General features: G+C 40.4%; 6 protein-coding genes across 8 annotated transcripts in view; 2 read left to right on the plus strand and 4 right to left on the minus strand.

Moving 5' to 3' along the window:
- Window positions 1-13,909: 13,909 nt before the first annotated feature.
- LOC114448047 (protein S100-A1-like) lies at window positions 13,910-32,159 on the minus strand. Of its 2 annotated transcripts, none has more exons than XM_028424689.1 (4): window positions 31,977-32,159; window positions 16,077-16,168; window positions 14,401-14,566; window positions 13,910-14,219 (listed from the first exon to the last, which is right to left on the minus strand). In XM_028424689.1, exons 3-4 carry the CDS (start codon window positions 14,539-14,541, stop codon window positions 14,040-14,042), a joined length of 321 nt encoding a protein of 106 aa, XP_028280490.1. In that variant the 5' UTR covers window positions 14,542-14,566; window positions 16,077-16,168; window positions 31,977-32,159; the 3' UTR covers window positions 13,910-14,039. The 2 variants fall into 2 exon arrangements, with proteins under 2 accessions (XP_028280490.1, XP_028280489.1); XM_028424688.1 differs by lacking the exons at window positions 13,910-14,219; window positions 14,401-14,566; window positions 16,077-16,168 and adding exons at window positions 16,752-18,708; window positions 19,768-20,950; window positions 21,821-22,813.
- A 7,056-nt stretch (window positions 32,160-39,215) lies between these two features.
- On the minus strand, window positions 39,216-73,179 carry LOC114448048 (semaphorin-7A). Its single transcript, XM_028424690.1, has 14 exons — window positions 72,892-73,179; window positions 66,288-66,427; window positions 64,927-64,989; window positions 61,544-61,639; window positions 61,204-61,306; window positions 58,543-58,650; window positions 56,691-56,830; window positions 55,192-55,364; window positions 54,467-54,575; window positions 54,065-54,275; window positions 45,571-45,686; window positions 45,110-45,282; window positions 44,534-44,589; window positions 39,216-43,203 (listed from the first exon to the last, which is right to left on the minus strand). Exons 1-14 carry the CDS (start codon window positions 72,968-72,970, stop codon window positions 42,857-42,859), a joined length of 1,914 nt encoding a protein of 637 aa, XP_028280491.1. The 5' UTR covers window positions 72,971-73,179; the 3' UTR covers window positions 39,216-42,856.
- Window positions 73,180-76,916: 3,737 nt separating this feature from the next.
- On the minus strand, window positions 76,917-93,436 carry lingo4b (leucine rich repeat and Ig domain containing 4b). 2 transcript variants are annotated; one of them, XM_028424693.1, is made up of 3 exons: window positions 93,254-93,436; window positions 79,563-79,676; window positions 76,917-79,481 (listed from the first exon to the last, which is right to left on the minus strand). In XM_028424693.1, the coding sequence occupies exon 3, from the start codon at window positions 79,467-79,469 to the stop codon at window positions 77,655-77,657; it is 1,815 nt and encodes a 604-aa protein (XP_028280494.1). In that variant the 5' UTR covers window positions 79,470-79,481; window positions 79,563-79,676; window positions 93,254-93,436; the 3' UTR covers window positions 76,917-77,654. The 2 variants fall into 2 exon arrangements, with proteins under 2 accessions (XP_028280494.1, XP_028280493.1); XM_028424692.1 differs by lacking the exon at window positions 93,254-93,436 and adding an exon at window positions 81,732-81,817.
- An 18,949-nt stretch (window positions 93,437-112,385) lies between these two features.
- Window positions 112,386-123,268, plus strand: ctsk (cathepsin K). The gene is made up of 8 exons (XM_028424899.1): window positions 112,386-112,538; window positions 113,375-113,498; window positions 117,111-117,233; window positions 118,125-118,274; window positions 121,065-121,283; window positions 121,880-122,045; window positions 122,753-122,861; window positions 123,040-123,268. The coding sequence occupies exons 2-8, from the start codon at window positions 113,376-113,378 to the stop codon at window positions 123,137-123,139; spliced, it is 990 nt and encodes a 329-aa protein (XP_028280700.1). The 5' UTR covers window positions 112,386-112,538; window position 113,375; the 3' UTR covers window positions 123,140-123,268.
- A 6,078-nt stretch (window positions 123,269-129,346) lies between these two features.
- Window positions 129,347-137,567, plus strand: ctss2.1 (cathepsin S, ortholog2, tandem duplicate 1). Its single transcript, XM_028424707.1, has 8 exons — window positions 129,347-129,502; window positions 131,110-131,231; window positions 131,384-131,506; window positions 133,564-133,716; window positions 135,171-135,395; window positions 136,273-136,438; window positions 136,551-136,653; window positions 136,951-137,567. The coding sequence occupies exons 1-8, from the start codon at window positions 129,484-129,486 to the stop codon at window positions 137,048-137,050; spliced, it is 1,011 nt and encodes a 336-aa protein (XP_028280508.1). The 5' UTR covers window positions 129,347-129,483; the 3' UTR covers window positions 137,051-137,567.
- A 5,518-nt stretch (window positions 137,568-143,085) lies between these two features.
- The window catches only part of onecutl (one cut domain, family member, like), a 7,486-nt gene continuing 6,392 nt past the window's right edge, over window positions 143,086-144,179 (minus strand). The window contains exon 2 of the mRNA XM_028426199.1: window positions 143,086-143,396. Coding sequence (XP_028282000.1) covers window positions 143,086-143,396 — 311 coding nt within the window. The remainder of the gene's footprint in view (window positions 143,397-144,179) is intronic.

Consider the following 144,179-nt stretch of genomic DNA (forward strand, 5'->3'; position numbering starts at 1 on the left):
TCCTTTTGAAAGCACCAATCACAGGGCACCACCTGTTCCTCGTCATCCATGCATGCACACAAACACACAGACCTTTGTCAATCACTTCATTAACAACATGACTTACATCAGTTTGTGTCAGCCTACAGATGATCAGTCCTTGATATTGATCATAAGCAAGTGTGCAGAGCATTCAGCTGTGTGTTAACACAATGACAGAGAGAAAGACATAAACAATGGTGTTAGAGAAGCAGCTGTTGCTGCACATCAATCTGGAAAGACTTCTAAAACCATTTCAAACTATTTGGAGTTCAACGTTCTACAGTGAGAAAGATTATTCACAAGAGGAAAACATTCAAGGGAGGTACGGTTTCTCCAAGTACTCTGGCTTCCACCCACATTCTAAAGATGTGCTTATGTTAATTGGTCACTCTAAATCGCCCGTAGGTGTGCTTGTGTGTGTGAATGGTTGTTTGTCCCTTTGTTGCCCTGCGATGGACTGGTGGCCTGTCCAGGACGTATCCCTCCTGTCACCCGAAGTTAGCTGGGATAGGCACACCATGACAATGCACTGCAGGATGAAGCGGGTTAATAGATGACATTCAGACAGTTGTCAATCTTCACAGGAGTGGACGTCCCAGAAAATTCACCCTAAGATCAGAGAGATACAAAAAAAACCCAAGAGCTACATGTCAGAGCCTACAGACCTCACTGAGCATGCTCAGTGTTAATGTGACAGCACAATTACAAGAAGACGTGCTTCCATGTGCTTTTTAGACAGTACTGTAATTGTACTCTTCTGTCTAAAAAGCACATGGAAGCACAACTGAGGTTCACTAAACTGCATCTGAACAAAGAACAACACACAAAGTTCTATGGACACTCCACAGTCATTGACTGGACTATGAACTCCTCTGTATAGCAACAATGATCCAAAATACAACAGCAAATCTACATATGAGTGGCTGTAATGGTACACTACAATCCCATGATGTTTTAATGTTTTTACACAAAAGAACATAGAATTACCGTAAAAGAAGTGTACAAACCTTTAAACATGACTGAACCAAAAAAACACCAAAAGTGGTAAGGAGTTTTCCAGGGAAAATGAAAGTATGTATGCCTGATTCATCTTTCTGATTTCATTATGAGGCTGATGCCTGTAAAAACCTTTCATCGGGCTTACACACACACACAGAGTACTAATCACTCCTCTTCAGAACTTCCTGTACAGGTCACTCTGCTCTCTAAGCAGCCCTGAGTGACACACGTCTGACACTTTTAAATATAGCCTTTCCCTCTGTATCTTCTTCGTATTATTATCCACTCAGTGGTTAGATAGAGCTGCATTGTCTGAGCTGAGTTTGACAGTTTGATGAGCCATTAGCCGACATAATTTATCTGTGTGCTCGCTCTGCCTGTAGACTCTCTGTCTGCTGTGGGACGGCGTGCCTTTGTCCTGACTGCTGCGTCTAGGGTTTGTCACGAACACACACACTGCTGACGTAAATATGTGGTGTTTCCTAAGAATGACATGGTATGACAAAGGAGTTGCCAAGTACTGAAAGTTCAAAGATTATATAAAGTGATGAGCAGTTAAAATAGGTATGCACATCATCTGACGTGACTCACACACATTTTAACTAGACTAGACTAGTATTTCCTGTTAGTTCTGTCTTGTTTTGATGCTGCTGGACCTCACAAATTATAATATATAATATATATGATAAAAGTCACAAATACATTCAATATAATCAATAGTCTTTTTTTTAAACTTATAGCACCTGAACTGGTAAGCAGTGTACCCTGACCCATGGAGGCGTAGCCTCCACTAGACCTCTAAAGGTGTGCACCTAGACATTAGCAGCAGATCTCTTTAGTCTTGGAAGTTGTGAGGAAGGGCCTCCATGGATTAGATTTGTTTGTCCAAAACATCCTACAGATGCAGGAATGGATATTTGTTTAAAAAACGTCTTGAACTGGTTGTTGTGTTCCTCAAACCATTCCTGAACCATTGTTGGTTTGTGTCAGGCAGAATTACTCTGCTGAATAAGGCCATTAGCGGAATACTGTTTCCATTTAAGTGTGAACGTGGTCTGCAACAATGCTAAGCTGTAGGTGTTACATGTCAAGGTAACATTCACATGAATGGCAGCATCTTCTAACAATGGATCCTAGGGTTATGTGTTCCCCAAGTAAGTGATATACATGCAGCCATGTGATGTAATAATAAAGATAAAAGTGTGATCGATTAGGTCACTTTCTTGCATTGTACGCACTGTAGAAGCTGTGGAGCTGCAGGTTTGAAGATGTTATCTAGTTGTCTAAACGTTACATGTTGGTCATTATCAAAGTCAATGAAACCCCCTTTCTGCCATTTTTTCAGCTGCCATGGTAACCAGATAATTAATATTATTTTGCTCCCTGCAACTTATATGGGTTCTTCTGAGGTTCTCTGGCTTTTTCGTATTGCCCATAAATGCTCATAGTAGGTTAACTGCTGACTAAATGTGCTGTATAGGTGTGAGCGTGAATAGTTGTCTAGCTCCCTGTGTTAGCCCTTTGACCTCTTGTTGAACAACAGCTGGGTCCAAGTGCTGGATTTGGTGCAGGACATACATATTTACTGACAGGAGCTGCTTGCTATTATAGAAAAATTTTAGCCTAAAGATGCTAATATGATCTGTAGTTCTACATATATCATTATCAAAACACAACAGTTCTGCATCAGTTCCTTCAATGCATTGAACCTCCGTCTGTAGGTGTACAATAGAGGTGATTAAGGAGATTGCACTCCATAGGAATGGACAGCTGACATGACATAAGCTATATTATATTTGCTGTGTTGCTTGTGTTTAAAGGTGGATTTCTGTATAAGTCGATTTTTGTATAAGTCCTTTTTGAAAGGAAAAAAATTAGGGCGGTGGAGCCAAAAATAAAGATAAGAAGCATGTAGTCAATGTTGCTTAGGATTAAGGTTAACCTCGCTGGAAAAGGTTAATTGTCGACAACACAATGATCCATTCATAATACACATTCTTTCTGCCTTTTAGTCAGCTGCAGAGTTAAACGTGACGTCTTTGGCATCTTGTGTTTTTTGTAGGTTTCGGCCCTCATACTTCTGTTGTAATTGCTCGGTTGCTCAACAATCTTCTGAACCTTCTGCGTTAGAGGAGACGAGAAGAAACTTTGAAGGGAGAGGCGAGGGGCTTTCTGTCTGGGTGGAGGGCAAACTTCCACCTCGATAAGAAAAGGTGAGAGGTAAACATTGACCTGAGTCCTATCGCTGCTTGTCCAAGTCCATCTTTCACTGGAGAAACTGTGCAAACAGAAGGGATGCACTGATAACTCTCTTTCACACTGAGCAGTATACTTTAAGTATCGTCTGATAAGGAGGACGGGACCTCAGGCGTCACAGTTCCTAGCTTCATTTATAAGGCTGTTAAACAAAATAGAGCCACATAATAAATTAGTTTTCTTCTTTTAAATCTCTAAGAAAAGGTGATGCAGTATTTAAAAAACAAAAACCCAGAAGAAACAATACAAAGGACGTACATAGAGGAGAAGAGACCTACAACCAGGTGGCACTTATTGTTCCCTAAATAGGTCAAGAATTGCTTTGAGATATTGATTTGTGGTCACCTTGCAAAGCTGATGGATCCTATAGTGCAATAGAAATCTATGATTGTGGGGTCTGGTTCTGAAAAAATATTCATGCTACTTCCACAAAACTGCCCAAGCAGTGCAAAGGGTGTTTGGGCCTTTGGCGCTATACTTCCTCAATGAGCCTGGGTTGTTAGGTGTGAGTTCTGGTGGACCCAAAAACAGACTAAAATAACAAACTGCAATCTTTAATATTAAAAACCAAGAAGTCTAACCAAAAGTCCAATAATCCAAAAGATGAACAGTCACAGCCAAAGGGTAACACAAAGAAACCAAACATAAGACCTTGGGTGAGCACACAGGAAACAGGGAAGCAACGGAGGGAGACAAGGCAGGACAACACAGGTAGTAACACGGGACATGACACAGTGTGAACCAACCAAAGGGGATTACAAGACTCAAATACACAAGGGGTAATGATAAGTGAACACAATCAGGGCGGGGCAGGTAATCACACAAGAGGAAGAGACCTTTTAACATAAACATAACCACTCCATCCATAGAATAGAATATACTTTAGAATAGAATATACTTTATTATATACTTTGGGAAGGTCCCTCAGGGAAATTCGGGATCCATCCATACATCCATCCATCTACACAACACACCAGTGTTCCAGCCTGGTGCTGGTCCAAAAGCAAGCATCCTTTAAGTGCGCAGGCAAATGCCAAAGAAAAAAACCCAAAAGATTTAACCAGTCAAAACTGCAGAAATGCTTCAAACAAAAGAAATGAGGAAATACAAAATGACCCAGTTTTTCTGTTAATAGGTAACTGGATCGGTACACACTCTACCCTTCTGCATGAGCTTAATGCAAACCTGTAAGCAAACAGATGGATGTGCACATGAAAATACATTTGTACACAACTATATCACTACACAGAGAAAATGGCCACTCCAAAGGGTCATTTTACATATAAGTTTATGACACCCTACATTTGGTATTTTTCCATTCAAGTCTTATTTTTAGGTAACATTTGTCAAATTTGTATCTGTAAAAACACCGCAAAAACATGTATGAGAACCAATGAAAGTTTATGACAGTCACCCTCTGCTTGTTGTTTTCACATATATAACTCCTTTAATATGTCTTTACTGCGCTGTGATGTCAGAAAACACACATTCATATATAACATGTGCAAACACTTTCCAAACAAACATGGGGTCAGGATATTGAATTTCTCATTTACTCTCACTGTTAGCAAGAAAAGCACATTTCCTGTCCATAAACGCATGGCAGACCTGCTATCTTGAGACACCAGCTTTAAAGCGATGCTATATGTCTAGTTTTATGAACATGTTTAGGGTTATTTGGGTGACACCCAACTGGACTGCTTGATCTGAGTACAGTGGTACGTCAGTGGTAGATCAGTCCTTAAAGTGGACAAACCCAGTGATTACATAAAACAGAAGAACAAAAGTTTGAGAACATCCCGATGTTTCCAGTATTTTATTGAAATTCAAGCAGGTTAAGTCCAATATAAAGCTTGAAATGGTAGGTGGTGAACTGCCAGAGGTTAAAAAAAAAATAAGGTAGTGTTATGTAAAACTGAGAAGTAATGCACATTGCAGTAGGCCTTTGGGAAAAAAGGCAATTACTATTGGAAGAGAGAAAAACCATCATCCACTCCAAACATGTAGTTCGGAGTTACAGAGAGATTGTGAAGAAGGTCAAGGTGTCAGTGAGTACAGCTTCCTTCACCATCAAAAGGCATCACCATCAAAAGGCACTCAGAAACTGGGGGAAGACCTGACAGGAAGAGGTCGGGCCGACACAAAGCCACCACGGAGTCGGAAGACACGTTTCGGAGAGTCAACAGCTTGTGTGATAGGATGTCAACAGCTTCGGCAGGTTTGACTGATCAAGCTAGATTTTTTTTTTAAATCTTCAGTTCATCATGCAGGATTTTTGTACACCGTCTAGTAGGCGAAAGGATGGTGCTTCAGTGCGTGACATCTATTGAACATGGAGGAGGAAGCGTGATGGTTTTGGACCTGTTTTGCTGGATCCAGGGCACAGCATTCTGAAGAATATTTGATTTCCATTGTAGGAAGAATGCCACGAGTGTGTTCAGCTGTTATATCTGCAACAGGTGGCCACTTTGACAAATCTTAAGTTCAGAAAACACTTTGATATATAAATGGATTTCATGATTTAGTTTTTTTTAATTGTTTATTTGTTCTATGTTTTCTTTTCAGACGACAATGAGACATTAGACTGCATACATTTTCGCAATAATTAATTCTAAAACCTTTGACCAGTAGTGTATCTATATTCAGCAAAATGATCCAATATTACATATTTGTGAGTTTTTGAAAAGTATGTGAACCTCTAATTGAAGTCAAAGTAGAGGCTGTCCTTCTAAAGGTGATGCCAGAGTTTGTTCTTTGCATGGTAGGAGAAAGTGGGTCATAAAGCAAGACAATAACCTCAATGTGGTTATTAACAAAGGTGTTAAAGCAGGGATGTCAAAGTCAAATACACAGAGGGCCAAAAAAACAAATTGGCTATAAGCCGAGGGCCGGACTGATTCAATGTTTATTAAAACATATTGAAATGATTGCACGTAGCCTATTGAACCAAGACCTAACACAGTGTATTATTTAATGATTAAATGAATAATCGGGAAAACATTTTTCAGCAGGCACACAGACAAGAACAAACTGCCTTCAAAGACTTCTTGTTGTTGTCTGTGTGTTTCTTAGACGTTTCATGGTGCCTTCTTAAATTGTATTCTTTCATTACAGCCAAACTTTCTCCACACAGAAGACACACAGGTTTGCCATTTACCTCAGTGAACATGTACTCTGCCTCTCACCGAGCTTGAAACCCCTGTTCTCAGCATCCACCTTCCGTTTAGCCATTTTTTGGGGAGGAGGTAGCTGAAAGTTGACATCTGCTCTGACTGCTAATGAATGATGAAGCCGAAGTCCGCTTGCTGCTCTGCAGTGAGTTCGTGGGTTACCGTTGCATTGTGGGAAATGTAGTATTGGTGCGTGCAAAACACCAGCGGGCGGCTACGGCCTGCGGGCCGGTTCTAATACTAATCTAATCTAACTAATCATCCCGGGGGCCATAGATAATTCATTAGCGGGCCGGATTCGGCCCGCGGGCCTTGACTTTGACATATGTGTGTTAAAGAAATACAAAGAAATACAAAGTTCATGTTTTGAAATGACCAGGTCAACGTTTTGACCTTAATACAGTTGAAATGTTGTGGAGGAACCTGATGGCAGTTGATGTGAAGAAACCCAGAAATAAAGCTGTTCTGCTCTGAGGAAGGAAAATCATTGACTGCAAGTAAAGATGGACAACGTGACGGCTACAGTGTCTGAATTATAAATCACACCCTCCTGAAGCAATAACCAGCAAGAATAGGTGGCTATCACAAAGTCTCTGTCTCCATCTGCTGGTCAGCTAATGTAAAACTTTCCTTTCCTCATTCAGCTTCCTTAGAGCTGAATGAGGGTTCATGATGAGCATTTTATCATGCACAGGATACTTATTCTTCGTCTTCCCATTGGCTGTTCTCATCTGTTTCTACCTAAGTCTATCCTCTGCTGCCTTATTTCTTATCTCACACCATCTAACTTCATTTCCTCTTTTAGCACATCCCTATATCTCCTTATTGACCTTCCTCTTGACCTTTAACCACTATCCCTCCTCTGCACATGTCCTCTCTGGCTTTGTCCCCAAAACAACCATGTACTCGTTCCTGATCCTGTCCATCCTCGTCACTCCTAAAGAGAACCTCAACATCTTCATCTCTGCATCCTCCAGCTCTGTCCATGTCAATATCAATATATCGATGTTGTCTTGTTAAACTATCCGACTTGATAGACGCAATAAACTATGGCTTCCCACTGAAAGTGCAAGAAATTTACATATTCTGTGAAATATTTAAACAAAGACATTATTTTATTTTATTTTGAGCAACTAGTATTATTATTGGCCCTACATACTGCATGTGTGGAAGACTCTCCCTTTAGAGAGCAGAACTGACTGACTGAACAGTAATGCAGACAGTCAGGCTGAACAAGACAAGATTACAAGATAAGATACACATTCCACAGATAAAGTCGTTATCATGTGACAAGCACACACACCTAAACTTGACTACACTTCACATTTCTGCAAGTCTGTCCCCCACAAAAATACCCACTTGTCTTGCTTAATCTAAACTCAACCTAATAAGTGAATAACTCATCTGAGTTAGTCAAATCAGTGTTTTTAGCACACATAGGTGTGTAGAAGTGGCTTGTGTTAATGTACACACGCAATCATTTTGTTGTTTGTTTAATGCTAAAACATTTGCACGCTCCTTAATGCATGTGAGCGCTATTTTAACGACATGGTTCGAGTGAATGGCAGCAGCCATTGCTGCTTGTAGCATTGATTAATCGATTAGCCTATGAGCAGCAGCTGTGCCGGTCTACATACTTTGTCACAGCCTTTCCCCAAACCGAACTGCCACCCACCTCACCTTATAACACACACCTGATAGAGAATACTGCACTCTTTTAATGTGCTGCAAACACTTTTGTATCACATTAACATCAGTATATGTTTTGTATGCTCTTGCAATACATTTTCAGGTCGATCACTTATACTTAGTTTGTATTTTTCTGGCTAACTTTAGGTGTTTTTGATGCAAAATGGGAGATAGAAACACATTTGCCCCATACAGTCTGATGTTATAAACATTAATCACACATAGTAGTATAGAGAAGAAAAACGTTGTAGTGTAGACAGTGTATTTTTTTAATTTCCCATAATACCCAAAAATGTATCAAAAATGGGGACAGACACATTCTTCAGTTTTACAAAGGATAAAAGTATTGATTATCAGTAATATTGGTTAGAAACAATAGTGAAATGCTTTGAGCTCTTATCAATCAACAGTATTCAGTCAAAACACTCATCAGTCTCTGATGAGTGTTTTGGTTGGTCGGTGTCTTTCCTTTGTCTCAGACCATCAGGCCGTGTTGCTGCTTTGTATTTGTGAGTCTGTATCAAACAGTATCAAGACTCCAGAGATTGTGTTTCTGATGAGTTTCAGCATAAATGGCTGTCAGACAAGCTGCTGTTACATAATTGAAGATGCTTCACAGCTTTGTTTAAACCAGTATTGAGTTTCTCCAGACTGCAGTGTGTGGTAAGTGTTTCTTAATGATGAAGGATGTGTGATTGGCATAGATTTGTGGTACTAAAATAAGTTGGAATAAATTAATACATAAAATAGGGACATTTAATGTATTAATTTATTTACTTATTCTTTATCATTTTTCAAATTTATATTTGATTCCTTTCATTGATGTATGTATTTACATTATATTTTATTTAATATTGATCTGTTTTTTGTAAAATGGAAGTATAATAATAATAATAATAATAATAACTAGAAAATTTCACAAGACATTTTGAGTGGGCCAATGCGCGCTCGCCCACACTCTGCTGCCGGTCCATCTATCCCACTTGCCAAAACCTCATAGCCTCAGCACCACCACGTCTCAATGATGCCACTGATGACATTTCATGCTTTTACAGTGTTTCTGATTGGTTTTACATAAGGTTTAATAGGCCCCAAGATTGTCCATTCATTCTGAATGGAGGAATCCTAAAGATGTGGATGCAACTTTGGCTGCTATTTTATGGAGTTGGGTAAAAGATAGGAACATGGGGACTCAATTTGTCAGAGGTCTAATGTTTATCTACATTTTACATTTTGAATGAAGGTTCTGTGTGAAAGCATGCCCAAACGGCATGCGTTCAAAGTTTGAAAGTGATTTGATGCCTGTGGGGAGGGTTGATTGCAGTTTTTCTGGATTTTTTCGAATTCTGTTGATCCGATCACTATAAAACCTCAGAGGGTAGTAGTCCTGACCGAGCCGGTCGATTTGATGTATAATTTGTAGGGGTGGCTAGCGCTAGTTAGCTGTGTAATGAATTAGAGGCTTTTATTTTGAAAATCAGTGTGTGTCTGTGTAAGTGTGTGTGTGCGGGGGTTGGTTGGGGACACTCCCTAATGCATGTTAAAACATGTTTAAGTGTTTTATTTTGAAAATCTCCATGATCGCCATATCCTGTTATTCTGCAGGGTGTTTTATTTTGAAAATCCCTGTTTGTGTGTCTGTGTGTTGGCAGGTGTGTATAGTGTGTGTCTGCATATTTCTGGGTGGCTTGTATGTAGTTTACCTGGCCTAGTAAGGTGTGTAATGATTTGGAGGCTTTTATTTTGAAAATCAGTGTGTGCGTGTGTGTCTGTGTGCATGTGTGAGTGTAGTTGTGTATGTGCCTGTATGGTTGTGTATGTATGTGTGTGTCTGCCTGTGTATGGATCAATACAGTCTAGTTACATTGGTTTGAATGAGCCCAATGCATTGTCAATGGGAGCGGCCATCTTTGCTGATGTCATCAGAGAAGCCTCCAAGTCAGTTAGAGCATCTGTGAGACAATATGCTGGTGCAGTGGGACCTGGGTTCCTTCTGATGCATGACAATGTTAAATACTTTGTATATAGCAGCCCACCTCAAGTTGCTGTAAAGGTTTCTTAAAGGGAAAATACACTCATTTTATACCTTAAAGTGTAGGGTGCCATAATAAAACAACAGTAAACAAATGTCAAATGACTCTAGTAGCAGGTCTTTAACAACACAAAGACGCAACTGGAAGACTTTATGGTTTAGATGGAGGCCTGCTGCAGTAACCAGCCGGAGGGAGTTAAGGAGGACAAGAGATTGATGAAAAGATAACACCTGCTGAAAAAGCTGGACTGACAGGACTGACAGGTTCATAGGAAACATTTATGTGGACATCAATAATAATCAATAATAATCAATAATCAGGTTACTTGTGTTCTACACTCAACAAAAATATAAACGCAACACTTTTGTTTTTGCTCCCATGTTTCATGAGATGGACTTGAAGATCTAAACTTCATTCCAGATACACAATATTACCATTCCTCTCAAACATTGTTCACAAATCTGTCTAAATGTGTGATAGTGAGCACTTCTGCTTTGCTGAGATAATCCATCCCACCTCACAGGTGTGCCACATCAAGATGCTGATCTGACATCATGATTAGTGCACAGGTGTACCTCAAACTGCCCACAATAAAAGGCCACCCTGAAATGTGCAGTTTTGTCTCACAGCAAAATGCCACAGATGCCACAAGCATTGAGGGAGCGTGCAATTGGCATGCTGACAGCAGGAATGTCAACCAGATCTGTTGCTCGTGCATTGAATGTTCATTTCTCCACCATAAGCCGTCTCCAAAGGCGTTTCAGAGAATATGGCAGTACATCCAACCGGCCTCACAACCGCAGACCACGAGTAACCACACCAGCCCAGGACCTCCACATCCAGCAGGTTCACCTCCGAGATCGTCTGAGACCAGCCACTCAGACAGCTGCTGAAACAATTGGTTTGCATAACCAAACAATTTCTGCACAAACTGTCAGAAACCGTCTCAGGCTCAACTGCATGCTCGTCGTCCTCATCGGGGTCTTAACCTGACTCCAGATCGTCGCCGTAACAGACTTGAGTGGGCAAATGCTCACATTCGATGGTGTCTAGCACGTTGGAGAGGTGTTCTCTTCACGGATGAATCTCTGTTTACATTGTTAAGGGCAGATGGCGGACATTGGTGCATGGTGCATTTTATTGATGGCATTTTGAATGCACAGAGATACCGTGATGAGATCCTGAGGCCCATTGTTGTGCCATACATCCATGAACATCACCTCATGTTTCAGCAAGATAATGCACGGCCCCATGTTGCAAGGATCTGTACACAATTCTTGGAAGCTGAAAATGTCCCAGTTCTTGCATGGCCAGCATACTCACCGGACATGTCACCCATTGAACATGTTTGGGATGTGCTTGACCGGCGTATATGACAGCGTGCACCAGTTCCCACTAATATCCAGCAACTTCGCACAGCCATTGAAGAGGAGTGGACCAACATTCCACAGGCCACAATAGACAATCTGATAAACTCTATGCGAAGAAGATGTGTTGCACTGCATGAGGCAAATGGTGGTCACACCAGATACTGACTGGTTCTGAGTCCCCAGACCGCCAATAAAGCAGAAACAAAATGCACATTTCAGGGTGGCCTTTTATTGTGGGCAGTTTGAGGTACACCTGTGCACTAATCATGATGTCAGATCAGCATCTTGATGTGGCACACCTGTGAGGTGGGATGGATTATCTCAGCAAAGCAGAAGTGCTCACTATCACACATTTAGACAGATTTGTGAACAATGTTTGAGAGGAATGGTAATATTGTGTATCTGGAATGAAGTTTAGATCTTCAAGTCCATCTCATGAAACATGGGAGCAAAAACAAAAGTGTTGCGTTTATATTTTTGTTGAGTGTATATATATTTATATATATATATATATATATATATATAGAACACAAGAACACAAGTAACCTGATTTTATACAAATATGAATAAACCCTAATAAGAGATTAATCAACATCTCCATAAGCACAAGAACAAAATCTAAAAATGTGTTGATGCAATATGAATACACCCCATAACTAAAACTACTACATCTAGTAGTGTTGTATGACCTCCATGATTTTTAGGGACAGCAACAAGTCTTCATGGAATGAACAAGCTGGCCACATATTGCAACATCTGTATTTTTCCCATTCTTAAAGAATAACCTCTTTTAGAGCCTGGATGCTGGATGCAGAGTGATGCTCAACCTGTCTCTTTAGTGTGTGATTGTGCTCATGGAGTGATAGTGTCATCCTTTCTTTCAGTAAAGAGCAGAATTGGCATGCAAGACTTGACATCTTCCATCTTTATTACATTTTTGCATCACTTTCGCTACAGTATATACAATATATACTGTCTGATAAGTTAAGCTTTGCTCATCTTCTTGTAGGATGTAGACATTTTTGTGACATTTCTCTAAACATGAAAGGGTAAGGACATCTGTATCATGAATAATTAGGCTAATTTGTGGTGTTGAATTCTTCAGAACTTTATAGTCTAAACTGTAGCTTTGCTTCCCTACGTTCCTTGATGGGCTGATCCAACCCATGCTAATTAAGTTAGCCTAACAAAAGTGCAAAAAAACCCAAAACAAACAAATAAAACCATTAAGTCACACTGGCTTAGGAGATAGTTCAGAACGTATCGATCAGCATTCATTAGCAGAATGCTAGTGTGGCTATAAGACAGGCGAAAGTATGTTTTGATTTTTTTTTCAATTCACTTTTTTATTAGATGCATAATCTAGTGTTGTATTACCAAAAGAAGGTGTAAATAACTATCTTGATAATCATCCATTTCATAAGCGCCCTCTAGGTGAACTGCAGTTAGTCAGATGGAACAGAAAGTCAGATGGCACAACATCTCATAATGATAAAAGTTTGAAGGAAGCTGTATCCTCAAAGGCTCCTTTTACAACAACCATTTCCTAAACTGCATCCTGCCGCCACCTAGTGGTGTTAGTGTATACTTACCTATGTATGGACAGGCTGCAGTATTATGACCCCGGTGCTGGTGTTTCTTGGGGCATAAAAGGCCGTCAGACAAGCTGCACCTGCATAATAGATGACTGTTTACGTCTTTGTGAGGGCTTGTATTGAGTTTCCGCAGACTGTATTGTATGTGGTCCCTTTGAGCTCTGCGTTTAACCTTAAATGCTTCTTCACCTCCTTGTGGTAATGATTACAGACGATGTGAGACTGTGTAGACAGGCTGACCAGCTGCATGTTATGTTGCTGAAAGCTACATTTTATGCAAAATTATTGCTTCTTTTCAACCAAAAGATGTGTTTCTCTACAAAATTCACTTGCAGTTGCTTTTAACAGATCTCTGTGACAAATTCTAATTATGAAGCACCTCTATTCAAATGATGAAATCATTTTGCATAAATGCTTCTCTTTTGCATCGATAAAATGTTTTTATCTCTGACCTTGCGGTCTTCTTCCTTTTAAATGAACCGTTTCATCACAGAGCCTCCAGGACTGACGTCATCTAACGTCCCTGGGCAACATTGTCCTCTTTACAGAATAAACTACAAGGAGAAGGCCTCTGGATGAGGAGCCCACTGTCATTTGACGTCAGCACATGTCATGATTTACCCTCTTTGGACACTTGGTGGTGCTCAACAGCTTCAAAAAAAAGTCTAGCCCACATGTTGCCAGGTATTAAATTTTATTACATTTTTAATAAAAACCTACTAATAATTTTTTTATGAAATATTGCTCTCCAAAATAAGAGACATGCAAAAAAGAGCTCATTTTAGTGCATTTATTATGATGGAAGACCTTTGAAGGACAAAAAAAGAATCTTTTTCACATTGCAGGGTGGCAGAAACAAACTTTTACATCTTCAACTTTGAATACAATGTGAAATCATCCTTTTTATCATTTCTTACATTCACAGTCCTTCTCATTTTTCTCATGAGATTCCACAAAGAAGTCGTTGCAGGCAACAGTCAGAGCGGCGACCAGAACCACAAACTCCTGAAAGTCCACCTCGCCGTCCTTGTTCTCATCTAGGTCACCCATGATCTTCTCCACCACACGATTAGAGTCACTGGTGCACTAGAAGTGAAGCAATAATAAACATCTTGGAAGAAATGTTTCTTTACAGTGATCTGTTCACATACTTTCAGATGCTATGGAGCATTGGTTACCATGGTGATCTAGGGCTATATTCTGACACATCATTATTTAATCAGCATTTGCGTTTCTCTTGTCATTCCATCATGCAGCAGATACTCACTGCCAGGAAATCGGAGAGCTCCTCCTGCAGCAGGTTCTTCAGCTCAGCTTTGTTGAGCTTGTATTTGTCACCTTCCTTTCCTGAATAGCGGTGGAAGACTTTGATGAGGTCCTCCATAGCTCCTTCCAGAGAGGCAGACATTTTGTGCAGTCCTAAAATATAATTTCTAAAAAAGAAAAAATGAAAATGGTAGAGGTAGAGGTATACAAAACTGGAAAATCATTTATATTTCAGTTTTCAGGAATATTTTCCATCAAGTTATTGACTTCTATCAAGATGATTGAAACAAATTTCCCCCAATCTTTTTGGCTTATTTGTTAGTTTATTTTTCGCCAAGTTTTTTGGGCACCTGAGATTTATAATAGCAAACAGTGAAGGTACACAGGCAGCAAAGAAGACAGGCTGGATACACACTAGAGGATTGTAGGCCTGATTTTGGGTCTGTTGCAACCAATAATTTGTTGTTATCGAGCCTCCCCGATCTTGTATCGACTATTGGTTGGACTGTGGCTATACTGAAAAAGCCAATGAGAGCAAGTGGACCAAAAAGTGTCACTGAACATGGCGGCACAATACAACGAGGTGAGAGCGCCTGCACGCATCTCAACTGACACATTTGTTTTATCACATACATTTCTGTGAGATTGTTGGTTATGATGTTTAAAAAAATGTGTGTGTACCCACTAGTGTGCAGCCTTGCATGTTTTCCTGCAGCTCAACAGGGGATAAAAACTAACCTGTGTCACTAATCAAACAGTTTTATTGTTGTGCAACTTTTTCTTTTTTAGGTGTTCCTCTGAGCACCTAGCAGCCTCACAGTAAAGACAAAGATTTCATTAAGCCACTGCCCCTGGCTAAATAATACAACACAAGAGCTGTTCTGTCTGCCTAATGAGCGTTTCTTCTGTCCAGCAATCTCACCATGCAGCAAGCAGGTTCAAACAAACACACATTTTCCTTTGTTTGCCCCTGGTGGATTCAACATTTGCTTTGTGTGCAGTTGTCAAAAAGAGAAAGAAACATATCGAGACTAATATTGGGCATCAGTCTGAATGCAGCGATGTGTAGCTTGAATCAAAAGCTTTAAAGTTTGATACATCCTTTGTGTGCATGTGTGTGTGTGGATAGCAAACTCAGCTAGAGGCTGGTCAGAATGCATATGGATGGGGTCAGGAATGACAGCCAGAGCTAAAACAGTTTAACCTTACACCTGCCCCCTCACTATTAGACACCCGAGAAGAGGATACAGGGGAGCCGAGTCACCTCACCTACCACCTCCATGAACCGGAGGAGGACAAAGAGTCTGACCCCCTGCAAGGCAGCCTGCACATAAAATAGATTTAGATCGTGGCTTGCATTACATTACATTACATAAATGCCTTAATGCTGAAGATTAACCCTGAAGAGGTCGCTCATGTTTCATAAGCGATGGCCGTTTGATGAACCTATATGAAGAGGAGAGCGAGAGAAAGTGCACAAAATGCTGCACCACATTTCCCTTAATTATTTCCCTTGCTGTTAATCACCCAGCGTGATCAGGGAGCTGATTAAAAGTCTTTGAATGTCAAATGGAAAACTGATATTAATCAACAGTGCCAGCAACTTAACAGTTTTTGATGAAACAGAACCCAGATGCCGTCTTACATTAAAGCAATGAAACAAACAGGTTTACTCACCTAAAGCAGTGATGAGCTAACAGCTAGGCACACAGGTGGAAGTGGCTTCAGCTTCTGCTCTCAAGCTCATCAGTTATATGAGCTGCTGTCACCTGTGTGTGCAAATGAAGCAGGATCAGATAGGCGCCTCCGTCTGGACAGCAGTGACTACTGCTGCAACAGGTGACCATGTAAGGTAACACCAACTACACCACACTACACAACGCATCACCTTATAAAGTTATGTTTTAGGAAAACACAACTGAAAAAATGCATGTGTGTGTTAAAATTAGCATTTATTCCTGCTCTTTGTTAGATTAAAAATGAAAAAAACTGTCTAAATAAAACATTAAAATAAAATGATTTCCTTTTTCCTGCCATAGCTTCCCCTGTATTTATTTTATTAGGTGCAACTAAAGCTTTCCTGTTACAAGATTTGCTTACAGGAAACTTGAGTAACCATATAAATGACATGCATAGAGCTTATTTACATTAGTATCATCAGGTGGCCAATGAAGGCTTTATAAATATTTGCATGCTTCGGTTAAAAATGGAACTGTGACACAAATTGAATATATATGTGCTGCAATAAGAAAGGTCACAGCAGAGCAGATCATTTTTACAGCTCTTTTTTCTTCAGCTTTGCACAAGGAAGAAAATCACAAATAATTAGATCGTGTTTTTTTTCTGTCAAAGTAGATTTCATTTAAAATGTTTATTCTGTATTGACATTATCTTAAAACAAAGTTTCTGAATAAAATGTTGTGTCTCTCCTTGGTTTGATAAAACACTCTCACAGACATGATTATTAATAGATTCATTTTAAATAAAAATAAAAACAAAATCCAACAAAAATCACACTAGAATTCTGCATTAAAAATAAAACTGAATCTGTATAGTAACACTTCATTTGCTGTCCCCAAAGGAATCATTTCCTGACAATCTGTCAGCTTTGTCAATGACAAAATACTGAAACTGATGAGGAAAGCATTAAGATACTTGGAAGAAGAATTCAGTTTCAGAGCTCAGTTAAAGCAAAGTTTGGTGATATAGACTATGAACACTGCTGCTTGTGTACACATGTACTATGTGAGTGCTTTAAAGCAGTAAATGATTCTCCAAGAAACATAAAATTCTTCAATAACATGAAAAACTGAAAAATTATTTGTCAACATCACACCATTTACATCACAAATCAAGGAATCAACGGACATAAAGTCAAGTAAGTTATATAAAGCTGTGAAAATACAGAAACATTAAAATGCAATAACACAAAAAGCAAAGTACAAATTAAATACCGTACTCAAAAAATAACCAAAAAAATAACAAACTATTTTTAAAAAAATAGCAAAAAAGCTGTAGGGACTGCCTGTAGAAGATGTATACCCGCATCCTGAAGTGACTCGAGTTGTATTTAAAGACTGCATCAATGGTTGGATTTAGGTATTACACACAGATGGTGGGCTGAATATAGCCAAACCAGCAGTTACGACCATGTGAACAGGCCGGGTAAACAGACAAACTGACAAAGACACAGAAGAAGCATGTGGTAAGGTTAACGAGATGCAGGTGAAAACAATGACGGCCAATCACAGGGTCTCTCCACGGGCAGGAAGTAAACACAAACACAGACACATGAGGACTGAAACAAAAAAAACTCACAAAGAAACTGTTGTTGACACTAAACAACAAATGTAACGACGCTTAACAGTTTTACATGACTACCAAAAGCTACAACACCACAACACTTACAGCACTGATACAAACACATGCTGGAACATTAACAATAAGCTTTTGTACTTATTACTTGTAACCTCCGATTTGGACCTGCGACATTCATGATCTCATACCACCGAGGGCCAAAAATGTAACAGAGCTCAGACCCTTTCACAGCATGGCACCTGTCACCACATCTTTCTAGGACCTTGCTTGTTATCCAGAGTGCAACATGGGAGATCTAATTTGAGCTGGCCTTTCAGCACCTGTCAGCTGGGCTCCCAGCCGTACAGGGAAAGCAGAGCAGAGAGCATAGGCTTGACCCTTGGAGGATAACGAGACATAATGCCATATGCAACAAAGGATTGGGGTTTTGTCTGTCATCATGATGGAATGTTGGCTTTTGCTCCCTGGTTGACATAACCCATACAAAAAAAGGTTACCTGATGACAGGCCTTTACCAAGACAACCAATCGTCAGGTCAAAGTGCCACTACAGGTATTTGCCTTTCATTTGGTTCATCTTCATTCCTCGTATTCTTGTTTTTTGGATCTTCAACCACATTAAGTGGAGCTACTTCTGGTATCTCTTTCTCCATAGGGAGCTCAATCACAGAAACCTCTCCCACAGATGAAGTTTTTCTCTTGAAACTGTGTGTCCCTTTGCGGGTCATTGCTGGCCTGCCCAGGACACTCTTCAGCTGTGCCCAGAAAAAAGCCTGCTGGTTCACCTGCTGCGGCCACTCCAGATACGTCTTGGTGCTCAGCATCTTCTTAAGCTTGCAGTACTTGCTAGGCAAAGAGTTTGGATCAATGGGCTCCTTTACCACGAGGATGACGTCACTGAAGGTCTTTCCCATCGCTCTCTGCTGAGCAAAGTACAGCTCATAGTTGCACCACTCGCTGTTGACAAAGTGGCGAGAGAGGACAAATATTACCTAAGGGAAGAAGCATAACACAAGAAAGGAAATTAAGTCAGGAAGCACAACTGTAATGTGATATGATCTTTCTGGGTTATCAACAATTCTCTAATGCCTGGGGCAATTTTAGCAATCTCTCACACTTACACATAAATGGGAAATCAGAATCAGAAATACTTTATTAATCCCAGGGGGAAATTGTTTAGATTTTGCTGATATTCACCTAGTCCTGAAACTACATACGGTCATGTTTTGGTTGAATGGCAGGCCGGACACATGTAAAGACTACCAAAGGACTCCACAGGAAGAGCTGGGATTTGACACTTTCAGATATTTAAAGAAAAAATCAAACACTAGCTGTTACTATAAATACATTTTCTTCTACAAAAAAAGGCAATTTAATTTACACATTTGCCAAAATTTATAGCACCATCTTGTTCAAGAGGAAACTTACTGGGTTCATGGGGAAGTCTGGCCAACCAGCCAGTGACAGCTTTGACAAGGATCAGGAAAAAACTGTCCACTTTCATGATTTGTCTGTTAAGTAGTGAGTGTGTTGGCTAGAGGTGCTGAAACAAGTCAGGTCTCCTGTTTTAGCGACTGATGGTTTGTGAGGCACATTGCTGATTTGCCATACCAACGAGACCAACACGGCTCCCCTCTAGTTTGACCTACCTCCTAGAAGACTGGATATATACAGGCTGTCTGGCTCAATCAGCCCAACTCTGCACTCTGTCAGCAATTAGGATGTTCAGGAGCCTTGATCCACTAAACAGCTAATTCTTTACGGATTGATTTATTAGCAGTTACCACAGCCATCAAGAGTAGAAAAAAATAAATTCTAACAGAATGTTGTGTTTCCTTACCAATAAACCAATGCTAATTTGCTATCATCTGTTTGAGTCAGGCTGTCTGTACACCTGGTCTTGTAAAAGCAAAAGTAAAACAGACTTGTTGGAAAAGGGTCCACAGGGTATCCCCTATCCCTCAAAAACATTAAGCATGTTTGCACAAAGGCTACCATTATCATATGTGTGAGGAACCAAATTAATCAGATAAACCTTCTGCTGCTGGTACCTTGCGACTGTTTTCAATGTTGTCAATGATGTTATCGATGATCCACCTTCCTGGCATGAAGTCCCTCTCATGAATGCAAAGACGATAGGGGTTCTTGTTGTTCTCCAAACATGGCAAGAGCTGGTCCCTCACCCAGTCAGCATCCGAGTGGCTATATGATATAAAGGCGTGATAGGTATAAGTCCCTAATTCTCCTGCTGCTTTTTCCTTGTGCGCTCTGTATTTGGCCCTGATGATCTGATAAGTAGCTTTAGTGTACCATGGGAGGTCAAAAATGTAGCAAATCAGCATAAGAATCAGGATCACGGCTGCAGTGGTGGCAACACAGATGACAATTACTAATCTGATGTCGCACGCTACTCGACTTGGGAAGTACTTCGATATTACTGTGTTGAGAAAAGCTTCAGGGTGGTAACATCTGTAGTTTGAAGGCCAGTCTGTGAGGTTAACTTTTCCTTTTGAGATTGTGTCCTGGACAAAAGCATGAAGCTCACAGGTGCAGTGGTAAGGATTGTTCCCAGCCCTGAGTTGAGACAGTTGAGGCATGTCCTTGAAGGACTCCTTGCTAATGAGGCCAAATGAATTCCCATCCAAAGACAGTGTCAGCAGTGATGGACTTTCCCACTTTGATGGGATGAACTTGATTTTGTTTCCACTCAGTAGCAGGGTTTTCAGGCTAGTAGCTTTCTCAAAGTATGTCATGTCAAGCTGATCCAGGCTACAGTAGGACAGATCCAAGTAGTGCACCGTGGTGGGCAGACAACCGAGGGCCTCACTTTCAAATTGATTATGATGAGCAATAATTTGATTGATATTTTGCTGCCAAACACAGTCTTGGCTGTCTTTAGCAGATCCTAGCTTGTTGTTGCTTACATCTAACACCTGCATTCTCTGAAACTCCCTTGTCAAAGAAGACAAGTCTTTTAAGCTTGTCAGATCATTGGAACTAACGTTGAAGGTGTGAAGGTTTGGCATGGTTCCCTTATAGTCACACCGCTGGTTGAAGATGTAGTCATTGGTTAGTCGATTATTGGAGACATCCAGATTCTTCACACCTTCCATTTCTACCCAGGCATCGCAAGGTACGGAGTTGAAATACACGTAATAAATAGAGAGTGTCCTAATTTTGTTAAACCAGGTGAAACGCCAGTCAAAACGCAGCACATCCGGATTGCTGATATACCTATAAGAAAAAAAATGGTTTTTAGTTTGTTCAAGTAAAAAGCTTGCAAAAAATAATTCTATTGCTATACTAAAACAAACAGGGGTGGTTCTCACTAGAATATCCATAAAAGATACACATTTTGTGGGAGGTTGCGATCATAAACTCACAAAGAGGGGGGGTATTATTCCCCTGAGGAAAAGTCTGTTTGGTCAAACAGCCTTCTCTGTTCAAGCTGCTGCTGAATGGAATCTCACCTGCATAACCATCACAAGTCTATACAGTACTTTTAAGCTGCAGTTAAAGAAATGGCTTTTTGAAAGTCAAAGCTGTCAGCACTGATTCCATACCTGCTCTCACTGCCAACTGCTGTCATCTTGCCCCGTCTTGTCTGTATCTGTCTAAGTCTGATGTTTTTACTTGAAGACTGGTCTTGTGGTTTGTTCTTGTGTCTTATATTATCAAATGTTGCAATTTGACTGATTTTATAATCTTTTAAGATGGCATTTAACATCTGTCTAGGGGGGACTATAGATGAAAAATAGCCTTTGGCTAACTTTGGCATGCTACTTGGTAGCTTTTAAAGACCCTCCCAGTCTTCTGTTAGGTTGTGATAGATAGAGACTGAGAAATGCACCATTTCTTCACAAATCAAATATTGCTAAGTATATAATAAGTATTCAAACTGATTATCATATCTTGGGAATATGATTGAGAAACACACCGGGCAGGGTTTGACATGCAGTAAGTACCACCGTTCATCTGTTCAGGGGGGAATAAAACAAGTGAACTTTCCAGACCTTATTCGGTTTATAAGACTTTTCCAAATGTGGTAACCCTGCATGCGTTTGTGGAATTGGTTTTTGGAAAGCAACTACTTAAGATACTCACCAAAGATCCAAGTTATCCAGTGACAGGTTTGTGATACTGGAACCTGCTCCGCTGTCAACAAATGTTGGTGAACGGGCAAAGTCAATGTACTGAAGTCTCAGGTTTCTGATGGGGGCCACTTGTAAGTTCATCAAAGCCATCCTCAGGAGATTCTCATTGAATTTACCTCTGTGAAAGATGAGCTGATAGGCTGTTACATCTTTTAAACCCTGAAAAATGTCCTCCTCTCCCATGTAGTAGGTGAATTCGAAGAGGTTGCGAAACTGAATGACAGTGAATGTCTTGTTGGCGAGGTCACGTAGCATGTGAAGGAGAGCATTTGGTTGTTGATCTATGGCCATATCAAAGCCCATCTGCTTTGTCTGAATGACTTCTAAACTTCCAGGCTCATAGTAGCTTAGGTTGGAGGAACATTTGATAGCAAAACCTTGCAACCGAATGTCCTTCAGGGGCAGAAAATCTGTTCTCTTTAGACCCATCACCAGAGGGCCACCCATGGACAGAATCTGGAGATTGACAAAATTAGAGAAGCTCCCATCCAAAGTAGCATGCTTGTAAAGGTTATTGGACATCATGAGATTTTTTAGATTCTTGAGTGGTACCAGAGCAGCGGTAGGAATTTCCTGAAGCGAATTATTGAAGATGTTAAGATGTTCCAGCAGTGTGTTGTTTTTAAAGGCATCGCTGTCAATGTGTGAAATGTTGTTGTACTGCAGCTCAAGCTTGCGAAGCTCAGGGAGGTGGAAGAAGTCATCAGCATGGATAGCTTGAAGTTTATTGTAGGAGAGATTTATTTCTTCAACCGAAGATGGAAACTGTCTTTGTGGGACTCTGTCGAGCTGTCTTCCCAGACAGTCTGCTGATCGGCCAAAGTTGTAGATCCGACAGGGTCCTTCCTCATTGTGGTTATGGGATGAGAGAGGAGTTGCAGTTGCTAGAGCTTGAACAAGGAGAGCACTGATGTAAATCAGTTTCCAAATCATGGCGAAAAATCTGGAAAGGAACAAGAACAGGAAATCTTTACATTTTCTTTATGCTTTTTGACAGAGGTGCGATTTTTTACCCACATATTCTCCATGAACACCCCAACAGGTTTCCGAAGAATGCAGAATGCACATTTACAGTACATAGATAAGTTAGTATGACATTCATGTTTATCATAAGCTACTCATGGCCCGTCACTTTCTCCGAGCTCTAATTTAACCTTTTTGTATTTGAGGCCTCGAAAGAAAATTCTGTGAATCTAAAGCATATTTGTGTTCACACTACTGTTGGTGTTTCTTCTGTTGACTTTCCTTCAGTGAAACACATCTGCGAGACCTTGCATAGTTATTGGAGACACATGTGTTTTGTTTGGAAATGTTTGCTCTCTCTATTTGTTCCCTCCAGGGCCCTGTGCAGCGAATTATGTAGTGGTCACAACTATGCATCAACCAGCAGTGGAAAGATGACATATGGATGCCCTTTTCTAGATGGGTCTCTGGCCCACACCATTTCTACACTATAGCCTGTCTGTGTCTGAAATCACCCACTCACTTCCTACTCACTAAGTGGGGACTACATAGAGAGCTCATTGGAGTACTACTCGGATAACCTTAGTAGCATTTATTGCGTCAATGCTGTTGCATAATTAAATCATGGTGGGTAATATTGCTAATGTAGAGACCATCATTTGTTATTACATTTTATGATGCATTGCAGGACATATTAAATGTACCATGTAGGGTTTATGACTCACTATATTACAACATATTTAAACAGCACTACAGCAGGGTGAACACACCCTATATGATGCCATATAGTAAGGAGAGTTGTTTTTAGAAACTAAGTTCTTATTTTCCTAATTATAAAACTGAGTTAAACATAAAGACAGCAAGCAATAGGACAGCAGGGGACAGCATTAGACAGTGATACTGACAGCCTGTCCACATGTGCAGTTAGCATTCTGTCACTGTTGACTCAGATATAAACATCAGTTTAAGGCTTTTATGTATCTCTTTAGGCTAGACTAAAGCATGTAACACTTTGTAACCTGGCATATAATGGAATGTGGGCAAATTGTCAACTTTGACTAATCACAGTTGCCAAGTAACACACTGCTAACAGGAACTAGACACAAGAGTGCTAAAATAATACACTGTCGTGATTTTGGCAAACAACTGTGTAGGGACATGTATTTATTTGTGCTAAGCTGTTCTCTGAAATAATCTGACTTCTGAGATGCATGACTGTGATGACTCAAGTCAGATAAAATGCAAAAATGTGATCAAGTCAATTAACTTCCCATTAAGTTAGGCTTTGCAAAGTAAACGCATTCAGCTGCTTCTGCAGATTAGGTTGACCTTGTGAGCCACACAATAGACAATACTTTGCAGTCATTAAGTGCATTCAGGCAACCTGCGAAAAAGACATTAATTCAAAAGACACAGGCATTCTCAATGGTCACTTTGAACAAATTGGCGTATCCACATGGCACAGCAGAGCACTCACCCTCTCAAGACCAGGCTCCAGCTTCAGGCTGATAACACAGCCTCTTTCAAACCTTCCTCTGTCTGGCCCTTATTTATATTTCTACTGCAAGGCTACACAGACACAAAGACACATGCAGTCTTGGCTCTCACATGGAGGAGTCTTTAAGCTTTATTACACCTGCTAAACAAACAGCCGTTTTATCTAGTCCAGGGGTGACGTGACTTGGATAAACATTTCCGTGCCACTGCTTGTCTGCCTGTTTATTTTAGGCTATTATGGGTCATTATACCGGATCAATGTAGAGGCTTAATGTCACAAGAATAACAATGAACTGAATATATTGCTTGTACTCGGTCTCACCTTGGAAAAACACAACAATAATAATGAATAATCAGATTATGATGACTGGAATTTCAATGTTTAGAGCAATTGTAAGTCAAAACTTATTTGAGGTTCTTTGATGACATGATTCTTGACACCAGGGGTGTCCAAACTTTTTTCAGGGAGGGCCAGATTTGATAATGTGAAAGTGTTACTTAAATAATAAAAAATGTGTTTGCTGTTATGTCTGGCAGTTTAACAATAAAGAACAAAAGACAGACTGCTCATTGCTACACCAATAAAACATCACAGTTTATAACAGACAGTCTGCTCACATGAATGGAGCCAAAAGGGTTCATATATTCTTTACAACATCCAACATCCAAGCCCTATAGCACCATGTGACGCACCGTAGATGCAGACGGCATGAGCTGACAATGGTCTGGATCAGAACATCATGTTCATGTTACACAATGAGTTAAAAAATAATTCCCTGTTGGTTTTGTATGATTTATTCTGTTTAGCTGGCGTGCCAAAAATAACATATTTTCAGACACAATCGGTTGGCCACAATTTGCCCACGGGCCGGACTTTGGACACCCCTACCCTAGACAAATATGAGTCAGATTGTATTATGTGAATAGAATAATATCACCATATGTTTACTGTGGTCATCATCGTTCTTCGTTCTCATATACAGAAATTGTGAGGGCAGGGAAAAAAACAAAAGGCAGCAGCCTCTTGGCTATCTAATCTTGTCCACAGTGGACAGCTGCTCCTGGAAATTGACAGTAGATTAGATGAGCATCAATAATATTGACTTGGTAAAAACTCCTTAGCGTTGTAAAGTGATGTTATAGTGCCGGCTTGCAATAACACTGCAGGAAACAATTACATTTAAAATGCGTCCACATGCATCCAGGTCAACTGAAGTGACACTGTATTGCAGTGCAATTGTAATTGCAGTCATTGTGTATTTTTAAGGCAAGGCAGCTTAATTTGTAGAGCACGATTCATAAACTGGGCAATTCAAAGTCCTTTACAGGATTAAAAAGCAACAGGCAGGTTCAGGTGTTTCAGTTTTACAAATGCTGCCTTTTCACTTTCAGTGCACAAGGCTAATAATTATCTTCATGCTGTGTGGTTATGCAGGTCAAAACATCCTGTTCCGACAAGAACAGGAAGACATAGTTGTTAAAGAGCCAACAAGTTTACAGAAACAGTAGCTGGCTTAACCATTACATAACCTTACAAATAGGTATGTATTAACAAACAACGGAAATTGACTTGTTTTTTGTTTTAATATCGGTAAATGCAAAATGGCAATAAAGATAACAGTACAATTTTTCATTCCTGATCTTGTGACCTAGCATTGTGTACAAAACTATGATATATTGGAAAATGACAAAAATATGATATACTGAGAAAAAAGGCACTTGGAAAATTCTTTGTATTTTAGTGACAGTTATGTCGTCCTCCTTGACTGCCAGCCTCTTTGGACCTCTGAATAAAATAGAGCTGTATGCCATGGTTCTAAACAGAAAGGTGACATCACTATTCCTTCTTCTTCTATGGCCCATGTTACGAGTCCTTCTTCTATGGTTTAGCCCCAGCCAAGCAGTCTAGTCATTTAAAAAGCATGGCCGCAAAAGCCGCAAAATGGTCCAAACTTCATGTATTATTGGTCACAAATGCATAGCCAGAAGCCTTGCAGAACTAATCTAGGTTGGTTTCTGATGAAGCTGCAGTGGAAAGGGTTTTGTAACCCTCTGTGTTGACTAGAACATAGCAATAGTGAGAATGCAATCCAACTGATTGAACTCCAAAACTTAGCTTCCAATGTTTTCTCTCTGTTTTAAAGAGGTTTTTTTCCTAAAGCAAATTCTTCAGTTTCACAGGGGAAGCGAGATCAAAACATCCTGCATGTTGCTGAAACTGTTTGGAGTTTATGGCCCTTGGGCTGGTTGGATATTAACCTATTCTACAGGAGTTTCTGGTGTCGGGATCCGTGGTAAAGATTTCTGTGGCTGACTCATGAAAACCTTCCTGTTGTGTGGTGTGCAGCCTTATCTGTGAAAGGAATGTGCACAAAATGCTGGCACAGCTGAACATTTCTCTCTGTTCCAGGCTTGAGTATTTTTTTTTCCTCTGCCTGCAGTGATACTGCAATCACAGTGGTGGCGCCACACATCATGCAGACACAACACCTACACGTAATCTCTTTATGTATATATAAGGAACATATGACTTATTTCTAGGGCTGTTTATTTCTCATGCTCATTGGCTAGCTGCCAGGCTTAGGTAGAATGCGCGGGAAAGACAGCTGGAAAAACCCCCCAAGAGCATGTGAAAGGAAAAATATTTGCTTTGTTGGATCGAACAGATAGCTTTGAAAAAAAACATAACAATGGTTATCTTTGGACACAGTTGAAGGAGAGAGATTGACAGATCCACTCCAGAGTCAGTCATGTATATTAAAGAGTATACAACATAACAGGAGGAATTCCAAAGTGTACAATAGATAGCAATATAGCACAAAAATAGCATTCATCTTCCATGAAAGCCACAATGTCATTTGCCTTTACATCCTTTGGAATTGTGGAAGTAGATTATGAAATATGGTGGTGTGCATGTGAGAGAACATGGGATCCTGCTGTTGTATAAACCAAAAATTCTAATTACAGATTAGCTTTAGCATTAGCATTTTGGCTTTCCCTCAACTTTTACAGCATAAAAGGCCAAATTTATGGAAAGATATTCATATATAGTGGTCCCTCATTAATTGTGGGGTTACGTTCTGAAAATAACTCCGTGAAGTAGTGAGCTTTATTTTTACAATTAATGATGTAAGGCTGTAAAACCCCTCACTACACACTTTATACACTCTCAGACAAGCATTAACAACATAACACACTTCTCTCTCTTGTTTAAACACTCTCAAAGTATTGTAGAATGAAACCAAAGCTGAACACATTCTACACTGTACAGGAGACACAGCATTTGTCACGGCCATTGACAATGGTCTACAGCTAATCAGGACAGAACACAATGCGCTGCAAAAACATAAAAAATTGCACTACAACAAATCCGCGAAACTTACTTCTACAACACCATAACTTACTTCTACAAGTCCAGACAAGTCCAGAGGCCTTGCTTCAATCTTCTCTGCGTATTATGACCTGGATGAGTGATCTTTATCAACATAACTTACTCATGAAATGCTGACTGTAAAAGTTAAGCTATCAACCTATCAAATCAATGTTTTTGTTTTAATATTTGACAATATACACAATTATTTCATGTGGGGGGAGGGGGGTGTCATAGCAACTGAATGTAAACTGTGCGCTTTGGCCTTAATCTCTCTCTCTCCTCCGCTGTGTGAGGTAGTGCACTGAATTAGCCATCAGGCAATGAAAGAAACAATAAATGCTTTTATCACTGATTAAACTGTAATATCTCTGCGACATGTCGTGAAGAGCGTCATCCAGTGAGCTCAAAGTTCTATTACTGTGCCTGATATTTACCCAGCAGTCAATAGTTGGTGGCAAACAGTTATTTCATTGACATGTATTGTGTGCGACCCACTGCCTCCAAAACGACTGATTAATCTGGCAGCAGGCACGTTTTTACTGATGAGGGCTGCTTGAGGAGCCTCCGTGTTTATGTGCCATGCACAAACACAGCTGCACTTGCACCGGAGCTGTGAACAGTCATCGTTCAGGTCAATGTGTTCCTCCTGCAAGCCACAGATTCTCCACATGTTTACGTGCTGAAGAGGATCTTGTCATATGTAAGGAGGTCATCCTGTTGCCTTATAGAGGCAAATGCAGGGACTGGAACTTGATTTAAGTCCTCTTGATTTAAGAAGTTTGTTACCATTACAGTAACAGTGTACCAGACCAGATGGGGTTCCACAGGGGTCCACATGGGGTCTGCTTTTGTTTAATTATTGTAGCCTTCCATTGGGCCAAATAATATAAAACAGTAAATTATCCTACATAACTCAATGTGAATCCATGTGGTCAAGGCCCTATCGGAAGGGGTTTGCTGCTCCGACGGGGGTTTGTCCTCTGAAAAACATGTCTGTTAACTTCGCACATTCGTCAGCATCTTCCTCCAACACCTTTCTTTTTTTCAGCCTGGCCTCTTTCTGCCCTCCGTCAAAACTGACGCTTCGCGCTATTCTGTTGCTATATTTAACTTTACTGCTCCAGTCAGTAAAGACGACTCGTGGGCCCAGTGAACTTAAAAAGTTGGAAGGGAGGAATTCCCTCAGATGGTTAAACCCATCTAATCTACTGCAATGTAGGGGCTGTGCTGACAGATAAATGGAGAAAGAATGCAAGAAGGAGATTAGATAAGGGACAGAGAAATGTCAAAATTATTTTTACATCCAACCTAACTTGAGATTTGTATGAATCGGCCCATCAGGAGTCCTATACTGGCCTATACTGAATACACCAAATCATGTAATCAATCAATAATCCAACTATTTTCTTAACCTGCTTTAACCTGCTTTGCACAGATTCATATGTGTACTGAAGATGTCAGTGGGCGAAAGGTGGGGTACACTCTGGACAGGTTGCCAGTCAAATTTTAGTTCAGTTCAGCTTCACCTATTCATTAATTTCAGGACAAGAAAACCAAAGGTGTAAAAATGCTAACATATTTTCAGGGTTTAGGACTCCAACAACATTAATGTAAATATCACATATCAATCCCTTTCTAACTACCAAGCATTAGGCAGGACAGAACCTCCCTCTCAGCAGCCTCCTTCAACCAACTAAAAGCTGTGACAGCCGTGTGCACGGATGCTCTAGTTTGTCATTAGTCACAGCATTATTTAATGAGCTATAGCTCCTGCTGCCTCATTGCAGGAGTGAGAAGCCTTTATCTTCTTCAGTTTTCAATGGGGGCATGTTAAATAGGTGTAACTAATAACATTACACCTTTAAAATCGTTTTTCTGTGCTTCAGTGCCACAGCTATGGGGCTGCACCTGCTGGCTCCTTGTTACTGATGGCTGATTGTTGCACTTAAATGGAACACAGCCACCGTAAATGTAATCTGTTACACCTGGGCTGTTCATTCAATGGCAAATCAAGCCACTGTGAGACAGGTCTATTGTTGGAAACATGGTGAGTCTTTGTGTTTTTGTTACACTTGTTTTGGCAAAATGGATAAAAAAACACTGTCCTGTATGAATTGTAAAGTGTCCATTGCTATGATGCTTTTCTACCCACATAATATTAAAACGACTGTGTTCACATGCACTCCATATGTTAAACAGCATAGTCAGTACAAATAAATGCCATACATACTCCATACTGTTGTAGCAGATGTCTGGGTTCATGACATGACCTGACAGTTTTTTACCTATGTCTCCAAAGTTTATTTTTTTTCATGTTGTAGCTATAGAAATGTTTTGTAATGATCTATTTTATTTCGCTATTTATTGAAAACACTGTCTCTCATTCACATGTATGAATGTAAGGAACATATATCGTTAGCTAATGCTAACAAGTCTCATGGTCTCTTGGTTCTTGGACCGTGAGACTTGTTAGCATTAGGTTGTCATTTAGGCCAAAACCCCCAGGAGAGCTTAGATGGAAATTCACAGCCAGGACTGAATGGAAAGAGAGAATGATTAATTTGATTTCCGCTGAATATACCTTATTTGTGCTAATGCAATCATAAAAGGGTCTTATTTAGACTACTATTGAACTATTGCTGTACACATAAACACAGTCAATGCCACACATTCATCCTTTTCCATACACACACACACATACACACTTGCCAACCTTCCACTCTGTCACAGTGACTAGTAAATGACTCATTAAAGAATGACCAAGCCAAAAGTAAAGTAAAAGCAAGGGTCTAATGAAACCTTGTGATAACTCAGACAGTATCCAGCAAATACCACTTTGCAAACATCCCTGCAAAATTGTGATTACAACTAAACACTAATTAAATCTAGAGGTCCACAGACAAGCCCATACTATATGATGTGGGTTGCATAACAACCACCACTGCCTCACTGATAAAAGAATCTGATGCATGTGAGTGAGAAGATCCAAAAGCTCTGCCTTTTACTGTAAGGCACTAAAATGTCATAAATCACAGCAGTGAAGAGGCTGGGGTCAAAGTCAATTATAAAAAGAATAAGGATAAAATACTGCTTGCTGTCTATAAAGACTGCAGGAGAAACTCCACAGACATTAGCCAGGCTCCACTGACACAAACAGCTGCTCCAAAGTGCATGAAATTAGCTTCGCTATAGCCTTGCAGGTGCCAGCAATGAAGCAGGCTGATTGCCTGAGGAGCACAGAGGTGGGCTTGGCGTTAGTGTTAACTGGCACTGATCTGATCTTAGCAGCCTGAAATAATTTCTAGTTCTAGAGCACAGAGCTACATTGGTACCAAGATCTTTGTAATTACACTGTAATAAGGCTTTCTGTCAGGCATTAGCAGGTGCTCAGAGGCTATTTTGTGATTAAAATAAGTCTTGCAACACAAGTTTATTGACTCAGACTACACAGATGATATTGCATGCTACGATTTCAAGTGTTTGCTTTGGCATCTTTAGCGAATGCATTAATACAAAATACATTCTAGGCACAGCTCTGGGAGGAGCCTCTCGCTGAGGTTGTAATAAACATGGAAAAATGCCACATACATGAAGCCAAAGAAAACAGTTGTCCCACACACTTAGATGGAAGTGTGTTAACGATATGAATATATGCTTCAACTTCATTCATTCAGATGGAACAGAAGTTATCATGAAAACCTATCACATTCTATGCCTAAACTTAAAAGCAGAGTAAAAGCAAAAAAAAAAATCTGAACAGCTCGGTACACGTTTCTCAGTTTGGGGTGTGAGTCTTGTTCGGTTCAGGACATGCGCATCAAGTAACATAGGGAGGCATTTTTACCACAGCACGAAGATGAGTGTTGCCAACTTGGCGACTCTCTTGTTAAATTTTGGCGACTTTTCAAACCTTTTTTTGTTAGAAGCAACTAGAGACTAGGAAGAAACTAGGAAGTGGGCCAGTCTGTTCACAGAACCAGCAACACATACATTGTTTTAGTAGGGGAAGTAAAGGGTTCCATAAATTTCTGTTTGTAACCACTCCCCTACACACATCCAATATAAATATAAAAGAGCCAAAAAAGAGTCCAAGAATATATGGACATATATGTGAACATATTAAGTAAAAACGTAATAATTGACTTTAGCCACATCATCGTAACAAAAACACACACTGTGATGTCTCCATAACATCTTATTTTCAAGACACTCCCACTACTTTTGCCTACAACACATTTCACTGCCTCAGAGACATAAAATCTTTCAAACGCACCTTGACACAGGCATGCAGGCTCCTCTTCCTCAGTTGGGCTTTTCACAACATATTTTAACCTGTTCTGTGTAGACAATGCTCAGTGAGAAGTGACTCAACGCTGTGAGAGTTAGCCTGTGGCAACTCTGCCTACTCAGTTAATTTCTACATCTCTCTCTCCCCCTCTCTCAGTCTGACTCTCACTCTACCTTCAGCCTGTGTGTGTGTGTGTGTTGCTCAGGAATGTGGAAACTTTCAGAGGAAGATCTAACTCGGCCTCAGGAAGTGGAGAAGAGATCTGCATTTTTGTAGCCAGAATTCTAGCAAGGCAGGTTTGGCTTTATTTGTTTAGGTTGTGAAAGATGGATTGTTGCATGAAACCCGAACAAATGGCATTGTGGTGCTAAAAATACAACAATCCAACCACGATGAGGTGGCTGCTGTTATGTTTGTCCAGATTTGCATTTGTTTAGTCTTGAAGATCTTCCATTGTTGATGTGTAGTCAGCTTGCTGTGTTAAATCTTCTTAAATTTTTGCCACCGAAATATGTTGTTTACGTCCCGCTCTGTAAGTCATGATGGGACCAGCGGCAGCTTTGCACATGATTGGACACAGAGTGATGTGGGTCCCCTCTCTGCTCTGACTGCACCTGGGACTGCTGCGTGACACTCCTGTGAGACTAACTGCCTGGGAGTCACTTTATTTAAGTCAGGCCTGAAAACACTCTTGTTTACTGCAGCGTTCTCCTAATCACTCTCATTTAATTTTATGATTTTAATTTCCTTCCTAATTTAATGTTTTAAAATGTTTTTATTCTGTAATTTCATCCTATGTAAAGCACTCTGAATTGCCTTGTGTATGAATGGTGCTATATAAATAAACCTTACCTTGCCTTATCTCCCTTGCCTTGCTTATAGGCAGGGGGAGGAACTCATGGTCGCACTGGCTACTCGTTGAGGACAGTAACTGCAGAACGATACGTCAAAAAGCCATCAGAGAAAGTTGCTAGCCGCTTTTGACAAAAACAAAAAAACATTTGAAAAGTCGTCAAATTTAACAAGAGTCGCCAACTTGGCAGCACTTGTCTCTGTGGGAAAAATGCACTCAATGTTCTGATTTTTTGTCCTGAACCGATCCATGCCTAATATTCTGGTAGTCAGCTGACCTTATAAAGTTGCTGAACCCAGCCATAACCAACTGAATCAACCCCAGTTCAGTAACAGTGCCTCCTCCACAAGCTGGCTGGCTAGAGTAGGCCCACAATCCTGTCAGTTCTGTTCATGTTAAATGTGTGGAAATGCTTTGCTCTGGTACATTGACAAGCCCTACCCCCTATGATGCATTTAGGTACTGCACAGTGGTTAATTTCAAGGCCTGGAAATATCAACCTTATATTATGTTTTCCTGATGATAATAATCATGGTTCATTTTGTGCAGTATCACCAAACACTGGTCATTTTAATCATCTTTGAATTTGACTTCCAATATTATTAATTACAGGGGGGCAGGGCAAAGGTTATTGCCTGAGTTGTGTAAAAATGAATTTCCCCTTCAGTTTTTCCTTCCTCTTATCCCTCAAACTGAACTGGTACTGGGTTGCCTTATTTATTGTAACTGGCACTGCGGCCAGCTGATGTTAATTGAGTTGTGTGAGAATTTCAACAGTCAGTTCTCTTTTGAAACTCCATTTCAGCAGAAACATTTGTGCCGTTTACTCAGAGTGAAATTACGTCTGTGGTAATATCTCTGACCACAGGTTCTATTAAGAAGTTTTTCACTCACTGTCAAAAAACTCTTGGAGCAGCTTTTTATTTCTTTGGTAGAAAGCAATTGTTTTTTGTTTTCCTATTTGTGTTTCTACCAGAATAATCACTGAGAAGACTGACGTATGAATTTGAAACGCACAATGGGCTTGAGAATGTGTTTTTTGAAGATATCAGCACAACAATGGAAGTCCCTAGCTGAGAAGAAACGATAAAAAACAATAAATTCCTTCAGGCACCTTTTGGACCAAATGTGTACTTTTTTCTCAAAATATTGGTCAGTTTAATGGTTAAATGATGAAACTTGGTCAGGATTTTTTGTTGTAATTATTTTTAAAATGAAATAATCCCCCTCAGTTGGGGGATTATAGTTTAATCCCCCCCCAAGGGTGTATAGTTTAAGAGATTTTTATCTACACGTGGTTAAATATATGTGTGTGTGTCTAGATAGTATATAGTAATCCTCTTTGCATCTCATTTGAAAAAAATATATATATACTGTATATATTGCATATTTTGCGTTTTGCTAGCCATTTCTTTTCTATAAAGCTTAAAAAATATTCAAAAATATTTTTTAATAAAGTTCCTGAAAAGATTAGATGCAGTGAAAGTAAAAATATAAACATCTTTTATTGTATTTTTATGAAAGGGACATGTTAGGGTACATTATGTCCTATCAATTGAAAGAGTCCTCACGGGTTAATGACTCATTCAGCGTGTCTCCACATTCTGTCAGAAAATTGGGCTTTCAGCACAGAAACACAGCCTGAGTCTGTCTTTCACTTCCCTTTTGTGAGCTTCCAAAACTGCTGCGTTGCATCCGTTCCATTTCCAGGATACTAAATGCAGAGAATGCTTCCTGGGGCCTCAACTATAAAAGACCACCCCTTGTTGTGTACCACATGATCGAAACAACATTTATCATTATCCTCCGATGTGTGCAGAAGCTGCAAACTTTCCATCTCCTTCCAATGCCATGTCAACTCTCCATATCTGTGGATGCTCTCATTCCCTCATGCTCCATCTGAAATAGCTTCTTCTAATTTTGCTTTTTTTCGACTCGAGTTCTATACACAGACACCATAATCTGAACATGCTGGACCCACTGCCCCCTCAGTTTTCTGAGTGCTGCCAAGTCCTCAACACTTAACTCAGCCTTCCTTTCAGTTTTTAACCAGCCCAATTGCGAGCCAGGTTAACAGAGCATGATTTTATATACCAAATTATAGTGTACAAACACTGTAACACAATTACATCTCTGCTGTTTGTGTTTAAATACCTTTCTGCTGTCAGATGTCATTTCAGTGCATCCCTCTTCCACCACCTACACTCACGCAATCAGCTCCTTAGTATCTCCATTTAATCTCCTTAGCATTATGCTTCTTCCAAATCACAACCACCACCTAGGCAGCGAGCCTTGTGTGTTATTGAAATGTGTGTACCTACATGGACAACATACAGTGATGCAGGACAGAAGACAGAAGTCACAGAGAGGGCCACCTTCCAAGAAGCTTTGTTCATACACACTTCTGCAGGTGAAACCAATTCCTTAATAAGGTGGGAGGGGCCAACACAGCTTAAAAAACACAGCTGTCTGTTGTGGAAGAATTAACTAAAGTTTTCAAGTTATTCACATACATTTGCTGATGAAAAAAGTCACATAATCAATTATTGTTTCACTTTTTATTTTAATTTAATTTATTTTTGTTTTTGCTGAGTCATTGCTCTAAGCTGAATCATTTCTCGTGTGTCAGCGTTACAGTATGACTCATTAGGCCGCAGACTGTTTCCTAGAATATATCCCATTCATTCATGCTGTGATTCACTTCACTTCTGGCTCACTGCCAACATGTGCTTAGTCACAGGTTTCCCTGAGATTTTATTTATTTATTTTTTACTCTTGTGATGGTGTGGATGTCCTGAAACTGATCCAGACAAACGTTTACTTCACCTTCCTGTCACATAATAACACAGCTGCTTCACAGATTTCAAGCAGTAAAGCACAATCTTAAACATTTGATCATTTCCATAAACAAAAACAGAACTTTACCAAACTTACTTGTTGATTATGTCAGCAAATATGTGTAAAATCTTCCGGCACTTACATACCAAACTTGCGTAAGTATGAAACTCTGAGACAAGAGAGCTTTTGTCTTCTCTTTTCAGGTTGTAGGGCTGCTGGCTGCTGGTTTACAGTGGGAGAGAGGCCAAGGAGACCATCTCTACTGTCATGGAGACCTAGTTCCAGTGTTGAAGGACATCCTGCTTAGTGATGAAGGAGGATTAAAGAGATGGCGCTGGACACTGAGCAGCAGTTGTGTGCCACACTGTGTGAAAATCCCTTTAGTATTCTTTAGTTCTTTAGTAAACAACAACAGCAGAAGGTTATCTTGATGGCTGGGAGAGATGTGGCTATAGACTTGCTGTTTCTCTGAGGTGAAACTATCTTCAGCGCCTTATGGCTATTGGCTAACTCCATTCTGATTGATAACATCCTTGCCTGCGCCACAGATGGAGCTCCAGCAATGGTTGGGAGGTACCACAGGGTTGCCACTTTCCTGAAGTGCACATAGAGCACTGCATGCAACACCGGCTCAACCTTGCATCCAAAGCCCAAACCCAAGCCATCAGCCCATCTCTCCACCAGTCTCTTAACACAGCGGTAAGAGCAACAAATAAAATCAAAGCCTGTGCCCTTAACGACAGAGGCAGCTGTGTGGTGATTTGTCCAAACAGTCCTGAGGCTGATCTGTCAAATTTGGACCTTTTTTATTGATATCTGTTCTATTTTATTGTATTTCTATTACTGTGTTAACCCTCACATGCAAGGGGACAAATAAAGTTCTTTGCTTTGATTTGATGTGTGTGCAACATAAATAACTTTCTACAATGTGTAAATAATGAGCACTAACGTATTATACGAAGGAGCGATAATGTCAAGCCATTATTGGTTCTTTATTCACCCTTTCCTTCAGTCTAATCATTAGATAAGCTGTTAAAAGTTAAAACTGACAGATTTCATTTTCATGAAACGGAATCTTCCTCGACAGTCCTAATCAACATGCCTGCATGTGATCAGCTCCTTTATTAGCCTGTTGCAGTTATAGCTCAGTTAATCGTGAAATTGAGATGAATAGCAGCAGCTTTAAATACTCCTCAGACAAATGAATATTTCAGCTGATAAACTGCGGAGTAGTTTTTTCTTCTTCTTCTTTTAAGTCCTATCAATGGGCCTGCTGGCTGGTCTTACATCATTTCTGAGTGCTACAGCTAATTCTTGCTATACTTTAGACCTGTTTCGCAGCAAACATTTTGACTTTACATCGCATAAGCACATTTATTGCTATACAAAGAACTGAAATGTGTTTTGGCATTTTCGACCCTGACGCGATGACCACATTCAAAACGGGAAAGCCAGAGCCAGAGGAGAAATGCTAGAATCAGAAGTCTCCCCAGGTCTATAGACCTGTTGGTGGTGGTGGAGAAGACTGGTGAGTGGGAGAGAGGAGGCCTTGAACTGGCGTGAATCCGGCAGTGCCTGGGGTGGAGGAGGGTTAACAGAGTTAACAGAACTGAAGGGTGGCTGGAGGAGAAACGAAAGACTTTTACATTTTCTGCTAAGCCGTGAATGGACAGGTGAGGGACGGACCAGCAGCTGATTGGGAGGTGCTCTCTATTAATCACCTGGCCAGATTAGGAGGTTAAAAGAGAGGGAGAGCAAGGGAGTGAGAGACAGAGAAAGAGAGAAGGGTGGAGAGGGAGAGATCAGAGAGGCGGATAGAGAGTGATAATTGGTGACGTGCTTTAAGCGATGATGAAAAAAGTCTTCCTGATTAAACTTCATAATAATTAGCATAGAGTGGATTAAAGAACCTTGTCAATGGATTTTACACAGTAAGCTTTACAAAACAACAAATACTGGCCTTTAAATTAGGCTTCTATTGATCAGCAGATCTAAGTGAGAGTCAATCATGTTGATGCTGCAAATGTGTGATGCACAAAGTAGATTTATGATGGTACTTTAATTTTAATTAAGTCATTATTTGTACACGTCGACAACAAATCTTTATTCAGGGATTAATTAATAGGATTTTGGTTAATAGGTTTACACATGTAATTAATGAATTACACGGATTGCTGTTTTTGTGTCTGTTCTAAATGTATGCAACATTAACCTTTTTTTGGAAAACAAGCCTCACCATAAACATAAGGACTGTGATCACATGTCACATGTGGTAAAATTATTTGTGCCAGTTTAATGTCACAAAGCTAACTGAAAACAACCAAATAGCCCAGTATCAAATATTGAAATATTCTTATAAATATTTTTATTTAATTTTTTTTCTTAGGATGAAATGTTCTACTGACTAGTAGTAGTACTATTACGTATTGTTAATATTTTTTAAATATATTTATCATTTTTTGTTAGGTCAGTTGTTTGTTACCTTTATTTCATTTACTGATTTTGTTTTATTTTCTAAAAACAAAAAAAATACATTTTTTTCTTTTTTTATGATGTTTATTTATGTAGGGATCCAAAATAAATTATATACACTTAAAACTTAAAATACAAGTAGACGCATATTGTTAATGGGAGATTTCTGCCATACAAGTTTCTCTGTGGCTCTTTGAAGATACATAATAAGTGGGTAAAAATTAGGTGCAATAGAGTTCCTAATGTGAAGTCAAGCCTCCGTGGTGCTTGGAGTGGAATCAACAAGGCTTATGATGAAACAGTCCTACAGTGAGGCATGGAAGGGGGTCTCTTATGATTTTTCGAGGGAATATGTAATCAACGCTAATAGATGAATGCAGCATGTAATCACAAAATATTGGAAACTAATTTGCATTAATCAGCCGACAAGTTGCAGATGAGACACACTCGGACTTACCGAAGTGACAATGACATCAGTTGCTACAGCAACTGCATCATTTAAATTAATTTTACTTGGCCACAAAGGTTTTTAGTGTTAGATTTAAAACACAGTCATAATGGGTTTATAAAAGCCTCCAGTGTGTAGCATATACATGAAAAGTATGTTAATACAGTATACTCATATTAATAATTTCTCCAGTAATTATTCCCCTATGCTTTATCTTAATGGCTTCATTCATTTTAAAGGAAATTAAATGATTTCATTTCCTAGCACTTTTGGAATCAAGACAATCAATCATTTTTCCATACTTATAATTTATTAATTTTCACCGCACATGTTCAGGGAAACACATGTCAATATGGATTTGTTACATGAATATCTATTGCACTATAGATATCTGTTATTTAAAAATACATGAGATGGTATTAGACTGGCATGGCACCAATATAAATCTCTCTTTTTTTCAATATATGTAATAGAGTTTGGTATTTTAAAATTAGATATATCACACACAGAATCATGGGTGCACATCATGTACAGTACTTGACATTCAACCAACTAATCAACCCCCCTCCCCTCCCCTCCCCTCCCCCCCAAGCAAACAAAACAGCGACCCGCCTCACACTAGGTGCCTAACCGAAACGGTTTCCTCAACACTAATCAAGAGCACGCTTTGAAGGAGATTGGTCTCCGTCAGACTTGCTGACGACATGATGCGAGTGAACGATAACAGAACCTCGATAAAGTATAAATATCCGTATCAAAGCGAGGACTCAATCGGACTGTGAATGTTGTTCCAAGTCTTTCCTTGTTAGTAATAAAGCAATGCCCTGTAGCTGTACAATGGAATCCTGATTCTACCAGACCATGTTTTACACTCACAAAGCAAATCCATATACAGCAAAGACTTTTTATGTTATGGGAAAATTACAAAAGCTGTGTGCGGCCGCCCCAATTATTAAACAACATACTCTTAAAAATGCACTTCATTGTTGCCTTTTGGGGATGCTTCTCTGTTGGATGTGTCGCATATAGCCTGCTGTAGGTAAAGGTATGGTTGCACCTGTTTACCAGCTTACACTGAAACCCATTAGTGCTGTACACATTAATGGCTTTCAGAGTGTAGCAATGCTGCATTCTATTTAAAAAGCCACTTTGTTAGCTTTGCGTACTGCTGTGGGATGGATAACGAACTGTGCACAGCTCATAATGCTGCACATCACTATCATAACTCATATGCAACTTTAAACCTTAAACATCTGACTAAGATTAGATTCAGACTACCAGGCCACATATATTATTGGTTGATAATATATATATTCGCCACTTACGTCACATGGTTATGCAATGTATGGATGTATTACTAGACATAACAACATTATGTTACGTTTACGGAACAGCCTGACATAATCCGAACATGGGACCGATACACCTGGCGGAAATCCATGTGAAGAGGTAGGATAGATTGGGGGATGGTGGGGGTAGCTGTTTTGTTTTCACTCAAGTTTAATTTTTGCCCGCAGTAAATTAAAAACAAAAAATGTTCAAGGTTAGGATTAAACACAAAGTAAGGAGAAGGTAAAGATCATCATTAAAACACATAAGGTCACAACATTAAACACATTTTGCAAGGAGAACCACTCCCATCGCTCGGTCGCCATTTTCAGCTACCATCAGGACGAGCCACTGCCCCCATCAACACTGCTGCAATGGGGCGATGGCTTCCACCTTGCCTTCAAAGGTAATTCCGGAGACCAGACTAACTCTTTGTGCAGAATTAAATTAGACTTAGGACGACTGGCCAGGCTTAAACATTTGTAACTATAAATGTGAAGACGAATCTGCACAAAAATCGCCATCAAACCACATAATGTGAACGTCGCCTTAGAGAACTCGGTCGAAATAAAGGGTTCTGCAGGCAATAAAGGAAATTGAACTTCACCTGGTCTGTTGATGCTAACACACAGCGGTTTGTTTGAAGCACCAGAGCTCATTGATCTACATCAGTATGGGCATGGGGCACAGTGAAGAAGCATATATATATGCCTAATTAGTTGGAGGCCTCACGAGATCGCATACAGTAAGTATACAGTATAAAGAAGGTTATGCCTTGAGTACATCCCCTGCTGAACGATGAACATGGTTAACAACCTTTTGCTTAATGTTAACCAGCGCTCACCGCTGGTGGCTGGTGTTCATATTCCACCCTGGTGGCTACGCAGAGACGCAAAGATGATTAATATGCTGTGTTAGACCTGCAGCAGCTTTTTGAGTGTGATCGTGAGGAAGACAGATGTACGGAGTCATCAAGGTTTCTCTGACATAACATGGTCATGATGATGGGCGGGTGAGGCTTGACAAAGCTTTGTGTTTTTTTTGTTTTTTTGCGTTGTTTTTGTTTTTTGGCACAGTCAGTAGTCAGTGCAATGCAGAGAACGTGCAGATTCCCGAGCAGCAACGCACAACCCAGCACAGCGAGATGGTGTAAAATAAATACACTAGTACAGTACAAGTTGAAGCAGCTTCATCGTCTAATTCCCACCAATGAGAAATTACTGTGCACGGCCAGTTTTGTGTACCAAAGCTCTTGAGGACATGCTAATCCGCTCAGTCAGCTTTTTTTTGTTATTCCAGCGCATATATTCACAAATCTTTCTTTTTGCATTCAAATTAACTTTTTTGTTCATTTTGTTGACTAACTGATGCTCTGTCATCCCTGCTGGTTGTGGCCGCCGCCTGTAAATTCTGTAATTCTAGCTGCGGAAATCTGTCAGGACTTTTTATTTCACAGCATAAAGTATTAAAAAAATGTCCTCATAGTTTGGGTAAATATCACGTTCTATATATCACGGGGAAAAAAAATTAAGAAAATCCAGACCACCAAGACAAATTGTCACATACGTAGGCAGCAATGGTAAGAAATCAGCATCTGCAGAGCAAGAAAATACAGAACATACTTCACAGATCAAAGTACAAGCCTTTTTTCTTTGTCTTTTTTTTTCTCCTGTCAAACTATGAAATGCAACTTCTACTTTGTGGTTCCGTTTAGCTTCATCTTGTCCCTATGATACTGCTGTAAATATGCGGTTATAGTAGACGTTCGCTGTGGTGCGACACCTTGTTCACATCTTTACGCATTTGTAAGGCTGACAGAAGTTGGATTTCATTTGTAGAGCCATCTGCTCAGTCCCCCCCCCCCCCCCAAAAGAAAAAAATAGTTACAAACTGAAAGCAACTTTTTAGATTGATTGATAGATAGATATTGATTTAATTATTAAATACTTCTAACATTAAGTAGAAGTTGTGGGTGTTGTTCACATCCTGTGAGAGGGAATGTTTTTGCTCGAATGCTCTGGGGAGGAAGATAAGACGATAGCGTGTAAAAAAGAAAAACAACGGACAAGGCTGTGAACAAGGCGTAATGATGATGTCTGATACCATCTGCTAAAAAGATGCGAGAAACTGCCTCTCGTCTGAGGAGGAGGTGCTGAGACACAGTGATGTTCCGAGGGCTCTCGCCCATCCGCCTACTTCCTGTCAAAAAAGCTGACACTTCCTCCCAGCGATGTTGTTTGACTCAGCTGCACTAATTATATATAGCGTCAAGTTCAACCGAGTCTGCAGTATTCTGCCTCGACTGCAAAATTGTGCTTAGGAGTTGTATGTCCCAGAAGTGTTAAGGCTTATTTTTAAATCTCAATACAAGACATTTTTTATCCAAGTATTAATGAGCGTTACTGATGAGGTTTACCGAGATGAACGGTTAGATGTAATAGTGGTATTAAAGGTTTAAATATTCACAAATAAGCACAATCAAGTCAATTTTAAAATAAGTAGAGAAATGGTAAAAAGAATTGGCCTGGTATTGGTGTTTTTTTTTGTTATTTTGTTTTTGCCCAACTCATAGGATATGTGTATCTTTTTTCATCAGGGAGGAAAGGTTCGCAAAGCACCTAATTATGGTTGAGCTCGTGGACAATAACCTCCTAGTCACTTTAAGTTTAAATGTGTACCAGTTCTTATCTTATTAAGACAGCTGCGGCTGCAGATATGTTGCTAAAAAATATAGAACTTTAGTCCCTTATTCACAGATATATTCTGGACTTTTTCTCTACAAACCAAAATAGAAAAAAGGTGACTGAACACCATACAACCCAACCATACACTACAATGCTCTGCGAACCTGACCTCTGAATCACTGGCTCCTGTCACTGAGAGCAGCTAAAGATGAGGAGTTAGCTTTATGTTTGTTAGCTGCAGTTAATGAAGCCACAGGGTGACCACAGCAAGCAGAAGCGAAGGCCCCAAGGTGGATGCGAGGGAGGCGGCCAGGAGCCAGCCGTCGTTCCTCAACTTGAAGGAGATGACCTCCACCTTAAATCCGTCTTCGGTTGCCATGCAGCGGAAAACGCCCTCCTTCAGAGGTGTGTCGACAACCGGCCCCAGGACGCAGAAGTCTCCGGAAAAGATGCAGGGGTAGTTCTTGATGCAGTTGTCCTTCTCCCAGCGGTAGATGGCGTGGAAGGAGCGCACGGGGCACGGCAGAAAGACGGAGGTGTTGGACTGCACCAAGACTTCTCTGGGGGAAGTTCGGCGCTGCTTCAGAGCTGCAGAAAAGTTGAAAAATGAATGAATGAACTGCTCTGTGTGGACCAATATGTGTGTATTTCAATCTATTGTTTTAATTGCTGCTCTTTCTCCGGGGCCAGTCCTCAGGGGCCCCAAGCGTTTGTGTTGGTTGATCAATTGCAAATGTGTTGGGAAATATGCATGCAAAGCCCAATATCTACAGGAATGAAGAGGCCCTAAGGCAGATTCGACATTATTGCCTGTCTGGCCTTTATCAAGCAGTCAATAGGACACCACAGATCATTTTTGCACTGGGGCCCCCTGGTGGGTTAAACTAATCATAAGCTTACAAAGAAAAAAAACAGTCTTGATTAAGCCCCTGCTTAGCTGCAATAAACAGATGGTTAGAATAGAGGAGGACACAGATGAACAGTTTCATTATCAAGGAGGATGCCCACAGAGGTGGGATCTTATGCAAGGAAGGTCATGTGGATGGTTTCAAATGTTTTCCCTCACACACAACACAAATTAACTTATTTTCCTAAACTTTGTTTGGATGATTCATGTCATGTCCTCTCCAAATAAGAAGAATTTCAAATAGTTATGAATGACATAACACATAAAATAATCATTTTATGTGATTGATTTTTACACATCACATTTAAAAAATGTAAAATGTACAAATTGAAATGAAACATTATTGTCTAGCTTGAAGTGCAGGGAATAGTATTATTTACATATAATACAAAAAGAATACATTTAGTTATACAAATCTATAAGTAAATGTTCATCCTGAAGAGGGTGACAGTGGACATGAATTTCTATTTTTGGACAGAATCTTTGGACTGTAAATTTGTGCAGTCCAATTGGTTTTGTGACCTTTTTGTAAGGCTAACAACAACTTTTTGTAAAGGTCCTCAGAGAGAGAGATGATAAAGCTTACTATGAGGCCTGTGTTTTGTGTTACCGCTGTACTCTAATTCCTTTGGCTGCGAGGTATCAGTTAAGAGATTAAAAGGCACTGCTTCTCATCATCGTTAAGTAGTGCTGCCAGGGGAGAAAAAAAAGACACGACAACGGTGTCACAATTGGAAATGAATGCACCTTTAAAGTCAGATCACTTGAACAGATACCTGTCACTTCAGTGGCTAGTACGGTAATTGTCACGATTAGTCTGGGTTACAACTGGGTTTTGAGCTCTTAAAACAGGACCAAAAAAAATAAATCTCCCTTTGGGTTTTTGGACTCAATTATATGATAATCATCTTTTTACTGTAGCTGCTCAGAAAGGTTCCTCTTCTGGTTTAATTAAGATACAGAGAGAGAGAGAGAGAGAGAGAGAGTGGGAGAGAGCAGATAAGGGCTTACCAGCAGCTTCTCCGCAAACTGAGGAGTTCGATTTGTCCAGATACTGAATAAATGCACTGTTAGAAAATAATAGAGAAGACAAATTAGCAGTGTTAAACAGTTTGACAAATGACTTCTGAGCGTCTGCACCAACCTACTGTTACTTGCAAATTAAAACATGCACAGACAAATCATTCAACAATGTAGGAGGAGAAATGAGTCAAAGGCTTATTACAGCACATGATTTTCTTTTTTGATTATATGTTTTTAAATTAGAAATGCACAAGATGCTTTAAACTCAGAGGAGCCTATTAACTCGAAGAAACATTAGTTCTTTGATCAGTTGGGCAATTTTCATGTTTTTTTTCTCAGCATAGCGGTTACGTTGTAGTTGAACAAGTTTCATCATCCCAGGGATAACGATTGTCAGTCAGAACATATGGGCATTATTTCTTCTGACAGGAATGATGCTGTGGTTTAAAAAAAAAAAAAACCCTAATGAGAGCTTTCTCTCATCTCATGTTGGCTTGTGTAGAAATAAAAAAATAAATAAAACAGCCAATAGCGCTGCGGCGGTGACATCAGAGCTAATCATACTCAGTTGAAGCGTTGTATCCAGGCGGGATAGCGGCGCACTTCCTCCTGGCCTTTTCCCAACCGCAGTACGGATCCCGGGAAAGGATGCACTCCCTGCACGTGTCGCCATAGCGACCGCAGTCAGCCAACGGCAGCCGCTGGACCTCCATTGCTGTGCCGATGTAGAGGTGTCCCTGAGGAGGAATGAAATGCAATACAGCGTGTGCAACTTGGATGTAATGACAAAGATGACATCACTGTATCATCATCCAATAATCTTAAAAAAAAATGAATGAAAAAAGAAAAGAAATCCCATCCTTTCCTTTCTTCATCATCTGGTCACAGCACGGGTGCGGCTACAGTATAATTAATCTTCTACACAGCTGAATACAGGCCCGCAGCCTTTCCTCAACACTGTACAGTATAAGAACTGATGCATTATTTATGTTGAAGTCACACTCTATGTAATGCTACATAATTACCTTTTGGGGATCGATGGCCATGTTTATAACAGGACCCTCATTGTGAAACAGGGAGTACTGAGATATGATGAAGACATCCTCTCTGGTGTGAAGAACCTTCAGCACTTTGCCTTGTTCTGTAGAAACAAAGAAGGAGACAATAAACGGGAGAACCTGTTAAACCTGTAAAAATGCATTAAATACATTTTGTCTGGACACATTGTAGCTTGGTACAGCAACAATAGCTACAATAACACAAGAGAGACAGTCAGGTTGCTGACTGTGAGATGAAGTGGAGCAGTTGAACACATCCAGCTGCAGAAAAAACAAGTTTGCATTGTGTGATAAAATTTCGATTGGTTATACAATGAAGGCTTTGTGAGGAGATGGCTGCAATTTGACATAAAAAAGCAGCTTCTCTCCATCAAAGTTGAAACAGTTTGGTCATAAAGGAGGCTTGTACTAAGTACGGCTCCCAAACTTTCTCTGCTTTGTAGATAAGAATGTTAAATTTTAAACACTGTAATTCATGCAAAACTTCAATTTGTTATGGAACAAAAGAAAAAAATAAACAGAAACTTAGAGAAACTTAACTTTTACTGTATTAATTACTTTGTGCACAAAAGTGTGTTTAAAAAAATGCAAAACATTTACTCTGCAACAATTGAAGTACCACATTTAGAGTGACTGACTGCTCAAATTGTGCTGCAGATCTCATTTTGATGTCTGTGTCATCCAGGTTTTTGCAATTTGTAGAAAGTATTGACAATATTAACAAAAGTGTCTACAGCAACACAGAAGGTATGCACATGATGTCACTGGATGCTGGAAGTCACTGCATTCACATCTGCTCAATGGCATACATTTTCTTTTGAAATTGGTGCGAACAAAAGATTCCAACAACTGTCTCACACTTGCTGATGTGTTTTGGAGCTGCCAACCAACATAGCTACGCATGTGGCAGCAGCCAATCACATGGCCATATGTGTTACAGTAAGACCAGAGCCCTTGATATAACCCAATCAGAACCAGAATATCAAGGGCTTTGGGTAGGACCAATGACAGGAGGATATCTATTGGTACAGGGAATCAAATTATTGGTGTGGACAATTTAGTAATTGCTGGACATTGGTGGGGATGTGTGACCTCCTCCCATGGGTGAAACTACGCCCTTGCATCTACTGAGTAGCAAAAAGCTGTTTGAGCAGCAGCGTTGTGTTACAAAAACAAAAAAAAAACATCTAAAATGGGCAGCTGTTGTGCATTTGACTGAGAGATCTGGTTCTGCAGGCCGCTGAAATCTAAAGCGAGAACAGGCACATGCTTGGAGTGATGCAATTAAGAAAAACAGAAGCTGAAACTTCAAATCAACATACCTGACACTACTTTGATTGTGTGATTGCACTCTGAATAGGAGTCGTAAATATCAAACATGTTTGATATGTGAGTCTGAAACAGGAGGAGGAGTGAGTGTATGGGCACACTACACACTTTAGGGATTATTTGGCCAAGTAATCGGCCTTAAATCAGGTGCAGAGAACAAATCAAGCATAAATCCTTTAGTGTGGAATCAGCCTTAGACATTCAGGTTGAGGTTAGGTATTAAAAACAGGGTTAGATTATGGATTACAAATTGTGCTGGCTGATATGGAAAGGATTCGTGTGCCAATGTGTCTTGCACCTTCATGTTAAAATGTCCAGTATTAATTTTGACACATAATTGAATGGGGTGAATTTACCCATTCAAATGTATATTAAGGCATAAAAGTTATGCATAATTAAGGATGTGGCTCTTTGCCTGCACACAAACTGCTCTTCAGGAACCGTTCGTTGACGTTACAAAAAGGTTGATCCATCTTAAACTAACTGTAACACATTTAACTGTAAAATTGAGTTAACAACTACCCTAACTGCTGGATCACTGTTGTAGTCAGTTAATAATATATAGATAATAACTTCATATTGATATTCAGCCCATGAAAAAAATTGCCTGTTTCTATTTGCCATTCTCACCAGTGGTCCTTTTTCCATTGCCGCTCATTCCTGTCCAAACACGAATTTGACAAATATAAAAGCTCCCTGCAGAAAGTCGCTAACTTGTTTTGTCTTTTGTCACATCTGAAGATTTATTTTTTCTCCCCAGCTGTGAAAAAGTGATTACAGTCATACCTTTATATCACAGCTTCACTTCCTGAATGCTTCCTCTGTGAGCCACTTTCTCTTTTTCATAATTAGGAATGCAGGTTCTTGCTGTCACTTCTATTGTCCTCAAAATGCTTTTTTATAAACTTGTTTTTTTCCTCACTTCTGAAGACAAAGATAACATTCCCAATTTTTTCATGTCTACAGCTATTTTTAAGCTCTTTTTAAAAAAAATCAAAACTGTGTATCAGCACAAAGAAAGCAGAGAAGCTTTCCTTAGGGGAAAAGGGTGACAATGCTGAACTTATGTGACATCTGCTGAGTGTTCTATATATATATCTCAAGGGAGTGTTTGCTGACAGAGCAGGTTCTTCATCCCCGCATGTGCACAGTTATACAGACTTAGTGTCTAAACGTTTTTAGATTTTTGGACAGGAACCTGCTTCGATCCCAAATCCTCTGCTTAACTGGATCTGTTTCCCTTCTCTTCAAATGCATTCATATTTTCTCTAACCTTTAAGCTACAGCCACACTGTGTAAAAAGAAAGAAAATCGCTTCTGATCTCAAACAGGAAGTCAATTTGAAACAAGTGTACAGCTCTGACATTTGCTCCATCCCTGAGGGTAGTTGTATCACCTCTATCATGACTGCAATTGTAGGTCTTCTGGTGGTCAATCTGTGAGTTACTAGAGACTACAGACTTTCCCCCACTGCTTCTGCAATTTTTCATGTGATGCCTTTTCCTTAGCGACCCTTTGCAGCTCTAACACAGCATGATTGCTGTCAAAGATGTGTCATTTATAATGCAGGAGTGTTTGTTTTCCCTTCTACATTCGTTTTACTGTAGTCCAGGATTTTTTTCAGAATAGAGTGTACAGAAGCATAGCTCATTTAAAACATACAGTGATGCTCAAAGTAGTGTATCCTTTACATAAGACAAGAAAAATTAGAGTGGGAGGATGGACATCCCACTTTCTTATATCATCGCCAAACATTAGGTGTCTTACCTAACCGTAACCTTAAGTCTGAATGTTAACGTTAGCGTATTTGCTAAACACAACCCCTAAGTCAACTTTTTGCCAGAGAAAATGTAATCAGAAATATTGACTTTTGACATTGAGTTATGTAGGATTTTGAAAAGTTTCCAAGTACCAATGTTTTTATTTATTTTTTTTGCTCAAGGGTTCACTCTGTGTCTGTTTTAGTGCCCAAAGCATCAACAGCTTCAAAGGGAATCAATCATCTCTGTTGTCCTAACTGCCTTTTGGACGAACTGCCCCAGACTGGACCAAGACTTTCATATTAATTTCAGTGCTGTCTCTGAGCTTTTTCTTGTTTTGCTATAGCTATTTCCAAGGTCATAGGATCAGCTGCTTAAAATACTATATTTCATCTACTTACCATTGTGCTGTGCTCTTTGAAGGGTCTTACATGTTTCAAAGAAATACCAAGCAAGTGACTGGATAAATCATCTGTCAGTCATGGTATATTGAAACTGAACTTCTATCACTCAGACTAACAAATGACTGAGGAACTCTGAAAGTAGCATTAAGCAACATAAATTTGTAGTCTGTTGCATTGATGTAATGCAAACACAACAGTGGGTTGTCCCGTTTCGATGGCTCCTTTAAATGCATTCTATTTTTCCTGGGTCATATGGATTCTTTGTGGTACAACATATCCCAGGGTTCTTTTGCACACCGGCTATGGTTGAATAGAATACGGCAGACTCTGCATTCTGAACACTAACAGTGGAAGAGTAAACATTTTGATGTTAAAAGACAATGCAGGTGGCTTCCATAGACCATCCTCTTCAACATTCACTGGGCTATGTCTCTGGTCTATCAAATAGAAAACTCATTCAAAGGCTACAGTGCCTGAATCATTAATAAAAACAAAAGTCTCTAAAAATCAGCTGCCTTGGGAATAAAACATTTTTCCTTTGAGACACTAACAAGAAGTGAAACCTAGAAAGGCCACAAAAGATGCTCAAAATACCTCCCATCACCGGGGACATCAAACACCCCCTGCATCCTAAGAGATGTTTATTTTTTTTTTAACACTTGTACCGCTGTGTACCCAAATGGCACAACAGCTGCACTGCCTTGAATCCACATAAAAGCTCTCAGAATATGTTTGTGTTAGAAAGATGACAGATATCAAAGCAGCTGGTTATTATATGCATAGATTCTGCTGAATTATTTGCTGGCTGGTGATCAAAAGACAACGAAATTCACTTTGTCAAATACTGCTGCGTTCCATTAGAACTCCACCATCGAGGAGAGTCCCACCGAGACTAGTTAGATGGGTTCAAAAACTCAGAGTATACAGCACTATTTAGCTAATAAGAAACATTGGCACAATCCTGTCAATTGGTTCTAGGGCAACATTTTAAAGTGAGCTCCTTTAGTCATTAAATACATCAATTAGTCAAACAAGTGTGACTCCGATAAACAAGATCTCTGTGGATGCAGGAATTAGGTGAGAGGAAAGTGGAAAAGTTTGCTTTTATCAAGGTGCCCTTTTGCACGGAGCTAAGAGTGAATATTCCTGTAACTGCTTATTGTTACACTGATCAGCTCATGTAGCAAAGATACACATTTTGAGAGAACAGTACCCTAAGACACAAGACAGACAAGAATAAAGCTTATTCCATACTCCACGAGAACAAAGACCTTTCCTCTTGCTCACAAGGTGGCAAGAACAAGAACAAAGTCAAGTTTTGTTTATTTTACCCTCATGCTTAAAATTAGGCAATAAAACGTCTAGGTTAAGGTTCTAAAGTTGCCCTTTCATCCACCATATACCTAGGTCCCGGCCTCCATAAACACCATCAGAATCAACCATATGTTCCCAGATGAGGATAGAAACATAGCAAAGAGAAGAAAGTATAATAAATCTAAAAAGTTTGCATAGAAACAAAGATATTAATGGAGCTGTCAGCCACATTTTATCTGCAAATGAAGCTTTAATTCTACATGATAACAGATTAGTAATTCTGTCCCAATTTCATAATGAGGAAGGAAATAATTAGAAGAAAACAACACTGTGTTGATTCTTTGCAGTTACAGTCATGTTGAATCTTATGAACAGCTGTGAAGTTTCAATTAGAAAGATTAAAATGTTAAAATATTTAAATAAATTTGCCCCAAAGAGTTTTTGTATATACAAATATTCAGTGTGACTTACCACAACTAATTGTATGTATCCTTAAGGGCAAAGAGGGCTGCAGGAACAAGCAAATTACTTGGCACACTGGTGTATAAAACACTACTTTGTTTCAGGAAGGATGCACAAAATATAAGTCAGCATAGTGGTTGGGAGTAATAGTGCCAAGATTTTTCACTCTGTATTGGGGTGAATTTTTGGATTTAAAACAATAGATAGTGTTATTTTACACTTCTGATATATAATCATTACCGTATTAGCCAAAAATGAAGAAAAATTAAAAACATACAGAACTTTTTCACATTGCCCTTTAGCAGCCAGTTACACCAGCATAAATAGGAGGAGGAATGGCTCTCCTAAAACAGGTAGCCTAGTCTCTTCAGGTTATAATTGTATATAACAATGCACAAACTGGCTGTGGCCGTTAATCCAAATACAGGCAAAGGAGGTGGATCCCAAGTTGCGCTGAGGCAGACGAGCGGTCATGGAATCAGGAAGCTTGCACTGTTAGTGGTGTGTACTACTCAAAGCGGTCACTTCGATAGTTAAGCCAATGTTAAATCCGAATATAGTTAAAATGAACGAGTCATTTTACTGCTATACAGTTGTCATAAAACGAGGTTCCACCCGTAGGCTGTGGAGGGAAGTACAGTTTTTGATACTTCTGCATGGGCTTCATTTCTCAACCCTGGACAAATACACATAAAGGGCAGTGCCATCTAGAGGTCCGACTGATTGTTCAGCTTTGTCTTCATCAGGAAAATGACAGTATTGGCTGAATCTTAAATAACTTGCATAACTGGTGTTTATGCATGTATGGATGTTTCTTGTGCAGTTAGTTGGCATGGGATTTATGATTTAGAGGCTCCACCTTACTTTTAATGAGGCTGTTTGCTCTGCATCAAACTTTGACAGACATCTTTCTCAACAGACTAAACGATCCTGACTAAACAGGACAAATGCCTCAGACTTCATTTAAAGCAGACTAACTCAATTACTTGCAAAGAGAGCCTTACTGAGGATGAGATCATTCCTATGATATTTATTGTTTGAACACACACTGTGCTGTTTGCTTCCCTGGCTTCCATTTTAATATCAGCCACTATACTGTCTTGCACAGAGATTAACCGCACAGCCTCTGAATTTGTCTCTATGAGAGATATTTATTGGGATTTCCATCACCAGGGGGTGGAGAGGGACTAACATCCTAAGGCTAGCCAAAAAGCATCTGCCTCCTTTTCACTGGTCTCAAGGTGGACACTTGCCACGCCGCATCCACTCTGATTGGTTTAGTTTGTTTCTAATGCAGCTATCCATCAGGGCGAGCTGCCTGCCTGCCTCTGCTCACTTAAAATCAAATTATTTCAAGATGGCAGCTCCTCTCCATCATTTGCACAGAAACCAGAGCAGGTTTAAAATTAATTATGCAGATTGAAGAGCTTGACAAGCTGTGAATATTTATAGATGAAGTAAAAGTAATGCAATACTGTAGAAAAAGAAAAAAAAATCACAAATGAAATCCAGGAGGAAAGAAGAGAGGACATGTTGGACTAGTATGGAGCATCAGACATTTCCAGTATAACTTGTTCCCCTGGCATTGGTTACCAGTGTGACTCAAACTGCTCTAGTTTCTTTTTAGGCCACCACAGAGACCCGTGGCTGTTCATAGCTTCCCCTCCTATTACTGACACAGTTTGTGCAGCCCACAGTGAGAGGCCATCAACCTGTCTGTCTTAGCACTACGTTGTTTTCTGTGTGCTAAAAATAATACCCAACCCAGAAAGGGCCGATGACAAGCACTGCAACACAGAGAAATTGCATTCTGTAAGATGACGCTCGCTTGTCTTTTTGGTGAACTTGAGAGTGGCAAGACACACACATACACACATGCTCGCATATGACTCGTGATGGTTGCCATAGTAATCTCCCCAAGGCACAACTCAATTTTTGGAGTAACTGCCGGCAACAGCAGCAGCTCAGAATGAATGCTTTGATCAAATAGAAACAGAGAAGCAGACTTATGAAGTCCAGGAGCTGTTTGAATAGATTTTTATTGTTTGTCATTATTTTATTTTCTTTTTTAACACTTTCAACTCTTTGGGACTTGAATTAAGAATTTTAATGTGATGTTGTTGCCGATCCTACTTGTTTTGTTGATCACATGAGGAGAATGAAAATTAAATTTGATGGGGGAGGCAAAATTATATTAATACTGGTGCTAGAATTTTCTATGTCTGCATAAATATGACCCAAAACATGAGCCAATTTTCGCATACGTCCTGAAATTAAAAAAAAGTACCTTATCAAACAAAAGAAGCAGAAATGTCAGACTTAGTCATGTATTTACTTGGATAATGATACATTTTATCCTTTAGAAAGATGCATTGGATTCATCGTTTCGCCAATAATGGCAAGCCATCCTGGCCCAAATACAGAGAGACATCCCCAACCATAATACTGCGACCACCATGCTTTAAAGATGGGCTAAGGTTTTGTTTGGTTTGGTAGAATTGTTTCTAATTTTTGTGCAAATAATTCTGTCTAAATTAAGTCTGTCTCATCTGTCCAATAAATAAATACAAAAATAAAATGAATACAAAAAAGCTTCAGCTTTAGTTTCATATTTGATTTGGTTCTCTGCTTTAAAGACTTGAATGAAAATTTGCTGATGTTTTGTTTCACATTGTCACATTTTGGGGTTTAGAATCTTTCAAGCATCACCATTAAAAGGTATTGCCTTTTGCTTGTCAGTGAACATTTGAGGATAAAAAATGTGTGTTTTGCAGTAAAAGAGCCACATATTTTTTAAACAGACTAGAATACTTAAGCTTCAACAATAATGTACCAAGTGTATGTATCTGTCTACTTCAGTATAAGTAGTGGCAGTTTTTACAAGGACCCTTAGACCTAACTAACAAATGTCATAACAAATATGAACCACCAAAAAGGCTGGCATTAAATTCAAGAGCTTGTAGCAGGACGACTGCATGTTGGAGATCCTTGAAGATGTTTTATTGCTACTCCAAGCAGCTTCTTCAGTTTAGTTGCTTGAAGGAGCAACAGTCTCGAGTCCCTGCTTCAAGCTTATGAACGCAAAATCACCATCATCAACAGGTTGGCATCAAAGTGCCAATCAGGATGAATAATTGAAGAAAACCACCAGGGAACAACAAAGTTTTAAGACATAGATGCATGCACACACACCTGTTCCAAGGTACAGGACACTGTAGTGCTCTTCATTGACCGCCGGGACAAGGTCCGCCACCGTACGTGTGATTTGATCCTCTGAGGGGAGGTCAAGCGGAGCCACACCGACGGGTCGGATCACGTCCTCAATTTCCGGATGGTATCTGATCACCCCAAGGTTTTTAATGTTGTTTGGACTGTCCGCTGTCGCAGGGTTTTTGCGGACACACTGTGTGGAAGAAGTGATGCCATCTATTCAACCCAGACTGGCCACTTGAATAAACAAAACGCCCTTAGACAACAGGCTCAAAATTGCTTCTCTTTTATTAACCCAGGCCTTCTATCATTTCCTCTTTGGAATATATGCTGTCTCGTTTTTTTTATGAAAAAAAAACAACAACAAAAAAGCACTTTTCTTACCATCCCAGGGCGAGTTCCAGTAAATGAACTGCTGTAGCCCTTCAGTTTAGATGTAGAAAAGGCTCGGTCAATATCTTCAATGGAGTAGGCACAGATAACGGTTTTGCCCCTAAGGGAAGGTGGGAGAAAAAAAAAGTAATTACATCCACAATACAGGCACAACAAATGATAATGAGAGACAAGTATTTCTGTGTCTGCGACTAATGTGTTACTAATGCAGGATTTAGTGTAATTATCATAAATGTGTTTTTCTGTAATCTGCCTTGTGATCATCTGCACATAGCCAAAACCATTTAATCTGTTGTATTTTGATGTTTAAATGATTAAAATCATCTTAAATATTTCTTTAATGCAAATTGTTGGTGTGCACCTGCATGCACAGGCAGACTTGGAATCAACTATTTTGAGTGTTGAGGGCAATTAATGTTACTGCATTCAAATAAATGCCCTTTGTTTGCCTTAAATGAAGCCACACAAAGTCAATATACCAAAAAAATGAGGTTTTGCCATGACCCCTAAGTGATTTATTTAAGTTTTTTAATTAGAACTGCACAATATTCAGCAGATTATATATTTCATTTGAGGCATTATGACTCAATCAGGCAACTTTGGTTATATGTGTTATATTATTATAATGTTTCTAATCCTCTGAATAGAGTTCTATGTATGGTGGATAAATTTTTTCCTCTTATAATTTCACTTTAGTTATTTAATCTCTGGCTTACCATGCATTAGAGAACAAGCCATACAAGACCCCGGCCCTCTGCGCTGTCAGCACCACTGCCTGCCTTAAGTTGTTGTACTGCTGCTGAGTATTTCCTGCACCGCACATCACCCGTGCCTTGAAGAAGGTGGTCCAAGATTCAGACAGCAGGCTTTTGGTGCCACCTTCATCCACCTGAAAGTAACAGAGGGGATGCCGGGTTGCCAGAATGCTTGATATCATGATATCATGCTCCTAACCTGGAGCAGTAGGACTCCTTGGTCCTCCTTGGTCTCCTTTCATACCCAGTTTGTTTGTGTTGTCTCAGAGCATTCAGACTGATTCGACGTGTGTAACCTAGTTTAGCACAACAACTGCAGGCAGGTGGAAACACAAAGTCTGGCTTTGTTAAAGGTGCCCTCTAACAATTCGCTTTTACAAGCAACATGAGGGTGCATTTAGAAAAGTAGGACACAAAACAGAAAAACACAAAAGCATCTGCAGGGCACAGACTTGTATCAGTTGCTAGATAGATAAGTTGTACTTTTAGGCTGGATTTTAGCTCTGATTTTGGTTATTTTGGTTCTCCTAATCAAGGCAGAGAATTCCCAATATCCAACTAATACTATATACAGATGACGCCTGATTGGGCTGCCTTTGAATACCCACAATAGCCAATGAGAGCAAAGCAGTTGTCACCAACCAGATATTGCATGCTTTTCAGGAAATAAGGCAACAACCTGAGACCCTTTATGCCAGACTGGTGAATGGGCTAAGCTGAACATCTTCAATATTTGTCCTCCATATTCATTTTCCTTGTGAAGTTATGCTTCATCACACAAGTTTATGTGAGATTATCTGTGGAATCTCGACTGTATGGAATGTATGTATGTGAAATCGTTACTGTAGCAACAGTGTAGCATGAGTCCTTGAAGGAATAAAATGTTACAAAATGCTTTAAATTGTCCCTATGTCTATGTTCTTCCATGCTTTTTTTCATCATCTACTGCTTAGTATTTCTTCTTGTTTGCAGGTATAAAAAACAGGTAAACTCCATCTCTCTCGCTATATTAAATGAATGAAAAAAGTGCCAACAATTAGCATCTATAAATACATGAGATGACTAATCCTTTTCTAAACTATTAGGGTATGTTTAATTTGGAGATTTAATGTCTAAATTAATTCAAACCAGGCAGCAGGTGTTTGCCTTTGATAGCTAATTAGCCATGCTTTCGCATCGCTGATTGGAAAGTTTCACAAGTTTTAACCTACTTTCACAAGTTTGTCCTTACACAACTATCTGATATACTGTGTGTAGCACAACAAAAGGCAGTATGAACCAAACAACAGTAATAGTAGAAAAGCAGCAACAATTGTTGAAAAATTCATATTTGAGATCTCAAGACTTCTAAATTATTCAGATAAAACACTCCCACAACTCAGATTCATGTAGAGGTTGCAAGAGGAGAAAAGCCTTGGACTATTTTTTCTCCCCACAGGTGGCACATTATTTTATCTTACCGTGCAGATGCGACCTATGCGGGCTCTATATGGCTCCTCATCCACTCTGGCTGTTTTGTTCATCTCGCTGAAAAAGAAGTAGATCTCCTCCCTGAACTTTTGTTCAGAAGGGATAATAGCTGCACCAGCAAACTGAGGATCTGGAAATAAGAAGTGATACAACCAAGTTAGTAATCCTTGTTGTTCTTATTATTAGGCAACATATTGTTTCCTCTGTTCCATTATGTATTTAGCAAAAATGAAGCCATAAAAAATGTACAATACGAACAAATGGCTTGAACCCCTGCTGATTTGGTAGGTTTGCCCACTAACAAAGAAATGATCAGGCTATAATTGGAATGGTAGGTTTATTTGAACAGTCAGCAGTAACAGAACCATAACAAAAATCCAGAACATTTAAAAATGTTTATTTATTATTTCACATTTTTATGAATGAAGTATTTGATCTCCTATCGGCAAGATTTCTGCTCCTGTATAAAAGACCCTTGTCCACAGCAATCAATCAACCCAGATTCCAAACTCTTCACCATGACCAAGACCAAAGAGCTTTTAAAGGATGTCAGGGACAAGACTGTGGACCTACACAAGGCTGGAATAGACTACAAGACTATCTCCAAGCAGCTGGGTGAGAAGATGACAACAGTTGGTGCCAGTATTCACAAATGGAAGAGACATAAAATAACTGCCAGTCTAACTCGGTCTGGAGCTCCATGAAAGATCTCACCTTGTGGAGTTTCAATGATAAGAGAACGGTGAGGAATCAGCCCAGAACTACTTGGGAGGAACCCGTCAATGATCTCAAGGCAGCTGGGACCACAGTCACCAAGAAGACAGTCGGTAACACACTACACCGTGAAGGACTACAATCCTGCACACAAGGTCCCCTTGTTCGAGAGAGGACATGTACAGGCCAGTTTGAAGTTTGCCACTGAACATCTGAATGACTCAGAGAAGGACTAGATGAAAGTGTTTTGGTCAGATGAAACCAAAATCCAGCTCTATGTCATCAACTCAACTCGCCTTGTTTGAAGGAGGAGGAATACTTACTCTAAGAACACCGTCCGGCTGTTTTTCTGCCAAGGGAAGGATGGATGGGGTCATGTACCATCAAATCTTGGGTAAGCCAGGGCATTGAAAATGGGCCATGATAAGCATCCAGCATGACAATGATCCAAAATACCCAGCCAAGGCAACAAAGGATTGATCAAGAAGAAGCATATTGGTCTTGGAGTGTCCCTCTATGATTGAACAGCTTGTAGATCCACATTTAGCAGCAGCAACTTCAAGTTATGGTCCATTCTGCTTCACAACATTACTTCAGGCCATTATGGATTTTGGGCATTCACTTATGCACAGACCTCTTATTAGTTTATGTCTTTCTCTCTTGCCATTGTGTTAACACACACCTGAATGTTCCAGAGCAGCAAACTGCCAAAACATCTGTTTTTATAGATGTCTGTAAACCTGCTGATGGTCAATTCATCAAGGACTGATGATCAGCAGCACCTGCTGCAGCTCACACAATTAAATCCTATGAAAGTAGTAAGAGGGGACACAGTATTGAACACAGGTTTTTTGGCTTCATTTTTGCTAAACAAATAACAGTAAAAAGGTTATAGGTTGTTGTTTTGAAAAGAGTTTAACAGTATTTCTATTATTAAACTGAACAATGTCAACAGATTAAATTTAAACTGTTTCTGACACTGACAGTGAACATGCCTAGCTACATGTTTTTTTTTCTCCCATGGAAATGATAGTATATGATTTACAGAGTACCACCCACCATCTCCATATGCATTAGTTTAAACCTGTATGGTTCCTGCACAATTCCCCTTCTCATCCTCCTACTCACTCAGCAGCCAAATGTTCTCCGTCTTCAGGAGTTTCTGGGAGCCAAACGTACGTCGGATTGAGCCGGCATGACCTCCCACCGAAGATATCGCGGAGTACAGATTGCCATCTGAGGGAGGAAGGACAGACAGGGAGAAGACAGAGGAGAGACAGTGAACAGAGAGAAAGAAGTGGCACTGAGTTTGATGTATTGGTACAAGGTTCAGATGGAGAGGAAGAGAAATTGAAGTGACACAGAGGGGGGATGGACTGAGGCTAAAGGAGAGAAGAGAACATTAAACACAAAGCAGGATAGTGGGGAAAAAAAGAGGGCCCGAGAGGACACAGACAGAATGAAAAAGCAGGAGAGTAAAGGCAAAGAAGACATCAAGGCGGAATGCATGAGCAGCCACCAATCACCGTAGAGAGAACCCCACTTAGAGTTCTGTCTCCATAGCGATGCAGAGGAGGGGGAAGCATTCGAAATCACGGCAGCAACATCATAATCAGGGCTGATCGTTATTTGAATGTTGAGCAAAGGTCCGCCTCGTTGCTTCCACGATCAATCCCCCCACCCCACCCCTCTCTCTCTAGAGGGGCCTCCTGTAGTGCAAAGTAACCTTTCACTGATTTGAGCATCTACTCCTACTACATCTACTCCCAATCCATCTGCTTTAAGCAGTTTAACAAACAAGACGATCACTGTGTGTGTGTCTCTCATCGCTGTGACTACTGAAAGGTCGCTTTAATTACAAACATCTCCATTTACCTTAATCTGATGTAGTGCCCAATAATCACGCAATTAAAGCAGACAGTGCGTGAAGAGGAGCAAGGCAGTAAAATCCTAGTGAAACCAATGAAGTGTTTTATTAGCGCTCTTTATTCACATTAATTAGCCTAAACTAAAAACACAAGGGTGTTCACCATTTTTGATATGCCATCTATGTTTTGTTGTTTTTTTGAATACACAATGGCACATGGCGAGTCCGGCGTGTTTGGCATTATGACGAAGCTACACAAAAATCACATATGTACATGATCCAAAACATGTCACAACCATCTGGCAGGAAGTAACAATGGAGAGACCCCATGAAACTTTTGTGAGATTTTAAAATTTTTTGCATCCAAATCATCTTAAATCAGTGTTTGGCAGTAGTTTTCACATTGTAATATGTTCTCTCACCTTAGCTGAATTTATTAGCAGCTACATGCAGTACTCTGACCAGGATCACAGGTACAAAATATACGCTAAATGTGTGGTGTTGAAGAAGCTAGATCAGAAAGGAGCGCCTGTCAAGATGTTTCAGAGGACAGACCTACTTCCCAAAAAAGCCAAATGTCATCATCAGGTTTATCTTTACTTGTTTTCTCAGAAAGATTCTCCAGAAACTCTCCCAGTCCCTTTCAGGACTTTGAACACATTCTCAGTAGCCTAAGAGTTGACACTATAGTCCATAGATCAACGTGAACCCACTACACCTTCGGATAGAAGTGCTGGCTCATTTGCACCATATGAATAAAAGGTGATAATAAGAGACACATCGCTCCTGGGATCTGAGTGTCGCTCCGCTGAACCTGACACAAATGAGCAAATTAAAATAAAGGGCCGAAGGTGCCTTGTTCCAAAATAAGATGTGTCAAAAAAAAGGTAAGTCTTCTGAAATGGTGACACTTTTACAAAACTAAATTATGAAGACTTCAAAAAATAGAATCGTTACTCCCCAGTTTCCTCATTCATTTCTTCCACAAGTAATGATTATATTACTGTGTCACTGCTGGAGGCCTGTCATACCAGCAATTACTGTATGATGGCAAATTCATGCAAATTCTATTCATTTAAGGGCACCCATTTTCTCAAGTTCTGTTCCAATTTCAAACCATTTATATCTACTACCTTTCAAAATAAAAGTTGTGCTCCTAGAACAACACATTGTAATCCATTGGAACTGGAACGATAATAAAGAACTTGCATAACTCCAGTCACAATTTGCAGACTGAAATTTCCAAAGGTCTATGTATGCATCTGAATTATAAAAAAAAAATGCAACTACACTTTCTTTAATTTGCCTAACTTAAACTGTTTGCACTAACAAAATTATGTGAAAAAAAATCTGCACTTCTTAAGCACAACTAAGATTCCTGAACTTCACACTTTTTCTTAGTTGACGTGCAGAACAAGAGTGTAAATCGATATGTAGAAGTTATAAAAATAATTTTTTTTTTTAACACTGTGTAGTGAAGTTTTGTGCAAAGTTTGGGCGAATTTCAGGCATAAGAACAATAAGATCTAACATCTAGTGTGTAGCCAGCCTTAGGCAGTGCTAATGCCTAAGGCTGGCTACACACTAGATGATTTTATTACCTTGTTTTGGCTGTTGTAGTTTCATGGTCTGTTGTGTATGCTTACATGATTCTAATGTTAAAAATGGATTGTTTTTATCCCTCTTACTGTTTCATACTGTTGTGACTGAAGACAATCCTTTCATTTTTATACTCATTTCTGGCTTGTGTCATCTAGTGAACTAACACTTCTTCTCTGTGACCTACAATGCAGCTCCACTTAGCACACCTGTATGGTACCTACAACTGATGTTCTTCACTCTTTGTTAAGAATGTTTCATAGCACTGCATTCACATATAAAACAACACAGATACAAAAATATGGATACTGTCTTATGTTTACCTGAAGACAAGGTGATGGACTTCTGGGACGGGTAGGGTGGTGTTATATCAGAGGGGGATGCTATCTGGTAGCCCTGAACATCAGTCAGAACCGTGTCATTTACCTTGGAGAGGGGGGAAAGGACGATATTTGAGTCTGGAGTTTTAAACATGGTTTCACAATGTATTACATTATCACTGTATCACAAGAAAAATTTCAACTTGGTGAAAACATCCTCTGAGGTAATAAATAGCTCCTGACAAACAGGAAGAGGAAATAAATGAACCCTTAATTGCCATTGATCTTGGGACTCCTCAGACTCTATGTGAACCAAAAAAAAAGTAGGGTACGAATCTCTTACCAGCATCCAGCACCTGGGGCTTCCAGCATTTGTTCCGCACACTACGAATGAGTCGTTTACTTTCTGAATGACGGTGATGAAATTGTCACACTCCAGCTGTTAGGAAATGAAAAGAAGTAGGAGTAAGGGACAAAGGCAGAAAATGATGCAGAAGAAAGAGGGGAAAAGGGAGGAAAACACACAGATGGGTAAGAGGGATTACAGATTACAAGAGAGAGGACGTTACGTGAAAAAGTGATTAGATAGATGGCACAAAGGGACAGGGGGGGAAACAAGACATGGGACTGAAAAGCCAAAGAGAAGGATGAGAGAAAGGTGGAGAAACAAAGCAAGAGCACAGCACCAAGCAGATTATGGGAGAGAGAAAAAAGCGGATTGCTCAGAGAGAAAGAGATTTAAAAAAATAAATAAACAACAAATTGGAAGCTCTCCATGTTCTGAAACAGTTTGGCAGACAACACACAGGAGGCTCAGACCTGCAGTGCAACACTGCAATACTCTCATCTACAACAGAAAATGGACTGCTATCCTTCGAGAAGTCACACAGATGGGAGGATGAAAAATGGACCCAAGTCCATATTGGTGCACACACACACTTCATCCAAATCACAAATCCAGATGGGTCTCAGGAGGTAGTGGAAGTGCATCTCTACATCCAAAAAAACACAGGGCCAGAGCTTGTGTAAGTGTGTGTAGGTGGATGTGTAGGCGGGTGGGTGAGCTGAGATGGGTTTTTTTTTCTTTTCTTTTTTTCTAATGGTGTTGGATGTAAGTTTCTGTTCTTTGGGCTGTGATTTTAACTTGTCCAAACTAAAATGTGGAACAGAGTGAGTGTAAATGGTGAAGGTGAGTTGCTCGATTCTATTTGGCAGAATGACAGAAAAGTTTTGGCCATGTCAACAAGTGACCGTATCTATACCTAACTTCTCTACACACTATAATGGTTTAGACTAGTCATACAGAAAGATTTTAAGTCTGGTCTTAAAAGTGGAGGCAGTGTCTGCCTCTCGGACCCAGATTGGTAACTGGTTCCATAGTAGCGGTGCCTGATAGCTAAAAGCTCATCCTCCCAGTCCATGTAGAGCCTTCTAGGTAAGAAGAAGGATCTTGAAGTGTATTGTTGAGCCCACTGGGAGCCAGTGAAGAGACGCTACAAGCGAGACATGAAGTAATGTGGACATCCAGACAGCAGGAGAGTTGCAGTAGTCCAGTCTAGAAGCATCAGCATCAGCATCACTCTGAGAGAGGATGCTCCTGCTCTTAGAAATATTACGGAGGTGGAAGAAGGCGGTCTTAGAGATCTGTTTAATATGAAAGACAAATGACATGTCTTGATCAAAGATAACTCCGAGGTTCCTCACAGTCGTACTGGAGGCCAAAGTCCATCCAGAGAGAAAATGTTATCAGATAAGATGTTGGAGGCAAAAACAATGACCTCAGTTTAGTCTGAGTTTAATAGTAAAAAATTTGAGGTCATCCAGTCCTTTGTGTCCTAAAGACATAACGGATCTGTTTCTTCAGGCTGTGGCCGTGTATCCTTGGCAGTCACAAAAAGATTAATTGTTGATTTGTTCTCTAATATTAGTGATTTTATCTGTATGTTTTCTTCTACTAGTGATGAATAGTAAGCTGTCCTAGCTTTACAGCAGGCCTTCTTATATGTCAGTAAACTGTCTCTCCAGGCCCTCTGGGAGTCATCTGATTTAGAGGACTGCCACTTCCTCTCCATCCTTTGTGTAGTCCGTTGATCGGATATTTGAGTTATACCACAGAGCTAGCCTCTTCTGATTTATAGTTTTCTTCTTCAGTGGAGCAATGCTGTCTAAAACTGAGTGTAATGTGTCTGCAGTGTTGTTGACAATTTCTGCAGGAGTAATATTTAGGTTGGTACCCCCTTTAGTATTTATACATAGGACTGTGGGGAGTACTGGTAGGATTGCTGTCCTAAACTGTGATACAGCGTTTTCAGACAGACATCTGATAGGTCCGTGAGAGTGAATACAAAAGTTATTAATGAGTGGTCTGAAAGGACAGGTTTTTGAGACCACACTAGCCGTAGGTGAGAACCAGATCGAGGGTATGATTATTCAAATATCAGTCCTAAAACACTCTGCTGTCAGCTGGACTTTAATCATCAGACTGTCATATGTCCTAATGTGATTAGCAATTGTGACCAAAAATTAATTTGCTAATTGCATTTTTTTTTAAATAACTGCCTATAGGTTTGAAATGCTATGCTTTTTCTTTCTTTCTTTCTTTATTTTCTGTAATAGCCAAAATAATGCCAGTCATCATACAAAAGAATTGATCCAGAATGAATGAACTTTTCAACAGTGTTTGAATGCATCTCAATGTCCTACAACTAAGGCCTAAAACTGCAGTAACAACATTCTGTGTCCAGTAATTTCCACTCATATAAAATCATCACAATGGAAATTTTTGCCATTTGGGATATCTTGATTAATTACATTGGAAAGACAGCAGAAATCTAAAGCCATCTGCAACAATCACTGAAACAATCTACATGTATAAATACAGGCCAAAATGATAACATAATTATTTGATTTTTGGGTAAACTGTACTTTTAACTGTAACCTCAGATTTCTCAGAGAAACAAAAGAGGTGAATTTATTCATAAGTTAGGAGCTGCTTTTTTAGACTTTAACACAACAGTGACAATCCTGTAACATTTCCAGGGTTCAAATACAGCTAACAAGTGTTACCATGGCAACAAAGGATGCATCAGGTAGATCCTTTGTGGCCCTGCATCCATTGCACTTTGGTGCTGGTTAGATACAGTGAACTGCATCCTGAAGAGTAAACTTTTTAATGTTAATTTTAGGTTGCTAGGCAACATGATAAACCGGAAGTCTTTCCCAGACTGTTTTTTTAACACCTTCCACCTTAGGCTACAAATCCCTCCCTGTAATTGATGTTGTTGCCAAGGAGACATGCAATTTTGCAGCTGAAGCTTTGCCTTTACCTTAGTCATTTTACTAAATAAAATCCTTCCATCATCTCCATCTCTCTGTGGAACAACATTAAATTATCCACTGCAATTATCAGCTGCTCGCGGGGGTGTACGGTGTTTGTTTTTGAGGGGAAGCTGTCTCCTGTGTAATTTTACCTCATCTGAATTCATTACAATTTCATCTTCATCACTTATTGAATCTTTCCACTGTGTTCATTTGACTTATTTGGTCTGTTTAGAACCAGAACAGTGAATCTGAGCTGCAAAGATGTAGCACAAAACCTCACTGCAGATGACGATAATCACAACGATGATGATGATGCTGATGGTGATGAGAGATTGGATGGCAATGCACCCATGACGGGAATATGCAGAAGTGCTGGAGGTGCTGACAGCCAGGATGAGTTTCTACCTCAAGTGGTGCGGCCTTTGCCTTGCAGGTATCAATCGCAGTCTGATCCGATGCCACTGGGATCTGTGGGAGGAGGGAAATGTTTAGTATGTGTTATTTCACACTGCTCTGTTACTGCGTGAATACGGCGACCTTTCTGCAGCTTCTAAAGCACAGAAAACGTTGAAGCTTGTTAGATAACGCTGCTGCATTTTTCATCATTTGTGTCAGCCTTTCTTTTTCTTAGACTATACTCGTTTTCCATGAAGTTCTTTCTTTCGATCCTACAAGAATTTCCATGAACTTGTTGCTCTCAGAATATGGTAGAAAAGCAGTAAAATAGCGCAGTACAAAGAGGCAGAATTAATTAGTCCTTTTATGGAAACTACCCTTGAATCTTACAAACCTTGGTACACCATTTATTAAAAAATATCTACCTCTAAGACTGTCAAAATTCTAAAAAGGAATGCCTTATGACTCGTTTTCACAAGCTGTCTCTGCTTTTAAGAAACACATCACCAACCTCTACATCTTATGAAAACCTAACATAAACCCTATCAACACTCTCAAAAACATGTCATATTTTTATCGGCTAAAGCTCCCAGTATACAGTACAGCCTGTTTGATTGGACAGGCCCCCCGCCCACCCACCCTACACACACACACTGTGTGCTCTCAAGCCTATGTTGACATAATTAGTTCAGTGAATTATGTTTCCTCTCATCACCTGGGGAACAGTAGCATCGTTAAGCATGACCTAACTTCATCTGGCCAGTACTGGGTCAGCAGCATGTTCTCTCACTGTCCTGTCTGGTTTACCATGTCTTCCTCACAACAGGAGGTATCTGTTTTTATGTCACTGCTCACACATTTTTACATAGATTTTATTTTATTTTTTTTGCAAAACTGTTGTCATCCCCCTCGTAGTTTTAGTTTCAATATCTGCAAATGTAGGTGAACTGTGTCACAGGCCTGTATGTGGCTAAGCTAACCTAGCATAGATCTAATGGTTAGTGTTGGCTTTTATTCTGAGAAAGTGAAAAAAGAAACACTGAAATTGAGGCTCTTGTATTGGAAAATATTGTATTACGTATTCACACATTACAAAAAAATTTAAAAAATCAATAAATATTATTATTTTCTTACAACACTATTTTATTATCATTACACTGTTGTTTGTTTGTTTGTTTTTGGGTCATCGAATTGAGTCACATCTTGGTGCTCTGGTTGGCCTGTCATATGTTGTCAATAAAAAACAAAACAAAAAAACGGATTCTTTCATTAAATAATTTAAATTAACCTGCCTATTTATTTTTTCAGACTTAGTTACCAAATGAGTTTTTGACATGGATTACAAAAACAGAAAAATGAGCTTAAATTACCTGAATTTCACGGACACCTCTGTCTGTGAATGTCAACACGTAGATGACTGCCTGGCCGCCAACATACAGCATGTCACTCCCTTCCTCGTGGTACATGCTGATGTAGTTCTCAGGTTTGGTGAAGTGGAATCTGGACGTCTCTGAGGGTCAAACAAAAAGAACATACAAGTCAACTCATGCAGTAAAGTGTTGTTTTGAATATATATGTTTCTTTAAGATATAACATTATTGACAAGAGCTAAACAAAAAAGAAAAAAAAAAACTTAGTAAACAATTTTCTTAAGGTCCTACAAAAACATCTAGTTGGCAGTTTGGCATGTGACTGGTCCACTCCAAAACCCTGATTCTTTTTTTTTCAGTCATTCTGATGTAGATTTGCTGCTGTGCTTTGGAACATTGTTCTGTTGTATGAGCCAGTTTCCCCCAAGCTTTAACTGTCAGACAGATGGACTCACATTTCTGGTATAAAGAGGAGTTCATGGTCCACTCAATGACTGCAAGGGATCCAGGTCCCCCATTAAGTCCAAAACAACCCCACTTTGGTCTCATGTGTCCATAGGACGTTGTTCCACAAGTGTTGTTCAGTTTAGTGAACCTCGGTCTTGCTTCCATGTGCTTTTTACACAGAAGAGTCTTTCTCCTGGTAACCCTTCAACCCTGTCTTGAATGTAATGTCTCTTGAGAATAATCTTTCTTTGTAGAACGTGGAACTCCAAATAGTTTAAAATGGTTTTAGAAGTCTTTCCAGATTGATGTGCAGCAACAGCTTCCTCTCACCATTGTTTATGTCTTTCTCTCTTGTCATTGTGTTAACACACACCTGAATGCTCTAGAACATCTGTTTTTATAGAGGTCTGTACACTGCTGATGATCAATTCATCAAGGACTGATCATCAGCACCTGCTGCACACCACACTATTAAATACTATGGAAGCTGTAAAGGGACACTAAGTATTGAACAGGTTTTTGTCTTTTTGGCTTAATTTTTGCTGAATAAATAATGACACAGCAAAAAAAAAGTTATAACTTGTTGTTTGTCTTAATAACATTTGATCATGACTAGGTTTCCTGAGCTGCAAAAAGCAGGTTTAATCAAAGTCTTGAGGGTCTGACACCACAGAGACATTCTTTGCTTTTTAATCTCCAGTCAACATGGGAACCAGCCTGAAGAATTTCTGACTATAAGCCGATTTAATTTACAAAAACACTCCATGCGACATGATTGCCCTTTGCGGCTTCGCATTACAGAGCAAGCTTTTACAGATCCTAGCTGGGGTGTGAGGAGGAAAAGGGCATCTAGTGGGAGCATAAATATCACTGATATCATCATGTGGGCAAATCCCATCACAGATTCTTGGTTGAATTTACATTGCAGACACCTCCAGAAGGCTCAGAAGTACATGTCTGAATCACACATTTAATCAGACTCACACTTACCTACACTGCAACTGTGCCTGCAATTAGAAATAAACGAAGATCACTGCTGCTATTTAAAAAATGTGGTTCTAAGCCAAACTATGTTCTGAGTGTTGATTCCTGTGTAAAAGAAGGGTTTAGAAACCATCATACAATAAGTCTTTTATTTCATTTACTGTCTTGGCTAGAAGTGCATTTTTCACTTTTTCACTTTGTCAACAAAATTTTCATCCAAACATTCTTTATCAAAACATTTTCTCTTCTCATCCTTCAAATAAAAAAAAGACCTGACGGCAAAACCAGGATGAAGTGCTGCTGAGTGGTGGTGACACAGGTTGCTAACCAACTAAGTTTCTATGGAAACAGCAGCCTCTGTTATTGGTGGGAATCTAATTGAGGAACCTTTTACCCTTAGAATAAAGTGAGACACACTGGACAGTCCAATGGCCTTATATTTATATATATATATATATATATATATATCACTGTCTATCAGTCTTAATGGGAATAGCATCAGTATTTGCTTTGACAATTAGCAGACCTATCTAACCACATCTTTAGACAGACTCCTTGCATGTTTCTTTTCCTTCACCGAGATATATCTCTGACCTTTTTGTACCCTACAAGACGACAAGTAAACTGAGACTCTTGGGCAGAGGTCTTTAGAGTGTTCTTAATACTGGAACAAAAACTTAAGGGGAACAAACATTTTCTGTTAGAGTCCTGAACAATCTGACCAAGGTGATCGGGTCACATGACCTTTCCTGATTTTATTTAATTTTAATTTCAAATTGGTTTTTACCTTTTGGAGAACTTGGTATCTATTTTAGTTCGAATTGCTTGTCTTGTTTTTATTTTGTTTTATCATTAAATATATTTAGATATTATCATCATCATTAATATTTTAAAATGGCAGTGGATTAATGATAAAGTCAAAGAAAATCACAGATTGATAAACATGCCTGTTGCAGCCATACAGAGTACAAAACCATTCTAAAACAGGTTTAGCTATGGTGTGTGGACTACACCACTGGTGCACACCGACAAACAACATGATCTCAACTTTCAAAATTCAGCATTTCAGTCTTTCTAATCACTGTGTTCCTTTTGTGTTTGCGTGCAATGCAAATGCACAATCGTTGGCAGCATTCCATTAATCTACTACAGCACCAAACATTCATTGACTTAACATGGATGTCAACCAAGCAGAAAAGTGAGTCAGTCTCGGAAAACATGTTTACAGCCTGGTACAAAAATAATTTATATTGATGATTGTTTGGATTACGGTACTTTCTGTCTATGAAAGTATAGGTTTTTGAAGAGTCCCTGTGGGAGGCATCGGAGTCCACCTAAATCTCCAGCTCTTTATTTGAAATAGCCAAGAGTTTAGGACTCAGGAGTCTGAGGTTTCGACTTGCCCTCCCCCACCGAGGTCCTCCGCCACATATAAACCGTGTTTTCCCACCAAACAGTCAGAACTGATGAAGCTGCTTGGATGACCAGCGAAAGGTCTTCAAAAATAAAATTGAACAAGTCCAGACACTAATAACACTAGGATCCAGGAACAAAATGACCAAAATATCTACCTCAAGTTGCATTTTCCTTGTTGTTTAAGGCTGTTCTGTAGCTTCTGATGTCAGCGTCCTTGGGAAATATTGAATAGTTTCTGTATGTTGATGCATTACTGGCACTAAAGCTTACAACTACTAGTGAATAGAGATGAATAAGCAGAAAACATAGAATTGTCACCACTGCAGAGGCCTCTATTATCAAGCTTTTGAAGAATATGTTAGACTACTACTGAAAGCCACTCACATTACTAGGAGATATGTGCCTCACCTAAGCTCCTCCCTCCACTCCTTGATTGGCTGCAAGAGGTGCCCCTCTAAATATTTAAAAGCCAACAGAAGGAACAGAGTGTACAGTCATTGTAGCAGCATCTTGACACTTACCCAGTATGTGGCATCTGAAGTGTCACATTCTGACTCCAACATGCTGTGCTCTGAGTCTTTCCCTTTGCTGTTTCTGTGAGACATTTCATCTTAAACTATTTGTTTTTAAAAGGTAAGATTACCAGAAGCTAAGAAAACAGCCTAATGATTTGTTAGCTTGTCCTAAAAACAATTGAAATTCCTTTTTTCCCCCAATTTAATGTGCATGTTAAAGAAAAGAAAAGTACAGATGTTATTTTTAACCAAACACTCAGCTTTTGAAGCAGATCATATGACTGTTGCTTTATTACTTACATCAAATCTTTCTCTTGTTTGGAAGCACAAGGCCTTCCATTATGAACATGACAAGAAAATCTATGGTACAATAGCATTTTGTTATTGATGCTTTCAGGCCTCCAGCTGTGAGAAGGTCAACAGGAAGGATGGCTGAACTTCAGTGAAATGTTCTGATATTTAGGGTGCAGCTGTAGACGTCAAATTAGAGCTGAGATGAGCCTCTCTTTCAGCCACTCTCACTGATGATAATTCTCACTTTCTCCTACTTACACAACATCAACATGTCACACCTTTAACTAGCTAATCCACATCCTTAAGAAAAAAATGATATTTCACATATATGCGATGAGAAAGAAGCCTCTCGTGGTGACAACACCCACAGAAGACTATTCAACCCCCTCTGAGCTCTGTGAGGCTTTTAAAGCAAATTCCAGGTGTCTTTTTTGGCTGTGTGACCTGCAATTTGTACTGTTCTGGTTCACTCTATTTCCATCAGCAGCAGCAGCAGCAGGGAACTGACATATGCAAACTTTACGGCTCCTTTTCAAAGCAAAAATGAAAAGGGACACATTATATGATATGCTGTGGCTCCTTAGTGGGCAAGTCAGAACAACATGTATGATTGAATTCACCTACATTGTTGGTAATGTACTATGTTTATTTTCACCCTATGAAGCTAATCTCTCTCCATTCCTCCTTACTATCATGATTGATTATACATCTTCTACACCAACTGAACCTGTTATCTGACTATGGGATGACTACAACTTGCACTCAGGAGTCCAGAGTTTGTGTCCCAGCAAGCCTGCGACCTCCATATAGAGATGTTGTATTAACAAAAGCCAATATGAAAGGTCTGTCCATCACCGTAAAGGCAGTGCAAGAGTTGACCTATCACCTGGTTATTCCAAATACAGACAAAGAGGCAAAGAAGTGCCAGTGGAGCTTGGGTATAAAACCTGTAAAGTGACTTGTAACTCAGCTGCTACACTTCTAATTATGCCGAATTGTCTTAAAAATCAACTCAGTAATATGATAATCCATGACCATACTGTCGTAAATTGTGAAAGAGGTAATTATCTACAGAGGACAAAATCTATCTGGGTTGACACCCTCAGATGGCCGTGCACGGAACTGCAATTTTGACACTCTCAAATCAGATGACTTGCCACTCATTTCTTATATGGGTGACACAGTGGGGAAGCCCATTCATTTGTCTCAGCGCCCTTTGTATATCCATAAAATGCTGTTTTAACACTGACAAAGACTACAATTCTTCCTTCAGAAGATGATGATCAGCGTTATTTACAGGCAGTTTAAGCCAATTGTGCTGTTGCATTGCATCAGACTAAGTGCTGTACAGCAGTAATATATACTCCATTTGCATTAATGAAGGTAAACAGGTAGAATTTATTGTTCATGTTCTCTCTTTGTGACGAGTTTTTGATGACACGGTGTTTCTGAATGCACTTATTGTAATAAGAAGGAATGGTAAAAAAATAAAACAATAGCAGCACTAATCTTATCTTATTATTATTATGTAAACCTCAGTCCTTAAAAGCAGGCTGTAGAAGTCAAACAATTCCTTGAAGGACTGACAACCCGCCAAATGTCCTCATTTGGCGTCCAAATGAAATGTATGTGGGTACCTAGGAGCTGTCCGAGGTACTGAAACGGGTGCACAGCTCAGCCTGTGATGGATTTGCTCTCTTTTGCAGTGTGTGTGTGTCCTAATACTAGACGTTTATATCTAACATCCCAATTGCATAACAACGACTTTGATTGATATGACAGGCACGTGCCCGGACGTCATCTTGTGCGTTTTGTACTGCGCTGATCCGCGGGGAAGGGGAGGGGATACAGATACAGATAACTTGACACACAGCCCCCCCCCCCCCCATCTCTATTGATTGCTGAATATATTAGAGGACTGTGCCAGGAGTAGGATACAAAAAGGCGTGAGTGGAATAGATAATAAGAGCCGGCTTGGAATTTTCCATTCATTGCTCTCTCTCCCCTCCATCTCTCTCTGTCTGCCTTTGTGTATTTGTACGTGTGTGTGTATATTCATGTATATATATATATATATATATATATATATATATATATATATATATATATATATATATATGTGTGTGTGTGTGTGTGTGTGTGTGTGTTTGGCGGCGGTTAAAGTATTAAAGCATCCCTCTCCATCACCGCTGTTCTGCTGCAGTGTGAAGCAGCAGATGCCGCGGCCCGCATTGCAGCTCCGCAAGGACGCGGGAGCCACAGTGAATGTGTCAACCTCCAAAGAGTCATATTTCAAAGTAATGATGCCTTTTTTCGGGGGGAGGGGGAATGGATGACGGGTGTGTAAAAAAAAGGGGGGGGGGGCTCTCGCAGTGTAATTCGGGTGGCGTAAAGGAGCCATGTCCCCCCCCTCTCCTCCTCCTCCTCTTCCTCCTCCTTCACCTATCTCTTTTAGCGGAAGCTTTTAGGCGCTTCTGGTTTAGGTGTCTGGATGGTTTGACCTATGAGCGCAGTGTGAACTTGCGCGAGGAAAACACAAAAAACATAGATGCAATGTAGTTAAATTGGAAACTTTCTAAAAGATGGAAAAATCAAATGTATTGAAAAGTCATTAATAGGTTGCTAAAAGCAGAATGCTTTCTTTAAGAGCCCGCAAACATGTGTGAGGGCCCTGAATGGTGGAGCGCGTAATTTACTACTCGGTCAGCTATAGGAGGGGAGGAGGGCGACGTTTTAAGCGATTAATCCACCCTGTTATTTATGATTTTATATTTACTATTTATGCATCTTTACCAAGTGGCAAGACAACAGTCATTGATACAAAACTGCGCGTAAAAGTCGCTCCATCATTCATCCGTCCATTCCTCTAAACATTTACCCAAAACACATACACAACCCGCTGTTTAAAGGTGACAGTATTTAGAGGAGATGCTTCACCAGCTGCCTACCGTGCAGAACGAATTTCAGCCGAGGTGACTTTGCGGCGATAATCGTGGCAAAAAGCGACAGCAGGATGAAAGAATTCATCTTTCCCGTGTTTCTGTCGTGCGTGGCCGCTTTTCTTTATACAAATTCTTCAAACCTATTGAAACGCTCTCCCCCTGGAAAAAAATCCTCCGTCTTCTTCTTCCTCCTCACATCCGTCTGTATGGTCCCTCCCCGATCTGCCGCGTCCCAGAGCTGTGCCAACGACTGCCGCTGCTGCTGCTGCTGATGATGATGATGGTGATTCCCAGTCCTTCTTTTCCGTCTGCTTCTCCGGCAGCTCAGTTTGGTAAAGTCGGGGTGTCAGGCTCCACCTCGGAAACAAAGGAATAAAGGGGGGAGTGTGTGTGCGTGCGTGCGTGTGTAGTCTTCAACATGAAAAGTGTGATTGTAAATATCCCCTTATGGTTTACAATTACAGGCGTGGATGCTGCACGTCATACCTGTTGCTGATGATTCAGATAATTTATTTAAATACAAAAAGGTACAAATAAACACTTGATGCAGCTCAATACTCCCACTATAATATATATATATATAGTCATTTTCACCCTGAGACCCTTAAATGACCCCAGAGTGCCATTTATCCTCATGGTCATTTCATGTTTGCTCACAGGCCCTCACACCAGCTGCCTGTAATGATATTGCCCCAGCAACACTGCTCCTATACGCCCAATCAATATCTGTCAATAGTGCCTAAGTGAGTGAATCAGCAGTTTGACTCGTTTGCATCTCGTGCTGCGTTTGCATTTGTGAACTTAATTGCCTTACAATTGGAAAAAAGTTCCGCTCTAAAAGTGTGTAGACAAATGGTTCCATTTCTTTAATATTGCTCATTAGGTTCTATCCGAAGGTATCATCTGGGGCTTCTGTGAGGGATTTCTTTCAAAATTGTGCTCTATGTAGGGGCCAAAAAAAAACAAAATCCGATTTTTTTCACTACTCAAAAGTAATATGATGAACACACAGGTGGACCCTTGGAGGTAATAAGCATCTTACATCAGGTTATTCCAACTCAGAAAGCCTCAGTGATGCCCATGGCTTAACCAGAGCATACAAAGTTATAGACACATCAATCGTTTTAAATATGAAAAGCTTCAAAACTCTATCCATCTATTAATTACTGTAAGTCACTTCTCAAATGAGTGCATTGACTTCCATATTTTCCAGTGCTGCAGCTGCTTGGCTGTAGTAAAGTTTTCAACCACTAGATGACAGCAAAACTCGTCTTTTCAGTCTTTGTGTCCTTTGAGTGACTGATATTTCTTCTGAATCTATTGGAACAGGGATGTTGTGCAGTAGCTCTGACCGATCAGCTGTCTTATTGATGAAATCACTGACAGTAATTTTCAGCTTAATGGTCCACACTCAATTATTTATCTGCTTTTGATTCATAGATGGCAAGAAAACAAGCATAGAAAGTGAATTAGGACTGCCAAGGGATATAGTCTAAATACTGTCATCACTTCACACAAATAGATGCTTATCGTAGCAAAAGTGAAATAGTGAAAAACAAACACAGATATGTTTTTGTGATATTTATTCAAGTTAAACCAAGAAATGAAGCTTAATTATGTGAATAAAATGTAAGCTTTATCAAAATAAAGCCAAAAAAGTAAAAGAAAATACCCAAAAAGTACAATGAAAGATACAAAAATGCTATATTTTAAGTTGGAAGACAAAGAAAATTAAACAACTAAAACAAACACACCATAAGCAAAGGATGCAGGTCAACAGAGAAGAAACACAAAGACACGGACCAAGACTTAAATACACAAGGTAACAAGACACAGGTGAAAACACTCAGGGCGGGGTATTTAATCACACAGGAGGGAAAACCAGAAGAACGGTGACTTGGTAGGAACAAGACTATCAAAATAAACTCTAAACATGAGGTTAACTTAATATCCATCCATAATATCCACACATCTATCTTAACCTGCTTTGTCCTGTGCAGGGTCATGGGAGCTGGAGCCTATCTAGCTTTATATGGGTGAGAGGCGGGGTACACCCTGGACAGGTCAGAACTTAATATCATTTATATACATTTATATACAAATATATCAAAGGCCTATGTGGGTTTTCTCCGGGTGCTCCAGCTTCCTCCCACATTCCGAAGATGTGCTTGTTAGGTGTGAGTGTGAGCGTGAACAGTTGTCTGTATGTTGCCTGTGATGGACTGGTGACCTATCCAGGGTGTACTCGCGTCTCACCCTTAGATAGCTCAGATAGGCTCCAGCTCCCCGTGACCCAGCCTACCTGATGAAGCGGGTAATGGATAATGGATGGATGGAAATATATCAAAGTTATTTCAAGATATAGCATGTTATATATAAATATATTAAGATATATACAAATACAAATGAAGATGCAAGACATCAATAATTGGATACTATCCGCAGTTGAAGTGCACCAGCATGCATCTGCACTCAGCCAAAGAAGCCATCTCTCTCTCTCTCTCACTCTCTCTCTCTTTCATCCAGAGTGTCTCGGGCTAAAAGGCATCACATGATGATCATTACAGGCTGTGATTTAGTTACAAAACACTTAAAGATAATTGAGACAAATTGGCAACACTCGTTACATCCATTTAATTTGTGGTTTTAGCACTGAGCGAAAATCAACATTAATCGGAAGACCGCAGGATAAACAGTTGAACTATGCAACGGTATCAGTTGTATTAAGTTGTTTAAATACTGCATTATGTCACAAGCTTGATTTTGTTTTTCAGCTTCCTAGTGCTCAATCAACACGACTGCCTCAATGACATTAGAAATTTCATGTACAAACAGGAATGCCTGCCGTCCATGTGAAGCTTGTTTTTCTGTGTGAATATGTAGAATCATACCCACCCCGACTCCACCCCCCAATTCAGCCAGAGATGAATTTTTTAAGGACCTCTCATCTCCTCGCTGGGGCTCAGAGACCACTTCTGTCCAGACATTTCAAACCGAGTCAGAGTAAAACTGTGTTATGTGTTATAATCAAGTTCCTGAACGTCTGCAAAGGAACAGAGAGGAACAGAGCAGTTTGTGAAGAGACCATGATGATCTCGATGGATGGTAGTCGTGAGGGTGGGAGTGGCTTACAAACAGCACTTTAATCTGACTCTTTGGCTTTCTGTCCAATGGGAGCAAATATTAAAATAGATAATATGGCAGACACAAGCCGGGCCGGAGGATAGCACCCGCCAGACAGACCTATATAACAGATTGAGACATGCAGAGGTAATCCAAAAGGGTTTAAATCTCTGCTCGTACACGTGATTATCATTTTTTTTCCCTCTCTTTTTTTTCTGGGTTATTTCTGGGCAACTGCATGAGATGAACGAAATGATTCACCATCCAGCGATATCACTGCAATTCTATTGGTGAAATAAAAGTGATTTACTGTTACTTTTTATCACCATCAAGTTGAAATATAATGTTTATTTCAGCTCATCATCATTCGCTGAGGCTCACAGGGAGCAGCGGTAGCATTCTAAGCGCATAATCCTCCGTCTTCATAGACAAAAGTACATTTGTGTGGCTAACTGCCAGCTGTAGCTTGTGTGTTGTCTTACAAAGGGTCACTCTTTTGTTTCAAACTGAAACCTCACAATGAAGATTAAATCCTTAAGTCTGTCCTCCGGCCAATTTTCACAACAATATAATCCTAGCTAAAGGAGATAGCTTATAATTTATGAAATATTCCACATGAAACAAGGCAGGTTTTAGGCATTTAATGACACAAATGAAAATCATTTACAAGATAGCATTGTACAGTGTGTGTGTGTGTGTGTGTGTCTGTCCATCCTCCTTCATAATAAAAGCGTGGATTTGTGCGAGTGACAACTTTACACACAGCAGGAGTGCCGCATTTGAGTGACACTAATCCCCAAAACTAGTAGATAAAATAATAGAATAAAACCCAGAGCACAAACGCCCTTGGCCTAAATATTTACAAGATAACAATGACCAGGTGAGCATTCTCTCTGTCCGTGGTGAGAATGTTACTGAGGCACACATTTGTCGGTGTTGTGTTTAGGTACAAAATAAAAAAAGGATTTATTATTATAATTTTTTTTAAAAAAGGGTCTGATAGAACAAAAAAGTCATAATAATAATGTAATAAATTTAAAAATGGGGGAAAGGATACATTCCTATGTACATGATGGTTACCTTATCAGTCCCTACAGATTCCAGTGCAGCCATCTTGAAACACTACTAAAGCTCTAATATTGATATAAGCATAAATGCAGAATCAAAGATATTGGCTAGTCTATTCCATCTTTATTGCATGTATCAAAAGCTTTATAATTACATCCCTAACCCTAACTCAACAGAAATAACAAATAACGAAGGACAAAATGTCTACTTGGCAAGATAAAAGTGAGGACATCAGTGCAGCCTGGATGATTTTAACAAGCACCTGGTGTGTTTTTGTTTTGTTTTTTTTTTTTAAAAAAAGATGTGTTCCTTTCCAAATCATTTTTTTACTTTTATTACATGCTACATAAAAATAAACAACAAATGCACAGCAACTTCTCCTTTGTTCACTTTGTTCTGTTCCAGGAACGTGAGATGTTCATTAGTGGTTGCTGAGATGCAACTTTGGGCTCTATAATTAGAAGAGGAGCAGCACAAATTTCCTCCCGTTTCCTGTCTTTTAGGGGCCTTTTAATTATAAATCTCTGTCTTTGAGTGTCCTTTACAGATAAGAACTCAGAGTCAATCCTTTTTCACCTCTAAATGAGTTTCATAGTGAACCTGCCACCGTCTCCTCCTTCGCCTCCTCCTCCGCCCATAGATGAGCGAGGAACGAAGTCGATGGTTGCCGTGTGCTTGATCTGACCTTTGCTCTGGCTCCAGAAAAACATGAAGACAAAACAGATGGCCACCGAGCTGAGGAACGACAGGAAGCCCATGGTGGTGGCGATGATCAGAGTCTTTGCATCAAATGGATACGGCTTGGCCATTTGAGCTGAAGAGTTGGCAGCTTGGGAATTAGAAGGCTCTACCCAGTTCTCCTCTGCAAAGAAAGGGATGGTTCGGTTACGAGGGAGTCCCTTTACATACAGTCCTACAGTCAGGCTGTCATTACCGGCTGCGTTGCCTGCCAGGCACTGGTACACGCCACTGTCCTGAACTTGGGCAAAGCGCACTTCTAGAGTCCCATTCTGTAAAACTCTGATCCTTCCTGTTGGAGAAACCACATTCTTGTGTGATGAGATCCAGGTGATGGATGGTAAAGGATCTCCATCAGCCTTGCAGGAAAAGAGAACCGTAGTGCCCTCCTCTACTCTCGCCTCCTGTGGCCTGCGGTCCATGATGCGAGCAGGGCGGCAGGTGAACAGCCTTGGGAGTTCTTTGTCCGAAAAGTCTCTGAATTCACGCTGCCTTACTGCATCAGGAGAGGAGCAGGTAGGCTGATGTCCATCAAAGTTTAGGCGCAATCTGCGACGTACCACCCAGAGAAGCCGGCAGTCACATGCTAGGGGATTCCCATCTAACCGCAGCACCTGAAGGTTCCCCACTGAGTGGAAGGCGCTTTCCTCCAAAGTCGTGAGCTGATTGAATGTCACATTAAGCATACGAAAGTAGGCCAGGCCCCTAAAGGCTCCTGGCTCTATTCGTAGCAGGCTCGCCCCTGCGAGGTGTAACTCCTGAAGTCTCAGGAGGTCCCCTAGCAGGTTACCTTGGATGACAGTGATGGGGTTGTAGGAGAGATCCAAGAAGCGCAGATACACCAGGTGTCGTAGTGCTGAGTAAGGAATCACACTTAGGTTGCAGTTACTGATGACGAGGGAGGTCAAATTAAGACCAATCAGGCTGTTGCCGGCCAGTGTGTCCAGTGCTGGCCAGTTTGCAATTTGGAGGCTGCGCAGACGGTGGAGCCGCCGGAAAGCGTTATTGGGCAGTGAAGAAATTGTGAGGCGTAGCATGCGAAGACGAGTCAGGCTCTGGAGCTGGGACAACGCCTCAGTGGGAATGGACGTCAGGTTACTGCGGTCTACATTGAGCTCCTGCAAATTCTGCAGGCCATAAAAAGCCCGCTGAGAGATGAAGACCAAGTCATTTTCTCCGGCTTCCAGTGTTTGTAGGTTCACTGTTTCTTTAAAGGTGTAGTCCAGGAAAACCAGAATCTCATTCTGGCTCAGGTCCATAAAGCGTAGACTGGACAAGCCAGAAAACACTCCAACTGGGATGATCTTGAGGCGGTTATTCTTAATCCGAAGAGTTCTGAGATTCTGCAGGCCCTGGAAAGCCTCCACCTCAATCATGGAGATTACATTATCACTGAGGTCCAACTCTTGAAGTTGCGAGAGGCCAGAGAACTGGCGGCGCCCCACGGTCTTAATCTTATTGTGGGATAAATCCAAACGCCTGGCATCACTGGAAAAACCCTCTGGGACTGAATTTAAATGTTTGCCAGCACAGATCACTTCTTTAGCCTCAGGTCGACACACACAGCGTGGAGGACACCCTCCTGCAGATGCACCCAGTCCAAAGTGGAGCAGGACGCTCCACACCCCCCATCGGACGACTGACTCCACAAACATCTTACCCCCTGCCTGAAAGAGAGATGCAGAGTAAGCTGTCAGAGTGTTGTTTTTTTGTTTTTTTCAAGTTCTAACAATGATAACATTCTGTACCGTTTAAATCTTGGAGTGCAGATTTTCATAACCAGTGGCAGTCCAGATGGAATCAGACTTGAGTTAGGTCCTTTGCAGAGATGTTCTTCTTTGTCAACATGCCCTCAGAGCGGCCTGGGGAGAACAAAGATTTTCATAAGTTCGCACCTTTCTTAAAATAGACACAAGAAGCTTTCTCATCATCTCAAACCACTGTTCTACCAGATGGATTAAAACCCAACATGAATACAACTTTCTGAGCATGCTGTCCCATCCCAGGTATTAAATGATTCATTTTGCAGCAGCTCGCTGCATGAACAGAAGACAAACCTTTTCTTGTCCTCCACCTTATGCTGTATTAAGAGAACAAGAACGCTAAATGACGATAGTCCTGAGTCCTATTAATCTCTGGCCTTTCCATAAAACACTATAAATGTTTCATTTAATGTTTGAGCAAATGTACATTTTGGATAGCAGCACATTCCCAAAGTGAAGCAGATGTGAATGCTGATAAGTCCACATCTCGACTAAATCCCCCCCACTCCAAAAGACTGGAAAAAGTACCATTAACAGCACTTAACACCCCGGGGGAGTCCACATATGATCTGGCCTAAAAAAAGAAAAAGTATTAGTGCGCTCAGCCTCATGAGCACATGAGGCCTCTATGGGATGAGAGCTCTGCTGCCCCCCCCCCACCCCCCCACCCCCTCTGGGTTGTGCATCTGGATTTAGGCACACAGAAGTGTGAGCCAGCAACAGGAGGACACTGATAGATTTCAGAAAAGAAAACGGCTTTAAATATATAACAGTGCGTGACATTTGAAGACTATGTCAAGCACAATAACGCAGATGAGATGAGGTAATAGTGTCCTCACAAATATATACAAACAGACCAGTAATAATGTGATGGGTCATAATCCCATCATGCAACAAAACTTTAGGGAGAGGATTTAATCTCCTCACTGATGATCACTGTTACGTTTCTATGCGTCTTAAAAGGGTGGTCGCTATGGCTAAATGGGGCAACAAAAAGTAGGTGATAAATAAAGTGACAATCATCTGTAAAAATTATCTCACAGAACCATACTTAGATGTTAATAATATTTTTTTTCAATTATCCAAAAGGCAAAGGGAAAAGGGAAATAACTATTGACCTTTTGTGCAGGGAACCAATGAGATGCTAACTTCAGTGCTGTAATCCCTGCCGCACTGTATACACATCAATGCATCTTCATTCATGGCGTCACACACAAATACAACACAAGCAAGAAGCACAACAGAATGTGTCACAACACTACAAGTCAACAGCAGAAGTACCAAATGTGCTAAAAATATCTTCAGTCACAAAGCATTAGAAAACAAACAGCTGAGTCCACAACTTTCTGTGCTCTGGCCTCTCTGACCAACCTAGTGTTTATTGTCTGCACCTGCCTATGCTGTAGCACTGGAGCACTTAAGAATACATTAGATGTTGTCAGCAGGAGGACCGCCCATGTATGAGCTGGGTCCTGCTCAAAGTGTAGGAGAGAGTTTTGCTTGCCTTTGTTTGCCTTCAAGTGTCTGCTCAGGGGTCGGAATCTGGGTTTCTTTAAAGAGTATAGAGAATTTAAAAGATGATATAAAAATAAAATAAAATAAAATGGAATCAGCACTGTTTGCATCAAATTGGTTGTGGAGCTAAAAGAAAAGTTTGAATTTTCTGGTTAAGTTGCATTATGTTGGCCATGATAAAATTGTAAACATGGCTAAAAAAAAGCTCTGATCATGAAACAATGATATAAAAAATTTCAAAAAAAGAAATTCTTATATATGTTTTAAAATAACACAAACATAAAACAAACATAGAAAATAATGTATGTATGCTGAGAGAGTTTTTCATTTTACAGTAAAATACTTTGTTAACAAATACTTTGTTAACAATAATTAACAAAAATTTAAAAAACATGATAAGTAACTTACTCCTAATCCTAAATCATGAACAATCATTTTTAAACAAGCAGCAGTGTTATTGAGTGAGAAGTAAAAGCAAACTGATGGGAAACATACTCCACTGATGTCAAACACCGAGCGCTGAAATAAAAAGAAAAAAACTGCTGTGAAAGAATTTGTCGTAAATTATGTATTCATTCTCCGCTGAGACTTTTCACACAGCAAGTGACAAAACAAACTACACAGTCAGCTCCCACTTACCACAAAGCTCCTCAACATAGCACAAACTTAAGCTGTTTCACACTCCGAACTGAGCGTAACCTGCAGCAGCTGCAGCTTCTCAGTCCTCACCATCAGACTCAGCTCAGAGAGTGGACCCGCCCTCGCTGCAGCTTCTCCTCTGAGCAGCAGAGTTGCCAACAGTCCCAGAGCTAAACAGTCTTTGTCTCATCCCTGTTTGCCTCTTACACTGACTGACTGTCTGGCTGGCTGTGGGAGCGCTGACTCACAACCCAACACTTGTGTTCCCAGGACCAATATATCAGAGTGGAAAGACACAACAGACAGACCTGAAGTTCAGTTCTGAATTTTGTGTAATTTTTTTGTGGTTTTTGCAAGTTTATATCTGCAACTTCAATCTAGTATCAATCTCCTTTGTTGTGTAATACATAAGCCAGCTCCACAATTTAAACGTATTGGCCCCAACACTCCTCCTCCTCCTCCCCTGAGCTAACTTGTGAGAGACAGAGACTGGCAGGTGTGTGATATCTCAGGCTGGTGGGCTGTCAGTTGCTGTCCTCATTCAGCCAATTGGGGACCAGCATCCCTCCCTGCAAACATTAAAAAAGCTGAGAGTCCAGCCGAAGGTTGCGACCCCAACTCCCCAAAGCCCCCCTCCCCCGCGAGAGTCTCAGGCAGGACTGACCCCATCCATCAAATTAGAAAGTGAGGGAACGAATGCATTTGTAATTTCGTCACCTATTTCTCGCCCCGTGTGGACTGTGGTCACATGGGTGTCGTGTTACCGCGTTAATTATGCTAACTATTTTTCTATTACGTAGGGTGGCTTGTTGTTGCTATTATGATGTGCAGACAACAGCAGCAGTCAATCATAGAGCTGTTGATGTGCAGAAAACAACTCCAACTTCAGGAACATGCAGACTACAAATGGAATTTATATGTATACATATATATATATATTTTTTGGTCTAATCAAGTTTTTAGGTCTGACCTGATGATAGATGGGATACATGTGTCATCCAATCACCAATCGAGTCCCTATTCAAGGTGGACTGTGGTGCTGACAAATGAAGCTAACATGGGAGTGCTAAAATGCACTTCCTCAAATTGCCACTTGTCGGCTGGCTCCATGACCTACACATGACCTCCTAGACTTCCATGTTAAAAATGACACACCTCGGCTTCAAAACCTCACTTTCTGTCACTTCTGTTTAAAGGTTTGTCAGTACAGTTTGTGGTTACAAATCATCTGGCATGTCATATTGTATTTAAAACAACCGGCGTTAATGCGCCCTCTTGTGGTTGTCGAATAATTGCATGTAAAACATCACCACAATGGAAAGGCAATGCAAGGCTAAGACTATCATATTTAGAAACAAGTTAAATCATACTGCCGCACACTAAGCATACAAAGCAAAAGAAACATGCAATTAAAGGGTTTCAAACACAGTATTAAAAAAAGAATAGTTAAAACAACAGCTACAGCAGACCTTTAAGTCTATAGAAAATAGCATCAAGTATAATAATATAATGTCATATTGCAGTGAAAGCACTCAACTTTTAGGTGTGTTTAATTTAATCTTAATTATTATTTAATCGTAATTATTCTTTTGAAGAACAGTATATGTGTAGTCCTCAAAACGCAATAAAAAAAAAATGAAGATCCCGTAGTGTCTATCAGAAGGGTTTGCGGTTTTGGCACTCTCTTCTTGTCTCCAGCCATATGTTATGAAAATATACAATTACCGTAACAGCTTTTAGTCATAATCTTTATCACTGTATCGAGCTGCTTCTTGGATTTGTTTACTTCGCCAGTGTCTGGCCAGATCCTGCGGAGCCTGATTGAGTAATGTGGAGCTGCTGTTTGACGTCCCTTTTTGCAAAAAACCTTTTTGCATAAGTCTAAAATATCCACTCTCCCCAAGCCAAGCTCTTACCTAATAAAGTCTCCCGATGCCAAAATGCAAACAATATCAAAGCCAAAGGGACGCAACCTCAAACCACTCAGACAGGAGTCCAAGCAGAGGCTTTTTGGGTGTACTCCCAGTGTCGCATTATTGTTTTGAAATAATTGAAGTTCCCCTACTGTGTGACTCAGTTCGCCCTGTCATCAGACAAAACTCATCAAGCCTCTCAGCTTGGGCCCTTATCGCCTTACATCAATCTGTGGCCAGTTGCCACCCTGTGTTAAAATTAGGACCTTCTTCAGTGAACAGATTTAGTCATTATTCAGCCGCACAGTGTTCCTTTATGCTCCCCCTGTGGCCATGATTCTCTAACTACAAATGAGCATAGTGATCGTGTTTTTATACACACCACTAATGTGATCATACTGCGGATCACGCTCAACACAGGGAGCTCGTGTCATTATCTTCCCTGCCAGAAGCAACGAAGCGGCTATGACTTTTAATTAACCTCCTATCCTGCAAGTTTTAACTTATCATGTTCTTCTCTTCCCACTTATACATGGACAGTATGAAGTTAGAAACCAAAAGGTGCTTTGCAAACAGGTGTGTAAAACAGGAAGAATATCTCACTTGGGCCACAGGATGGCAATCTCTGTTCTGAGTCTGAATGCCCCGAGCGTGTGAAACCCTGAGCCGAGCAGCCCCATCCTGACAAAGAATGCGCAGTCTGAGCCCAGGCTGTGTTTTCTGACACTTGTCGAAAGAGTTATTTTTAGCTCGTCACACTGAGAAAGACAAGAGCCTGGCTCAAATCCCCAATTAAAGCGGCTGGAACAGAACAACAGTGCGGAGATCACAGAGCATGAGGCTGTGTCTTTCTGTGTGTGTGTTTTTTCCCTGTGTGCTGAAAAGTGTGTTGGACTGCGGTAGTGGTGGAATTGTGTCTATGTGTGTGTGTGTGTGTGTGTGTGTTTTTTTTTTTCTGGCACCTGCTGCAATGTGACGGCCCCTGAGACCTCCTGCATGCGAGCAGCAAATATTAAAAGGTTTGCTGGTGGAACAGCTGTCGGGTGCATAGCAGTAAAACACAAGGCCCCTGGTCTTTCCCCTTTGGGTTTGTCTGGGAAAGAGCTTGTAAACAACATCATGTCAGGAGCTACATATGTATTAAAACAAAAACAACAACAATAAAAAAACACAAATTGTCTAAAATGCAAGGGGGGGTGCAACTACAAAAAACACAGCTGCAAAGAGGTGTTTAACCACATAAAAAAAAACGATATCCTGTAACAGTAGTGGTTAATTTCAAGATGATTGACATATATAGCGCCCTCTTGTGATGCACTATTTGTAGTGCATATAAGCAGTGCTTGTTAAACTGCTGAAGTAAAACTGCCATGTTGGAGAAAGACACCATTTTGCAGCTAGACTGTCTACAGAGATTTAAAGGTTAAACTGCATCATCGTCAACTTTTTTTGTGTAGCTTGACTGCAACATTACCTACTCCTTTTAAGTCAACTATAATGAATTACATGCAAACACATAAAGCACTTGAACCGGATCAACGTGATAAAAGATACTTAACAAGCCTTAAACCATCTCTAGTAGCAGTTTTTAGCTAGGTCCATGTCCCAACCACTAACATGGAGGAGGCAGACTGCACAGGTATAAAAGGGTTTGTTTGACCCCAAGTAGTTTTAATTGAACCTAATGAACACTGCTCAAAACAAAAAGGGAACACTAAAATAGCACCACCTAGATCTCAATGAATGAAATATCCCAGTTGAAAATCTTCATTCATCATTAGTGGAATACATTGAGAATAAAATAACATACAAATGATCAATGTAAATCAAAATTATTAACCCATGGAGTTCTGGATTTGGAAACCAAACTCAAAATGAAAAAAAAAATCACATTACAGGCTGATCCAACTTGAGTGGAAATTCCTCAAGACAAGTTAGAATGAGGCTCAGTCGTGTGTGTGGCCTCTGGATTAAAGTATCAGTCCACTCCCGGACAGTTTGTGGTGCAACGTGGCGTTGGTGGATGGAATGAGACATGATGTCACAGATGTGCTGGATTGGATTCAGGTCTGGGAAATGGACAGGCCAGTCCATAGCATGCAGGAACTGCTGACACACTTCAGCCACATGAGGCCTAGCATGGTCATGCATCAGAAGGAACCCAGGGCCCACTGCACCAGCATATGGTCTCACCATGGGTCTGATGATCTTAATCCGATGAGAGCAGAGAAATGGTCTGTGGTCAGCACCTGCAGAAGCTCTCCTTTATAGGGTTGTCTTGATAACTGCCTCTCATTTCCACCTGTTGTCTGTTCCATTTGCACAACAGCAGCTGAAACTGATTCACAATCAGTGTTGATCCTAACTGGACAGGTTGATTTCACAGAAGAGTGACTGACTTGGAGTTACATTGTGTTCTTTAAGTGTTCCCTTTATTTCTTTTAACAGTGTACATAAATAGATTTTTCGCAATGGCTCATGAAGCACTTTTAGCCTTCATGGCCTGTCACAATTCTATTCCAGGCTGATTCCAGTCAGCTTCGGTCAAGCTACATGTTTTTTGGCAGAATGTCAGACACAGAAAATTTTCAAAATAAAAGGCCTACACACAGATGTTAACTTGTACATCACATTGCTGCATGAACATTATGGCTTAAGTGGTGGACAAACCAGATTTTGTAGCAAAACAACAGTGATTGATCTACTCCATTGCATGCCATTTTGAATGTCTTTTGTTGATACTACAATAGTCTAGTTGTTGCTCTGCATCTGTTGGTACTGGCCCCTGGAAATACAACACCACCCTGTTGGTTGTTGTCTTTTAACACACAGATTACTACATAATCCTATAATTCTTAAAACTTTCATGGAATGCTACACTCACTCCCAGTCACACTAGAGATTCCACCAGGCGCACCTGGATCATGCTGCACATGTGCCCGATGAGGCTGTTGTGTAACAGTGAAAAAGAACTTACTTAAATGTTCCTTTAAAATGTTAAATTTAGCCTCCAACTGCTAAAACTACACAAATAACAGCAACCAAGGGGCAGATGACTGTGAAGGAGATTGACAACCGATGCTACTGCATTCCCATGAGGAAAATAAACTACATTAGACAGATGCTGTCGATTCTGCAGTAGGCTCGATCTGTTGCCACGGGAAACGTCCACAAAGGCATCCTTCATAGGAAAATCATACATTCATTTGAAAATTATGCAAAACAGCTACAAAATCAAAAACACACTTTATCTTTACACCTCGACTAAGTAGATTCTCTCAATACTTCCCAGCAGGTAAAACAAACAAACAAACAAAAAACGATATCATAATCTACAGAACTTCGTCTGCAGATATTTCTGCAAAATATGTGGGGGTCAATTTCAATGTAATCAAAACAAGGTTGTAAATACCCTTGAAATACTTAAATAAGAGCGCGCTTGCATGGTTGCATTTGAAATTGGCATGTGGAACAGAGATAAAGAAAAGTGTGGCTGCAAGCGTATGCTTGTGACAAATTGGATTATATTCATTATTTCCCTCAGTGCCTACACATTAAAATAGATGCACTGGGTTTTATTTAGCATATTTTGACATGGTTAACGCTGACTTCATGACAAACAGCGAAGTGTGTGCGTGTGAATCTTTCGGTGCCAACCTGTTGCTGCATGCAAGTCACTTTCATTGATTTCAATGGTCCATTTACTGATCATGCACTGCGTGTGGTTTAGGTTTGTGTATTTACACAAAGGTTACGTGGTTGTGGAAGTGGGTCACAGTGACAGATCCTCTCACATCGGTCTTGTTCCAAACGTGGGCTCTGTTGTAATTCTTCATTATGACAAGGAGATAGTTAAGAGTCTGCGAGACGTCGTGCAAAGTGCACCGTCTGCAATATTAATAATAGCACAAATAAATGAGGGAAGGGAATTAGTCTCAGTGCTGCGCCTATGCGAAGTGACAAATTAGGTCGTCTCAGCTAACAGAAATGATGGATCCATCAGCATACATCAGAGAGATGATGGGAGGTCACGCATTAAAAGGGAGCTTGACTGATGGGAGGGCTCTTAACCTGGAACAGGTCATATGTAAAACACTGATTATAAAACACTGAGTAATTCAGGGTGTCTGACGTGATGCGTGTGTGGGCTCCGGCTTCTTACACAACCAGAAAACTGGAAGTAGAGAAACAAAGTGAAGGAATTACAATAAAATAGAGCAAAAGTAAAAATTCTAGTCATTGAAACCCTGATTGGTCTGTAAATCCACAGCATAAGCTAACAGCATGAAAACAAGCAAACAAATAGAAAAAAATCTCTACTGTATTATCTTTTTTTTCTATTTCACAGAAAAGCTATCAACTCCCTAATCTCCCATCACAAGCATGCAGGTGGAGCTTTTCCTCTTTGGCACACTTTCAATGCTAATCTGAGTGGGCCGCTGGGCCACAATCCCACCTGGTTTCCAACCAGAGCCTGAATGGGACAAAAGCAACAACAACAACAGAGAGGCAGACACGTTTGTCGAGACACAAAGATGTACATGGATCAAGGCCTGCTGTAACTTGTCAAGATCACAGTCTAAATTCCGTGGTCTTTGACACGATGCTCGAGAGTCTTTGAGGTAATTCCAAAGGTCTGTTATTTCTTTCTGTCACCCATCACTGTGTCACCATGGAAACGCTACAAATAGGAGGCAGCGAGGTTCCTTAAATGTATTCATTTTTTGTTGCCCTACTTTACTAAGACAGGACTGCGATGTCTCATTTTAACAAGTGCCCAAAACATAAAAGACATAAAGAGGTTTTTGTGGTGATGTAACAACATCCTGCTACTTAGCCTGTTGTCAAAAACAGCTTACGCATTGGTTTTTTTGGAGCATTTTGATAAACTGCCAATGCTGACGTGCATCACTGTGGCAACAAAAAGGGCACAGTCCTATGACTGCTTCTCCTCATCTTCTCTAAGTCATCTGCTGGGTGACATCATTGTATAAATTACTTTGAATGACTCTCTTAGTAATTCCTGATGGAGGTGATGTAAAGAACTGGCCATCTCTCCAGAGATTACCCTGCTCCTGGCGTCATGAAAAGTCTCCATGACCTTGGCTGAATGGGTATAGAAAATGGAGACGAGTAGATAGAATTACGAGTGAACATACAGCCCATTAATGGCCTCTTTTTCATTTAATGTTCTAATGGTTTACAGGGCATGGTCCACCTTCCTCCTGATTTTTGTGCATAGCTTGTGACATCCAGCTGTAAAGAATTTATTCCTGTTCACAATGATTACGCTCAGCAGAAGAATCCTTCTGTGCCGCACTGCCTCTATGATCCCTCTATGCAATGAATCATTCAAGTGAAGAAGCGCTTTTGTGCACCCTGTCCTTGAGGCCATTCGTGAAAAAAATGCACTCAGAATAAGTCATGGAAATACTTGTGTGAATAATTACAAGATCTTGACAGAGAAATTCTAATATTAACCCTAAAATAAGAGATTTTTGTGGGAAGCACAATAATACTGTGTAATCTGCTTGAACACCATACAAATAAGAGCCTTCTCTGCCGTCTTAGAGCCAGATTGCGCATTAAAGTTGGAGAAGCTACATTCACCCATTTTCCCTTTCAAGCCAGTAGTTTGGTTGCTCCTTTGGCCACTGGACGTGAGATTACTTCCTCCTTTTTAGTAAACAATAATTAAATGCTCACGCTTGAACACAGATCGGTGAGTTAAGAACTACCTAACAAGCCATAAACCATGGCAAAAATCAATTTCTAGAGTACTTTCAGTTTTAATGTTCACTAACAGAGTAGGCAGGGGGCTATCCAAATGTTTTGGCTTCATTTTTAAAGGGTTGTACTGTACATGTCAATATTTCCAGTCAATAGGGATAATAAGGTATTATCCCTATAAAAGAATAATAAAGTCCAAGGGTCTCAGGCAATCCTCCTTTTCTTTCTTTAAAGTATGAGACAAATGACTGTGTGCTCTTTTCTGTCATTTTAAACATACATATCCATACATAAACATACACATTATGATGTTTTTTAAACTGTTGCATTTTCTTCTTTTGCATGAAGCAAAATACAACAACAACAACAACACACAACTGCTTCACAATTTAGCGCCAAAAAGAGTGTTACAGGAAAATCAATCCTCATCAGCCTTAAAGCCTACAATAAAGGAGAAAGACTTCACATGCTCACTCACACCGACTGACAGATAATCTATGGATAAAAGTAGATAAAGAACACGGACGTCGTAAAGAAGCGCACAAATCACAGACCGCTGCATCGACACATGGTCTTTCTCATTTTCTTCTGTTTCGCTGTCACCTTTTATATGGAAGCAGTTCAAGGGAGTTGCTATGAAAACACTTCCTGATCTCATTCATGTGGCTTAACCCAGTTAAATGCAGAGAGAGTTAATGGCTCATACATAAATAAATGAATGGAGAGATGTAAGGAAACACAACATAAAAAAACAGGCAGCTTGAAAGAAACCTAAGATGCTTCTTTTTTCATGGCCAAACAACACAAAGCTGCTGCTGACACAGACCCCTGGGCCATGGGCATTTCATATTCATTTCTCCAGTGGCAGTAAACATCTGATCTTTCTATTCATCTACAAAAAAAGGGCTTCAGATGACTATGTGGCCTGAATAGAGCCTATGTGTGCACAGCAGGTTTCAAAAGTGCTATGCACACACTGATTCTGCCCTGGATAGAAGTTTTCATGTGAAATCCCATGTGAAATTTATCCTGTACGGTGGAAGAAGTGGAAAAATTCACAGGAAGAAGAAGAATTCACAGGATGTTAATCCTGTGGGTGGAAGTGAGGAAGCATTGTTCTTGGCTCAGATACATCTTCTCCCAGACAGCTCCATCTTTGGCTAAGCTTGATATCAAGAAGCTGCAGTTGGAAGAAATTCAAAGCTGTAGTGAAATGCACTGCCATCACTTTTTCTCATAGGACTTTGCACTGTATCTATATAGTTTTTTTGACATGTGGTTACGTTCTGGCTGGATTCCCGGATGACAAATCTGGACATGGCCCTGAAGTAATCAGTCCATAAAGGCTGCTGATGGAGCAAAAGGACACAAAAAGTCCTGCAACACATCTTCACACATGAATAGTGTAATCGGTCACGTTTTTGGCCCAATGGTTAGAATTTTGGGGTAATATGGCCTTGGCCTTGGGTACATGTGAAGAGAGTTCACCAGAACTCCAGAGAAGATGGTGGAAAAGATGGTACAGTGGTAATTTTTAGATGACAGAAAAAATGCGCACCATGCAGCAATTTGGAGGAAGTAAAGGCTTGCTTGTCCAGCATGGATACTGCAGCCAGAGTGGATATCGTGCCCCTACCGCCCAGGAAAACTGTGGCATAATAATCCAGTTCTGACAGACAATTGGGGAACGGAAAGGATGTTAAGAGAGGGATACTGGCGAAAACTGCACAATTTTCATGGAGTACCAGTGAGAATGAACTTGATGAGAAGTTGTTGTGCTGGTAAAAGAGGGAATATGGGTAGAGACCTTCTAGTCTTAGAGGGGCAAGGACATTATCTGCCAAGTCTTAGGTGGCAATGTTTGCACCAGTCAGTTATCTTAGGCATTTTTTGATCGTTTTTTTTTTCAATCCAGCCTACACATGCACATATAGATGGAACCACAAGAGGGTGCCAGAAAGATGACCTCTTTTTGTATCAAATGACTGCCGAATAGAGGTGAAGGCGTAGATAGTAGGTGTAACTTTGCTCCAGACTCCCACTGTGGAGGCTCCAGGGTTTGGCTACCATGATATGATAAATATCAATCCATTTCTGACAGATAACTGGGATGGACATGAGATGTAAAGAGTGTTGGTTGGTCCAATATCACAAGCAAGGGTAAAGAGTCAACATTACAAACCCAATACATAAGCTCTCTCATTTGGGGGACAGAGACGGACTGGTAACATGACATTTTTCCACTTTATTTCTGAGCTTGCTCGCTTCATTTTGCAAAGAACCTCTGTGGCTACTTTGGAGGTGGCACAACAAAAAAATCTATATTTAGATATATAGATTAATTGGGTTTTTTCTAAGTCTCATCATATATAGCCACAACCTATATAGATGCCACCACAACTGGCTGCCCAATGAAGACAGCGGAAAACTGTGGCTCTAACTTTGCTCCAGACTTCAGCACAGCTGTGCCATGAGGTATTTAAATGTTTCATGAGCTGAAGTCTCCACTTAGTTTGAATTTAATGCACTCTTACACATTAAAACCATTTAGTTTTACAATGAAACCTTATTCTCATCGTAGGTAAAATCATGTCATTCAAAACAAACTCGCAGAATGGAGTGATATTTAGGAAGTGCAAAAGGAACACTGAGAGAAATGTCATTTAAATCTACACCTCTCAACACTGTTAGTACCTAACTGCACAGCTGTGGTTATTTCCTTTTGTTTCCAGATTAGCAAATACATTTCCAGAACAATGAACTGACAAACTGCCACATTAGCATACAAGCTAACGTACCGCATAATCACCTCAAGGTCGAGCTGCATATTTCCACCAGACGATCACACCAGCTAAAGACTTGTCATACACTTCTTTTGCCCGAGGCTGAAATCAAAAGATGTCTGGAGCGGCTTGCCCAATATAACAGTCCAGATAAATCATTCCCTAACAAGGAGACTGACATACTTCCTGTGCATAAAATGCCCTCTGATTAAATTGCCCATTTGGCAGAATCCCAAGTGTCAAATCCTTGGTTCTCCCTTGATGGTGATCTGCTCCTCCGGAGCCATAACCAATGTGATGTGTGTCCTCATTATGACAGGGAGGAGAAGGACGAAGAAGAGTTTGCCGCCGCCTCTTTGCTGCTTCCATAAAATTGCTGATCCTGGCTAGAGGTGAGGCGATATTCAAACAGCTTTGAGTTCGATCAGAGTTCCTAAAGCGTCTTTAAACACAAACACACACACACTTACTCACACACACACACACAAACTCATGGCCTTGCTCTGTCCCAGAGGGAAATGAGGCTGCAGTTGTCTGTAATCCTGCAGTTAAAACACAGTCGTCTGTTTTTTTTTTTTTTAGGTTTATGGAACAAACTATCCTGAGGATTACTGTTCCCACGGATGGGGTAACTCCACAAAAAACAACCCAAAAAAAGAGAGGGAGATTTACACAGACAACTAGGCCGAACATTAGAGCAAATAGTGAGGGCATATATTGTAAAAAAAGATGCTTTTAGGCGATTAAATAAAAACAACAGGAATGATACTATTAATATGGGTCAGTGTTTAGACTCAATGCTGCCCAATAAAAGTTGTTTTTTATAATAGGATTTGTCCTTGTAAAGACCTGCTGTAAAAAATGTAGAAATGTCACACATACAAAGAATGATCAATATGAATAAGTATTGATCTTTATATATATATATATATATATTTCTAAATAAAAGACCATAAAAAATCCTCAACCAGCAGATCAAATGTGGATTATGGTGACACAAGAGGATCAATATGGCTAAAAGTAAACAGTGACTTTCAGCGTCAAAAGTGTCGAAATCCTACTTTTTGTTTCAAAAAAACTAAAGACTGAAACTCACCAGCTGAAGCTTTCTCAGAGGGAATCATCGCCACAGAGCTTCAACGCTCCTCATCTTCCGCATCTCTGTTCAGGACGGTACTGTCCTCTTCTCTTCTCTACAATTCACAGACTTTTCCAACATCTGTCTCCGCGCAATTTACTTCGCCCTCCTTCTTCATTAATTTCCTCCGCCGACTGCTGCCGTATATACCTCGGGGAGTTTTCGGATAATTGCGCCACTAAAATAATTTAGGTCGACTCTGTCTGTCTTGCTGAGCGCGGTGATGCTGTTAAGAAGCTGCTGCCGCTGCTGCTGCTGAAGCGCTCTGACCGCGGTGCTGCTGCTGATTGCTCCTGCGCCCTCCGCGTCTCCATCCCTCTCCGCTCAGCTGGAATCAAAGTCCTGCAGATTTAAAGCTGGATCCGCGCCATGTGTCGGGGCGTAATGCGTAAAATCCCCCCATGTAACGTGTAATGTAACGCAGAATACTTTCCATATAGCCTGCAATACATATTCAGAACTTTCAATCAATCATTGACATTCTCTCGGATCAAATTTGAATATTTATGTAACCATATGTCTGTTTATTATATTATAATTGGAAGGTGAAATTTGAAACCATTCTGAATAATAACAACTTCAAACTGAATCCTTATTTTATGAAAGTCTTTTTTTGCGCTACATTCCATCAGAAAACCTGCATTCCTAACATTTATGTAACCATTTTTATGTGTTTAGTAGCAAGAATTAAAGCTTTAATTATTGCAGCGCTTTTCTGTTATGTACACAGTAAAAAATCAATAAAACATACTTTATTAATATGTATGGGCTACTAGCCAGAATCAGAGATTGTAAGTGAAACACCAATGTTCTTATATTTTATTGACACACTTTGTTAATATTAATACACATAACGTTATTCAATGGTTTTCTTGACCCAATCAGTTATGTTGTGTAGAGGCAGGGTTTCACACTTCTCTATAGTGAATAGCCCCGTTCACATGGAAAAAACTATCAACTAAGCTAAAAAAACTAAAAAAAAACATCCATCACTGTTTTGAGACATGAAGTTAAAATCTGACACAGTACTGTATCAGTCCCCTTCTTGGTCAAATAGTCCTTACATTGCCTTCAATGTATGTTTGGAGTACTGCTGCTGCAGAATGGCTGTAATAGTAATTAGTTTAGTTTGATTAAATCACCAATAGTGTCATCAGCAACCATCCCACCTCCTCCTCCATGCTTCACAGTAGGAAGCACACAACCCCACACAGGCTCACCTTCTAAATAGGACAAGGTGAGTGAAACCAAAAACTCAGAATCAAGAACCATAATCTTTATTGTCACTATGCAAGGCACAATAAAATCTTGTTCAGCAGCTCTTGGCTTAGGCACACAGTTGGACACATGTCATGGGTCTGCAGCTATACGACCAGCCCTCCTTTGAATCTGGCTGTCGTATCTGGAGTCCCCAAAATTCCCTGTGCTGTCTTCACCACCCGGGCCATATCCTTCCTGTCCTGTGCAGTGCAGCTCCTGTACCACACTGTTGCACCCAGACAGAGGATGCTTTCTATTGTGTCTCTGTAGAAGTTCATCAGAAGCTGAGGGGAGAGTCCAGTCCTCTTGAGCGTCCTGAGGAAGAAGAGCCTTTGTTGGGCCTTCTTCACCAGGTGGGACATGTACAGGGACCAAGGCAGGTCAGATGTGATGTGGATGTCCAGGAACTTAATGTTGTCCACCTGCTCCACCTCCTCCCCATGAATGAGGAGAGGGATGTGTTCCATCCTCCTGGATCTCCTAAAGTCCACATTGACCTTCTTGGTCTTGCTAGTGTTCAGGACAAGGTTGTTGTCTGAACACCATCCTGTCAGGTGCTGGATCTCCTCTCTGTAGTGAGTCTCATCATTGTCCGATATGAGACCTTCTTGGCCACCGTAGCCATTCACTAAGCAGAGACATTTTATAGTTGACAAATGTGGTCATCATCGTCTTACATTGATATCATGCCATACTGTAGATACCTAACCAGACTATGCTCACTTTATTTAGTTTGTACTTGTAGTTTACTTACACTTACACTTAGTGAGATGCTGGGATGCTACACACAGGAAAGATGACCAGTTCATCACAAACACATTCTCATGGCATTTCTGCTTTTACTCAGCTACGATATCTTCTTTCATCACCCTGCCTTCAGGTTGATGCACATGAAAGCATTTTTTTAGTCAACAAAGTAACTGTTAGAACACATCCACTGGAACACATCTCCACCGGAGATGTGCAAATAATAATAATAATAATAATATGGGTGGCAAAATCCCCAAGCTGTCAGCTCTGAGGGGATTTATGATTTTTTTTTTCTTTTCTTTTTTATCCGCTGCACAGAGTGAGCGCTGGCGCATTTCCAGGATAGTACATTACTATCACAGCTTGGAGGGAGAGATGGGCAGATATGCACGGGTCAGCCAAATCTCTGGATTGAACAACAGCTGGATACTATAAAGATGAGTATGCTCCAAGCCTGTAGTAGAGGCGAGGAAACCCCCCACCCATCCCCCCACCCCTCCCCTCCTCCTCCTCCTCCTGCCCTAGTCCTCTTCCTCCTCCCATCACTCCCACACAAACCCACCGCCTGTGTTAATTCGTGATACATTTAAATGTAATCTGAAAAAAGTCTTTTAAAACATTAATGGCCCATTATGCTTTAGAGTTCGGTTCATCTCAGTTCACACACATCCTAAGAGGGATTTATCTTTTTAAAAACAGGGGTCATCGCAGACTTCAGACAGAAAACTCAGTTGTTTACAACTGTTGTTTATTCTAAAAAACAGGACAAATTGATGACTCCCTTCTCATCATGGCCTGACCTTTACTCCACAGTCACAACAACAGCTCCCGACACTGCAGGCTGAAAGCTCACCTGCTTAACATGGACCTCACGCTGCACACACATGCTCGCAATGAGGACGAGTCTGGATGCGGTGTTCTCAGTGTGTGCTATTCAGGAGAGACGGTTAATAGCGCACACTTTTTGCCAGTGTCTCTTCAAAGAAAATCATTACGCTGCCTTAATTATGGATGGAGAGGAGTGACAGAAGTTGTGGCAATGTACGAGCTGGTCCCTGAACGTAAATGATTCAAAACATCAGCCGGAACAAAAAAGTCTGTCATCGTCAGCGGTGAACACTTTTTGAAGAAGTAAGTGAAGAAAACCTGAAGCATACAGATGCAGGCCAGTTGTCTACACTTACCGTGTTGTTATGAATACAAGATAGTGTATCTTTGAAATACCACTAAGAAAATGGGGTCGTCTTGTATTCAAGGTCTAGACATGTAAATACTACACCTGTAATGATGATGAAAACAAGTGTACCCCCAGGACTGAAATGACCCTGTAAACTAGTTTACTAGGGGACTGCATGATGGTTAGTGAGTGTCCTTAGCAGAGTGTTCCAAAAATCGGGTAAGTGAACCTGCAACTGAGTAGAGGTTTTAAAGCAAACTTTACGTTTATGGTGATCAATGCAGTAGAGTCAAACAACTCTCAAGCACACAAGAAATACACTGGGTCAGGGTATAATATTAGAAGATTGCGATCCCAAAAGCTTACCAGGATCCTAAAGGAGGCAGAAATTGATATGTGAGTATACCAGTAAAAAAAAATAGGGGCCACCTTAAACATCTTATGTTTATTGGGAAGATTTATGATTGAATTGTTCGGTTAGCCTTGGAGTCTTAGTCTAAAAGGATGCATGGCTAACAAAATTTACATACAGGTTAAGGATGACTGTAAAGGGTGGATTTTTACAAAACTCACTCAGTAATATTAAGACTTTTATAAGGGCATACATGGGCATGGCCTGTATCTGACAGGCCCTTTAAACCAGGAGCCTTTAAACCAGGAGCCTCTCGCAGGCAGGAACTGCTCTTTAAAAATCACTAAAAAGTTTGTGAACTTTTCTAGAACTTAGCTTGGTCCACACATGTTTTATTGATAGCAGACAACTTTTTCAGTTGCTCCAAAGATATTTTCTGTTTTCTGTTTAGTCCATGGCTGACTTTCTCCACAGCTGACTGCACTGTCTGAATCTGTGCATCAGAATTTTGCCTTTTTTTGGAAACTTTTAAATCAGCATATCAGCCAAACGCTGTCAAAAACTAAATTCCTGTTAGTGTCTTGTAGGCCTAAATGAATGGCTTCCTAAAAAAATGATGGAATGTCACAAAGTGCTCCACATTCATTTTAAGTCCTAGTTATTTTTTAAATTGCCTGGGTGTTTCGTCGCAGCTGCATCGATGTTTCATCTCAGCACACCCTCCAAATGGGAGCGCGTGTACCTCAGAGGCTGCTGCCTAACTATTCAAGCATTCAGCTGTTGCAAACAGGTGCAGAAACATTCTCACAGTGAATGCATCCCAGCCTTAAAATGCAAACTCACCCATCCGAAGAGACCTTCCCCTTTGGATTTTTTAGCATGTGTGCCTGTCAAAGATCCATTCGTGTGCGGCAGGAACAGACGAGAACACCAATAAAAGTCAGAGACAGCGAGGTGAGAGCTGACATCCAAAACTTAGACTGTCTGCGGAGAGGAAAGCAATTTATTGAGTCATGATTTGGTTATGTATTCAGCCTATCATCCCTTTAAAACCTCTGTTATTATTAGACAAATCTCGTTGAATTTTTAATTAAAAACATGACAAATTTCAGTGTGAGGATGAGCCAAACTTTCATTGTTTATTACTGCCTCGTTGGTCTGTGGTCCCCTCCAGCTAATCACTTCATCTTCCAAAACACAGCGCCGACGGAACAGCCAACTGCTTTCAAAGACACCGACTTTCAAAAGCAGCCTTCCCCTGTGCTTCCTGCGGGTTTGTCCACACAAAGTCTCAAGTTTGTGCACAGCGAGTGCTGCAGACAGTGTGTACTTGGCACAGAGACCACTTTGAGCCCCTAAGTAAAGGGGATCAGAGCGGTGTCTGACTTTGAAGCTGTAGTATATAGGCCTACATCCCTATGGGTGGGGGGAAAAGCTGTGTATTGTGAGTATTACACAACATCACATACAGATATTATCTGCTCTATTTAATGTGGCGGGCCAGCTATGTTATAGGACACATACCTTTATAGCTCTATGTACAATAAATTGCTCTTATTGCTTCCGTAGGATTTAATTAGGTGAGCTTAACGAGTGCAACTTTTCTGGGAAGGCTTTTCACAAAGTTTAGGAGAATGATGATGAATTTGGATGAGAAGGCCTGGCTCGCTGGAGACAAAACTCGAAATAAAGGCTGGACACAATCTGCAAAATACACAATATGCTCCGGCAGGGAGTGCAGGGAAACACAGACACTAAATACACAAAGAAGGGAAGACAATGAAACACAAGTGACACACATTAGGACGGGGCAGGCAATCCGCAGAGAAACAGAACATTTTCAAAATAAAACCAAAACACTAGGAGGAGACCTGACAGTTCTATCAGGTTGAAGTCAGGGCTGTGTGCAGACCAGTCAAGTTCTTCCACACCAAACTCATCCATGGCTTTATGGACCTTGCTTTGTGCAGTGGTGTGCAGTTATGTTAGAATAAAAAGGGGCCATCCTCAAACCCCACTGTCTCTCGGCTGGCCTGGGAACGCCTCGGGATTCCCCCAGAGGAGCTGGAGGAAGTGTCTGGTGAGAGGGAAGTCTGGGTGTCCCTGCTTAGACTGCTGCCCCCGCGACCAGATAAGCGGTTGAAGATGGATGGATGGATGGATCCTCAAACTGTTCCTGCAAAGTTGGGAGGATGGAATTGTCCAAATCTCTTGCTGAAGCACTCAAAGTTCCTTTCACTGGAACTAAGGGGCCAAGCCGGGCTCCTGAAAAACAACCCCACACCATCATCCCCCTCCACCAAACTCCACACTTGGCCCAATGCAGTCAGACAAGCACAATTCGCTGGCAACCAACAAAACCAGATTTTTCCATCAGATTGCCAGATGGAGAAGCATGATTTGTCACTCCAGAGAACACGTTTCTGCTGCTATAGAGTCCAGTGGCGGCATGCTTTGCATGGCACTTGGTGATGTGTGGCTTGGATGCAGCTGCTTGGCCATGGAGACCTGTTCCATGAAGTTCTCTACACACTGTTCTTGTGCTAATCTGAAGGCCACATAAAGTTTCGAGGTCTGTAGTGATTGACTCTGCAGAAAGTTGGCAACCTCTGTGCGCTATGTGACTCAGCATCCACTGACCCCGCTCATTTTTATGTGGCCTACCACTTTGTGGCTGAGTTGCTGTCGTTCCCAATCACTTCCACATTGTTATAAAACCACTGAGAGCTGACAGTGGAATATTTAGTAGCAAGGAGATTCCTTTCACAGTAGCACACTGGAATTCACTGAGCCCTTGAGAGTGGCCCATTCTTTTACAAATGTTTGTAGAAGCAGTCTGCATGCCTAAGTGCTTGATTTTTATACACCTGTGGCCATGGAAGTGATTGAAACACCTCAATTCAATTATTTGGATGGGTGAGTAAATATTTTTGCGTATATGAGTATATATATATATGCATGTGTGTGTGTGTGTGCATGAGGTAACTTTACCAGACTTATTTGGTGAAAGTGACTGAAAAGTAACACAAATGTAGCATAACACATTACATATAACAAGACAGTAATATTGTAATATAACTAAATACTTTTAAATGACTGTAATAAATGTATTACATTTTCAAAGTTGCCCAAAACTTGCAACACATAAACAATGGTGTTAGAGAAGCAGCTGTTGCTGCACATCAATCTGGAAAGACTTCTAAAACCATTTCAAACTGTTTGGAGTTCAAGGTTCTACAGTGAGAAAGATTATTCACAAGAGGAAAACATTCCAGACAGCTGTCAATGTTCACAGGAGTGGACCAGTAAAGATTTAGGGTGCTAGGTGTATATATTTTCTACACACATGGTAACTGCTGATTTTCCTCATAGTCTGGTTATAACCATTGACAAACCATCCATGACACATTCCCAATCCACAAGATTCTGAAGAGCCATTTAAAGCCCTGACTGTCACCATGTTGGCAGTGTCAGGACAGTGGAGCTGGGGTTATGTGAAATTTTAAATAAGGAACTTATCTGTAAAAGTTTTTTTTATTTTTTTTTAATATTTTTTTTTGTAGCAGTCTGAGCTCTGCTGTTGAACTTTTTAACAAGGAGGTCTATGGAGATTGACACTTGAGCCATTTGCTGCCCCTGATGAAGATGTACCCTCTTGATCAACAGGGACTGAGAGATGACTGACAGATGATTCATCCAATCACCTGTCAGGTCATGTACATATCATTATTGTACATAATGGTCCAAGCAGTTTCTCTTCACCCTAAATGGTAAATTATATAGCACTTTTCTACCTACTCAGGTACTCAACCCACTTCACAATACTTCACATTTACCCTTTCACACACACAAGCACACACACATTCACACATCAGTGGTGCAAACACTTGGAGCAATTTAGGGTTAAGTGTCTTGTCAAAAAACACACATCAACCTGAACCAGGCCGGGGGGGTCGAACCACCAACCTCACAGTTGGTGGACAACCACTCTGCCATGGATTAATTAATATAAATATAAATAAAAAGTTTAACAAGTATCCAGAAGTATCCAGTCAGCAGCTGTGGTAAAGGGATTTTCCTCACCACTCACTTTCTCAGTCTGTAAGCAGATTTTCAGGATGCTTTGAGTTCTCCATTTTGGCTCCCAGTAGGTGATGCCGGACTGGGGCTCAGCCTCACTTTCCATTTTAATTAATCCTCATCTTTTCGCCTCTGGTTGGGTGATTATAGAAGGGCAGCCTTGCACTTCCTCATTTCCCTGTAGCACAAAATAAAGCATCTGCCAGGCAGGAAGCAGCTCCTGATGGACAAAACTGCACTTCTTACACAGGAAGGTGCAAGAGGTCGTTAAGATTTACAACAGTCAGCAAGCAGGGATGTTAAATTAGATCTTAGATTCTGATGTGAGCTATAAAACAAGGAGCACTTTGAGATATTCACTGTTAGATAACCTGTGACGACAGCCTGTCAATAACTGTATTAGACAGGAGAGTGTTCCCTGAAGGTAAAGTGGGACTCTATATAACAGGATCCATCCATCCATCCATGTTTTGAGAAGGTAGTGGTACACTGGGTTTAATTACATTAGAGCCTCTTGAGACAGGTCAGCCCTGCTCTCTAATGATGATTGGGAACCTGGATTTAACTAGGAGGGAGGGATCTTGAAACCTGACCTTTGGCCCAGAGGACGAGCTCCTGTCAAAGCACTGATCAGAAACACTGAGTTTCTGAATTCACTTTAACTCAGCTCCTTGGCATCCACGTGTATCTATTAACCTAGTCTGCTTCTGTCTACAGTCCTTTAAATTAGGGTAACATGTTGAGAGCAGGCTCTGCATGATTAGGTAGAAACATGAACAGGTTTTAAACAACATGTGGCTGTTTGTCAGACAAAAATACAGCTGCACAAAAAACAGCTGACATCCACTGTGTCCACATTTGAAGAGTCGTTTTTAGGGCTGGTTACCTCTGATTGCCTTCTTCTGTTCTTCCATCTGTTTGAGAGCTTGGACCAGAAAACTTTCTGTCTTTTTTTATTTATTTTACAAAATTGTCTCTTGGTTGTTCTGCAAGAAAGCAAGAGTCTGCTCCTTAAGTTGAATCACATCAGGGCAGGTAATCACACAGGTGGGAAACATGAAGGCATGACCTCAGGGTGAGCAGGATGTGAGAACACCTTTAAAAGTAGGGTATACCCTGTGATATATAATATCATGTATAATGTCTCCTATAGAAGATTTCATTCTGATGCACCTTTTGTTAAATTAGTGTAACTTCTCTTTACAATCCGATAGCAACCGATAAAGTTAGCAAAGTTAGGCAGTTTAAATATTAATTGTCTGTGGAAGCTATAAAACACTAAAAACATCACCCAATCCTCGGGGACGACCCTGCACGGAGTATTGGCTGGTTGTGACTCTCTTCCTGCTCTACGCACACCAGAGAGGTGTATGATGGCCGAAGTGACAGACTGTTTTTTTTCCATAATACATGCTAGCATTCTGCTACATTGACGATTGTTTCATTAAGATTACTGTTAAGAATGTGAACTTCTTATGGTTTTGAACCTCTGTGCACTCTCTCTTGTGATGGGGGTGTTTTTCAGTCAGTGGTGGGGCGTGGCCTCCTGGCAGCTGACTGTGGTTGATCACCCTGTTAACTCCGCTTATATGCCTCTGATGGGACTCTGCATGCCTTCCTGCCTGCCTGCCCACCTGCCCGCCCGCCCTCCCAGTCACTCTTCTCCATCCACAAAAGGATTTTTTCCTTCTCAAGACCCACCTTCTCAGTGGTTTCAGTCTAATTAAACTATTTCAAACCTACACCTGTCAGTGTTCTGCTTCTGGCTCCAGGAAAAGCTATAACATAACAATTACAACTGACTTCCACAGGGGATCTTCCTTTGGTGCAAGCTCAATCCATCAACCAATCGATCAATGATACTAAAAAATATTGTTTATTTTAGGTTATATTTATTATATTAGGCTAGTATACATACTCATGAACACCCCCCTTTGAAACAGCTCTCTCATGTGGTGCAACTGTGAAATAAACTGAACATGAAGATGAACAAAACTTCTGCAAAGGAGATCTGACAAACTTCCACCTGTTACTAAAAGTGATCTTAATTTTAAATTGTTAGTTTATTCCACATTGTGCATCCTAGCAAAGTAAATATTTTATTCTGCTGAAGAAAGAAACATTTTTAATGCCATCTTCAAATGGCCATTTGAAAAACTTTGAAAAAAATGTTGTGTGTCCTTGTGTTAAGTTTTTTTTCTGGTGTGCTCAAGAAGGATACTCTAACAGTCTGAAACCAATAGCATTAAAAGTTTTATTTAAGGTTGACCCATGTGCCTGTTAAAAGTGTCGAACTACCACGGTGCTGACTGGGTGATATTATACCTAATTAATTCAAATTCTGCATCAGCAAAGCAACACTGGCTCCGGCCCAACATGCACCTCAGCACAATGAGCAAACAGAGGCCCTAGGTTGTATTGGGGTGGAGGTTGTGGTGGTGGTGGTGGTGGTGGTGGGGTTGTGGGTGGAGTAGGAGCTTCTCAAGTGCTCATCCTATTTATAATGACTGCCACTGACATCTGGTCATCCTGCTGCCATCCACAGGCTGGGCCCATGAATATTATGTGGGGGATTATTTCTTTTCAACCGCTCTGACCCATCTTGTTGTGTTATAATAAAGATGCACAAGCAACATAAACAAAGGCCTAGCAACAACAAGAACCCTGATGCTCGCAACGTCCTCAACAACAAACAGATTGTTCTTACAGGGGTCGTAGCAAAGGGCAGCAGTAAATGATTTAATCCCCCTTTTATTGTCATTCTGTGAGGCATTTTTCCAGCATGGCTCTTCTCTGAAGTCTCCAATCTTCTATCAATTAAACCTCCATAAACCCTGCCGATGTAAATCTCTGTCTTTATGAATGGAAGCTGTAATGGACTATCAAATGGTTTCAAAGGTTGCGTTAATGCTATCCCACAGACCAAAGCATACAAGCACAAATAGACCTTTTAGCTCTTAATTCCATGCTGAGGCCTCAGCTGTTGCCTCCTCTAATGAGAGTCTGACTAATGCTGAGCGCTCAAGTGTTCTTTAGGGTTAAAATATTGGCACCACTATAGAGAGAGTGTCAAGCATGGAGCTTTTTTTTTTTTTTGCACATCAGCAATTTCTGCAAAAATATGAATTAAAGAGCAGCAGCATTTTAACAACATCTCACATCAAATCCACAACTTGGGACGAGGATCAGCATGTGACAGGTCAACCATCGGAAAAATTATGAATGTGCGCGGGCAGCTTGTGTTTGTGAAACAGGCTTTTCATTTCGGTGTGCGTGATATGGTGGGGGTTTCTCTCTTAGCTTGGAATAAATACTAATCCCTTAAACATTGCGGCACATGTGTGCATCAACTGAAGGCACAGATGCACAGCGGGTGGGTCATATAAAGAGATTAGATGCCAGGAATCATGAATGACTTTGTTTTGCAGCCAGTTTCTGACAGGATTCGTTGAGATATTTTTTTTTCTCATATAGGCACGTGACAAAGACAGAGATGACCAGTGCCTACACATGCTCATATGCTACAGTTCAAGCTTTAAAGTGCGGCATTACACAGTATACCACAGCCTGTTCTCTCTGTGACAGTAGACCTCCCTTTTATACATATATACACTGCTCAATGAAATAAAGCATTCAAAGAACACAATGTAACTCCAAGTCAGTCACACCTCTGTGAAATCAGCCTGTCCAGTTAGGATCAACACTGATTGTGAATCAGTTTCAGCTGCTGTTGTGCAAATGGAACAGACAACAGGTGGAAATGAGAGGCAGTTATCAAGACAAGCCCTATAAAGGAGAGGTTCTGCAGGTGCAGACCACAGACCATTTCTCTGGTCTCATCCTTTCTGCCTGATGTTTGATCACTTTTGCATTTTGTCAGTGCCCTCACCCCTAGAGGTAGCATGAGACGTTGTCTACAATCCGCACATGTTGCTCAGGTAGTGCAGCTCATCCAGGATGGCACATCAATGAGAGCTGTGTGCACAGTGTCCAGAGCATGGAGGAGATACCAGGAGACAGGCCAGTACACCAGGGAGGTGTATCGTGGAGGGGGCCGTAGGAGGGCAACAACCCAGCAGCAGGACCGCTACCTCCTCCTCTGTGCAAGGAGGAACAGGAGGAGCACTGCTAGAGCCCTGCAACATGACCTGCAGCAGGCCACTAATATGCATGTTTCTGCTCAGACTGTCAGAAACAGACCCCATGAGGGTGGAATGAGGGCCTGGCATTTGCCAGAGAATACCAAGATTGGCAGATTCAGTCAGTAATGGTGTGGGGAGGCATTTCTTTGGAGACACAGCCCTCCATGTCCTAGCCAGAGGTACCCTGACTGCCATTAGGTACCAGGATGAGATCCTCAGACCCATTGTGAGACCATATGCTGGTGCAGTAGGTTTCTTCTGATGTATGACAATAGAATAGAATAGAATGTATTAATCCCTTTGGGAAGGTCCCTCAGGGAAATTCGGGTACCAGCAGCAATACCGACAGTAAGAGCAAGATTAAATAGAATAAAATAAAATAAAAAAACAAAATAAAAATAAAAGATGCTACAAACATTGCACACCAGCATAAATGGTACAGGATTATTGCACATATAAATTATTGCACGTGTGTTGTATCAGGTTGTATCATACTCTATGTACTTTGAAGAGGAGGGGGGCCAGCACCGTCCCCTGGGGAGCTCCAGTGCTGCTAATGACGGTGTCTGATGTGGTGTCCTTTATTCTGACGTACTGCGGTCTCTCCGTGAGGTACTCAGCAATCCAGGACACCAAGTAGTGGTCCACTATCATCTCCCTCAGTTTGTCTAGTAGCAAAAGGGGCTGGATAGTATTGAAGGCATGTGAGAAGTCCAATGCTAGGCCTCATGTGGCTGAAGTGTGTCAGCAGTTCCTGCATGATGAAGGCATTGATGCTATGGACTGGCCACTGTAATGAATAAAGATTTTCAACTGGAGTATTTCATTCATTGACATGTTTTTATAGGGTTCCCTTTATTTTTGGAGCAGTGTACATACACACACACAAATACCTATATATTATTCACACAAAAAATATAGAGGCTTCATTAGCAAGGTGTAGACCACTGGCAGTTGTTGCACATGTTATGCTTATGTTTATAATAATGTTAGTTTGTTTCATTATTTATGAGCCATCAAAAAGTGACAAGAGTGATTATCAGACATTGTGTTTTGCTCTTTGGTGATGTAGTGTTTTTATTGAATTAGTAAATGATAAATTTAGTTTAGTTTCTGGGTGATATGCTTTTGAGCTTATTTGATATAGGGCTGTGTTAGTCAAGTTGTCCACTCCTTCCATACGCAAAGTTACTGCAACCAGTATTCAGTATTGAGTTACAGTGAGAAAATGACACACCAGTGGTCAATGTAAAAAAAAAAATATAATAAAATTGGATCCACTCACTCAGGATTCAGTAGTCGGTATTGCACCGGCTCTTTGCGGCCTCATGCACATTTCAATCACAGTCAGCCTTAAGGTTTGTAACCATTTTGACTATGGTTCCTATGGCAGCACAGAACACATGGGCCAGCCTTCACACTCACAACCATGTCTCTAGTCGTCCTTCCTTGAAGCACTGTGGCAGGAACGCTCCACGAAACCTGTTTTTCCTCTTCCCATTCTAAACAGTTACAGCTGATCAGTGTATGTTTCCACTCTTCTTCTTTTACTTTGTGCATGTTGGATTATTCAGATCATTTTTTTAGAAAAAAAAAAAACTTGAAACGAAATGGAAACAAAGAATTTTGTTAAATTAGCTGAAATGAGGTCAGATTGTTGATTTTCCATAGCCAAAAAACACCAAAAACCCCAGTGGATGTATCTGTGATTCAGCCATGTGTTGTCTGTTGCTTGTTCTGTTTTTTTCCCTCCCTCTCACAGTCACTTTGTGGCCTGGATCTCCTCTCTGGTAATTAATCTGCCTCTAATTAACCTACTGAACCGCAGGTTTAGCCCCATTTCACATTCTACTGAAGTGTTTAATAACCTCTGTGATGCTAAAAGAACACATTTTTGTCTGTGGCCTGTACTTTAGCTGATTCATCTGATGGAATACGGCGCTGACCTCAGTTTTGTCTGAACATTATTACAAAGATATTAAATCAGGTCACATATTTCCAAATATAGCATTTAGAAATGAGTCTTTTAATGCCCTGAAAACAAAGAGGAACAAAGTACTGCGGCATTAAATACAAACTTGTTTTCCACCAGAATAGATATTAAATTATCTTTCTGGTCTCAGCCTGGAAATCAAAAGGTTCATTTTTGATCTCATCTGTTTGGATAACTACAAGAAATAAATGTTTTTTCTTTCTTAATTCTGCTGCACTCTGTGCATCAAGGCCTGATAAATAATGATCAGGTTTATGTGTTAAACACATGCTTTTAGTGTTAAACTGCAGACAGCACTCCACTGGCAATAAAGCTAAAGGAAGTCAATGAAGTTTTCTTTTTTAATTACTAAGACATATATTTCTTTCAACCTTTCACTCTTTTCTTCTTCTGTGGTGGCCGAACTTTCCCTTAAAGACAGGCTCAGGAGCTCAGTCATCCACGAGGAGCTTAGAGTAGAGCTGCTGCTCATCCTCCACATTGAGAGGAGCTAGTTGAGGTGGTTTAAAATATCTGGATAGGATGCCTCACGAGTAACCCCCCACCCCCCCAGGTGAGGTCCTCTGGGCATGTGTATTTGGGAGTAGACCTTGGGCCAGACCCAGAACATAGTGGAGGGATTATATCTCTTTGCTGGCCTGTTTGGATGGATGTATGGATGACCCACGTGCTATATTTTATGTACATTTTTTTATATTTTTTATTATAGTTACAACATTCCTACAGTACAAGTGCACACTGTAGGAGAGAAGTTAAGATCTCCAGCGCACTATTGCTTCACAACATTGTGGTATTCAGACCTCATCAACAATCAGAGGTTCAGGCTGTTGGTAGAATACAGAAAACAAACTTGCAATTCTATATAAATATAAATGCACGTTTACAAAATATATGCACATGAATAATGCCAATATGACATTTCAATAAGTGGATTTATGTTACTGTTCATTCTTAAAATTGTGGAAAACAGTTACCCATTGCCTTCTTTAGTTTTCTGTTTTGTTTTTCTTTTATCTGCCACCAGGTGGCACCACTTTGATTTCTTCTTGTATCACACAGTGTATGCTACTAATTCTAACCATTTACTGAAGGTGCAATGTAATGAATATCAAAATATTTTGGCAACATTCACTTCCACGTATCCTTTTTGATGAAGGTAGGGGGGTCATGCCAATCACACAGGGAAAGATTTTAGTAAACAAGCAGAATTAAACATTTAAGATAATGGGAGTAAAGGAAGGGACCGTGTGGTTGTACCAAACAGAAATGGGAAAAATACAATATTCTTAGTGCGTATGTACAAAGAAGTCTTATGTGCAGAAAGAGTATAGGGTACACAAACTCCCAACATACTCACTAGTCATCTAAACAACCTTTCAGACAGCTGGCAGACAAAAGTGTGAACACAGTGCTGTGACCTCCTTTTATCCTGTGCTCTGGCTGGTGATTTGTCAGCTTTGAACACTCCCAGAGGCCAGGTAGCAGCTCACCTGTACTGCATAGGTGTCAGGCGGCCGGATAATTGGCACCTGGGTGGAGGGGAGGAGAAAACACAAATGCACACAAACAAAGGTCTTACATTTTTTTTCACAACATTTTACAGATAAAATAGCTTATAGGTTCAACATAATTGATTGCCATGCCATGTTATATGGGAAGAACAGAACAATGGCAAATACAAACCATTGCCAATGGGGGTCTCCCTCTCCCAGCAACACCTTATATTTCAAGCAGACTGCAGATCAGCATGTTAGCATAGAAGCTAGTTTGCGAAGCAGGACTAATAGGCAAATTTACACAAACAAACATGACGTGTTAAATATCATTCACGAATCATTTCTTTTACAGTTATACATGTAGGCTTTTGAATGAAAATCGTACATTACTATGTTTTGTTATGCAAAATAGCTTCCCTGTTCTGTGTTGTGTCTTTTTTGCAGCCATTTTTATTATAAAATGACTACTTACAACAAACTAGTATTTGGAATTCAACCACCAATGACTGAGGGTTATGTGTTCATCCTCTCCTTCAGTTCATTTGAAAACATTTACACCCACGTGATCAGAGAGGAGAAATCAGGACAAGCCTGGCTCAGACAAAAACAACTTTTTTTGGCCATCCTGAGTTCACATAATGTTTTTGTTTCCTTTTTTTCTTTTTACTCAACAAACAATCTGAGCTTGGAATTGTAATAAAAAAAAGACAGCACAGTCTGATCTGTTGAAATCAAAACAAGCCTTTAAAACCTCTTTGCTGTCTGCTGCACTAATCTCCGAACTGGTCAGTGAAAAGTGCACACAGTTCAGATCAGGATTTAGAGCCTCTCAGCACATTGGCAGGGAGAGAAGAATCTGAATGAAGCCTGACGCTTTCCAATGCTAAGACATAATTCATTTCCACAGTATATGGTTACGTAATCCTACATATGGATGCATATAGAAACAAATATGCTTCCTCTGCAAACGCCTCACTCACTGCTGTGATGCAAGATTACTTCCTCACTATTTACAGAGCCAGCGCCGGCTTTGTCATGGTGTCCTGTGATGGTGTGAGTCAGCGGAGGCGATCATATGACGGGAGCAGAGGATTCTGGGATTTTTTTTGCGTCTGTTTTAGTTTTTGTGGTTGAAAGTATGCACAGAGATGGGAAACAGATGTGGGCCCCGACAGAAGAGGGAAGAGAGCTGTGGACTATGCTGTGAGGGCTGAGCCTCGGATTACTCTCCCACGTACAAAAACAATGTGTCAGATTAGAGCAGAAAAATCAATTGCAACCATAAGATAATGACAGCCGTACTCAGATTTGAATCAGGACTGTTGAAAAAAAAAAATTGTCCTAGGTAGAGATATTAATAGATTATTTCAACACTCAAGATAAAAATAGACTTGCATCGACCGCTTAGTAAGGACTATTGGATCATAAATTTAACTACACACACATGCATTTACACACAGGTCGTGACCCCACTGCCTGATTGCGTGCAGTGTTGGATGATGGATCAATCGAGACACTACCTTTCATGAGTCTCATTATCTAAAGTGGCCAAAGGAGAACCTGGGTCTTACAGGAGCTTAAGATGCACTCACCAGACTGCTGAAATCCAAGCAGGCGTTTAAAAGAAAAAAAAAAGAGGCATTGATCAGTGTGGATAGTGAGCTGTCAGTGATAAAAGAAAGTGCCTGGAGCTGCTTTTAACACAACGGGGATCTGGCAGCATGGCAGCCAAGATTGTTGTTGCCCTTGGGAAAGAGGGAGATGGACAGACAGGACTACATTTTACTGTCAGTGTACAGTTTACTGTATGAATAACATCCTTGTCCAGTTTTTATTAATCATAGAGTCCATAAATAAATATACATGATTAAACCTTGTCATAAGAGCAACACTACTGGGAAGCCCCGAGATACAAGTCACAAGGGTTTCCTGAAAATATTAAGGCAGGGCTATGTTAGAATTAGAATATGTTTTATTTATGGTATAGTGGTTTAAAACTGTTAACTAAAGTGTGACCTGTGCAGTTTTAGACAGCATCCCTTATTTCTAACTTGTGGTCAATGTGCTTGTTGGACTGTAAAGTAAGTACTGAGGTGTATTTGATTGCAGGTAAACAATAAGGGTGGCATCCATGATAATAATGACACAGAGAGATATTTGGTGACAGCTGAAATCTGTAGCAGACTTTCCCAAATAATTAAATGAATTTCAGGTTGTTAGGCAACAGATGTAGCTTGTACAGTACAGTATAACCTATGTAGCACACTAAATGTATGTGCATTATAAAAAAGCAGTGTACAAGTGATGGTCACTGCATGCTTATGTACCTTCATATATTGTGCTCAATATTTACTCAGTTTTAATTTTGCTACAGAAATGATGCAATTATTGCTGCCAAGAAACTGATGTGAATGTCCAAAGTGTAGATTTAGACACTACTTACTACTACAGATTTTCCAGATAAGCTTATTAATAAAAACTCCCCATTTAGTGAGTAGGGAGTGAGTTGGTGAATATGGACATTACCAGGAACTTTGCTCCTGGTTCAAACCTGGGTGAGACCTTTCTGTGTCCTTTACTATGTGTCTGTGCATGTGTGGCTTTTCTCCGGTAACTCCTGCTTCCTCCCCCAAACATGTGCATGTTAGATTCACTGGAGAATTGGCCATAGGTGTGGGTGTGAATGGTTGTTTGTATCTCTATGTTAACCCTGTGATAGACTGTTGACCTGCTGAGGGTTTACCCTGCCTCTTGGCCATTGATAGCTGGAGTAGACAACTGCAGCCACGTAATCGTGTGATTACAGGACAAAAAGAGGTCAGAAAATGGATGGATGAATATTGCTGGACTAATATTGTAGATAAAGCAAGGACTTGCATTGACTCACTCACATTGACTTGCATTGACTCACTTGCATTGACTCACTACTAAACCACCATGGACTACAATAATCATTACAGATGCCAATAAGAGTCCACATGGCTCGTGTAGTGATGCCAAATTAAATGGCATTGCAGTGTATTGTTCCAAAAACAATAAACAATGGACAAATATGACACAACACCTCCCATCTTGAAACTTCAAACGTACAGATGCACAAATAAAAATGATGTACTATGACAGTGTTGTCAATACAGCTAGTGTTAATGAATGCTCTCTATTCAAACTGCTGTTGGCGACATCCTTACGTGTCCTTCCTAACTGAGCCACATTCAGTATGTATCACTGGACATATGAGGTACACGCGACCCTCTTATATTTAGACCTGTGACTACATGTACTAGACTTCTGTAGGAGTCACACGACATGTTTATGTATACACGCACATGACTGGTAGGACGAGGAAGTGCCAGGATGCCAAACAACAGAGCTATTTAGGCACAGCTGTGGGAAACGTATTTGATCAAGATGCTGCTCGTGATTCAACTCCGAAGCATGACTCAGCCGACGTTTTATAATAAGCAATGAGCATTTTGATTATGAGCATTTCAAATAATGGAATATATGTGTGTTCATATGTGAGGTCACAGAGGTTATTGTTTTATTTATTCATAAACAAAACAGCAACAGGAATCAAGTTGTGTCCCTATGTTGTCAGTCACACCTTGTTTTAAATTATGTGAAAGCATCAAAATCAATTTTTTTTTATCTTTAAAGAAGAGTAAAGGTTTAATTTTCTAGTTTGTATTGTTTGTTAACCAGGTTTTCTCTGTTATCTTCATCTTTTCAAGCTTTTGACCCAGACTGCAGCTGCCTGTGTGTAACCTGACACCTGACATCATCTGGTTCGGGGATCTCTGCTCCTCCAGTGAAAACAGATGTGATTTCCTTGCTTGGAAAAAAACCCACTAACTCCTCCCCAAAAGTGCAGCTCCCGTTGTACTTCCTTAAAATCCTATCCCATAAAAACTCACACACTGACCTACTTCAGCAGGGAGAGGAATCCAGACAGCACCAGGCTCAGAGGACTTCGGCAAACTTTTCAAACTTCAAGTGAGTTGTTTTTCTTTACATTTCTGATTCTGTTTTACTTTCAGTTTTATCGAGCCACTCTGTTGATCTAAAACAACTACAAAAGGTGTGATGTTGCAGGGAAAAGTTAGACCTCAGAGTTAAGAATGTGTTTAGCTTAAATAAGATCAGGATTAGAGAATGATTTTACACCCAGCTACATCTCAAAATGGTGATTTTTACAATTCAGAGCTGCAGATTTAATGCCATATTAGAAGTGGAACCAAAATTTACCGTTTCTAAAACATTCCACCTGGGGATTTTTAAAAAGGCAACACCACACTGTGCGCTTACTGTAAAATATTTGCATAAAATATAACGTCACTTTGATAAGAAGAAGCTGTTCAGTACAGTTCTGCTTTGTGAAAGGTCAGCAAATTAATACTACTAGACGCAGGCAGAACTGGATGATTGACAGGTGGCAGAGAGAAGTAAAATGCACAAAGAAAGCATAAAATCTCTTGATGAAAGAGAGAATAGCAACTTTTTAAGTTAACTCCTGGTCTGAAGTGGTAGAAAATCATCTGGATCTCAGGTCAGTATGTTGGAAAGCAGCTTTCTTGGTTCTCATTAGCACATGACTGAAAACCAGATCATTCAGTTATCAAGCGACTGAAACACACAGAGCAAATGAACTGCTTAGTCAGTGATAGTGAATGATAACAACACCTCTTCCTATTAAGAGGGCGCAGCTGTGTAAACAGACAATGCAGCAAAACAAAACAATATGTCTTTATAGGAGACATGACGTGCAAATACATAGCTTTTTACAGAATCAATATGTATTTCACTCTATGTGTTTTTGTGTTTTCTTCTAGGATGATGTCGTGTGTGTGCGTGCTGCTGCTGGCAGCCACAGCTCTGGGTCACCTGGATGAAGCCACTCTAGAGACCCAGTGGGAGCAGTGGAAGATGACTCACAGGAGAGAATACAACGGCCTGGTCAGTGTCTTCTTAGTATGTCTGTCACTAGGTGTGACAACGTGATATCATGCCATATGCAACATGCAACTTCTAATGACATCCTTCTTACAGTAACAACACAACTAAGCAAATGTCAGAGACACAAAAAGCATGTAATAATTACCAAACTGCATGCAAATTCATAGTAATACATGGATACAAAAATCACACTGACATACTGGGAAAAGCTGTGAAGTTTTCATCACAGAGTTATTCTCAGTTGTCTCAAGAAATCGCAGTTGAGTTTCTTTTCTCTCTGCTTTGCGTCTTTGTTTCTGACTCACTGTCTGTCTGAGTCAGTTTACCAGCCGGTCAGCTCAGTGTTCTGTCCCTTAGCTGCTCTGCTTCTGCTGTCATCAGTCTGGTGGATATTTTTTTTAATAAGCTGTATATATTTAAAGAGCAACTCTCTGCTGAGAGGCTGTCAAGCAGAGTAGATGTTAGCAGTAACTTGTTCTCCAATTAGCTGACTTTATGCACCGTTGAATTCCTAATTTGTAGGTTTCTTTGACCATTACTAGGAAATGTGTGAAAGTGGGCATAAGGATTTGGTTCTTTTTATAGATGACTTGCAGGAGTTTTTTGTCTGTCTAAGCTACATTTTGAGCATAATTGTGTTTAGTATAGTGCAGTATAGTGTAAGACAAACTATGATCTTAATTCAACCCCTTAACCTGTTTTTAATGCCTATCCCTAACTACGAGTGAAAACAAAACAGCTTGTGGCAGTAGGGGGACTCGAACCCCAGACTGCTGCATTAAGATCCATAGCACACAGTATTTTGTAGCTGTTGGAGTTTTCTATGCCGCTGTCTTCACTATCTTGGGCTGACTGTGTCCTGCTTTCACAGCAAAGCACATCATATTGAATGTCAATATTGTCCTATTTTGCACTCTCCACATGGTATGTGTTAAGAGTTGAGTCGCAGTGAAGGACTTCCTGGTCCTGTCTTAAGCTCTTGCATGTCATTAACACCACACAAATGCCGCATCTTGGTCAATGATACATCCCCAAGATAAAACATGGTTACATGTATAAGATCATGATTTGTCTTCAGACACACAAACTCAAAACAAACACATTTTTACAACAAAATCTGCTACCTATGCCATTTTTGGCTACCATGGCAACAAGTGAGCACATAGAAATGCAGCAGGAGAAGTACGCACATGTTCCGTTTTCAAACAATGAAATATTGACCTCATGATGTAAAATGTCAAGAAAATGCATAGATGTGCTGTGAGTGCGTAAACATGAAGAGAAAGTTCTGTCATGTTTTAGGTTGTGTTTCAAGAGCAGAAATGATAGAAAGTCAAAGAGTTTGTTTATTGTCATTATTTTATACGTATACAGGCTGATAGCTGTCAGATGTATTACTCGTTACTGACAAGGAAGAAATGTTATTTTTATCCGCTTCCACCTGATTCACAACGTATAGCAGACAATGCTCTAAAAACGTCATTCTTTGCCATATATTTTGCCCACAGTTTAACAACAACAACAGCTGCTATGAGTCGTCATTATGCATTACTCTTTATCACATATGTTATGTATAATCAGACGTACAGTTGTAACTGTGTTCTGTAAACGCTGAGGGACACAACTGGAAAAGCAGGAAATGTGAGGCCGGCACTGGTTGCTCAACTTCCTTGTTTTGGCCCAGAGAGAAAACAAGACAGATGGAGTTTAGTGAACAGAGAAGCAAAAGTAAAGCAGGACAGGCACAATGAGAATTTACACTTTTTGATCCTGAACCAGCAATTTTAGGGAGAAATATTTCCAGAAACTACTTCATCATTGTTTCATCAACATATTTCAGTTTCTTTTGCTCTGATGGTAACTAGTGTTAAAAAAAATTCCCTGAATATTTCCTCTAGTGCTTAAAATTTCCAGTCATCTCTTCTGCTTTTGTTTCCTGGCTGTGAAAGAAATGTAGTAAGGCTGCTGTTAAACTAGATCTGACTGTGAGCTTACTTCCTGAATGAGCATCTGTTAAACCCCCCCTAGCTAGAGGTCAGCTGTGAGTGTTTTGCGTTGCATGTGACTGCGCTTTTATGTTGTACCCGCATGTTCATAATTCTGTACAGTCAGCAGAAAAAACTGTATTCGATCAGCATTCATGATTCTGATTCAACCCTCCTTGAACTGACACCAGTGTAATAGGATCAAAGTCGCCTCACAGCATTTGCGTTTTCCATTACTGGAATGGATATCCAGATAATGATTAGAGTTATGCTAATTGTTGTTCTCTGCTAAGTAGAGCATAGATGTTCTATTGTTACTAACCAGGCACTGTATCTTATAGCCACACTGAGCCTTTAAGCTACATTGTTGACACAAACAGTTGGCATAAAAATGAAAGTCACCCCTTATCACACAATTGGATACTGGATAAAGGAGAATATTTCTGCACATATCTGTAAAAGCTGTAGGGAACACTGTTGTGTGAATGTGTGCTGGTTTAATTGGCCTAATTAATGAAATGGTGGCTGCAACAAAGACATTTGCTAATTATAATGGAAATTTGCCCTGTTTGCCCAGATTACTTTTTTTCAGGTAGTAGTATAACACAGGAGGGAAGACGAACTTTGTGACAACCTAGAAAGAGAGTATCTGCACATAACTGTACATTAATGTTATTAAATGATGTCATTAAATCGTGAGCATATAAAAAGGACAATTGTTGTTTGCTGTGTGGAGTCGGAAACTCCTAGCATACCTGCTGTCTGCTTAGGATACATTAGCATTAGCTTTCCTTCCTTCCGTTTAATTTACAAAATGTAATTAATTATTTTTATTGTAGGAAAGGTTTGATAATCTTTATAAATATGTGGGGGAAAAAAGGTTAATATATTGATCAGCCATCAGCTAGAAAAGGGTGGACATCATCAGCATATTAGTTGATAGAACTCAAAATTCAATGGTCGCACAAACTTTTAAATGGCCATGGTAATTTCTGTTTATCATAATACCACAAATAATTTCTTTGAAGGAGCAGTCTTTACAATTATATTTTTATACATGCACCTAGAACGTCCAAATATACTGCGCTCTAGAGAGGGCATTTTACTTGTTTTATGTTAACACCTGCTGTAGGCTCTGTGTGCAGCTAGTTGCAGTTTACAGCCTCACCAGTAAATGTCAATAAATCGAACTCACTGGTCCTTCAAGTAATTCACATACCAATATACTGTAATGTAAACAAATGATAAAATTGTCAAGTTGTCATTGTTCTTCGTATAATTTTTGACAGGTTCAGTTAATTCATGCCAGTATCTTTACATATTCAATGCATAAAGACACAAACTTAAGAAATAGTTTGGGATAGCATTGGCAAAGTCAAACCACAAAACACAAAACACAGTGCTTGCTGAAAGCCATTTTAACACAATTTATATAAAACAACGTAAATTCAAGTTCACAGTTCTAAATGGGAGTACATGCACTATATTTATATGAGGCTCATCACTGCATTAGAAAGCTTGAAAGGATACGATAACATTCAGTACTTCTGAATGTGGATTCTCTCTCTCAGGGCATAAAAGTTCAGTTTTTGATGTTGACTTTATTCTTCTTTTGTGTCTGCCGCAGGACGAAGAGGGGATCCGCCGGGCCATCTGGGAGAAGAATATGCGTATGATTGAAGCTCACAACCAGGAGGCAGCGCTGGGCATTCACTCATATGAGCTGGGGATGAACCACCTGGGAGACATGGTGAGTCTGAGGCAGACAGATGATATGATATCTTCCTATCCAGCAGGTATTTTTTTCATATCTAAGTTTAGCTTTCTCAAGATTAAGTAAGACAAGGCAACATTATAAATTAGGGATTTTCTTTACTTTATCGATCATAAAACATCAACTAAATGTGTCTTATGTGTGTAAATCCTTGCATGTCTTTCATTAAAAACTCACTGAAACACTGCAGAAGTGTCCGAAATGCATATTCATATTTCCCTACTGTTGTCTATTATTTAGAGTGCAGTCGGGTTAAACTGAGAGTGTATAGTGTTATTAATTTGTTGTCATGCAGTGACGTGACTGATGGCATTTTGCATGACGATGCTGCTTGTTGCAAGCCGTATGTCATAGGCTGCATGACTGGCAGCATGCCTGGGCGTATGTATTAGTGGATGTACATGTGTACACATTCATGTAATGTTAATAAAAAAAGATGTGGGCATAAATGACAGATACCCTTTTGTTTAGATTAAAAAAAATAATAATTGAACTTAATTTAATTAAAAAATATAATCAAATATTCTGCCTTCTGACTTCCTGTTCCTCATCTGCTTTTGTAGGACTTGTGTGCACTTTTATGCCTCTTCTGTTGCCCCTATTTGACACTTGCGACATTTCACTCTGGAATCAATTGTGTTAAACCCCTCTCTTCATGAATTACTTTTCATCCTCTGTCACCCAGCTGAACAAATCCTCCTTCACTCATATCTTTTTCTACTTGTCTTAAATCTAAAAATAAAAACCCCTTGTTCCTGCCTTAAAACATTTTTTTAAAAATCTAGAAAGTTTCATACCTTTTGTCAGGATGAACGTTTGACCCTTGAAACTCAGCCTTAGAGAATAATCTTGTCTCCGTTCATGCAGACATCAGAGGAAGTGGTGGAGAAGATGACGGGCCTGCAGATCCCTCTGAACCGTGAGCCCGGCCACACTGCGGATCTGGATGGCGTGTCCAAGCTTCCCAAATCCATCGATTACCGCAAGAAGGGCATGGTGACCTCAGTGAAGAACCAGGTCAGAGGACACATTATTTAATGAGAGGATATGCATTGCACATAAAATCTTTGACATTATTTTCATATTTGTTGGAAATATTGTCCACAAAAAGTACAGCATCATCAGTAAAGATAGCGAAGTAGTGCTGAATCACTACTGAAATCTGCTTTTGCATAGCAGAATCTATAGACACTAGACCAAAAGCAAATCTAATGATGGTTTCTTAATTGTTTAAAAACATTGGTGAAACAATTAAATCCAAATGCATTATAGAGCTACATACATCACATATTTCTCCATTATAACACATTATAAAATGCTGTTTAAAAAGACAAACAGTAGTATGAGCAATATCACATGATTGGTATCGAGTTAAACTAAATCTTAATTCTAGGTAACCACAATCATGTTCAAAAGTTAGAACTAGCTCTTTGAATTCTATGTCTTTTGTGTAAAAATATAATACAAAAGCATCTAGCAAGTAGTAGCAAGTAGTGGGTCTTAGTATTGGGGGAATACAACCTCAGCCAAACAACACCTTTTTTTGCCGTTATTTGTTTGGCAAAGTTGTGGAGAACTTTTGGTCCATTCTTCTTCACAACATTGATTCAGTTCTTTGAGGTTTTTGGACATTCATCTCTTAAGATCCCACCACAGTGTTTCAGTGGTGTTGAGGTCTGGACTTTGGCTGGACGATTCCAAAAACCTTGATTCTGATGATGTCTCACATTTGTCTCTAGAACACTCTGGTATACAGAGGAGTTTATGGTCCACTCAATGACTGCAAGGTGTCCAGATCCTGTGGCTGTAAAACAAGCACAAATCATCATCCCTCCACCACCGTGCTTGACAGTGTATATTAGGTGTTTCTGCGAAAATACTGTTTGGTTGTCGTGCTGTTGTCGTGGAGTCATGTCCTGCAGGTGATCAGTTCTTGATGAATTGATCATCAGCAGCAAAAGGGGAAGCGGTACTGAACACTTGGCTTCATTTTTTCCAAATTAATGATGGCACAGTGACAAAGTTATAAGTTGTTGTTTGTCTGAAGTTGTGTTTTCCTAATACTAAGACCCACTATGATCAGATGATTTTATTATGTTTTCACACGTAAAATTAAAAGAATTAGGTGTACTTAAATGAATAATATTTGTTTGACCGTTTGCAAATCTGAAAAATAATAAAAATACTAAGCTTTGCTTCAAATTAAGACATGATAAATATATGAAATCAGACATTCTTAATGTGCAATTGCATTAAAATGCTGCAAACTAAATGTTGCTTCAATGGATTCCTGCAAAATGAGTAACATGGTGGCATCATGAGATGTTTTTCAAAAGCAAGTCACCCAGTCTATAAACACAAAACAATTGCAGCTGCCAGGGAAGCTGAAGAACCTGTTGGTTGGCTTGGATCATTTAAACATTGTAATGTTGCCAAATGCTCTGGTACCAAGTTCTGAAGCCACAAGTTACAGGAGGACAGATGGAAAATGCTTTATCACAGTTCACATGAATCAAAACCTGATTTGAGCGTGTCACATGCTAGTGAAAGAATCTTCTCATTCCTGTCACTGTTAGTCATTGTGTTCAAAGTAACTTAAGTACAAGACAGTGAGGTGCAGTGAAGGACGCAGAGACAAAGTTGATCTCTGTGGGGAAAATGTGATGGTGGCAGGCGGAGGTCTCAGCAGGGAGCGCACAAAGGCAAATATCCAAAAGGTCATAGAGATTCAAGGCAGCTGACAATGAAAAAGCATTTATATTCACTACTCATCTAAAAAGAAGTATCAAAAAATATCCAGTGTGTGTGTGTGTGTGTGAGTCTACAGAGAGCAGCAGTGTGTGACTACACACACACACACACAGGCTGAAGTCAACACAGCATTTGGTCAAATCTTCCATGAAAAACATGAAAAATGCTTACTAAATGTTTCCATAGCTACAATATCCGAGTGATAAAATGAAAGTCAGAGTCTGATCTTACTGCTAATAGACTAGAAAATCAAAGACAAGCTTTGATAATTAAAGCTAATTAGCCGTTGAGTTGTATTTTTTATGCAAACAAGACGTAAACAAAGCTGGATGTTAAAATATGTGAACATTTTAATTTGGCGTCCTCAATTTTTTTATAGGCTCAGGGAGGACTTTGTCACCCCCTGGAGGATCGTTTTCAATCAGCAGTTTTCAAACAGGATTTATTGAGCAGATCCTCTTGATTCCTGTCATTCATGAATTATGCAACAGACAGACTTCAGCCTCTGCATACCAACAGCTCTGCTGCTGCAGCTGCTGCTTCATCTGTAGCTGCTCTCATCACACCTCAACTATGATTTGATGGCTGCAAATTCGACCAAATCAACATACAGAAAATCCTGATGGGATTACATATTTGCAACATTTTTAATGAATGATTCTTTAGGGGTTTATTTGTTGAAGGAGCAGTAGAGTTGTACTACTTAAAGGACTGAGGAAGATCCTCCTTTCAACACATATGTGAGACATCAGAGCAGCCTAATGAAACATTGCATGTAGAATGCAAATTCACAATACATTTAACTGTCTTTCTTTGTCAAAGCCTGCCCTCTAGTGAGCCCACAGAAGAAGACATGCATATTTTTTTAATCACAGTTTAAATTTGTGTTATTTTAAAAATATTAAAAATATTATTTAATGACTAAAATTACTCGATGTATTATGATGATATATTATGATGATATATATATATCATCATAATTATTATTATGATTATTATTTGTTCTTTACTTAGGATCTCTCTCTTCTTGCTTATTCCCTCACTCTCCTCTGACAGGGATCCTGTGGCTCCTGCTGGGCCTTCAGTTCTGCCGGGGCCCTGGAAGGCCAGCTGGCCAAGAAGACCGGACAGCTAATTGACCTCAGTCCTCAGAACCTGGTGGACTGCGTCACGGGTAATGACGGCTGCGGAGGAGGATACATGACAATCGCCTTCGATTACGTGCAGCAGAATGGAGGCATTGACTCTGAGGAGGCCTACCCATACGTTGGAGAGGTAAGAACCCCTCCTGCCTTACTATTATTATTATTTTTAATAAAGAACCAGGGGTTTAGAATTGGGTACACACAAGCCTGTGATCTCCTTTTGTGTGGTAATGTATGTACCCCTTGACTTAAGTGCCACTTTATAACATCATAAATGCAATGGTTGTCGGAATTAAAAACATTTCTTAAACTTCCCTAAGATCACTTAAGTTGTTGGATTTTTAACCATCACACATCTCATACTGAAAGCAAACACTTCCTAATGCGGCTGTTCAAGTGTCACAATGGGCTCATTCACGTGTCCCAACATGCAAACACAACAGAAAAAGCATTGCCAACATTCCATTTTTACTGTAAATCGGCCGCAAATATTTGACGTGATTTAGCAGAAACGAGGCAGTTTCCTTTTCAGTCACGTATCATTTTTAAGAAGGAAGTTCATGGACTCAATAATGATTACAAAGCTGCGGGCTATTGTTTGATTAGTGTGATCAGTCATGTGAAATAAACATGTGACAGTGAAATCGCAAGGAAAAGAGGAACAAGACATTTCAATGACGACCATGTTACAAATACTTTTTGGCTTTTGTGTGTGTTGTTTTGCAGGATCAGCCCTGTCGGTACAATTCATCGGGTATGGCAGCCCAGTGCAAAGGCTACAAGGAGGTGCCAAAGGGTGATGAGCACGCTCTGGCTGTGGCGCTCTATAAAGTGGGTCCAGTGTCGGTGGGCATTGACGCCACACAGCCATCCTTCCAGTTCTACAAGCAAGGTCAGTGAAACACTGGAGGTGTCTGGAGCTTTAAAGGTAGGGTAGGAGATTTCATTCTGATGCACTTTTTGTTAGATTAAACTTCTCTTTACAATCTGATAGCAACCGATTAGTTTGGCAGTTTTGCTTTAAAACGAAGAATATGAATCATCTGTGGAAGCTATAAAACGCTAAAAATATCAGCCAATCCTACGAGGTGCACCTGCGTGTATAGTTGGCTGGTTGTCACTCTCTTCCTGCTCTGAGCACACCAGAGAGGTACGTGCATGATGGCCGAAGTCACAGACTTGTTGGGAGGCATGGCTTCATGGTGAGCTCCGAAAGAACAGGGCATATGTTCACTTTCAAAATCTGGCTGACTCTCACTGAGTTTTTAAAATCTCTTACCCTACCTTTAAGTCTGCTAGTTTAGGAACTCTGCTATGTCATGGCACCTGTTTAGTCCTGTGCCAGAAAGCCCCGCCCAATTTTCCAGCCCATCAAAGGAGCACTGACCTTTCAGTAAAACTAAGACTGAAATTCTTCCACTCACACCGTCCGACAACCTAACCAACATCAACTCAAGCAGGTTTCAGGTCTTTAAAAGTCCTTTTTCACCATGAAAACTGTTTGAACTGCATGGTTTAGTATATGTTTGTTCACTAGATCCTTTATCCTTTATCAAGAGCTCGAACTTTGCCTTTTGTCTCCCCTCTGTCGTGATGCAGGTGTCTACTTTGACAGAGACTGTAACGCAGAAGACATCAATCACGCCGTGCTGGCAGTCGGATATGGAGTTACCCCGAAGGGGAAGAAGTACTGGATTGTCAAGAACAGGTGGGACATGTCACCTGTCTGAAAGGGATCAGGTGGCTCATAAGACCAGGCCAAAATGAAATGACAGGGTTTTTTTTGGTGATTGGTATGGGTGATGATTTGATGTCAGCTGCTGTTTGACTCCCGGCGATGCTCTATCTTTCCATCTCTGATGACATCCTTTGTCTTTACTTGACAGCTGGGGCGAGACCTGGGGCAAACAAGGCTATGTCCTGATGGCACGAAACCGTGGTAACCTTTGTGGCATCACCAACCTTGCCAGCTACCCCATCATGTGAAGAGACAACGGTGTTGGAGGAACGTGAAAGAAGGACAAAGGGGCTTTGCTTAGACTACTATACATGCAAAAAAAAAAGCACTACAAAAATGTTTAAACAATTAATTACTTCAACTTGGGCTTCTTTTGAGGAAAAGGGTTATACATTGTGGAGTCTTATGAGGGTGTTTAGATTTATATGATGCACTTTGAACCCCTGCAGTCTTTTTCAGTTTATCTCCAAAGCAACAGACCTCCACTGTGGTCTAATCCATGAAACACATATACCTCCAGGCCGTGGCATTGGTTGGAAAACATTCAATCAGAGGGCCACAATGTACACATTTAACCAAACAGTTTACAGTATTCAGATGGTAGTCAGTGGTAGTTCCAGTCTCTGTAGTTCTTATTACATGTTGTGTAAAAACAGGAAACAGGAAACATTGCAGGGCAATTAGTAATTCCTCCTTTCCTGTTGACTCTCTGTCGTCCAAGCCTTTAAAATCGTTTTTTGTCCTGATCATTTGTCGTTGTCATTCTGTTCAGCACTTTTCTAATGATTGAATTGTGAACTGATGTTTTCTATGAAATTGAATAAAGGTTTAATTTTGAACTTGAATGCATCATTTTGCCTTTTCATTAAGATTAAGATTAAGATTAAGAAACCTTTATTAGTCCCACAATGGGGAAATTGCATTTTTGCAACGGCATACAGACAGCAAGGGATAAGTTAAGAAAAAGATATATACATTATAAAATAGACTACTAATAAAAATATATATACATTATAAACAGTTTACATATTAACAGTTATTGCACAGGTGAGTGGAGGTAGAAATGGTTTATAAACTGTACAGAGTGCATCAAAAACTAAATAAATAATTTATTGTACACTGTGGTGTCTGAATATTCCACCTATCAGAAGTGTTTATTATACAGTCTGACAGCAGCAGGAAGGAAAGACCTTCTGTATCTCTCCTTCACACACCGAGGGCGGAGCAGTCTGCCACTGAAGCTGCTCTGCAGTGCTGACAGGGTGTCCTGCAGGGGGTGGGACTCATTGTCCAGCATGGATGTCAGTTTTGCCAGGACCCTCCTGTCACCCACCTCCTGCACTGAGTCCAGAGAGCAGCCCAGGACAGAGCTGGACTTCCTGATGACTCTGTCCAGCTTCTTCCTCTCCCTCTCAGTGATGCTGCTGTTCCAGCAGACCACACCGTACAGAATGACTCTATGTCACCACAGAGTCATAAATAGTCTTCAGGAGTGCCCCTTTCACTCCAAAAGACCGCAGTCTCCTCAGCAGGTAGAGCCTGCTCTGGCCCTTCCTGTACAGTGCGTCTGTGTTGTGAGTCCAGTCCAGTTTGTTGTTGAGGTGAACACCCAGGTAATTCATGCATAAACCGTAAACATTCGAATAACTTCCAGCCATTAGCCAGTAGACAGCCAAAGACAAAAGTGTAGCACACAGACTGGCAGTACAATGAAGGAAAAACAAAAAATACTAAATTCAAGTAAAATTAGGAAAAGCTCAGACCTCAAAAGAAGTCTCTGATCAAGCTAACCTTATATCCTCTTCAAAAGCCTCAAGGCCCTTACAACACAAGTTCTGTCGACTTGTGTTTTTAGTCATTAGTCAATAAAAGAGCCATGGCCAAGCATTTCAATGTAACCATGTGTACAGATCTAAGAGGTAGTAAAGTGCCTTAAAAGTAGTAAGAGGCTGAGAGTCTGAGGTTAAACATTTGAATACATTTGAATTGAGATTTGGTGAGTTAAAAGCAAACAAGAGGACATATGTAAAAGGAAGCCAGCTGGAGGCAGAATTTGTGATATACATATATAATTTGAAGATATACAAAGAGGCTTGATATTATGCAAAACATATAGTGCTGATGGTACAGTTTGTTTAGTCAGGTGACTGGCCCATTGCTTCATCAGCAAAAGGAGAACTCAGCATAAGCTCTGATGCTGTAACAGGCATTTCTCCTTCTATGTCTATAAAAACATGGCCACGGTGGCAGCATGCATAAGGACAGTAATTCAGTTGACCCACGTTGGAACACTAAACCTAAGATATTATTTCATATATATATATATCATATCATATCCCTCACTGGGGAAACATGGTGCATCACCAGGCAGTCATGTCAAAAAGACAACCTTGTTTTGATCCACAGACTTAAAATGAACATTCCTTAGGAAGAGACTACCATCTAACCGACAATAATATTAGCATTAGTGATCACTGGAATTTGAGATTTGAAAGACTAAACACTGATTTGCATTTGTCACCTCAGAATGAACCAACAAGGACAACAAAGGCTCCAGAATTACTGCTCTTCTTCCTTACAGTTATGTCATACTGGGAGATAAAGACTGGCCAGAGCAGTCATAAATCTTTGTTACATTCCCATACTAGGTCATATTGTCTGCTTTCAGTCTACTAACTGGAGAGCACTGCAGGACTTATATGGGGCAGCCGCGGACATTGAGGGTATCTCCAGCTACATAACCGGCTACATGAACTTCTGCATGGATGTTGTGGTTCCTACTAGAACTTTTCTTTACCAGCATATATTATTTCTGTTTGACAGATTATGAAATGTCAGCGTTAATTAGTGGAATGAAAAAAGATGATCCACGTAGTGTAAACAATATTGTCCTTTGCAGCTGTCCTTTGTTTGGATTTGAGCATAATCAACTCAAACATCACCATGTGTCACTGCAACCTGTTGTTTATGTATGGCACTACACTTACTGCACTGACTTCATTAGCAGAAATGGAGCCTTCCTTTCCTGCCTTCTCTTCCTGCTTCTCTGTAATGCAATCCAGTTCTCACACTGTTTCTCTGGAGCCACATGTACAGAGACTTTGTCCCCCACAGGACCCGGGGTAAGTCCATGCTGTGCCCAAGCTGCATACTCTCCCAATAGAAAACTGGGACACTGTGCATCCTAATGTCTCTACTGAAAGGAGAATACTGACAGTGCCAGAAGGGCCGTACAACCTGCCTGAGGGTCTCTCAAGCGTTTTTGCTCCTGTTCATACACCTTTATGTCTACTTGCATACAATAGTTGGTGGTGAAATGTGGAACCCTAGTTTAGAATTGTTCTAAATCGAATCTAAAAAGATTATTTTATTCGCCGCGATTACATACAATGTCTAAATTGTAGATTATACTGCTGTCGAGATGCATAAACCTGTGTGCATGTGTGGTCCAGCACTGTGTAGCAGGGTTCTGGTGTCAGTTGTCATCTCTGGAGCTGTGTCTGTTTGTTGTATTGTGTGTAAGCGGCGCTATGCTGTAAAAGCACTGAGTAATCATACACTGCGGGCTGTTGTGTGTGAGGAGTGATGAGAGCAAACTGCCCAAGGCAATGCAGGAAAAGGTGTGCTCGGGTGCTGACAAAGTCCCTCATGGACGACACGTTGGTGTCCCAGTTCTCGTAACAGTGTTTGAACCATCGGAAACCCTGAGAGTATAAAACAAACACACAGGCTTTCAATCTAATAACAAGCAGATAAGTTGTAGTCATTGTAGTCTTTCCCTCTCTATCTCATTATTTCCCTCTGCTCTTGTGCGAGTTGTGTAGTGTAGTTGAAAATCAGCAACACATTCATTACTGTATGTGTGCATTGCTATGTAAGTGCAGGACATTGGCCACGGTGGCAGCATGCATAAGGACAGTAATTCAGTTGACCCTTGTTGGAACACTAAACCTAGGATATTATTTCATATATATATATATATATATCATATCCCTCACTGGGGAAACATGGTGCATCACCAGGCAGTCATGTCAAAAAAACAACCTTGTTTTGATCCACTAGAACTGTACACTGCTTCTCCAACAAACAAATCCTGGATTACCAGCAACATCAAGAACCTTCTTAACCAAAAGTAGATAGAGAGAGAGAGAGAGAGAGAGAGAGAGATAATCAGGTAATCAGGAAGAACTGTAACAAAGGTTACTCAAAGTCCAGCTGTAAGAGGCTAAAGATGCCTACAGAAGGAAAGTGGAGCAGAAACTGCAGCTGAATAGCACCAGAGAGGTGTGGGATGGCATGAAGACCATCACAGGATGCAGCTCCAACAGAGGGAGCACAGTGGAAGGGGTTGTGGAGAGGGCCAACCAGTTAAACAACTACTTCAAAAGGTTTGACTGCCCTGCCCCCACCACTGCACCATGCCCCACAGTCACCCATGCACCTCCCCTGACCAATACTATTGAATGTGAAGAAACCATCCCCTTATCCCACCTACCATCCACTGACATAACATAATAAAACACAAGTCCAACATGCACCTGATCCACTGCAGTTTGCCTATCAGGAGAAAGCGGGTGTGGATAATGCCATCCTCTGGCATTATCCATTATCCTCTGCCAAGGGCAGTAGTGCTTTGAGGATTATGGTGATTATTAGGTCCTTTGATTTCTCCAGCGTCTTCAACATCATCATTTCCCTGCTATTGAGTGACAAACTGGAAACAATGGGTGTGGATCTCAGATTACCTCACAGGAAGGCCTCAGTACGTGCAGCTGAGGGACTGCACCTCTCCGGTCCTGTTCACACTCTACACATCTGACTTCAAATACAAGTCGGACCTGTGTAACATGGAGAAGTGCTCTCACAATACAGCTACTGTTGGGTGTATAAAGAACAGACAGGAAGATGGTGGTTGACCAACGCAGGCCCAGACCCCATCTGCAGCTGGTGTGCACTGAGGGTGTCTGTGTAGAGATGGTGCTGACATACAGGTACCTGGGTCTGGAGCTGGATAACAGATTTGAGTGGTCCCCAAACACAGATGCCCTGAGGAGGCTGGGGTCCTTCAACCATGCACAGAAGCTGTCTGAGAATGGAAAAGGGGAGAGGGGCATGGGGGACAGTTCATCTCTGGCTCTCCCAGATGGAACAGAAAAGGGAAGGAACAGGGGATCCACTGTATAGAGCAGGGGTGCCCAATACATCCATCGCAAAGCGGGCGCGTCAAAAAACATTTTCACAGTCGTCTATCATATCCTTGCAGTGCTGCAAAGATCTTTTATAACACAGATGTCCCACTCTCTCCTGATCATGTGCCTCATGGCATGTTTACATTTACATTTCCTGAGAGCTCTTTCCATTAATACAAGATATTTTAACAACACACTGGACAGACACCCTCAATCATGTTGGTGCACTGGCTCGTCTATAAGTCGATCCATCAATGACGGACTGATCATCTTTAAACTAAAGTAGGAATACTTTCCTCTTTCTTCACTTCAAGCCCTCAGCCTGCCCCATAGTTGCCCATAACTAATCAATGTAGAACCGCCACCATCTATGTAGCTTAGAACTACAGGTGTAGGTCATTGTTGTAGTAGTAGTATAGTATAGTGCATTTCATGAAAGTTCTACACTCATAACACCACTTGTACATTTTATTTTCAGACTTGCGGGTCACACAGCGACCTCCTGACCTTCACATCTACAACTTTTGAAGCGTCAAATATTCATGTTGACCTCCACTCCAGCCCAGAATCAGAGATCTACTCAGTGCACCCCAGAGCACCTGTCTGACCTTTTTTTTCAAATGGCAACATTGATGTTATTTCATTGATGATATATATTTTTAAAGCTCACTTATATTGGTTGTTAATTGAAAAGTAAAGCACAATCTATCTCCATCACCATCTGTATTTGAGGTTCATACTGAGAGTGAGTCCAAGGCAGGGCCATCATGTAGGGCCAGTGGAGGAAGTTCTATTGCTGAGGTGAGTGATGACGGGAAAAAATCTATCAGGTGGACATGAGGGAGATTTGCCAGTTTTTTTGTCTCTGTAAATGAGAGAAGGCGGCAGATATAGAGGCTTTGTATAATCTGTTAGTGTAGTGCCACCAGTATGTCTGACAAAACTGTTGTTTCACTTACATTAGTTCTGTATGTTACAGTTTTTAAAATCAATGAGTTTTTGTTGAATCTGTCTCTGAAATAGTCAATAAGTGTTTACTTCTGTAGGTAAAATAGTTTAACAACCTGTTAAAATCTGCAGGAAATCGCAACTTCATATTATTATATTATATTTCATAATATACTAATATACTTTTTTCCACCCACCCACAGAAGCCCCCCCTCACATTTTTAATGCTTCCTACGCCACTGGTTACATGCAGTATTTAGCAATATAGAAGAATATATGTGCCTGTATGTTAGATTTCAGTATGAGTGTCGACGTGATTGCGCTTCAGAGTGATGCAGCTCCCTTTCTCTTTCGAAAGAGGAAGAGCTTCGGCCCATGTGACATATTTTTCTTCATAAATATAAACCAGGAAAAGACGCAGACAGACACAGGCGCTGAACACAGGAGACGCAGCAATGAATCCGATTAAACCAGGTAAGTCTTTTCTTTGTTTTATTATCTGGTCATTTTTTAAGAAGATGGAATCAAATGAGTGTTTTTAACATGAGTCCGATTTTACTTTCGTTTCTTCAGAGCTTCTTTTGCAGGTGCGTTTTACCGTCACATTTGAACAGTGATTTTTAATCGACGATAAAAGTTGTTTGTTTTGTGTGTTTTATGTATTAGCATCTGCGAATCAGGCTTTAAAATACGTTGTTAATTATATGACTTTTTATTGACATGTTGTTCTGTAGCCTATCAAGGTGTGGCGTGGAGTGCGTTTCTGTTGGTGTAACATATTATTAAACATATCTCTGTGGATGCAAAGTCATTAAATATATAAATATGTGTGTAAATGTAACACGTTATGGTGAAAAATCATGCTTACATTTATGGGGTTTATGTTTATTAGTGATGTTAAACAAGTCAGAAGAACAAACAGTAGTCACTCTATTGTTCTCTGCCTAAATGCTTATTCTCATTTACTTTTAACTCTGTTGAGTCTGGTTTTCTGAAGCTGTTAAACTAATGATTAATGTTGATGACTGAACACAGCGCTTCATTTCTTGCTTGTTCATTAGTTTCAGTTCTGATCGTGTGACTTGTTACCTCATTTAGAGATTACCGTACAGTTTAAGAACACAAACATTTGCGGGAAGTGATACTTAAGAATGCTACAACCCATGATATGATATGGAGTCCATGGGTGATCACCAGCTTTGTGAGTGTGACCTAGTTACACTCACATTGTGCGTTAAATAATAGGTGTACTTCCATATTAAGGACTAAACTATATGAATAAATAAATAAAGTTGTACTTTATGGATGTGAAAGCTAAAAGGTAAATCAGCCCACTGATGAAAACCACTTCCTCTTTCTATAGTACAGCAACACAGTTTCTCTAGCAGCCGCTGCCACGCCACTGTATGTGATAATCAACATAATGCAGGAAAAATACAAAGTTTTTTTAATATTATACTAACAAAAATGTGTAATGTGCATGAGTTTACAGTGTTGTGTTGGAGCCCATAAATTAACAGTTGGCTAATTTCCTATAGTGTAATTAGCAAGGTTAGCAAGTTACAGTTAGCAGGGCCGGCCCAAAGGCATATGCAAAATATGCGGTCACTTAGGGCCCCCAAGAGCACCAAATTTTCATGATAAAATATATATATTATATTTTAAAAAATAATACAAACGAGATGATATTACACCTTCAGTAGCGTGTATTACACACAGTGCAGCCTATAGGATAATGAAGCATCTGATGCTCAGGTGGTGGTATGAAATTTTGCTTAGGGCCCCATAAAGGCTTGGCCCCATAATGGCTTGGCCCCATAAAGGCTTGGCCCCATAAAGGCCTGGCCCTGACAGTTAGTCAGTTAGCTTTGGTTTAGTTCCAACACACAAGGGTGCTAGATTTCACAAAAACTATTTAATGTTATGAATGTATTTGATGCTACACTAAAAACAAAACAGTAAACATAAACCACTGACTTGACGCTTCATCTCTACCAGGCTGCTCAATTTCTTTCCATCTGTGTCACCAAAGGTCATATCACATCCCTCACTCCTCCTGTGGTCTGTGTGTGTGTTTGTAGGCCTGGTGTTGGGGAGCATGCTGCTCATCCAAATGTGTGCAGCAGCCATGTTTGACAGTAGTAACCTGGATGTCCACTGGGAGCTGTGGAAGAAGACACACATCAAGAGCTACCACAATCAGGTATGAGAGTTAAAATATGGAAGAACTCTCTATTTTGTTATTTTATTTTATTTTCTAATTTTACTTTTTTATATTTTATGCCATTTTTAAAAAAAAATAGTATATGCAAGGTTACTCTGTGTTTGACCTGGCATGCTCTTTGTGTATGTGAGGTGGAGGAAATGCGCCGCAGGGAATTGTGGGAGAAGAACCTGATGCTCATTACCATCCACAACCTGGAGGCCTCGATGGGGTTTCATACCTACGATCTGGGCATGAACCACATGGGAGACCTGGTGAGGCACTGCTTATTGATTTATGATTTATGATTTTTCAGACCAGATGGAGTATACCTAACCCTGTATTTAAAGGATTAACAGGTAATCTTTATAATGAGTTAGGATATAGAGGAGTTAGGCCCATTTTCTTCTCTTCTTTACTGATAACTACATTACCCATGGTCAAATTTATTTACTTCCAAGTTTAACCATAAAGAAGCTACAATCAGCACCAAGCCCCACCACTGAGAGAGAGCATTGGACGGTCATTTACTTAGTTACCAACAAGTTTTACATCCTCGAGCATTGCTAAAGAGTTTTACTAAATTAAGAAAAAGTTAAATGAAAAAAAAAAATGGACGACAGTGACTTTGTTTTAACCTTGTGCAGAATGTAAATGAGTGCTGGGCTTCATCTCTCTACCCCTCAGCTTCTTCCAATTTTCTCTGCTGCACTTTCTCCACTCTGGCCTTTTGAGACTTGTCTTGAAGTAATGAGATGATTTCTGCTCTCGGTTTGACCACTGCTCAGGCTCGACGAGATGCATCCTGCGTGTTATGTAGCAGATAGCCTACAGTGTATTCTGGATCACATCTAATAAGTGACTCCATCTTTCAGACTGAATAATGGAATATTTAACCATGCGTGTCCGTGTCCTTTAACCCACCTCACTTCTGTCTGTGTCGGAGAAGGTTTGGCAGACAGAATTCAAGACCACTTTGTTGATTTATTGACCTCGTCTAAGCCAAAAAAGAGCTTGGCTAACTGTGTGCTCTTTATGTTCTCTTACAGATTTTTAATTCCAATACACTCAAAAGTTTTCTTCTCTTGTTAAACTATGCTTGCGTCATTCATGTATAAGGACTTATTGCTTCTATAGGATCTAATCGTGAGCTGCAGCAGGTGCTGCTGATGATCAGTCATTGATGGATTGATCATCAGCAGGTGTACAGACGTCGTTTTGGGAGTTTGCCTTCTGGTGTGTGTTAACCCAATAACGACCACAACTGCAAACTGCCTCTAACATACAGAGGTGTTCATCATCGACTCAATAACTGAAAGGTCCCCAAGTCCTGTGGTTGCAAAAACAGCACCTCCATTGCCATGCTTGACATTGTTATGCGGTTATGCTGAAACGCTGTGTTAGCATTAATGACTTGGGCTTGTGTTACAGCCACAGGATCTGGACACCTCACAGTCATTGAGTGGACCATGTACTCCTCTATATACCAGAGTGTTCTAGAGACAAATGTGAGTCCATCTGTCTGACTGTTAAAGCTTGGTGGAAACTGGCTCATACAACAGAGCAATGATCCAAAGCTCAGCAACAGACTGAAAAATAAAAGAATCACAGTTTTGGAGCGGTCTACTCATGAATCATGTGGTACTCAGTATTGACCACCGGATTTTTCCCCCTTTTTGTCTTCATTTTTGCTACATAAATAACAGTAAAGAAGTTAGATATTATTGTTATTCATCTGAAGCCGAATCTAAATCTGAATTCTGAATCTAAATTTTATTTGATTTTTTTTACACAAAAAAACTTGATCGGTCTGACTGTATGACAGCAGAAATTCAAGGACTCATAAACACAAGATCACTAAGATGGTCCAGAACGTGAATATCTGTCCAACCTGTTGGTTGGAAGTTAGTATTTAAACATATCACGTTGTAACGCTGCCTTGAATGTGATTGCATTCTAAAGTCACATGTTAGAGGAGGACAAATGGAAAATGCTACATCATAGTTCACAAGAATCAAAACCAGATTGATGAGTGTCACATGCTAGCAGATGAATGTTCTCATTCCTGTCACTGCTAATCATGGTGTTTAAGGTAAGTTAAGTACAACATGGTGGCATACCTTTCATGGTGCGAGTGAAAAGCTTTTATATTCACATCTCATCTGAATAGAAGTATCAAAGAGGGCACTAACTTTTGACCATGACTATATTAATCATCACAGCACAGAACCATTATAAATTTAGGTGATAATGGATTTAATTTAAAAAAAAACATAGTAAACAAATGTTACTTTTGAGCCTCACCCTTATTTATCGTCTTGTTTCCTTACAGACAGAAGAGGAGATCCAGCAGTCGTTTGCTAATCTCACTCCTCCCACTGACCTCCAGAGGGCGCCATCTGCCTTCATAGGAACCTCAGGCTCTGATGTACCAGACACTGTAGACTGGAGAGAGAAGGGCTGTGTCACAAGTGTCAAAATGCAGGTATGAAAAAAACATTCAGTTCCTGTTAGTGTGTGTCCTCATCTCATTTCCTATGTTCATCCTCTTCCTCATTCCTTTAAGCAATTTGCAACACAAAAGCTTGTTTAGCAAGTCTGCAGCCACATCTACTTTTTTGAGGTTCAAGCTTAACAACAACACTTGTTTGCACTTCATATTAAAAGTCAGTAATAAAACCTTTTGTTTATTTTTCTTTTAGCAAAGGAGTGAAAAGTCATGCGGTTTGTGGAATGCTTACTGAATTTTTAAATTGCTCGACTTATTGCAAACTCGTGTTACTGTTCATCGAGAGACGCTCGAGTATTGATTTTGGCATTCCTTCTATGTTAAATATAATTGACAAAACATTCTCATAGAGAGTCAGCGGACTTCTTTAACCTCTCAAAGATCTCTGGCTCCATTTTTACACACACACACACACTCATGTTTTGCTGTTCAACATGGAATGCATGTGTTCACACACACACACACATTTTAGTGGCTTATTTAAAATGGAACAAACTAGCACAAATAGAAATAGCAGTAATAATACCTTGACTGCCTGAAGTCTGGAGCCTATGGATGATGATGTTCAGTGAAAAAAAAATCTCCCAGGGTTGCTGTCATAGAGATTATAAGTCTATACAGTCCAGCATTCATCCTGAAGCTTCTATCAGTGCAGTGACCCTGTTCCATTGGCACACACACATGCCCATGACATAAAACAGCCCTCCACCATGTCTGACTGAAGATGTGCTGCTTTGGATCATGAGCTGTTTCTCCAGGCTTCTCTCTGCCACCACTCTGGTCCAAGTTCAGCTTGGTTTCATCAGTCCAAAGAATCTTATTCCAGAACTAGGCAGGTTTAGCTGTTTTCTGGTCTTTTAGTTCTTAAGTGTGAGCATAGGTTTGTCATGAAGCCTCTGTATTTCCATTCACAAATCCATCTCTGACTATAGACTTTAACAATAGCACGCCTGCCTTCTCCAAACTTCTTCTTCACCATGGTCCTGCAGTCATCCGCTTTATTTGTCCTCTGTTTTCTTCCAGGTCTTTTGCTGTTTTCTGTTCATTCCTTCCTTTTAGGAGCATTCCAGACAGTTTGTCACCTCCAGTGAAAACCAGTGTTTTTGTGTCTCTCTGATGGCTTTATTTTATTCTTTTTGACGGCCTCCTTCACTTGCGTGGACACCTTTTTACACCTCATGTTGCAAAAGTTACACTCAGAGCCAGCTGAAGGACTTTAATCTGTTTGATTAGTCATGGAGTAATGAGGGAACAGGACACACCTGGACATGCTTCCCAGCCGTTTGCTGCATTATAAATGAGCTACCAACATTATGGCTATAATTCCTGAGTAGTTAATGCTACACTGTTCACAAAAGTGTGGTAGTGTACAGATAAAAAACATATTCTTCCGAACAGTCCATGACAGTAAATGTCTCTTTTAAATACAGGGTGCTTGCGGCTCTTGCTGGGCCTTCAGTGCTGCGGGGGCCTTGGAGGGCCAGTTAGCTAAGAAAACTGGAAAGCTGGTGGACCTCAGCCCCCAAAATCTGGTTGACTGTTCTGGCAAATACGGCAACCACGGCTGCAATGGGGGCTTCATGCACAAAGCCTTCCAGTACGTCATCAGCAACGGCGGCATCGACTCTGATGCATCATACCCATATGTGGGACATGTGAGTGAAATAAAACACACGCATACCGTGCATTGTCGACAATTTATTGGCTGATATTTTTGCATTTTAGCTATAGTTTTTAGTATACTATAAACTGTTTTTGGGCTGAACTTTGGATATGTAGCAAAATTCTCCAGGGGGGTAGAGTTTTAGAAATACATGTTTTTTTCCCCTAATCACAAATTAATTAAAAATGAGTCCAAAATATATACTTGACATGAACAAGATTCTGTAAAAACAAAAAAATCTGCACTCCTCAGTGCAACTAAAAAGCCACGATTGACTCATATGGGACCAGCGGTCACATGACAAAAATTCATTAGGTTTTGTGGCCGATCGGTAGGATTTCTACACTTTATGTGCAGACTAGTGTGGAAAAACTGGTTTGAAGATGCTGTAAAAACACAATAGCTGGTCCTAAAGTCAGTGCTTTTCCCCACACTGTACTCATTTTGTTCCAAATGTTCCTCAAACACAGGTTTACAGCTAACAGATTCCTCTATGAGACAACAATGTGGGTGTATGAACAGCAACAAGAAGTTCAGTCCGACCCTTCGGGCTGTAGACAGTAACGCTCTTCTCACTTGTCTGTGGTCAGCTGTTAATGTCTCTTTGGAGCAACAATAAATTAATCGGAGCGGACAACATGTTTGTCCTCCAGGCTTCATCTGGTTTTGCTGCTGTATGTGTGGAGGAGGAGGAGGAGGAGGAGGAGGGCAGTTCTGAGCCCATTTCCTGTTGCATTTTCTTGGAGGATTTTTAATTCAGCCAAAAACAAATAAAACCTCTCTGAATGACCACAATGTGACACTTCAGCTTGTTCTATCATTACTTAACATCATGATTATCTGATCCTATATTCATTCTGTAATTTCAGGAACAACCTTGCAAATACAATGCAGTGTACAGAGCCGCTAACTGCTCTCAGTACAGCTTCCTGCCTGAAGGTGACGAGCAGGCTCTGAAGCAGGCCATCGCCACTATCGGACCCGTTTCTGTGGCTATTGATGCCAGGAGGCCCAGATTTACTTTCTACAGGAGTGGTATGTTCCTCTAATGTTTTCTTTTTAACATTAATATTTTTCTTTTCTTTTTTCTTTTTTTTAAACTTTCTTCTTCTTCTTCTTCATTTTATTTTATGCTTTATCATTACAGGTGTGTACGATGACCCCAGCTGCAGCCAGACTGTCAACCATGGCGTTTTAGCTGTGGGTTATGGCACACTGGACGGACAAGACTATTGGCTGGTAAAAAACAGGTCAGCCTTTTTTTGTTTTTTTGTTTTTCCCTCATAAAATCTTCACATCTGATGCCACATGGTTACATCTAGTTCATCATATGTGTCTGGAAGGACAAATAAGAAGTGAAACAGGGAAGTCAGGACTGCAGAGAAGTACACAGACTTAACAAAGGGGTGTTGTGGTCAGAGTTTGCTGACACATATAGTGGTTGTACATTTCCCAAAGCTGAAATTTAGAGGAAGTTTATTTTTACCATCATATAATGAATACAAAAACATAATTTTTAAATGTATTTATTTATTTGCTTTTTGCAGCTGGGGAGTTTCATTTGGGGACCAGGGCTACATTCGGATGGCACGCAACAAAGGGGATCAGTGCGGCATCGCGCTGTATGGCTGCTACCCCATCATGTAGCAGCAAAATGAATCATATTATTCTGATATATTTTTTTTTTACCAAGAGTCTCACAAACTAAGACATTGTATTTTTTCCTATCAATGTAATCACAATGGGTTTTTTGTCTTGCAATTGTGTGTTTAAAGCTGAAACACAAAGATAACTTTTAAGTAAACACTGTAGCGTAAAGTAAAAATCTTTTTTTTTTTTTTAACCACTACTTCTGGGTTAAATCTGCCATAAAAACTGTCTGAAAGGTTCCATTTGACTCTTTGGGAAATTGGCTTGTTGGTCAATTTAGCTTTTACAACAGAAGGAAGGCTCAAAATCAATAGCTGTGTCTCTTTGAACATGCTGATGTGATTGTGAGCATACTGTAAATAGTAACTGCCTGTAGGCAAAGTAAGGTTTGTGTAGCACATTTTACACAAAAAAAAAGAAGACATAAGAAAATCAAAGCTTTTCTAGATTTTTGCATGTGTTCATTGTTTTCATTTATATGACAAATTGTTTAATAAAATCCACTTTAACAATACAATTTAAGACCTAGATGTGACTTTTTTCTGGTGTTCACGTGTTGGCGTTTTAAAAAAAAAAATCCCAGCAGAGGTCAAAACAAAGTGGACAGAGCGTAGCGTTGGGTTACAAATGAGTCATTTTTATTTTTTTTAGTGCAACATCACAACAAACAATTTTCACATGAGGTATTCAAAGGGATTTTCTTTAGTTGTTGATACAAAATGTCCCACCATGATTGACGTTTAAAGTGTTGTGTATCTTTTTTTTTCTTTCTTTTAAAGCCTTTGGTTGGTTAGCCACATTCATTAGTAAGTCTAACACATGGACAAGAATGGCACAATAAAAGCATGGTGGGTCAGCTGGGAGTCGAGGAAGCTCGGACTCAGTCGGACGTTTCCTTAACGGCTCTTTCCCCCGTTTTAAAGCTTTTTGTATGGATTTTTATTAATTCCTACTTACAACAGTGGGATCGAACAGTATTTCAACTACGCTAAACATTGTGGAGGGAACAAAGAAAATAATAAATTAAAAAAATTTAAAAAAAAAACAAGAGTGGCAGGGGTGGATTACAAATGTGGAAAAATAGCTTCTGTCTCCTCTGACCTTGTTTTAATATCTTAAGATGAGAGCTTTTATTTTTTGGCCTTTTCTATTACAGCAAGTCGCATAATTATAGTTATTTGGAAAAAACAAGGAATAGGCAACGTTGATTACAGCAAGATCCTCCTTGCTTGGATTGTCACCTCCTTTTTTTTTGGTCTTGAGAATGATTTTATTTATATACAGAACATGGATCGATAGGACGCTCTATAGCATACTGGATTTCAGCTTTGGCTGGACTAGGAAGGTGGGTGGGTGTCCTCGCCGGGCCCCTTTAGTTACAGATTGATTCCAGCACATTTGGTTTTGAGTTAAAAAGGCATGAAGAAGAGACGGATGGACAGACAAGATAGACAGATAGATAGATAGGTAGACAGATAGATAGATAAGACAGACACCCTGACAGGATGGATTCTTTGGTTAAGGAATATCTTTGCCACACAACATCTCACACAGTTGAGGTAGATGGGTCAAGTCTTCATGTACACAAAGGGGGGGAGGAAGGGACAGACAGGGGTGGGTGGGTTACAAAGTCAAAAGACTTCCATCTGAAGACACTGCCTCATGTCAGTTTCTCAGTTCCAGCTCAACATAATACTGTTTTTTATGCAAACATAAATAATAATAATCAGCACCCGGAACCCCACTGGTGCTTTTTTTGTTGAATCCTCTGAGTGCTATGTTAGCTCTTGATAGGGAACTGCTAAAACTACCTATCATACATAATGATTCAGCAGTTACCCTTCAATCTTTGGTTGTTTTGAGTTTTAAATATAAAAAAAAAAAAACATTTTTTTGTCTTTTTATTTTTTTATGCTGAAAGTAGCTTTCAGTTCTGCTATTTCATTATTTACGGAATCCTCAGAATCGCTCTACAATGGCCTCGGCTGCCAGGTTTGTCTCAGGGTCAAGTTTTCTAGAAGAGTCACTAGGGGGTGCCGCAGGCTAAAATGGCAATGTGGCTCACCTGCAGCAGCCACTGGATTCACTCCCCTCCCTCCTGCCTCCCCCTTAAAAGAGAGGGTGAGAGCTTGACACGGAGCAGAAGGTAGCTCAATACAAAAAGCTCTGTCTCCATTTTAGGCTCCCAGTCAGCGAGACAAAGAGAAACCTGAAAGGTGTCACCTCACCTTTGATACAATGACAGCAGCGAGCAGGGGTCAAGCTCTTTTATATTTCATTTTTTTTCCACTCCTGTACAGACCCAACTGCACATCCCCACCACTGCCCCCCCTTCGCTCTCAGCACGCTTACAATTGTTGCTCATTAAAGTTTAATTCAGCTCCATGCCCCACTACTCCAACACCTCCTGTTCCTCAAACAACCCCCCCCCCCTCCACCTCTGCTTCACACACACACAACTACCACCATCCTCATTCTGGATGATTCAGCCTCCTCTCTGATCTTCCCCCGCCCCCTTTGAATGCCCCCTAAAGCCCACAGGTCTGGCCAAGAGCGGACCCCAGACCAGATACCCAGAGAGGAGACGGGATGAAAAAAGCCTCCCCTTTGAAGTCGGCGAAAAAGTCGATGGCCTCTTTCATGACCGCCCGTCTTTCAAGTGCACGCTGTGAAGGGGGCCCCGGCAATCCGCCCCTTCCAAACGTTAAAGATAGAGAGAGAAAATGAGAGAGAAAGGGTGGAAAACAGCCAAGCTAGCTCTGCCACTCTTTGGCAGCATTTACACAGGGGTCACAGAATGAGATCCTTGAGGGGGTACTTTCTCCTTACTTAGGAATCTACCACACAAAACATGAACAAATCAAATTACTTGTGCTGTGCAGGTTGCCGGGAGAAACCTAAAGAACATGGAACAAACTCTGAACAGATGATTCCTGTTGATGTTAGATGATTCTGATCAGTGATGATCTGAAACCTCAGCAAGTCTTGCAACAAATCTAAAGTCTTACAAGATGAGGAGCAAACTTTTAGAAGGCCAGGCAGATGTGTCACAAAAGATGCCTTCCAAACAACATATCTCAGCAGGATGAGAAGCAAACAAGAAGAACCTCAGTATCCAGGGACAAACAAACATAAAGAACAAAACCCTTCAACTCCCAAAAGACCATTGACATATGTCACAAATCTAAGAGGCCTTGCAAACAAATTAGAGATGCCAGAAGGACTAGGGACAAAATAAAAGGATCTCAGAAGGCCAGAGTCAAACTACGCAGTCTTGCAAACGAATCAAAGTCCTACAAGATGAGGAAAAGAAATGTAGAGCTTTAGAAAACCAGAAAGGCTTTGCAAAAAATACCCTGAAGATAAGAAACAAACCAGAAGTTACCTCAGAACCTTACAGGTCTTGGAACCAAATCTGAGATGGGCAACAAACTGTTAAAAGGTGAGGGACATATGTCACAAACCTAAGTGGCAATCCTGGAAAGAAGAAAACTGGCAGAACCACAGAAGACTAGTGACAAATTCGGAATCCTAGAAGATGAAGAATTTACATTTAGACCCAAACACAATGTCACAAAACAAAAGAGGCTTTGCAAATAAAATTGAGATACCCTACAGATGAGAAACCAACACAAAGAACCCCCAGTAGACCAGGGACAAAGGAATTATCCCTAACACCCTCAAAACTGTGTACACATAAAACCTGGATTCCGAGGACATGAGGAACACACCTCACAAACCCTATAATACTAAGAACAACTTCCAGGAACAAACTCTAAGATCCTCAGTGCAGGAGGGAAAGCAAGACCAGGAGTGAACCCTAGGAACATTCTTGGAACTGAGACAACTGGCAGAAAGGGCTTGGCAAGTGGAGGACGTTGAAATCACACTGAGTTGGACATAGACAGGAGTGTCTGCACTGAACTGGGGACAGGACGAGGTGAGAGAGATGGTGAGGGGTGGGGAGGCACAACGAATGCACTTCCCCAGGCAGACACAAACACGTGTTTGTACATAACCCTGAAGGACTCGCACTCAACTTCAGACAGTGCTTTAAGTGGGTCCCCAGACACGCTCCACCAGATGGCATTGGTCTGAACACAACTTTACAAGCAACTCGTGAACCTATGGGATGCCATATCATCTTTGTCATTATCAATATCATCATCATTATTATTATTGTAATTATTTATATTATTATCAATTATAAATATTATCACAACATTCAAACAAGCTTTGGCCTTGGCATTAAGAGCTGACAGCAGAGACATTTGAGTAAAGAATTCCCCATTATTCTACAAAACACAAAGAAAACAAAAGGGAATAAAAAAAGGCCAGGCCTTAAAGATAGAGATAACATCACTGGGTGGGTCGGGCTGGATCGGGTCGGGTTAGGGTGCTTGGATTTAGGGACTCAGGCCGTACATTCAGGGAGGCAATGGTAATCTTTGGTATTACGATGGGATTCTACAGCTAAAAGTACCCATCAGAAAAAGTCTTCAGTTTTACACAGACATACAGAGCATCGTTAAATAAATACTTACAGTATATAGATAGCATAAATTAATAACCAAATAAATAGAGAGGAAAGAAACAAAGGCAAAAAAAAAACAATAAATACACAAATGCAGTAATAAATACGTTGATCAGATCAGTAATTGCATTTGAAATGTTCTCGGTTTGATTTAACTATTGGCTATAAGGAGACGCGTTAAAGCCTTTCCTTCGTGGACCAAAAAAAAAATGACCTTATACGTCAGAGGGGCTGAAACAAACCGCCCCCACACTTCCAACGTGTTTCTATAAATAGAGCGATGTGCTTGAAATCTGTACAAAAAAGTTGGAAAGAATCACATTCCTCCATTTTCTAGACATCTGTAAAAAAAAAGATTTCATAATGGAGCAGAGGTGTGTACAGTTATTTGAAAATGACTGGGAAAAAAATACTACAATGTCACTATACATTGTGTCAGGTGGTGTACCTCTTCTCCGCAGAGCCTTTGTGTTCAAAGGTGTGTGTGTGTGTGTTTTTGTTTTCTTCTTTCTTTTTGGCTTGGTTTTTGGAGTCCCAAAAAAATGGCTGTGGAGCTTTCATTTGGAAGCTCTGTGAGAGTCTTAAAGCTAGACGTTTGCACCAACAAGTCTGCGTCCTACTTGTGTTCTTGTATCGATTCTGTCCTGGTGTACAGCGAAACAAAAAAAAAACTGCGGCTCCCACCCCTGCTCGAAAACTCTGATTCATTCGAGGCAGGACCATCTTTGGCGGTGATGGTGAGTGATTGACGGCCCGGGAGTCGCTACAGAAACTCCAGGCTCGGAACTTGGAACTGCGCCATATGGTCCTGGGAACCATCGCCATGGAAACACATGCTGAGGAAAAGGGATTTTTTTTGGGTTCTTCCAAACATAAAAAGTAAGTAAATAAATAAATAAATAAGAAAAAAAAAGAATTTTCTTCCTCTTTCACTGTGATTCTTGAGGAAAAAAATTAGGACAATAATAACACTAGGGGGAGAAGGTTAACGTCTTTGGATGGTGGCGATGACTTTTGATTAAGAAGTTACACGATGGAGCTCTCCAGATGTGAGCAAAAACGGCACCTCTTGATTCTTCACGTTTGGAGAGATGACAATAGATTTGAAGGTACACCAAAATATGCTTCCTCCTGATTTGTAATACCCTCATTATCTCTAATCTACATAATCAAAATAATGTAATGAGATGGTGTCTATGTGAGGGCGCGACTCTTCATTGAGTCAAATCATCTTTGCACCCTTTTACTGTACAAGCAGGACCTCACGTCCCGCAATCATATCACTCTAGGCATCGCTCCCCTTCCATTTCAAAGGGAACAATCAACTTTGGTTTGAGAAAAAAATGCTTCGTCTTCATAAAATCATTTATAATAGCTGGCTCCGTCGCTCCTTCTGATAACGAGGAGGACATTTATTACGGCTGATCTCTGCCCAGACCAGTCTTATGTGCCCCCTTGCTCCCTCAGCGCCCATCCCACCTCCTTGGCGGCACCATCATCACGCCGTGCTGCAGGACACTGCAGAAGAGGAGACGCTGGAGCCCGAAGAGCCTGTGGAGGAAGGACGGCCCTCGTCCGCCCACTTGTTGAGGTTGCGCCGGCGGGCGTTCATGAAGAAGTTGCTGACAGTGGAGACCTCCAAGCCAAGCTGCTGGGAGATGGTGACCTGCAGCTCTTTGCTAGGGCGGTGGTTCTCCCTGAAGATGGCCAAGAGTGTACGCCGCTGCAGGTCTGTGAACACTAGCCTTGTGCGCTTCGGGCCCTGGTTGCGCTCCAGCTTGCTCTGCTCTTGCTCCTTGCGCTTGCAAGCTGCAGGAAGATGGATAAAAGACAAATTAAAAAAAAAAAAATAAATAAGGAAAGGGAAACAGGTTAGCTAACAGACTGACTCACTAACTAGGACAAATGGATTAAGCTGAGGGAAAGTGGATTTGTTGAAAGAAAACAGATTAGCTAAGCAACTTTGATTAGTTAAAAGAGATGAATCAGCAACTTGTTTCATTGTGCAGTAAAGGAATCAAGATGTTCAACCTTTCACATCTCATTGCCAGTGAGCCGCTGTGGGCTGCTGGGAGGGGAGAAGAAGCTTTCCATCATGGATTCATTACTCCCTTTAATCACCTTTTGGGAAAACATTTTTGGGCAGATAGTTTAACATAGATCTGGGCTTCAAAGTGTAAAAATCGGTGTCATCATCCATTGATGAGGACTAAACTAAGAAAAAATATTCAAACGCAGCATGGTTCTTATTTACCCAATAGGTCCATTAGCGCTCATTCTTCCTGCTTCCTTTCTAATGCTACACAGCTCAAAGCAGTACATTAAAGTATAGTATAGTATATTAACAGTATGTCTATTAACATCCATCATTGAGACATCTTGTGAGACATAAGGGTGGGACATGCCCTAAACGATCTAAGCCAGTCCATTGTATGCTATGACACAAATACACACCAGAATAGTGACTTTAAAAAAAGACCTTGTTGTAATGTTCGTTTAACTTTAGCCTTCAAAAAGTGTAAGGCAGTGTCCTCCAATCTAAGCAAAAATATTTTTGCTGTGACAATTCATAAACAGTGGAATTAGCATTTT

This window comes from Parambassis ranga, chromosome 16 (assembly GCF_900634625.1).
Source record: "Parambassis ranga chromosome 16, fParRan2.1, whole genome shotgun sequence".
Taxonomy (NCBI): domain Eukaryota; kingdom Metazoa; phylum Chordata; class Actinopteri; family Ambassidae; genus Parambassis; species Parambassis ranga.

What these genes read in the sequence shown, in the direction of transcription:
- LOC114448047 (XM_028424688.1), bottom strand. An exon ending in CTGGATAACTTGGATCTTTG is followed by an intron (nt 20,951 to 21,820) that starts GTGAGTATCTTA and finishes TTTTTCTTATAG; the next exon opens with GTATATCAGCAATCCGGATG. An exon ending in ACATTGAAAACAGTCGCAAG is followed by an intron (nt 18,709 to 19,767) that starts GTACCAGCAGCA and finishes TTCTTCCCTTAG; the next exon opens with GTAATATTTGTCCTCTCTCG.
- LOC114448048 (XM_028424690.1), bottom strand. Translation starts at nt 72,970, where the DNA reads ATGAATTCTTTCATCCTGCTGTCGCTTTTTGCCACGATTATCGCCGCA. An exon ending in CTGGAACTCGCCCTGGGATG is followed by an intron (nt 54,276 to 54,466) that starts GTAAGAAAAGTG and finishes TCTTCCACACAG; the next exon opens with TGTGTCCGCAAAAACCCTGC. An exon ending in GGATACAACGCTTCAACTGA is followed by an intron (nt 44,590 to 45,109) that starts GTATGATTAGCT and finishes ATTTTCTAACAG; the next exon opens with TGCATTTATTCAGTATCTGG.
- lingo4b (XM_028424693.1), bottom strand. Translation starts at nt 79,469, where the DNA reads ATGTTTGTGGAGTCAGTCGTCCGATGGGGGGTGTGGAGCGTCCTGCTC.
- ctsk (XM_028424899.1), top strand. Translation starts at nt 113,376, where the DNA reads ATGATGTCGTGTGTGTGCGTGCTGCTGCTGGCAGCCACAGCTCTGGGT. An exon ending in TGAACCACCTGGGAGACATG is followed by an intron (nt 117,234 to 118,124) that starts GTGAGTCTGAGG and finishes CCGTTCATGCAG; the next exon opens with ACATCAGAGGAAGTGGTGGA. An exon ending in TACTGGATTGTCAAGAACAG is followed by an intron (nt 122,862 to 123,039) that starts GTGGGACATGTC and finishes TTTACTTGACAG; the next exon opens with CTGGGGCGAGACCTGGGGCA.
- ctss2.1 (XM_028424707.1), top strand. An exon ending in TCAAGAGCTACCACAATCAG is followed by an intron (nt 131,232 to 131,383) that starts GTATGAGAGTTA and finishes TGTGTATGTGAG; the next exon opens with GTGGAGGAAATGCGCCGCAG. An exon ending in TGAACCACATGGGAGACCTG is followed by an intron (nt 131,507 to 133,563) that starts GTGAGGCACTGC and finishes GTTTCCTTACAG; the next exon opens with ACAGAAGAGGAGATCCAGCA.